The sequence below is a fragment of the Dipodomys merriami genome, unplaced genomic scaffold, assembly GCF_024711535.1.
Source record: "Dipodomys merriami isolate MVZ:Mamm:240054 unplaced genomic scaffold, mDipMer1.0.p SCAF_2, whole genome shotgun sequence".
Lineage (NCBI taxonomy): Eukaryota > Metazoa > Chordata > Mammalia > Rodentia > Heteromyidae > Dipodomys > Dipodomys merriami.
Window position 1 is genome coordinate 83,531,769 of NW_027203381.1, and position 144,179 is coordinate 83,675,947.

At 39.8% G+C, this 144,179-nt stretch overlaps 1 protein-coding gene across 8 annotated transcripts; it reads left to right on the plus strand.

Moving 5' to 3' along the window:
* Window positions 1–1,914: 1,914 nt before the first annotated feature.
* Window positions 1,915–52,664, plus strand: Cd47 (CD47 molecule). Of its 8 annotated transcripts, none has more exons than XR_011373550.1 (11): window positions 1,915–1,995; window positions 17,802–18,149; window positions 26,313–26,402; window positions 38,030–38,137; window positions 39,242–39,337; window positions 40,882–40,974; window positions 42,345–42,437; window positions 44,712–44,743; window positions 48,481–48,512; window positions 49,850–49,874; window positions 52,421–52,664. XR_011373550.1 is itself a non-coding variant. In XM_070030297.1 (11 exons), the coding sequence occupies exons 1-11, from the start codon at window positions 1,950–1,952 to the stop codon at window positions 52,423–52,425; spliced, it is 969 nt and encodes a 322-aa protein (XP_069886398.1). In that variant the 5' UTR covers window positions 1,915–1,949; the 3' UTR covers window positions 52,426–52,664. The 8 variants fall into 8 exon arrangements, 6 of the variants coding, with proteins under 6 accessions (XP_069886398.1, XP_069886403.1, XP_069886401.1 ...); XM_070030297.1 differs by lacking the exon at window positions 44,712–44,743 and adding an exon at window positions 50,499–50,531; XM_070030303.1 differs by lacking the exons at window positions 1,915–1,995; window positions 44,712–44,743 and adding exons at window positions 2,284–2,367; window positions 50,499–50,531.
* The last annotated feature ends 91,515 nt before the right edge of the window (window positions 52,665–144,179 follow it).

Here is a 144,179-nt window from a genome sequence, read left to right on the forward strand (position 1 = left end):
GTGGGGCCCTGGGGAGAGAAGTAGACAAATGAAGGGGAAATGAGGAGAAAGCAATCAATAATTCTTTGTATAAACCACAAAATTAAGAAAAGTAAAGGAAGAGGTAGGTTGAAGGGGGGTGGGGTTAAGAATGTTGAGGGTGACATTGACCAAAATACACGACATTCACAAACTGCTTTATTAAATGGCATCTCTTGTACAACTGCTTAAAAATAATTTAGCCAGGTGCCTGTGGCTTTTGACTATCATTCTGGTTATTCAGGAGGCTAAGATCTAAAGATTGCATTGGAAACCAGCCTGGGAAGTCCCCGTGAGACTCTTCTCTCCAATTAACCCATCGAAAACTGAAAGTGACACTACAAAGAGGCTCAGGTCCTGAGTTCAAGCCCCGTAACTGATCAAAAAATTTAAAAACATATTTGGTGACATTTTAAGACATTTGTGGCCTCACAGGCTGGTCACGTTTGAGTTGGAATTAATTGCAATCTTAAAAACTTGCAATCCCATCTCTCTTTTTTTTAAGTTTTGCATCTCTTTTAACTGCTACCTATCAATATGATAGTGGGAAATTGCTTTCTTTTCCAGCAGGTGAGAGAAAAATAAGCAGGGGAATGGACAGGATCTACACCTCCATTAGTGCAACCAGCAGAGCCTGACTTTTTGACGTGAGAGTTTTTCTTGCAGGATCAATGGTAAAGGCAGCTTTAAAAGGGCTTCTGCGTCAGAATGAGTGATGTGGCCCCGGTGATTCAGCCACAAATCCAAAGGCCTCGTCCATGTGGTGGTTGGAGTCACATCCTGAACCCATTTTTCAAGCACGTTAAACCGAAGTATGGGGCAGAGGTGGGCCCCTTGGGTAGTGACACACCAGGCTCAAGCACACGGCTGGGAGGGGGAAGTTACGGCATTTCTAACTCAACGCTGAGGTCCATTTGTCAGGATGCTGAGAAGTTCCTGTGGTCTTCATGTTCCACTCATTAAAAAAGTGCTCGCCATCACCCAGGGACCGGGTTTGATCAACGCTGCTCAGAGGATGAAAACACCCAAGAACAAAGTAAGAAAAGATGGACCAGATCCGCATCTGAAACGAGATGAGGCCACTGAATGCTTGGGGGGGTGGGGGGGAGGGACACCAGCGCCCCACCAGGGTCCAGAGTGGAAGCTAGTTGTGGGCAAGGCCAGGGTACCGCCCTGCCCAGGGCAATGCGCGCGCTCTGGGGCCCAGTGACCCCCTGGGCAATGTAGAGATGGGGTTGTGCTCTGCAGTGCCAGAAAGGGGCGCAGGTGAGAACCTAGGACAGTCCTGGTCCAGACCCTGGATGGAAGGAGAGAGAGGGAGACAGGATCCGACCTTTGAGTCTCCAATGAAGATGGTTAGGTGAGATCCTGCAAGCGTGCAGAGTGAAGTGGAGCGAGGGCATGGAGGGAGCCGTGGGGAGCAACGGGCGTCGCAGGGGTGTGTCTAATGCGGCTGGAGAGGGGTGGGGAGAGGGGTTCCCCCAAAGCCTGAGCTCACACCATCCCCCTCCTGAGGCCGACTAGACCCCCCCCTCGGGGAGAGGGGGCGGCGGGACGTGACCAAGAAGCGTGGCGCGCGCCCCTGCCCGGGAGCGGGATCCGGGGCTCGGTGGTGCGGGCGTTGGGGAGGGCGCCGCGTCAACAGCAGAGGCGGAGAGGTGGAGTGGAGTGCGCGTGCGCGGCTCACGGGAGGGGCGCCCGGCAGGCGAAGTGAGGAACGGGAGGGGGGGGGGGGGGGAGGACGGGACGGGAGCGAGCGTGCGCGTACCGGAAAGCTTGGGCGGCCGCTCCCGCCTGAAACTGCTGCCCTGCTGCTGCTGCTGCGCTGCGGCCGCGGCGGCGGCGGCTGCCTGTCCTTCCTGGAACGGCGGCGGAGGCGGCAGTTGCTCCGGACACCAGCGGCGGTGGCCGCTACCCCGGGCGGCGCGGAGATGTGGCCCTTGGTGGCAGCGCTGTTGTTGGGCTCGTCGTGCATCGGTGAGTGGTTCCGGGCTCCGGGGCTCCAGGCTGATGCTCTGCGCCCCCGCGGGCGCCCCCGCCGGCACCCCCCTGCTCCGCCGGCCAGGCTGCGCCCCGGAGCCGGGTGGCCAGGGCTGGAAGTGGGGGGGGGCACGACGCGCGGGCCCTGCGCGCCCGGAGTGCCGACGTGGGAGGGCCCAGTGGGGAACCGGGCGCCCCCCTGGTTCCCTCCTCTCCGTCATCTGGCTCTACCCCCCGCCTCCCCGATCCTCCGCCCAGGGGGAGAGCGGGGGCTCATCTCCCTTACCCTATCCGCACCTCCAAATGCGCACACCGAGGAACTCCTGCGAACCTGAACTGTAAAGGAAAGCCAGGCAGCGAGGTGGGGAGGTGTGTATGTGTGTGGGGGGGTGCAGCTGTGAAGACCCCCCCCCCGTCTTGCACCCCTTTCCTGCCTCAGTGCTCCTCAGCATTTGGGGTTGGAGAATGGGGAAGAGGGCCCCGGGCCTCGTGATAATGGAAAGTGCGCATTTTGGCGAAGTCGACCGACCGAGAAGGGGTTTTGTCCTGGAGCGTGAGCATCGGGGGGCGAATGGGGTGCGAAAGGGCGCAGTTAAGTTTCATTCTGACCCGGCCTTTACTAGAAGAATCTTCTGGTCGCTTATTTGGGTTATTGTGTTCGCTCTGGCTGCCGCCGCTGTTGTTTATAACCTCACAGATAAGCTTTCTGGAAACTCTCTTGCTCCCCGCGCACCCTCGACACTCCCCACTCCCAGAATTGTAGGTTGAAGTTTTTGTTTTTGTTTTTTTGTTGTCCCCCCCCCACGGCATTTGGGGAGAGCGTTTGTTAAAAGTTGTCCGGATTTCGTCTGAAATACGAAGCCGGTAACCTTCAATCAAAATCCTGCGTGCAGCAGGGAGGGAGGGCTTGGGTACCTCTTGACGTCAAAGATGTCCCCTCACTCCCAGCCTTTAGAATCTCTCTCCCTTTCTAAAGACGCATGTTTTTCTCCGTAAAAACCCGAGGAAGGGAATTAGGAATTTTCGTGGCTCCACAGTGGTTGGCACAGTTCATACCTATAAAGCCCTTTGTGAACTTTTGTTTTTTCCTGTCCGAATTGAATTTGAGCAGGCAGCACAGCAATTACTACATCTATCCTCGAACGCTAAATTAATTTTAATGTTTAATTATTAGCCTCGGCGTAGCGCACATAGAGGCTGATGTCTTGGAACTGTTTCCAGGATGCTGTCTGGAAGTCAGCATCCGTCTCTGCCTCTCTCCAAGCACTCTGGATGCTGAACTGTTAATAATCAAGATCTCTGTTGTCTAAATGGCTGATGGTAGCTGTCCCCCCCCCCCCCCGTCATCGTCTTTAGTGTGCTTGTTGCCACTGCTATCATTATAGCTAAAATGATACCGATTTCAGGTAGCTGTTGTGTAATAGGAAAGCTTTGGTGTGGAGCCAAAGACAAATTTGTATCAGAATGTTGCTAATTCAGGCTGTGGGCATCAAAGCTTGTTTACAGAATACAAAGTGTAAATCATGCACTATTTTAAAAACAAGTCCTGTTTTCAAGTAGATTAAAAAAAGGTTGGAATGGTATTTTGGTGGTTAAGTCTGTTAGGCCTTCTTTAGCTACAGTTAACATAACACTTAATTAACACTCATTTTTGTATAATATTAATTAATGTAATTCTCTAAAGAATCGTTAAAATTAAGAATTTGTAGTATTATACTTGCTAATAGGAACCTAAAAAACACTAACCCAACTACAGGCAGGGTGTATTTTCATTATGTTAGGTGTTAACTAGAAAATAGGAAGTGATCGTTGTCATAATTTTGTGTGTTTAATGCTAAAAGGAACATATGTGGAGGCATGCTGACAGTCTCAGAACACAAGTAACTATAAGGCAAGGGATTTAGGAGGAGATTGAACTGAGACTCTGGAGTAAATCAGTCGTGGATATTTACTTTGATTTATACTGCAGTTTGCTTTTGCTTTTAGTTTCATTTATAATAGAACTAGTAGTAGTAGTAGTACTCAGGAAATTTCTTTGTAACCTTTATACTTTCATTGACTTGCATGGTAAAAGAAGTTATCTTAGGTATGGCTTTTAGCCAATTAAAGGGAGACTGAAGCCCACTGTTATGATTTACAGGCTACAGAATGAATGGCTGTGTTTCTCCCCGGTAAGTCCAATTATACTTAGTTTAAAAGCACATCAGTTTCAGTGGTGATCACTAACTAGTAAATGCAATCTTAAATAAATAATGTCAGTGATGCAGATGAACTGTCTAATGGTTGAGCGATTTTTCTTTGTTCAAAGTGACTTTTGAAAATCAGACATAGTAAAATGACTGAATTGTTTTTTTTTAAGTAAAACCATTTTATTGTGTGAGTCTCATAGTAACTTGGTTTGTTTAAATGAGCGTGTGTTGTTTTCTGCTAAAGGATATATTATTTGAATCCCAAGTTGCCATTTTAAGGAAGCAAATACTATGTAATGTCCTTGTTGATGGGCCCCAGAAGTCTAGAGACTTAGAGTGTTGCAGCATCACATGAAATGCCCACCATTAGAGTGCTTGCTCAGGCTGCCATCTGTATATTCTGGAAGTGTCTTCTCTTTTTACCACGGAGGTGTTAATGGAGAATTGAAAGGCCACAGTCTAAAGATGAAAAATAGCTGCCCAGTCCCCACCTATTGGTAAACAGTCTAAATCCAAAATGATCACTTAAGAAAGAAAGCACAGCTAAGTCTGAAGTCTTTCATGTGAATTCAGCTATAGCTGTTTTTTACCAGCATTGTTTTTTTTTTTTAAATTCAGTAATGTACTTTTTGTGACATAAATTTAAGGCAACCATTTTGCCTGTCTTTGTCGTTTAGGTTTTTTGCTGTCATGGCTTTTTATACAAGACACATGAGTACATTTTTCTATCTTATGCCTTAGCCTGCCTAATGTAATGCATGCTTGGGTTATAAAGTCACTTTCACTTTGTGTACTACTGCCAGATATTTATTCTGTGATAAAAGAACAAGAATAATAGTGTAGGATCAATTTGACTAAATTCACAGTGGCATTAAAGGGAAAATATAGGGCACACAGGAAATTTAATTATGATATACTTAGACTAAGACAACAGACCCTGGACTTTCCCTCTTTGAGGTATGTGGAGTTAAAGCAGGAAGCTGAAGCTCCACTTTCCTCTGAGTATTTCATTCCAGATCTGTAGAGCAGTTGCACAAGATTCAACATCTAGTTAAGTCCAACATCTGAGCTTTAGTTTGGAAGAATTAATGTGAATGCTTGAATATCAGTCATATTGACAGGTTAAAAGACAAAAAAAGGGGGTTAGTAAGTACAAGAACTGTCTGAATTGCTTTTTAAAAAAATTTTTAGCAGCTCTCCTGGATTCTCCCCCAACCCCTTCACATCTCTTGACAGCACATTTTAGCTTCCTGGTATGAATTTTGCAAAACTGTAAGTTAGTTACTCAAAGGAGTTACACCATTGGAATCCTACCTTACTATGCCATACTTCAATTTGTTTGTATATACCATAAGAATATGATCCTATATATTTTTTTCATCTATGTTTGTAATTTATATGTAATTCCCACACATGTTTCTGTGAGCTGACTTTCTTAATACACTTAGCATAATTTTTCCAGGTCCACTCAACTCCCTGAAAATGATATTATTCTTCCTGATGGATGAGTAAAATTGCTGTGTGTGTGTGTGTGTGTGTGTGTGTGTGTGTGTGTGTGTGTGTGTGTGAGAGAGAGAGAGAGAGAGAGAGAGAACCTATATGTTCATAAGTGTATGTATGTGTATTTTATGTGTATATGTGTATATATATGCATATCTGTATACACATATACCACATTTCCTGTTTTATACCTCAGTGGTACTTACTGTACTCAAAGTTCTTGAAGTTCTCTGTGAGATCATAATTCTGGCTGATACTGACTTTAAACTGCTTTGCCTCTGTGATATTCTGTACTGACCGCTCACATGGAAACCTTTGAATCCAATGGGGAGCAGTTGCAAATCAATAGCAACACTGTACCCCACTATTGAAGCCCCCACTAAGGAGAAATATGACTGGGTCTTCCTTTCTGTACATAACCTGATTCAGTCTGAGCTCACTGTTTTTCCTCACAGGTACTAGTCCTGAGAACAAAACTGATAAAAGAATACTTTGTGACTGGTATCTTTCTTCCTTTTGTGCTTGATTTACCTTAGCAGCTTCAGGGATTTCCCACCTCATCTCTGAGCATCGATTCTTCCTTCTCTGCCATAAAAATAGTAGTGAATGTTATTGACTCTCAGCTGCCCTCTCACTGTTAAACTAATTTGAATATTATATTCAACTTCCTCTTATTTGCTTCCCTCACATTTAGGATTTCTGTTCACCTATCCAATGGAATGTAGCCACCATCTTGGATACCTGCCAAGTCAACTTGTTCTTCAGTCTTGCATCCTAGATTGTTCCCTTTCCATCAATTCTTTCCCCGGAACTAACAGCCATGTTCAATTTTTATCCCATATTAATAAAACAAAACAAGAAAATTAAAAAACAACATGAGCTGAAAGTTCTTGCCTTTGACCTCACCTCTATTCACTTAACTTTTTCCTTTCTGCCTTCTTCGTGTGCCATAGTTATTGTAAGAGAATCACTTCTGCTTCTTCTCTTATTCATTTCCCCAGTGCAATTTCTATATGATTCATTGTGGCCATTGACATTGGGACAGATTTTAAAAATGCTAATTTTCACATAGCAGCTATTTTTACATACACTATTTAACATGTATTTTGTCTACATTAATACCTTCCCTTGGTCTATAGTGATATTCATTTTTGCCTTTTATTTCTCTTGCTTCTTTTCTTCACTTCCTTGACTTACTCCCATTTAACTGTTAGCTCCATAAATATTGGTGTTCCCCCAAGAGTTTATCCTCTACTCCCTGCCTAAGTGCTTTACAGAGAGTCTGTTCCGTCTTTTTTTTTTTTGTCTGTCATGGGCTTGAACTCTGGGCCTGATTGCTGTCTCTCAGCTCTTCAGCTCAAGGCTAGTGCTCTACCACTTGAGCTACAGTGCCATTTCTGGTTTTTCGTGGTTTATTGGAGGTAAGAGTTTCACGGACTTTCTTGCTTGGGCTGGCTTTGAACCGTGATCCCCAGATCTCAGCCTCCTGCGTAGCTAGGATTATAGGCGTGAGCAACTGGTGCCCGGCTTGTTCCATCTTCTTTATGCTCATGATTTCAGTTGCCAGCTATATTCATGGTCTTTACAGTGCTGATCTTTTATATCCAGATCCATATGTTTGGAGATTTATTGAACATCTCGTCAGTGAACTTTTGGTACGTTCGCATTCATGTTGAGACCATGTTCTTTCCAGATCTTTAAGCCTCTTTTTCTATAATTAATCCATAACCAAACTAGTTCTACATACTATTTTTGTTAACCAATTTCATTTTCCCTTTTTAATCTTCCTCACCTCCCACATCTGACTTCTGTTGATCTTGCTGCTTTAATTTTTCCTGCCATTTTTAGGCCTTCTGTCTAGCTGTCATGTATCTGGACTTTTGCAGTAGTTCTTAAATAGGTGTCCCTTCTCTACTCCCTTCTTGCCCTTAATCCCCTTTTCATATCACCGGTAATGATATTTTTAACATGAAAATGAATCTTAGTGGTTCACAATTGTTTCTGTAATCAAGTCTAAACTTTTCAGCATGTCATTCAAGGAATTTTAGAGCTCTCTTACTATTCTTTCCTAGAGAAAGGATTTTCTTTACCTTATTTTCTAGAGCTCACTTGAATACTTTTCTGAGTTACTTTCTTGATTCTTCTATGTACTCATTACTGTCTCTTCCTAGGAAGTCCCTCCCCTCTGAACATTCCAAGTCACTCTTGAAAGCTCAGTTTTGATATTGCTCTCTAATAAGTAAGTTTTTGAGGAAATTTTCTATTTCAGCATGAGATAGCTTGATATTTTCCATTAAAACTTGCAGATTCATGAGTCTCTAGTCAGGCTGATTAGAAAATTTTTCCATTTGGAAGAGTGGATCCTCTCCATATGACTTTAATTTTTTTCTTTCTTGAAAATGTAGTATATGTACAATGGAGTTTTACTCATCCATTAGGAAGAATATTAGGACATTGCAGTGAAACAGATGGATATGGAAGATTATGCTAAGTGAAGTTATCAGGCTCAGAGAGATAAAGGGCACATGTTTTCTCTCATGTGGAAGTTAGATCTAAATTGTAAATGTATTTGAAAATTTATAAAGGTCATATGCAGATATACACAAACAAATTAACTAAAAGTAGGGTATACATGGTATACACTGGGGGAAAGTCCAATGTGTAAATTCATATGAGTAATTGACTTACAGTTTACCAAAACAAATACCAGGAATATGGAATATGTGTTGGGGGAGGAGGGAAGGTGACAAGATAATGGGCCATAAAACTAGGTGAACGTGTGGGAGGGAAATATATTTGATACTGGAACCCCTCTGTACATCACCTTTACAGTAAATTTTTTTTTAAAAGAGGATGGGACAGACAAATGGAGAGAGGAATGGTGAGTGAATACAGTCATAGTATTCAATGTATGTATGTGAAAATAGAACCAAGCAACTCCAAGGGAAGGGTGGAGTTGGGAAAGATAGGGGATGAGGATGGATGGGGAGACAGTGATCAAGATTCAGTAGCACTTCCATGGGATAGTGCTATATAAGATAACTGATACATGGATTTTCAACCTGCATATTTACTGTCAAGTATTTTCATCCATGGTCTATTCCGGTGGTTTATTGAAGATTACATTCTTAGAAGAGTTTTAAAAAATGCATTATAGTTGAAAATATATTGTAGTTGGAATGGTTGCTGAAAGGAGATTGCCACATGGTTCAGGCGGAAAAGAGTTTATTTGGGAAAGCCAAATGGCCATGCCACACTCTAGAGTATGCTGTAGAAAGAACTAATGGTGGAGAGAGTTTATATAGGGAAGGGCGAGAAGGTTGTGTGTCTATAGTGGATAATAAAGTGACCTCAGATCATGGGAGGCCTCCCATTGCCACCAGATACACGAAGAGGAGTTGATCTACATGCGGTTTTACATGGAGAAAAAACAGAGAGAAGGGGCCATTTTCCTGGGTAGACCTAAAGTTCTAGCCTTTTGATAATATTATAAGGGGGCACTGACTCTCTCTGGCTATTTCCTGCTGACAAGTGCTGTTGATATCAGGGAAAGAAGGCAGAGATGTTTTCCGATTCATGAGAAGGCATCAGTAACAATTCCTTGATGGTGAATGCAGGTATGTGTCTTTGGATGAAATCTGAAAGAAATCTTACGAGGCAGGGGCTGAATAATGAGAGAAGAAAGAACATTACTAGAGGGCCCACAAATGGCAGAAGGAAGCGTAGCAATCCATTCAAAGCGGAAAAGAAAAAAATTTGATGACTTGGCTAGTTCCTGTTTCCTGCATTCCAGGTGGTCTGGTCCTGGAGTTGGTGGATCATATCCCTTACTACTCTTGAATAATTAACATCCAGTGACTGTGTAAGGGAGAGCATAGTGGATTGGTTAAGAATAACCAATCAGAAGCTAGGGCTGGATTGGAGTGGTTTAAGGCCTGGTAGGAGTTATTGGACTATAGATGTCTGGACTATACAGAATGAATGAGAGATCCCTAGAGATCTACCAGCTAGAAGGTAGAAAGGTATGGACATTAGATAGGCATGCTTATGAATTATTTTCTTTTGGCCTCCTGACACTGGTTAATTTTGAAAGGGTAAGCACAGAGTGACTATTTAGGATTTGAAACCATCCCCTCTTATCTGTGAAGTTTTTCCCAGCTGCCTCTGGGTGGGCTCTCATTACGAGGATTAACTGTCCCAGTGAGTCTAAGAGGTCTTCTTCTTCCCATTTGGTGGTTTTGCTCATTGCTTGGATGGCATGTCCAAGTTGACTTGAGTCGTACATTGGTGGGAAAGGTTACTGACAGATTGAGAGTTTTGCAAATAGTACTTTTGTATTGAAGCAACAAGGAGATCAATAGAAATACTTTTCCAGTAGGGTTTACCTGGAACTTACTAAGAATAAAAGTTGGGCTGGGAATGTGGCTTAGTAGTAGAGTGCTTGCCTAGCATGCATGAGGCCTTGGGTTTGATTGCCCAGCACCATATACATAGAAAAAGCCAGAAGTGGTGCTATGGCTCAAGTGGTAGATTACTAGCCTTGAGCAAAAGAAGCTCAGAGACAGTTCCCATGCCCTGAGTTCAAGCCCCAGGTTTGGCCAAAATAAAATTTTAAAAAAGAATAAAAGTTGAATTTGACTAATAAATACTTGTAAGAGGTATTTATCCTTCTGTGAGTCTTACAGTAAATTCAGAGGATCAAATCTGTAATAACAAAACTCAATAGTGGTCATGATGAGAGTTTTGAAACAACAACTGATTAAACAATCGAGTTATTTTTTAGCAGAATATAGCACTTTAGGATACTAATTAATATTGAAACCATTGTCAGCTTTGTATCCAAGGCAGCTTACATACTTGAGAAATAGACCTTAAATAGATAAAAATAGCATTAGAGCCAAAAGGTGTTCATTTGAAAGACCTTTTCATAAACAAACACTTAGAAAAACAAAAGCTTAAAAACAAATATTTTTGTTAACAAAATCCTCAAAGAAACCACTTCCCAATAAATAAGTGGGATACAGACTTACAGAGAAACTTCTCTGAACAGGAAAGAAGGATGGCCAATAGACACATGAAGAAATGTTCAACTTCTCTAGCCATAAAAGAAATGCAAATCAAAACAACACTGAGATACCACCTCACCCCCATTAGAATGGCTATAATCAAGAACTCTAATAACAACAGATGCTGGAGGGGATGTGGACAGAAGGGAACCCTATTGCATTTTGGTGGGAGTGTAAACTTGTTCATCCACTTTGGAAAGTACTATGGAGGTTCCTCAAAAGACTTCACATAGAGCTCCCCTATGACCCAGCAATCCCACTTTGGGACATTTACCTGAATGACCACAGAATCTCGTATTCTTACAGTAGGCATAAACAGACATATTGAATTGAAATCCTTTGTCCAACTACTTAAAGAAAACCATAAAAAAGGGCTTTACTTTTTATTTTCTTTCTTAAATTTTTATTTTGAAACCTTTCATTTTGACACTAGGGTTTGAACTCAGGGACTTGGAAAGTGCTCTACCACTTAAGCCATGCCCCTATGCCCTTTCAATTTAGTTATTTTTCAGATGAGATTCACTAACTTCTACCTCAGCTGACCTCAAACTGTGTGTGATCTTTCCTATCTTCTCCATCCAACTAGCTGGGATTCCAGAATCCAATTAATCACTATGCGTGGCCTAAAGATTTAAATTTAGGAGAAATGTATTAATAACAACTTTTTAGACACTTGGAAAGATCCATAGTATTTGAAATGAAGAAATTGTTTATGAAGAGACTAGTTAAGTAAATCAGTTATTACAATATTCAGTACTGGGTTCAGTTACAGCACATAGGGTGCAGCGTGAGCTGCAGGAAAGTGACAAAAGCAGTTGAGTGATATAGATAGAGAAGGGGGACAGCTGAGAGGTGTTAGAAAGGGGACACTCATCTCACTGGCACTATGTCAGGAAGAGCTGAGGAAAGCAAACAGTAGTTGAAGTTTTATTGAGTTCTTTCCTCCTATATGAGAGGAACTACAGTAAAAAGCTTCATTGTCTCCTTAAAACTTATCAGAATCCCTATTAGGTAGATAGTGTCACTGTTTAGGTTTTATAGAGGAAGACATGGAGGTACTGGTGTTAGCAACAACTGTAGCCTGCTTAGACTATGTCTTGAACCAGGCTGTGAAATGTGTGCTCTTAACCGCTACACACACGATGTATCCCGGGAAGCATGACAATCTCCACAGGCTGGGGGAATAGCATGTGCTGAGGCCTGGCGATGGAATTGCATTTGCTTATTTGTGAGACTCAAGAATGTCATTATGACTGGAGCTTAGTTTGAAACGAGAAGAATACAGGAGGGACTGGAAAGGATCTAGGAGGACCTCATTTGTATTCCACATTAAATACACTTAGAATTGGTTATTTAGCCTGGGAAGAGGGAGAGTGTTGTTAGGCAAAGAGATGCACATTTGCATCGATGCTCTCAATGTATTATTTGGGAGACTGTGGGAAATACATTGGGTTTAGAATGGGAAAACATTGAGGATGGAGGCTGAAAGCTCTTTAGGAGAGTAGGGCAGTAGTTTAAGGGAGAAAGGATAAATGTCTAATTCATTCAAGAGATATTTGACTTAGGAGCTCTTAAACAGGGTAAATCTACTCCATGGTTGAGGAGAGGGAGAAATCCAACATGATTTCTTGGTCCAAATCTGGTTCACTGATACATAGTAGAAAATAGGTCGCAAGGTGAGAATTTTGGAGTTTAGTAAGGACAGGTACAGGTTTTGAGCATGTGAACTTAAAAAAATTATTATTTTAAGTAGTTGTCCATAGGAGTTGCCATTCAACAAAACAATTTCTGAATACAGTGCATCTTGATCAAATGTCACCCCTTTGAGCATTCTCACCCATCGCTCCCCTACCCAGCCCTTCCCTCACTTTTCTTAATTTTGTAGGATATACATTGAATTTTATATGTTAACTTTGGATGCAGATGGATGTGTAAAGCCAACCATTTAGAAGAAAGTTGGGACCTGGGTCAGTAGGAGTAGTCATGGGTAGTGAAACTATGGAAGTGAGGAGACATTTGTTTAGGGATGCTGATGGTAAAGGATTTAAGAACACTGACATTTAGTGGGAACCAAGGCATCGATTTCAGAAAGAAGCTAGTATAGAGTGGACAACAGAGAAGGAAATCCCTCACCAAAGCTCCATATAGGCCAGAGGAAATGAGCAAGACAAGACAAGGAAGTAGCTGTTCAAGAACTCTAGGAAAGCCAAATAGAAAGTGAACCATGCCCACATGCTTTTTAACAGGGATCATTGGTGATTTTTGACACGAACTGGAGAGGTGAAATACTGGGGTGCAGAGGGGAGGCCTGCTCTCAGTCTTAAGAGTTGTGTTGGAGCTAAAGAAATAGATATGGATCCTTGTCCTAGGAAAGAGTCAGTATATTGGGGGGGGGGGATTGTAAGTTAGTTGGTGAATAATTGAGCATTTTAAGAGTTTAAAAATATACTTTGTAAATCAAGTAAGGCACTTTGGAGGCTGATAATCCACCCCAGAAAGTCCTTGAGTTAGGTAGATTGGAGGTAGACATGGACACTAGCTCTCAGGTGGGTCAGTTTCATTGCTGGGAAGTAGGACAAGCAGTGCGGACAGCTGTGGTTGCAGGTAAGTTGTAGATGGGAAGTGTTGGAAGCTTCTGACTTCTCTACTGAAAGAATGAAGTAGGAAATAGAGAAGGGGAGGACTCCTAGGAAGTACAGGAGAGGAGAGGAAGAAGGAGAGTGATTTAAGAGCTGTTCAAATGGAGACAGAATTTACACAGCACATGGGGAGCACAACCTTCTGTTGTTCCCAGCACCAACATCACTTTCTCAGAGGTCTTTGAAACAGATATCTTTTGCCCATCCACAGCACTCGGTTCATGCAGAGGACAACATTATGGTTTTGTGCTGTGTACGCTCTCATCGTTTCTCGTATGAGAATTCAGAGGTTCTTGAAAGATGATTCTCAGATTTTTTTCCATCATGTCTCCCCCATTCTGTCATTGTGTTTCATATCAGTCATTCCCAGCAAATGTTGGTTGTGCTTTTCAATTTCTGAGCTGAGCGTGGGTGCTGTGACACAAGGATCGTTCCTCTGTGCAACTCCGCAGCTGGGTGAGGCTGTGGTTTGGGATAGGTAGTGTTGGTCCTCTGTGTTCATGCAACTCCCCAGGGCTAATACTTTTTGGCATTTGATGGAATACAGTGTTGCTTTTTAATTTGCTAAATTTTTTGTAACTCTGGCATAATTCCTGGTTAAATTTATAATCTGATTCAGATTGTTCTCTGTGTATCTTGTTTATTGGGCATTTTCTTGTGTGTGCTATCTATGGTTCTTTGTTTACTCCAGCATTTCCCATCTTTCCTTCCCTTTGCTGTTTCCTCAGGAAGCATCAGTCAGGCAGTAGTACTTAGAAGGTCTGAGTTTTATTGATGGGTTCTTGTTTTAATTTTCCAGTACTCAACTACTTGTAAGCCACACTTCTTACCCTTTTGGGTTTTAGTTTAGTTTTTAGGTAGCGGCTCATGCTTTTTGCTTAGGATAGCCTCCTACCTGTGCCTCCCAAGTAGCAGGTCTTACAGACGTGTGTCATTACAACTGGCTGCTTTGCTGAGATGGAGTCTCATTAACTTTTTGCAGAGGCTGGCCTCAAAGCACAATCCTCCCCACTACTCTCTTGAGTAGTTAGGATTACAAGCAAAAGCCACCGTGCCCTTCAGCTACTGAGTAGTTTTTTTTGTTTTTTTTTTTGTTTTTTTAAATAACACAATTTTAGTGAATGAAGTTCTAAGTAATATCATGTTTGGACTACCCTTACTTACTTAATTACTAGGGTAAAGGTTATTCAAGTTATATCCAAGTCAGTGTTACTTTCAGTTTTTTTTAACAGTACTTATTTTAAACTGCTTCGTTCGTGGAATCTTTTTAGTACGAGAAATAATGCAGTGCAGTTAGTTCTTTCTCTAGCCGTTAGAACATTTCATTTTTGAGGAGAAGTTGTGACATTTTGGAGTGTTTGCCAGCCACTTCTTCCTCTGAGCCTCCTCAAAAAGTTTGATAGAATGACGGAGCTTCACTGTGGCTTAACTAAAGAATAATTTCTAAATTACCCATGCAAAATAATCTTTACATTTTGAAATGACTCATACAAATATAAAATGAACCTGTGGAGAGTTTGATTTCAGACCTTAATTAAAGATCAAACCAGCAGGAAGAAAAAAAAACCGTCTTACTGGGAACTTAGAAGAGCAGACACATTTATAGACAAGCAGTAATGCTGAAAGGAATTTTACTCATGGATACAAAATTAGTCAATAGCCTCAAGGCAGTAAAATGAAAACATGTTTTGGAATCCTCTTCCCCTGGAAGGAAAACAGTGCCGACGTAAAATTTGTATCTCTGTGGATACTAATCATTTGCATCACCTTTAGATTTCAAGAAGTTACAAAATCCTAAGAGTCCAGATTCAGGGGCCAGTGGGAGAGGATCCAGGCCTTTAGAGAAAGCAGTTACTTCCTAAGCATCTGTTAGTGCGCACTCGGCCACCCCACCGACCGGACATCCAGCCCTTTCAAAAGCGTTCACTGTATTTCCCACCACTTGCCTTCCTTTGTGCTTCCAACACCATCTCCCCTTGCGCACGCTAGTTTCTCTATCTCAATTCTTCTCTCAGGGGAAATAATTCACAACTCCAAGATTTTGGAGAGCACAATTGGAAGTCCAGGTTTTGCCTGGGGCTTCTTTCTATTTGGGTAGTTAGAAATAAAAAGAGATAAGCTGGATGCCCATAGGCGGATTCAAACAGCAGGTCCTCAGAAGTATATGAATTTGACTCAGTCAGAGGAGGTCCAGAACATTACGTTAAGTGCCACATTGCCTAGTTATTATAGTATGGCTTTATGTTTTTATAACATAGCATTGCTTAGGAATGTTGCAAGTATAGGCAAGTGCATGCATGCCTGTATGTTTTTTCTTAGGGTGCTTATTGTGGGTTTAGGGTGTCACCCAGTGTTCAGTTCTGATCCTTTTACTAATAGAGTAAATCATAGCATAGAAAAGGGAATCACTTAATGAATGTTGATACCAGAAAAAGGCAGTACTATGATTTTTACTTGAGGTTTTTGACCGTGGTCCAGATTGTATTCCATTGTGCATTCTTGTATTGAATTCTTCAACTCAATGGATATTTATTGAATAATAACTGTTCCTTGAATGCAAACATCCCATGTCTGTGATTTTAATTACAGTTTATATATAGAAGGAAGAAGTGTATGTGTGTATGTGTGTGTGTGTGTGTGTGTGTGTGTGTGTGTGTGTGTGTGTGTGTTTCTCTCTTTTTCTCTCTCACCAGTACTTCAGTTTGAACTCAGGGATTCAACATTGTTCAGCTTTCTGTTCTGGCCTGTGACTTCCCACATGAGCCATGGCTCCATTCTAGTTTCTTTGCTAGTTAATTGGACATAGAATCTCAAAGACTTTTCTGTTTGAAAAGTCCTTGGCTTTGAACTATAATCCTCCAAATCTCAGCCTCCCAATTAGCTTGAATTACAGGCATGAGCCACTACAACCCAGCTAGAAGGAAGAGATCTTAAAGATGAGCTATTACCTAAGTTAACGTTCTATTTATATTTGAAGGAAACTGTCAACTACCTACTTAGAGAAAAGAGTTGCTAAATGACTAAATAATGTGGACAACTAGAGTTTCTCCACATTCTTGTGCATTGTAGTTGAATGGTGAGTGCTTATATTTAGTTACTCATCCTGTTTTCTATAATGCTGGTAATTTCTGTCATTGATGAAGAACCCTCCTTCCTCCCAAACCTTATTAGTATGTATGTGCTCTTGGTTTCAACTTAATCCTTGGTTTTCTGAGTGGTTCAGGTTTCAGAGAGGAAGAAACAGTTCTAATTTACCTTTGGAAATTGCCTGTAGCTCAGTAAAACATGGAGCTGGGAAAATGTCATTCAATTGTATGTAATCCTTTGTAAGACTTGTATACCAAACATCTGTTGCTATATATTTTGCAGTAGGGAAATAGCCACAGAGAATATTTTTTTCTTATTAGTATTCTCAAGAGTTTTCATCCTGGTGGAAAGATGTGATTTGATTCATCTGGCTTACTTTGTATATAAACTACAGTAGAACTGGCCACCTTTTTTTTTTTTTTTTGAAATGCAACATGAGGGAAGAGATAAATTTCATATCAGTTTAACAAGTTCTATTTAGAAGAAGTATATAGAAGTTGAACAGAATATAATGCTTTAGTTTGCTTTTCTGTTCAAAAATTTCCATGGTAAGGACAGTATTTTTCTGACTTATATCAGTAGGCAGAAATGATTACTTCAGAGCTTTCAAAGCTAGATGCTATACCTTGCATGTTCTAACACAATTGCTGATTTTACTTCCAAGATTCATGGTACTGTATAGTTTCTATGTCTGAGAATGATAAGGAAGTTACAGTGTTGTCTACCAGCTGTGCATGTTAATATGGAATGATTTTTTTTAATCTTTGAAGCTAATGAACAGTAAAATCTTAGTTTGCTATGCAGCCCTCAATGAAAGCATTTACTGTGAGATTTCTGTTTTCTCTTTTCCCAAATAATGACATTTTCCCAAGTTGCTGCCTTTTGAATCACTATCTATACATTTAATGCATTTTTGGTATTATATGATCCTTCAAATCACCAAAGTTAAGACAGTACAGTAAGGAAAATTAATGATCAAAAATGCCAGTTGCTCTAACATCATCATAATATTATTTCATTACATATAGTAACACTGATGATTGCAATCTTTATTTAATAATAATAATTAGAAGTCCAGCACTGATGGCTCACATCTACAATCCTTGCTACTAAGAATTCATTTTTGTTTTTTCCCTTGTTGACCTTGGTCATTGCTACATGGCTTGTTTGAAGGAACAATTGAAGCATTGTTCTTCATCTTAAGGATTTGAACACACCTATGATTTATGGTACTTATCTTTATAGTATTGTCATGTTTGTAGTTTCAACCTTTATACTCTTGTCATAATTAATGAAATACTTCTGTTTTTTATCCTTTCTAGGTTCAGCTCAGCTACTATTCGATAAGACCAGACTAGTAGAATACACCAGTTGCAATGAAACCGTTGTCATCCCGTGCTTTGTCACTAACGTGGGAGCACAAAACCCTGGGGAAATGTTTGTGAAGTGGAAATTCAACAGAACATACATTTTCATCTATGATGGCAGCCGAAACAATTCTACTGCAGATAGCAACTTTTCTAGTGCCAAAATCTCGGTCTCAGAATTAATCAAAGGAGATGCATCTTTGAAGTTGGATAAGGCTGATGCCGTTGTAGGAAACTATACATGTGAAGTAACAGAATTAAGTAGAGAAGGCGAAACAGTTGTGGAACTAAAGTATCGTGTTGGTAAGTGATGTCGTTTGGAGATTGTCTATCCCCTTTGAAACTTGTATTGAAACTTGAATGTCACTGTGGCAGTTTGGGGAAACGGGGCCTGGAAGAGGTGGTTACATCATTGAGACAGTTAAGCCTTTCTCAAGGGAATGAGTAAGTCATGGGAGGGAGGGGGTTGTTGTAAAGCAAGCCCCCACCCCTGTGCGATACATTGGCTTCCTATTCTGTCCTTCTCCATGTGATGAGGCAGCACAAGGCTTTTAGAGCTGGACAGATTTGATGCCAGTCTCTGACTTGTCAGCTTAAGAACCATGAGCCTTGGGCTGGGCTGTATAGCTCAGTGGCAAAGCGCTTCCCTAGCAAGTGCAACGTCCTGGGTTCGATCCCCAGTACCAAAAAAGAAAAGACAAAAAAAATACAGTTTAAAAAAAAAAGAACCATGAGCCAAAGTAAAGCTCCCACCCAGTATTCTGTCCTCACAAAGAAAATAGACTTAAGGAAGATAGTAAGATTTCTATGGACATTCCTTTTTATTTCTCCTGCTACATCTGACGCTATTAGAAAGTAAGTAAAATGGAACTAGAAACTCCTTTGAACCTAAAAGCACACTGTTAACAGTAAGTGCTGATGTAGTAATTAGCACCCCTTTAACATGAATTCTATCTTATTTGCTCCTCTGCTTTCACAATAAAATCTATTGAAGGTTTGTTCATTTGTATATCCTGTGGTTCTCAAACTCTTGATCTGAAGACTCTTCTGTTTGGTTGCTGGATCCTGGGTAATCTACTCTGCATTTCCATTGATGCCATCAAAAGTACCTTTTGGGCCTCTTTTCAGTTAACCACTTTTAATTTTAATTTGTTTTGCTTTGTGTAAAGCAAATTAAACAAAAACTGGGTGAGGGTTGTGGAAGTCCAGCTCCCGGTACAGGGAACGGATGGAGGAACAATAGATTAAAGATGAGGTTATTGTGGATGATTCCTGGAGGTTTCTGGGCTAATCCTTTCTCTTGGTGTTCTTTTCCTTAACCAAGATACAGGGGAAGGACTAGGAACCCAACTGAACTGGGAATTGGCTTGGTGTTACACACTGAATCTACCCTCTGTAAACTAAGGGTTGGTGAGTTGGTACATCAACAATATTAGCTGAAGTTTCTTTCTTATTTGTTTCATCCTGTGCTAGCTTAAACCATACACAAGGACATTCTGACTTTTTTGGGGGGAGTGAGAGAAGGACTTAAACTCTGGGCCTAGGTACTGTCCCTGGACTCTTCAGCTCAAGGTGAGCACTCTACCACTTGAGCCACAGCGCCACTTCCAGTTTTCTGGTAATTAAATGGGGATAAGAGTCTCACAGACTTTCCTGCTCAGGCTGGCTTTGAACCTGAATCCTCAGATCTCAGCTTCCTGAGTACCTAGGATTACAGGCGTGAGCCACCGGCGCCCAGCATCATTCTGACTTTTTTAAAGCTCTGTTTAGAGTCACCAGGGATTACTGGTCTTGCGATTGACCATACTTTGAGAACCAAGATGCCCTAGGTTCTAGAATAGTTCAGTTGGGTCATCTCATTTTCTTCTGTCCTGGCTTTTATTGTTATAAAATGTCTGTTTGCAGATTGGGAATTGGTATTTAAATTTAATTTGATGAAATATTTTGACATAGCTTGGGTCTTGAAGCAGGAGTTCTGAATAACATATTCTGTTTGGCAACTTAACCCATTCACCTATATGATCCCAAGCAGTTACTACACTGAGTGGCCTCATCATGAAATGAGGATGAAAGTGCAGCTGGTTTTATGATCTACTGAATCCGGCAGCAAATGAGATCCTTCCTGTGGAAATTCTTGGCAAACCTATGTGTGTGTGTTGAAAATGTTGTTTGTTTTCCTAGGATATTTATTTTATCAGCTAGCAAATTGCTGAAGCTTCCTGGAATACAATATTGGAAGATTGAGAAACGGATAGGGGCAGACCAATAGACAAGGAGAATTTGGAAGGCTTCTCTGCTCAGAAGTGTCACTCACATTATATTACTACCATTGATATTTGGGTCAAGGAACGCTCTTAAACATGTCCCTTTGAGGAAGGGTCTAATCCGTTAGCTGTATACACTAGGATAGCTAGAGGGAGACATTCTTACCCCTAGTGGAAGTTTGGTTAGAGACCTTGCAATCTCAAGGGACTGAAAGAACAAGACATGGGGATTGGTGACTTGGGAGGTGATGTGGGGGACTGCTAATAAAAAATAAGAGAATTAGGGCTGGGAAGGTGGCTCAGTGGTAGAGAGCTTGCCTTGCATGCATGAGGCCCTGGGTTCGATTCCTTAGCACCACATAAGCAGGAAAAAAAAAGCCAGAAGTGGCGCTGTGGCTCGAGTGGTAGAGTGCTAGCCTTGAGCTGAAGAGCTGAGGGACAGCGCCCAGGCCCAGAATTCAGGCCCCACGACCGGACCCACCCCTCCCCGCCAAAAAAATAAGAGAATTAAACAGCCAGAAAATACAATGAAGGTGTATAGAGAAGGAATGCTTGTAGCCCAGATAAAGACAACTTTTATAATTTTGTATGTAATTGTATTTTATCTTTCTGTGTTTTCTAAATATCCTATGGAAATAAGAGATAGGTTTACTTTTGGAAGGACCATTAAAATGATAAAATTTTACTTATTACAGAGAATTCTACAAGAGGTGTGAGACATGGCTTTATGCCTATCTTTTTACAATAATTATTTCACAGGAAGAGTCAAAAACAAGTGCTGTGTGCCTTTCATCTAGTTCCTGCAATGGTCACATCTTACACAACTGTAGCAGTATCAAAACTGGGAAGTTAACAATGTGTGTCACTTCTGTGTGTCTGTATTCGTGTGACCACTACTGCCTTAGGATTTTGAGCTGTTGAGCACCACCTCGGCCTCATGCTAACTCTTTAGAACCCCCTCCCCCCACCTTCACCTACCCTTAGCCAGGAAAGCACTGATTTGTCCTCCGTATCTGTCATTTCATTGTTCCAAAATATCGATGACATTGTACAAGATGACCTATTGAGATGACTTTTGGCTTTTTCATTCGGCAAATGCCTTTGAGATCTATCCAAGTAGCAATAGATAATCGTTATTTTTCTTGTTTTATTTCTGGCTCATTCTTGTTTTTGTTTTTTGTTTTTCCTGCAGAATAGTAATCTATGATGTGGGCTTATCATAGTGTATCACATGCCTGTTGCAGGTCACTTTGATGATTTCCAATTTGGGGTTGACAAATTGTGTTTTAAACAATTGTGTTCAGGTTTTTGCTTAGATGTATTCTATTTCTCTGTGATCAGAACCTATGTGTGTGTGATTATTGTGTTAAATAGTAAGTACATGCTTCGTGTTTTTAAAGGACTGAACAGTGATTTGGAGTGCCATTCCATAGTAAAAGTAGTCTAGTTTTTCTGTCTTTGCCATGATCACATGTCACTATTTTACAACCATTTTTTTTGCCAGTCCTGAGGCGTGAACTCTGGGCCTGAGTTGATTTTTTTTTTTTTTATTTTACAGATAGGGTCCAAAATCATTGCAAGTATTACCTGATTGGGCCAACTTTCTCTTCCTCAAAGATAACCTCTCTTTGTGAACTTTAACTAACTATAGGTCTTAATCACATCAGGAAACACACTGTTCCAGGTGATACAAAATACTCCCGGAAAAAAATCCAACATATTGGGCTCAGTGGTAGAGCGCTTGCCTTGCATGCCTGAGGCCCTGGGTTCGATTCCTCAGCACCACATAAGCAAAAAGAAAAAAAGCTGGAAGTGGCACTGTGACTCAAGTGGTAGAGCGCTAGCCTTGAGCTGAAGAGCTGAGGGATAGCACCCAGGCCCAGAGTTCAGGCCCCATGACTGGACCCAAAAAAAAAAAATCTATATGAGAATGAAATCCTAACCAGAGAATAATAAAAATATATACTGAGACTGGGAAGGTGGCTCAGTTGTAGAGTGCTTGCCTTGCATGCATGAGGCCCTGGGTTCGATTCCTCAGTACCACATAAGCAAAAAAGAAAAAAACCGGAAGTGGCGCTGTGGGTCAAGTGGTAGAGCGCTAGCCTTGAGCTGAAGGGCTGAGGGACAGCGCCCAGGCCCAGAGTTCAGGACTCATGACCGGACCCAAAAAAAACCAAAAAACAAAAAACAACATATTCACAGTCTCACAAATGGGAGAGTAAGGACACAAGGCAAGTGTTGGCTATATTAGTGGAGGTTTGCATATGGAGAGACATAGTTGATTGGAGACATCCATTTATCTTTTTAAGTTGTCTTATTATAATTCAGACAAAAAGAAGTGAGAGGTCCTGAACTTGGAATAATCAGGGAGTGGGAGCTTGGGGAGTGGGAGGGCAGAGTTGTTGTCCCTGCTTGGGTAGAATAAGAATGTGAGTAGCTATGATTACATTGCCTAATCCTGAGGTGGAAATATATCTTAGACTGTTCTTAAGCCATTTTGTGCTTAATTTATTTTCTTAGTCCCATAGAAATTCAGAGCTGAAAGGGATCTTACAGAAGTATTGTGTCTTGTGCTCCCATGAGAGAATACGAGTTAATACCATCTGACAATACTTCATCACAAATCAACAGCTTAATAGACATATGAGTGATTTTATATGAAACGTAGGGATCCCATCCCAGCATCTCAAATGGTTCCTTTTTGTTATTGTTTTCGGTTTGTTTGTTTTTGACATAGGTCCCATGCTTCAACCTCCTGTCTGTGATTGGAGCCATGTACAACCATATCTAGCTCAATTGATTCTTTTTTTTTTGTTTTGCTAGTCCTGGGGCTTGAACTTAGGACCTGGGCACTGTACCTGAGCTTCTTTTGCTCAAGGCTAGCACTCCACCACTTTGAGCCACAGTGCTACCTCTGGCTTTTTCTGTATACGTGGTACTGATGAATCAAACCCAAGGCTTCATGCGTGCTAGGCAAGCACTCTATCACTAAGCCACACTCCCGGTCCCTCAGTTGATTCTTAAATATACAATTCCATAATTCTCAATTTTTTTTCCTACCATGACAAATTAGAGAGAAAGGTTACACATTGTGGTAAGAGATAAACTAGCAGTGATCTGAAACTGAGATTCACGGCCACCCCTCACCTCTCCTAATTACCATCAAGAAATGGAACTGTGAAACTAAGATTCACAATCATCCACCACTCCTCTTAACCCTCATCAGGTAATCCTGGCATGGTCATTAAAGGGGAGAATGTATGAAGCTTGAGTAAACCCTCACATGATTTTGATGAGCTGCAGCTAAGAATCCCTTAGACAACAATATTTTGTCACACTTTTGTCTCATTGAAATATCCTCTTCTAGTTCTTATCATTTTTCCATAGAATCTGGAAGCCATCCAGTAGCCATCTCGTCGTCTTCTTTATCAATTACTTTTCTCACCACATCCTAGGCCATTGGCCATTCCAAGTTGTTACCTACAAACTTGACATGAACAGACACTGTAAAGTCTCAAGGTTTTGGTCTATTATCAGGCAGGTCCAGGTCTTCCTGATGCCCAGCTAGAATGTGTTATCTTGTAATTCTCACTCACTGGAGGGCTTCTGTATGTCTCTCAAGTTTATTCTTGTCTAGGGTAAAGTCTGCAATTATTTCAACCATTGCTGCTGGTTTCTGGATCCCAATTCTTGACTTCCTTCTTTTGAGCAATTCTCTGTTGCAACGTTAAATATTACACATAAAACTGAACTCAGGGCAGCATTTGTTGGTGACATCCTCCAACCTCTCAAGGTGATTTCTGTCATTACTTTCTGACATGTCCTGCTTCTCTGATCCATTCTCCGTATGACTGCCAAATTTTCTTTGAAGTCACTTATCACTGCTCTTAGAATAAAATCCAAATCCTCTGAACAAGCTGTGAAGATCCAACACAATCTTGCTCCAGCATACCCTCACCGCCTGATCCCACATCACTAAATTCCAGACACAGTGGCCATCATCTGGCTCCTTGAACTGCTCTTCCTTTGGCTAAGTCCTTTTCACCCACGACTCTGCTCCAGTTCCCCCGCTGGGGTCTTTTTCCAGGGTCTGTTTTTCTACTTCAACACCACCTGGAGTTCAGGGCCACTTACTGCTCACTCACTGGTTACCTAGAGGAGATCCTACCTGTGGTGGATTTTCAATGAATGCTCATTGGTTGAATAAAAAAATGTATGATGGGCTAGAGTTGGAAAAAAATCATTGGTTCATAGGTTTCTATTAATATATCCCAAGACTGTTTCATTGTGTAGGGCGAGAAGTCAGTGAAAAGATATTTCACTGTCAACACATCTTGAATATGAGATCAGACATTGGCTGAAGAGGTAGAACCAACCCAACTAGATATGGATGCGAGAGAAAATGAGTGACTGGAGAAATGGAGTCACCACTATGAAATGAGGAAACTAAGAGGAGAGGTTGGTGGATGAGTTAAGAGGAGGATAATGAGAATGCGTTTGGAATATGAAAGCATATGATCCTTACAGTTCTCAATTCCCCCTGCCTCTGTTTCCTCATCTTTGAGTTCTCATTATTATGAGGATTTGAGAGTAGACAACTCAAAGCAAAATACAGAAGAAGTGGATAAGGAGAAATAAATTGATTAAGCAGAGTTATTAGGCTGTGAAAGTTTTGAGTTTTGGTTATGAAAACCTAAGTCTTAAGTAAAAACGTTCCCTGATTAATTTTAGGCTGTACCAAGTATATGTTGTTTTTTATAGGATGGCATCCAGTCATGAAGCTAGAAATTAAGCTATTGATTTAGAATATCTAAGAACATCTCTGTCACTATAGATAGTCATCATATGAGCATCAAAAATCACATTTTATTTACCAGCTCAACATCTTCTGACTATTGTAATCTTTACCAGCAAACACGGTGGGTCTCTGTTCTGGGCAGGGCAAAATGGCGGATTCTGAAAAGCTAATGTCACCATGATAAAATTTATAATGTGAGCATTTACTGGATTTAACATCATACACTTTGTATGGGAAATACATGGCTGTCATTATCGAGTTGAAACCCCACGGAGCTCCTCCTAGGCTGATGCTGAGGGCAGGGAAGGGAAGGATTGAAGGGAGAGGGGGATTTTCAACAACAGTACTTGCTCAGGACTGTGTCCAAAGGGAAGCTTCAGGGAGTACATCTCCCCTGCCCAGGTAGATGTTCCAGTGCATGTACTTGCTTTGTTGTTAGAGAAGAAATCTCATACAGCCTTAAGGGCTTATGAGATAGAATTAAACGTATTGTGTTAAGTTTCAACAAATCTTATTTGAAGTCTTAAAATCACAATTTCCTTTATACTAGATATGTAGATCTATTTTACTCTATGAGTAACATATGACCCACTTTACAAAACGTTGTTCCTTAATAAGCTAACCCCTCTTATATTTGATGAGTCTTTCTGAAGCCTAATTATTCACAAATAAACATCCGTTTCAGAGACAGGTTGAAAGATAGTGGAGCTCATCTCTCTTGGTCTTACTCAGAGTAAGGGGAGGGACACATTGGTCCCAAAACTCTCTCTGTGTCCCCTGTCCATCTCTGCAAACACACTTCAGTGTTAGAAGTAACCTGAGCACTTAATATTGAGCATCCAGCACAGAATAATACTTTCAGTTATTAGTGACTTGGTGAGAGCCCACTTTTGTTTTAAACCGTAGGCTATGTTAACCATGTCCAAGTTCCAAGAGTCCTTCAAGATGGAGGTTGTTATTTCTGGGTAGCACCTGAGGACACTGAACATCAGAGGTGTGTTCAGCTGCAGATTGTGCAAAAAGTCAAGTTTCACACTGGGGGCAGCATGGCCGTAGAATTTTATTCCCAGCTGCTGTACTGTGCTGTCCTTCATGCGGGGTGGAGAAATGGGGTGAGAAATACTTAGTTAATTGTAGCTTTGGGTATCTTAAGGAACAGTTATTATATGAGTAGTGTGTGTGTGTGTGTGTGTGTGTGTGTGTGTGTGTGTGTGTGTGTGTGTGTGTGTGTGTGTGTGTAATTGGTTTTCTGTGTGTGTGTGTGAGAGAGAGAGAGAAGGCAAACTAAACCCATAGGTTTAGTGAGCCTTTCCTGTATATAAAGAAAGATGTATTTGAGACCCTTATCAATATTTAAAGTGATTATACTCAACACTAATGGTGATTTTTGTTCTTTCTCCTCAGTTTCCTGGTTTTCTCCAAATGAAAATATTCTCATTGTTATTTTCCCAATTTTGGCTATACTTCTGTTCTGGGGACAGTTTGGTCTTTTAAGTAAGTATTTATTTCTATTTTTCATTTGTGTTTGGTGATGAACTTGTTATTTCTAGCAGGCAATGTGCCTGAAATGTTCTGTGTAAGTTCATTGTGTTAGGATGTGATTATTGTGATAAATAGGAATGTGCAGTTGGAATGTTAATAGTCTTCTGGAAGCATGTAGTATTCTGTAGTTTGCTGAAGTCCACTGATCTCCTAAAGAAAGTGACTTTTTGATAAGTGGCTGTTCCATTTCATCTATGCAGCACAAATGGTGGTCTGGCCACAAAGGACTTACTTGTGTAATCCTGGCTACTCAGGAGGTTAAGATATGAGAATCTCAGTTTGAAGCCAGCCTGGGCAGGAAAGGTTGTGAGATTCATATTTCCAATTATCCAGCAAAAAACTGGAAGTGGAGCCATGGTTTATGTGGTAGAGTGCTAGCCTTGAGTGAAAAAGCTCAGGGACAGTACTTAAGCCCTGAATTCAAGCCCTAATACCTGCACCAAAAAGAGGAAAAAGAAAATAAAAGAGTACATGCTGGAAACCTTAAGCCCGCACATCATTTTCATACTACATGTGTCGTCTTGTCTGGCACAGAGATAGTATGCAGGGCTTGGCTTGAGTGAGGATTCTCTGGTGCTTTAGGATGCCCCTAGCCTGGCTTCCCAGAGTGACTTTCTTCATAGACTTCTGTTCACCTGTGGAAAAGCCCTTTTGCATCATGCTAATCCTTGATGCAGCTGGGGAGAGCTGTGTCTTTCATATCCATTTGGCAAGATAGTCATCTAGCCAAACCCTGAGGGCAAATGTCCATGCTCTACCAGATTTAGCACCAGCAGTCTGGAATTGTCACCAGAAGGTAAATCATTCCATGCATTTTGGGGTTAATGTTTATACTCAGCCGTATTTCTAAGTTTGTGAAGGAAATTCATTAATTAGTGAAGTACTGAGGTGTCAGTTTAAACTTTTAAACTTTTACAATATAAGATGTATTTGTATGCTGGCTGTTGCTTCCTGAAGCAGTCATTGAAGGCCAGAAAACAACCATACAGGCAAGGAGTAAATAAAGCTGATTTAATTTATTCTGCAATCTTTAGGAAAGTGAACACCATAGTGGATGGGCCTGTTGTAAATAAGAGAAGTTTCCTTTCGTTGGGAGTAGAAGCTGTGTGCATCCTCGGTGATACATAGAAATGGAAGAGAGATGGCTGATGTATTTTTGGAGCTTTTTATCAATGTACAGCACTCTGGAAATACTCTTTCCAGATACATTCTCACCCTGAGTCTACAATGCAAAAAAGTGGGGGGAAAGGCTGATAATGGCAACTGCCAAGACATTTCAAAATATTACCTTCAAGATAGTATCTAGACTTTCCTCAGAAGTTACCTTAGGATGTCTGTAAGCCTTGTATTTGAAGAAAAGGATTGGTAAACATTAGGGTCTGCTCAGTCATCATCAGTGTTAAGGAGATTTTTTTTTTACTATACTGGAGAAGCCAGAGCTCTAAGGGCTAAAATCACACAGTTAGGCAGGGAACTGCTTTTTATGTGTGTGTGTGCTATACTTGCACTTGCACTCATGACCTTGAGCTTTTACTTGGATTTTTTTCCTACCCTCACAGCTGGCACTCTACCACTTGAGCCACAGTTCTACTTCTGACTTCTTCCTGGTTAATTGGAGATAAAAGTCTCATGGATTGGTCTCCCCAGGCTAGCTCAGAACTCTTAATTCTCATATATCTTAATCTCCTGCGTAGCCACTACTATAAGCACAGACCATCAGTGCCTGACAGAGCAGCCTTTTTGTTAAGATCATAAAACTATTTCACATTCACGTGATTTGATTGGGTTAGTAGAACAAATCTACTGATCCTGGCATTATCATTAATGACATTGTGTTTGGTAGACTGAAAAATGTGGCTACATTTTTTGCAAAGTAAACTTGAACATTTTTCCTGAGTTAAAAAATTAATACAGGCCAGACTCCAGTGGCTCACATCTGTAATCCTAGCTTCTCAGGAGGTTGACATCTTATAATCGTAGTTCAAAATCCACTAGGGCAGCAAAAAATCAGAAGTGGAGGTGTGGTGCAAGTGGTAGAATACTAACTTGAGGGAAAAGCTAAGGAACAAGCACCCTGACTGAGTTCTGAGTTCAAGCTCCATTACTGGCACACACCAAAAAGTAACGTATTTCTCTATGTATTGATGGGAGTTGATTCCAGGATCTTACTTGTATAAAATACACAGCATTCCATTAACCTACATATCCATTTGTGTGTTTCAAACATCTATAGATTACTTTTAGTACCTCATGAAGTGTAAATGCTTTACACATATTAGTTATTTTATGTTATTTAGTAAGTAAGGACAGGGAGAAAACTCTGTTACATATGCTACATATACATATATATCTTTTATTTTTAATATTTTCAATTTACTCGAGATTGAATCTGTTGATATGGAACTAACAGACACTGAGGGCAAGCCATGCGTATCACTTTAGAACAGGTTGTCCAATCTAGAAAGTTACAGGAAAAAAAAATCATCTACAGTCTCTATACTTAGAAATAAACTATTGATATCATCTAGTGCATTTCCTACTTCCTTTTGTTTCTTTTTCTGTTCTTGTTTCCTTTAAAAAAGAAAAAGAAAAAACGAAAATGGTAAATGGATTCTTGACTTATGTACTTGTAGCTCCCCATTTTTCTTGTTATGATTACTTAGCTCACCTTGATGAGTGTTAAAATGGTTTCCAATCCATTTGATACTCTGAAAGTAACTCCACTGAGGGTGTGTGAGCTAGAGACAGCAATGATGTTTCAAGCCACTCGATACTCCTGCAGCGTGTTCCAGAACCTTTGTGTCATTACTAGGACTGCACACAAGCGTACCTGCCTTTCACTTCAGAGTCCTGACCACGTCACACTCCTAAATCCTTTGCTGATTTTCTGGGTGAGAAAAGATCTTATTTTAATTTCCACTTTTGTCTTGGTGAGTTTGAATTTTTTTGTAGCTTTTCTACCACTCATAGTTTAAGGAATGTGTTTATGAACCAAAAAAGTATTTTGATGGAAATTTTTATCCTGACTCGTCTTAAACAAGTAAATGTGGCTTATGTGTGTAGAAGCAGAACCTCTATACTTGATTTTTGCTGCCTGGATTCACATTTAAAGGTGACGATTGCGAGGATAGCTCTCTGATGGATAGGCATGGTGCCATCTGCTCTACACCTTACCTCACATTCATTTCTCTGGGAGCAGGTGCTATAGTTATTCCCATTTTGTAGACAAGAAACTGATGGAGTCACACAACTCTTTCCTGTAGTCCTGGGGTTTGCAAGTGCTATTTACCATTGTTCTGTCCTGCCCGCCCCATGTGAATGGATGCAGCTGTTAGTGATAGAGCCGAGTGTTGACCTTATTTGTTTCTTTATGCTACTGGCACAGTGCTGGGCTCAGGGATAAATGCTTGCTGTGTGGAAGTGAGCCACATTGCCACCTCTGGCTTTGCCTCACATGTCAAACCTCATAGCTGAGGAGACCTGTGTGTCTGGTGCCTGATTAGGATCGAACTTTTCTTTTGGTGCACCTCTCATCTTACAAAAACACATCCTGGTTATGGTCTAGGCATCTTTGGAGATTTCTACTTCTCCTGAACTTTTTCTGACCACTATTTATGACCATTCTTGGCTACCATTTTCTCTCAGTGGTTTTTCTAGCTCTACATGTCTTTGTGGTCCAGTAGGAAGGCTAGTCCTTTGCTAGGCTAAAATTTCCCTAAAGAGAGCAAATCAAGTCCTTACTTTGAGACGCCTTTCCTCACACTGGAGCTGTGCCTAGCATTGAGTCTCAGGAAGGAAGAAGCCTGGGAGGACTTCTCAGCCTCTGGAACATGCCAGTACTTGGCAAGCCCCAGACCACATTTGGAAAACAAAGTTCTCTTAAAAGGAAACTGTTACTAAATATTTTTGCCTCAGGCTCACAAACATTTAAGACAAGTCTTGCTGCTTAGCAAATAAATCACATATCACCAGCATCAAATACTGAAACTGAACCAAGAGTGTTGCTTTCTGACACTTTGTTTTTGTTCTGAATTGAAGTGACTCAGAGTTTGTCACTCCACTAACATTAACTTCAATAATTAAGTCCCAAGCTGCTTTGCAGGGTCTTCTTTCTTATTCTTTAATATCATAACAGGCTCTGTCATTTAGGTGGCTGATAATTTCAAATGCTGCCCACCTTGTCCTCTAGCTCCTGAGAGGTTGAGATCCAGTGAGAAGAAGAGCTTGCTGACATTCTGTAGCTCTGTCATAGGCCTTTATTCCTTTTTTCCCTTTCCTTGAATTTTTGTTGCATGTAGAAAGCTTTGCTGCTTTGCATAAAACTGAGATCATGAACATGTCTACATAAACTGAAACTTTGCAGTTTACTAATGAACTGGAAAACATTGCTGTTTAAACTCTTTGTCAATATATAAAAAAAATGAAAACTAATATTTAGTCCGCAGTAAATCAAAGCATTAAAACCAGGGGGAAATTTTCTCAATCATAGTTCGAACAGTGTAGGATTCCTGTTTGGATACAGGGCAATCATTGTTTCTGTGCCTAGGTGAATTATCAGACTACTTCCTAAGTTTGGATTCCCTGCCAGTGGGTTACCCTTTGCTCTTTCAGCTTCATGAAAACAGTCTGGGAATGCCTTTGATTTGCTGGGCTCTTGTGATTTTTGTTTTCTTTGCTAGAGTCACTTCCTCTGGGATAGCTTCATTCTATTTGTCATTCACCTCTCAGTGGCCTCATTCATGCTGGTGAGTTCACCTGCACTGAGCTGCTCTGGCTGCGCCTTGAGAGGCTCCCACATAGCAACAGTGTCCGCTTACCCATAGCAGCTGATTTTCTGCGACTCCACTTAGAGTCTATTCAGATTTCACACTCAGAATTCTTTCTTCTTTACTGTTGGTTTGTTTTTGGTTTGGGGTTTTGGCAGTCAGTACTAGTGTTTGACCTGAAAGTCTTTCACTTGCTAGATAGATGCGCTACTGCTGTACTCCTAAGCCACCCATCCAGCCCTTTATTGTACTAGTATTTGGGGGATAAAGTACCACTTTCTGTCTGGACATGCACCTAGTCAATAATCCACCTATTTGGGGCATCCTGTTGTAGCTAGGATGATGCACACTTGCCACCCCTCCCAGCTTCTTTGGAGTTGAGATGGAGTTTCATGGACATTTCTGCCTAAGCTGGAACTACAGTCCTGATCTCAGTCTCCCGTGTAGTTTGAGAAGGCAGATACTTGCCGCCCACTCCAGGCTTCTTTCTGTTGAAGTAGGATCTTGTGGGTTTTGCTGCCTAGCTTGGCCTTGAATCTTGATCTTTCCAATTCCAGCCTTCCAAGTAGCTAGGATTACAGGCAGGAGCCACTGACTCTCACTTATCAGTTCTTTGCTCTTTCATCTTTCTTGCCCAGTTTCCTCTTTTGATAATGTATTATCGCTGGGAGGCAAGGAGATAACAGGGCCGTGCACTTGGCTATCTGTGCATGAACTGAATAATAGACATGCAGTGACTGGTCACCAGCATTCTTCAAAAGGAGTGACATAGCCCATCAGTAACTGTGATGCACACTGCACTTCTGCTGTTCATGGAGTCGTTTGTGGGCTTAAGAAATAGCACAAAGTCTGTACTTGATGTAGTTTCGTTATTCGGTTACTGAATTTTGGTGACTGCATTTTGGGTGACTCATGTTATTTAATTAAACCACAGTCACAAGGATTTCTGCATGTCAGAACCATGCCAAGTAAGGACTATTGTGATTTATTTCAAGTTGTGTATTCTAGACATGTTTCATTTTCTCTTCCAACTCTGGCATCCCAACTCAGGATTATTCAAGGATTTTTGTTACTATTCAGAGGTGTTTAAATATTCCCATAAAATTATTGTTGGGAAGTAGAAGGAAATAAATTTCCATTAGCCAGGTATGATAGCTCATCCCTGTAATTCTGGCTACCCAAGAGGCAGACACTGGGAAGATTGTAAAAAAAAAAACAAAAAAGTAATACTCCATCTCAGCCATCAAGCTGATCATGATGGAACATAGCTGTAATCCCAGCTGTGTAGGAGGCATAGATATGGAGGATCCCAGTCTGAGGCCATCCCTAAAAAAAAACTCAATCTGGAAAAATAAATACTAAAATCAAAAAGAAGCATGATTCAGGTGGTAGAGTGTGAACCCCTAAGTTCAGACCCCAGTACAACCAAAAAATAAGTAACTAAGAAAATCAATCAATCAATAAGTAAATAAATAAATATCACAATAGCCTTGAGATTCTACTGTGTTCTGAAGTCCTGATGTGAGTCTTAGCTTGTCAAGTAAAGTTGGCCCTGAAATCACATTTAAAAGAATTGCAACAGCAGATTCACCTGAGGAAGTAAGGACATACACTAGGTTGTACTGGATGTTTCTCTCCAAGAAGGTAACAACATTCCAATAAATATTATTTCAGTGGATCATTTTGTGGCCTAGTTGATGACTTCTGGCATTAGGACTTTAGGTTACCAAGGTAAATGTGAACTCTTACCTGATGGCCTTGACTTTGGTCCCATCCACATACCGGTCACATTCTGGAAGTACATTATGGAGTTATCCACTGTAGGTCACACTTATTCTGGAAGTACATTATGGAGTTATCCACTGTAGGTCACACTTAACTTGTTTATGGAAATGGAGCTACTCATTCCTTGGCACTTTCCAAATCCAGACCTCCTAACTCCTCTGAAACCTTCCACAGGACCAGAGTACTTCAGACCAAAAGGAAAATTCATCCGAAAATTCATTGCTCTTCATTTATATTTAAATGCGTAGTACCCAAAGCCTAGCTGTTTTTATTCCTAGGTCCTATGGGCAGGAAATGTGATGTTTATTTAGTATTCATTTTGATACAATTGTTTCATCAGAGAAGTTGGTAGGATTTGTTTCGTAATGATTTTACTTGCCAGAAGGCAAGTAGGATAGTTTCTAATTGGCAATTCACTTTTCTCTAGCATTGCATTTTCACAAAGCCTTCATTTGTGTGTATATGTGTTTTAAATGAGTGCTAAGCGTTTAAAATTGTAATTCAAATAATATTTTAAATGAGATTATAATGTGATTTTAAAAGTTATCAGATGTTCTTTATCCTACATTGAAAATAATATTGGTTTATAGCTCAATAGATTCCAAAAGGATTCTAAATTGCTTTTCTACAGTTATCAGAAAACAGTACTTTATGATCTATTCTTAATCTGACACGCATTTTATCTCACTGGTAAGCCTTTCCACCACTTCAGTTACTGTTTTCTGAATGTCATGTCTTGAGCAGTACTGAATTCTGGGATTTGGGTTTTTGCCAGGTAGACCACAGTTTAGGTGGACCTGTGTCCTATCAAATCTAGTCTTTAGGGCATCATAAAAATTTAACATGATAAACCTGATTTTGTCTGCATGTTGGTTTGGTAATTGTACTACATTTTATCAGCTACAACTTGTTTTCTACCCTATGTATGGTCTGTATCAGTCATAAAGGAATCAGATCAATCTTGAATTATGACTCTTCTATTCATGTCATTGGAATATAACATCACTTTGTCACATGAATTTGAAAGATTGACTACATGAGAAACCTTTATTAGACTAGATCAGACTTTCATCTAGGAATATCCAATACTGGCTTTGACTCATGCACACCCACCTGCACAACAGAAACAACATTAAATAACCACTGGAATGAATGTAAGGAGCATGAGGCCTGCCTGTGTGTGCCTTTTTTGTGCACCATAGTGGATGTCATATGGCTTGAGAGTGCTAGCATATTATTGTTGGAGAAAATCTTCTTGTTCTTTAAATTTGATTAATAACAATGCCTAGTACAATGTAGCTACATAGTAGATCTTTGTAGAACAAGAACCTAACACATTTTTAAGCAGAAGAAAAACACAGTGTATTGACAGCTTACATCTACAACACTAGCTACTCAGGAGGCTGAGATCCGAGAATCACAGTTTGAAGGTATCCTGAGCAGACAGATCTGACAGATTCTTGTCCCCAAATAACTAGCAAAAAAATCATAACTGGTAGAGCTCCAGTCATGATTTAAAAAGTTTAACGAGCTCAAGGTCCTGAGATCAGTCCCCAGTAATAGCACAAAAGAAAGAGGAAATGATGATGAGGAGGGACAGGAAAATTAAAATTTTTCTCACAATAAAAAAAATTAAATTCTTAATTTGTTGTTATAAAAAAACAGCCTATTGTGCCAGGCATGGTGATGCATTCCTGTAATTTCAGCACCCTGGAGGCAGAGGCTGGGAGATCTGTTTGAGGCCAGCTTGGCTTACATAACAAGTTGAAGACCAACTTAGGCTACATACGAAGACCCTGTCTCCAGACAACACAAAAATATCATATTGTGACTTCTGATGTTCCTGTATAGCAACATTAAGGTTATAGGTTTTAGTTAAAAGTATAAATAGCATTATTTCTCATTTATTTCTGTATTGATTTCAATAATTTTAGAGCCGGGCGCTGGTGGGTCACGCCTGTAATCCTAGCTACTCAGGAGGCTGAGATCTGAGGATCACGGTTCAAAGCCAGTTTGTTAAAATCCTTATAAATCTGCAGATTTTTAAAAATTATACATATTGTCTTGCTAATCAGCCAAAAAGAATCAAGACTTTTGATAAGAGCTGCCGTTAAGACTACATTAAATTATTTTTATGTTGTTGTTAAGTGTTTGGGGAATTATTTGAATATATTTTCTTTATCATGTTTAATGTTCTAATAAACTTAATAATAAATGAGGTTAAATCCATTTATTAAAGGACAAGAAAAGGTCACCAGTGAAAAGCCTTTGTAATTATTCGGTTCCATGGCATTGTAGAGTAACTGAGAGAATTGGCAATTGAGCAAACAGTGAGATACCTTCCCAATACTTGCTGGGGGACTTGGTGAACTGTGGCAATTGTGAGCAAAGAATACAAGCTAAAAGATTCCTTATAAAATAGTTCACTGAAGGAAACATAGACCTTCCTTTCATTTAAGTAGAACTTACTAATAAATGTGTTGCAAACAGCTGTTTATTAGAAGGAAAAGTTTAAGATAACCTTAAAAATAAGTAGTAATTGAAGCAACCCATAAGATCTAAAGCTTTCTCCAAGAGACAGTATACTTACACTCAAAGGGTAAAGGCCATTTTAGATTGTAGGATTTTGTGGCATTTTATTTTTGTTGGTATGGTTTGCCTTATATCTCTCTTTTTTTTTTTTTTGGTCCGGTCGTGGGGCCTGAACTCTGGGCCTGGGCGCTGTCCCTCAGCTCTTCAGCTCAAGGCTAGCGCTCTACCCCTTGAGCCACAGCGCCACTTCCGGCTTTTTTCTTTTTGCTTATGTAGTGCTGAGGAATAGAACCCAGGGCCTCAGTCATGCAAGGCAAGCACTCTACCACTGAGCCACCTTCCCAGCCCCTACTAGCAGCTTTTCTAAGCCTGAAGGGACTGGATTATATGTGAGGTCCAAACTCTTATTTTTGTTAAGAATGTCATAATCAGCCTTTTGCATGCAATTAGACTAGCCTAAAATATAAATTCTTGTTGCTTGATCTTAGTGACTCTTTCATATATTGAATTAAACCTGGAAGAGTCATTAATGGATATTTGATAGTGAGGTACATTTGCAGTAGCTTCTATTTTAGAAACCTTTTGCAGAACTTTCAAGCTGTAGTTAGATAACAATATACATGAGATTAAAATGAAAGCATGACATATATCTAGAGGAAATTTCCTGACTTCTTTTGATCTGTGAATTCAATTTCATGCTAGATGGTATCTGAGCCTAGAAATGGGAAAGCTGTGAAAACCATGCCATAAAAGGAGGCAGGGATAAGACTGAGTGGGAGTCACCTAAACTCCAGATCTGGGTGAAGGTAGCAAATGAAATCAAACCTTGGGGAACTCACCATAGGATGCTTTCTGGTTACTGTGGATTTCTCATTTCTCATGTGGGTGTGAGTCATTCAGCTTCACAGAATATTATTGCTTAGACCTCTGTCTCCTCCTAAACAGACTACAGTTGGTGTACTGAAGTTTGAATAGGCAGAGATTCAGAATATTCTTCTGAGGCCCATATTACACCATACGCATAGATTTTTGTCACGGCCATTTAGGCATTTATTTGTTGATTTTCTTATGTTTAATCTGTGCATCATTTTAGTAGAGGAAAAATACAGCATTTGCAATATCTCCCCCCTTAGGACAGTCAGCCATTGATTTCTAGCATGGAAAATATCCCTGTGTGGGTGGGCATGTAACAGAATTTCAATCTCTCAGTCTGACTCTTAAGTTAACAATGTTAGGTTAACAATTGGCAAAAAATTAATCTTGATACCAGTGGGAAAAAAAGGCCACTGGAAAATAAAAGATAATATTCTTAGGCCTGTTCATTACATCATTCCCTCAGGGAAATAACAATAAACCCAGCATCAGCAACAGTAACACAAATGATGCATCCCGTTGAGTTTGTGGTTTTATTTTTAATAGACTATTTCAGGTGAAAGTTTTAAGCCTGTGTCTCTGTCATGATTTTACAAGGTGGTAATTTTTCCCATGTTCTGTTTTGTTCAGAACTAAATGTTCATTATTTCCAGATGTTTTACTAATTTTGCATATGGAGAAACTTAATTCTCTGCTAATTAACAAGCTATTCCCCATCAACAAAATGTATATCAGTGTTATCTCCTCAGTCAGGGGTGGGTTGCTCATCAGGGGACACTGATAAGTCTAACAGCATTTTGATTACCATTACTGGGGAACTACCTAATGTGTAGCGTCCACAGATCCCACTCAATGTTCTGTAATGCACAAGCAACCCCCACAGGGAAACCTAACCCAAACCAACTTATATCTAAAAGTATATAAATGTGTCATTTAAGAAAGTCTGCTTTTGCCAGGTGCCAGTGGCTCATACCTGTCATCCTAGCTACTAGCTACTCAGAGAGCTGAGATATGAAGATTACACTTCAAAGCCCAACTGGGCAGGAAAGTTTGTGAGACTCCTATCTCCAATAAAAACTACCAAAAAAGCCAAAATATGGAGCTGTGGCTCAAGTGGTAGAGCAATAACCTTGAACAAAAGAAGCTCAGGGACAGTGCCCAGGCCTTGAGTTCAAGCTCTAGGATTGGTATGTGCAAGTGCGCGTGTGCGCGTTCTCTCTCTCTCTCTCTCTCTCTCTCTCTCTCTCTCTCTCTCTCTCTCTCTCTCTCTCTCCCTCTCTCTCTCTCTCTCTCTCTTTCTCTCTGTCTCTCTGTCTTTCTGTCTCTCTGTCTCTCTCTGTCTCTGTCTCTGTCTCTCTGTCTCTCTCTTTCTCTCTCTGTCTCTCTGTCTCTCTGTCTCTCTCTGTCTCTCTCTCTGTCTCTCTCTCTCTCTCACACACACACACACACACAATATATATATAGCAAAGCCTGCTATATATTTCCAAAGAACAAGTAATCCTGTGATATGAAGGAGTTGTTTCCTCAAGATTACGCAATTGCAGTGACCTGTTCCTTTGTCTTTTCAATGGCTTCCCTTGTGATTGAGTTTATATTTATATAATTCTTTCTTTTCCTTTTAAGCACTTAAATACAAATCCAACCGTACAAATAGGAAAATCATCCTCTTACTCATTGCTGGAGTGGTCCTCACCGCAATTGTTATTGTTGGAGCCATTCTCTTCATCCCAGGTAAGCTATATAGGTATTTGAGGGATGAGGGATTCAGGACTGATGTCAGAAGTCCTTCCAAGAGGGAATTATAACAGGTTATGGCAAGTAGGTTGGCTTCAAATGATAGAAATCATCTCACTGCTGTGGAAGCCCTAAGTGAATTAACAGTCATCAGGATCTCACCCCTCTCCGTGATCTAAGGGCCAAACTATTCTGCCGCTTCTAGCTTCAGATATTTGCAGACAGTCTGAACATTCCTTAGTGGTGACATCAGAGCTTCCTCTCTGCTCTGTGGTCACACTGTCTCCTCCTCTCCTCTGCTTTTTTGTGCACCTGTGTCCAATCTCCCTCTGTCTCTCATTCACAAGGTCATTTGTCACTGGGAGAGGACTACCATTTAATTTAGAGTAAGTCCTCCTTCAGGATCCTAAGTCAAAACTTTTAGCATATGATGCAAGTTTTGCCATGTAAGGTAATATTTCTGGTGTCTAGGCAGTGGGAGAAATGAATATCCTTAGGACTGACATGCAACTCATTATAGAGGCAAACTTCATTGTCCAAGATGCGGAAATGGGAAGGACCACGGGAACTGTATCTGTCTGAGGTGGGGGGTGGAAGTGTGAGTGGGAAACAAGGGAAGGAACACCTGAAAGAAAGGCAAAAACAAGCTGTGATTTCAAGTAGTAGGATCCCTGAGAATAGCACTGAGACTGAAGTGTAACTGTAGTGGTTAGGAACATGGATCTAACAGCTGTATTTGCATCTGCATTTGGTGAGGACCTGGGGAAGAGATGAAATCAGAAGACAGCTTGAAAGAGCAATGATTTCACTTTGGGACAGATTGACTATCACAAAGGAAGGAAATGGTAAAAGATGACTAAGGCTTGTCATCTGGAATTCTTGAAGGTTAGGAAGGAGGTAGCGCTATCCAAGGGCTCAATGTGAAAATTCAGTTGGTCTTAAGTCATTGAAAATAATTGCTCATCCCATGGGAATTTTGGAGCAGTTTTAAGTCTTTCATAGCTTATAATTCTAGTTCTGAGATTAACTAATCAGTCAAGTACCTGCACTTCACAAAGAAGTATGTAAGAAAATACGGTAAATATTCTTCTTTATTAACAGGAGAATATTCAGTAAAGAATGCATCTGGCCTTGGTCTCATTGTAATTTCTACCGGAATAGTATTAATATTACTTCAGTACAATGTGTTTATGGCAGGTGAGTATCTTACAGCATGATTTTACCTACCTTTTCATTTTAAAATGGCACTCAGTGAAAATGTTTTTGTGTATTTTTTTAGTAACTTAACAGAAGCTGGTTTAAAGATTGTCTATTATATCATTAGTGGAATTTCCTATACAGATTGGTTTTAAGGTTATCACAATATTCAAGACAATTAATTATTTTATAGAAAATTTTCCTACATTTTGATGCCATTTGGCATAACGTTAAAGTTTGCTATGTAGTGTTGAATGGTTATTACATCACTTTTGTAGTTTTTTTTTTTTTTTTTTTTTGCGGGGGGGTCCGGTCATGGGCCTGAACTCTGGACCTGGGCGTTGTCCCTCAGCTCTTCAGCTCAAGCCTAGCACTCTACTACTTGAGCCACAGTGCCACTTCCGGCTTTTTTTCTTTTTGCTTATGTGGTGCTGAGGAATTGAACCCAGGGCCTCAGGCATGCAAGGCAAGTACTCTACCACTCCCAGCCCCTCACTTTTGTAGTTATAAGTAGATGTTAAAAGCACTCTTTTAGGGGGTTAGTTTTATCAAAATACAAATACACTATAAGGAAATAACCACAGTGAAAGTTCCTTAGGCAATATGTGTTCTTTTTTTAAAGCATGTTTTCTTTTTCTGCTTATTCTCTATAGAAGACTCGTTCTACAAGATGGGTGATAAATCACAAAAAGTAGAAACATTTTTCAGCTATTGGAAAATCTTGACACTGCCTTTAAAAGATAGTATAAAGCCAGGTGCTGGTGGCTCATGCTTGTAATCCTAGCTACTCAGGAGGCTGAGATCTGAGGATCACCATTCAAAGCCAGCCGAGGCAGTAAAGTCTGTAGGAATCTTATCATCAGAAAACCAAAAGTGAAGCTGTGGCTCAAAGTGGTATAGTGCTAGCCTTGAGCAAAAAAGAGCTCAGGGACAGCGCCCAGGCCCTGAGTTAAAGTCCCATAACTGATGACAAAAAAGAGATAGTATGAATATCCTCTCTGTAATCAACATTATGATCTTTGAATTATAAGAACAAACACCCAGCATATTTGTTGTTACTATCAAAGAATCCCACTTAATAGTGGGTCTTAGAGTCTCTATGTAGCTTGCTGTCCTATCAATTTACGATAAGATCTCAGATCTTCCAGGTGCACAAAATAGCAGTCATGGTGTTCATAATCACATTTGTTAATAACTCTCTCCCCCAGACCAACTTTGTGAGCTGGAGGAAAAGCCAGGGTCATCAGCCCTTCATGAAAGAAAATACACAAACATGGTCAATGCAGCATTTTGTTCTCTAATCCGGGCAAAAACTGCTTGTCCTGCTCAGTTAACTGTGACAGTAAAAGGCTGCAGGAGTATAACTGGAGCAGACACTTGATTAGAAGGGCTAGGGCACTGGAAAAACCTTTACTATCTGACAAGAACCTGCAGCCAGCGTTTGGTTATAAGATCTTACCTTGATTGGCACAGAGGCTAGCAGGAGTGACTGCTTCATCGATATTCCCTTCGTGCTTCACTAATGTTCTTTTTCCTTCCCACAGCTTTTGGGATGGCCTCCTTCACCATTGCTATATTGATCACTCAGGTGCTGGGCTGTGTGCTTGCTATGGTTGGACTGTGTCTTTGTATGTTTGGTAAGAGTCACGTTCTTCTGCAGGCCCAATTTGGATTTCTATTGGATAAGGTTTTCCCTTTTTTTTTTCTCCCTTGTTCTTTTTTTGAGAGCAGTTTTACTTGCACAGCTAACCTGGATTTCTGTACTCTCCCACCCCTTCCTTTCACAAACCCCACACAGCCATAGCCTCCCATAACATCACACCAGACTGGTACATTTGTTATAACCAATAAGTCAAGATGGAACCATTAGATGTCAGTGACCGATCTATAATGACACCTACAACACTCCCCTCCCACCCCACCATGGTCAAATCATACAGAATAGATTCGCTACCCTGACACTCCTGTGTCCCACTTTTATCTCTGTCTCTCCTTCCAAACCCCTGGCAACACTGACCTATTTACAGTCCCTACAGTTTTACATTTTCCAACATGTCTCAAAGTTGGACTCATATTGTCCATATGAGCTTTTTATGGGCTTCTTTTACTTAGAAATAATCTCAATTCCTCCATGTCTTTTTCACATCGTGATTGCTCCCATGCTTTGTAGTGCTGAATAATCTTCTATCATAGGAAGCTGCCATCCTCTTTTATGCATTCGCCTATTGCAGAATGTCCTGGTGATTTTCAGTTTCTTGTGAGTGCGAATAAAGCATTCATAAACATCCATCCACAAGTTTTTATGTGAAGATGGATTTTCAACTCATTTGGGGAAATCCCAAACACTGTAATTTCTTAATGCTGTGCCAAACACCATTAGCCTTGCAGTAAACTACCAAACTCCATTTGCTACTACCACTAAGGAGTGCAAATTCTGTTTCTTCACACACTTTGCAGAATTTGGTTTGGTGGGCTTTTCTGTCTTAATTCATTTCCCCCCAGAGAGAGCAACAGTTTCTACCTTGCTTGAAGAATGTGGGCAATATTTGGCTTGTGAGTTGATTGTTCTAACAGCCAAACTGTTATTCCTATAATTACAGAAGAACTTTTACAGTACCACGCTCCAGTTGATTGGAGGATTAGATTTTGTACACCATTGTCCACTTTATTGTCCTGGTACAATAAGTTGATTCAGGAGCAGAAAGACTTACTTATTATAATATGGAATTATTTCACTGAAGTTAATAATGGATATAATTTTTATTATCTGTAGATGTAAAGCATTTTTATTTATTGATCATTAGGACACAGCTTCGTCTAATTCTTTATGCTTGGATTAGCTCAGTAGGGAAGCTAGCACTTGCCTAACATGGGAGAGGCCCTGGTTTCAATCCCTAGGACCACAAAAAAATAAACAAAAACGAAAAACTATTGATAAGAGTTTTTGTTGATACCATTAAAACATTCTATAGGCACTTCTAATGGGAGATTTCATTTGTTTCTACAGCATGTGTACCAGTGCATGGCCCACTATTGATTTCAGGTTTGGGCATCATAGCTCTAGCAGAATTACTTGGACTAGTTTATATGAAGTTTGTGGGTAAGTCAAAATTATTTTTGCTCTCCTCTGCTGAGAATTTCAGATATATAACTTAGAAAATACTCTTAGTAGGTTTTTCCAATTTAAACCCAAAGAAATGTATTAATAGCTTTAACAATAAGAAATAAGTCAGAATAGAGGTCATAAAAGAGGGTAATGAATAAAATAAATGAATAAAAGAGGCTCATGAATTAATGAAAAGTCCAAATTATAAGCTATCTTAAAAGAAATTGAATGTAGGCTTGGTGATGCACATCTGTAATCCTAGCAACTCAGGAGATGGAGATTAGGAAAGATCATGGGTCTAAGGCCAGGCAGGAGAAAAAGGTTAACAAAACCCTACCTCAGCAAATAAAGCAGACATAGTAGTATGTCCCTATAATCCAAGCCATATACTTCAGAAAATGGTGGTCTGAATAATCCTAGATGAAAAATAACTAAAACTAATACGATTAGCAGTGTGGTTCTACCTCAGTTCTACCTGAGTTCAAATTCAGTACCACCAAAACAAAAAACAACAAAAATGAAATAAAAACAAATAAACGTAGAAGCCAAAACAATAACCATAAACTGAAGAAAAAGGTTGGCTTTGTGTTTTAGAATGTATAGAATTTTTCATGCTAAGTTCAGGGACCGGTCTTGGGAGAGAGAGTTCTTGAGTCAAGGAGTGTTTAGGATCTTGTCAATCTAGGCATACTGTGAGAAATTTGTTTCCTATATCACATTATTTCCAAGTTTAAATTTGTAGCCTTCATTGTAATTTTAAAGAGTATGACTGTGACTTTCACTTCCTGTGGGCTTTTTGTTTTTAAGGTTTAGTCCTTTTCGAAGGTTTCATTTTAATTACTAGAAACGAGTCTTTAATGTCTTTTTTTTTCTATTTCTGTGGGAGAGCTTGGCAGAGTCAATTTCTCACTATCTTTCCTTTTACGTAGTTCAAACATAACACCCTAAGAAGATAGAAATTGGACAGTAAAATCTGTCATGAGTTTAAAGTGCCTGAGTTTAAAGCAAAGTTAAAACCAATATAGTAAAAAATAATAATAATAAGATTTTACACTTTGGAAGTCAATTCTTCCTAAGTGTGGTATTACCTTCATTATCTCCAACCCTAGTATTCTGTCAGTTATCAAATAACGAATTTTTGCCTAGCTTTATTTTTTAATATATAGAGAGAAGTACATGCTTTTTCTAGTGTCTGAAACTATTATGTTGTCATATGTAACATGTTCTCAACAATATTGTTCAAGAATCTCCCTTCAAAATATTTTATGAAGTAAACTGAACTCTAAAGCAAACTCCATCATTCGCTAGAATAATGAAAAGTCACAAGTACATGAAGTTATTTATATAAAATCCATTTCTGGCTTATCTTGCTGTGTATTTCTGAACTTTACTGTGTGTTTCTAAAAATTAATGGAAAAACTGAATTATTGTAGTTGAGAAATTTCTATAGACTTTCAAAGAGATTTTACCTTTGTTTCTGAGCGTCATCTCTTGACTGATACTTCAATTTGATTCTGTTACCTATTTCCTCCCTTTAATTCAGGCTTATTAGATAAACAATTAAACCGCTCAACCAAAAATCTTAAGTACCTTGAGTGGATGTGTTCCTGAGTCTTAGTTGATGCTCAGTGAAAATTTCTAATTTCATGTCACAGAAGTCCTTAAAACACAGCTAAGACATCTGGAGCAGAGTGGCATTCCATGGTAGTGACGAGAGTCTTGAATGCTGATAGGTTCTATTTCCGTCGACTCTCCCAATCAGCCTGTGTCTGGTCTGGAAGGACGATGCTGCTGATTTGGTTGCTCCCCTGAATACATAAAAGCAGTATGTGACCTGCAGGGTTTGTATAGCTGATGAAGCAGGATGAGACCTGTCTGACTGATGGTCGGCATCCGGGTCATTTTTCCTCACTATTTGGAATGCCTCTCCTTTATTTACCTGCCTCCTCATGCCTTCCATGTCTGGCAAAGAATAATGCTAGCACAGTGGGCCATCAGGGCTGAGAATATGGTTGCCCCTTGACCTTGACAGACCTCCATCATTTGCATCCCTGAGGAGCCTGAAACTTACACTGTGGCTTCAAGTGTTACTGTTCAAAATGAAAATAAATGAAAGCACTAGAAGTATACTTCCCTAATTATTTTTCTTTATCATGGCTTTAATATCTATTATATATATGATATGTAAGTTAATACTTAGTCTACTATTACTGACATTTGTGAGAATATATCTAAATTAACTTTTCAAATCAACTTGTCTGATGCCAGAGTGCAGAGAGATGCCTTCGGTCAGTTGAAAGGTGAGAAGAGAACAGGTACAGGAAATCTGCTCTTTAGGTAATGTGGTAGACTAGGAAAATTCATGTGCTTGCTTCTCTGATCTGACGGTGCAAATATAAACATGTAACATTAAGATCACAAATTTGAGCTTTGTACCAGGAAGTAAAAGTTGTAAGTACTTCCAAAATAATTTATACTCATTGCAGAGAGGATGAGGAAATCCATGTGACTTGATTTAAATATAACAAAATTCTGAGGTTTTTTATTTATTAAAGAAACCTAGATCTCTCCTCGAAGTGAGTTAAAGAGAGTTTAGGATCCAGATATCCAATGAGAATTTTTAAGTTTTACATTTCTCATTTCTTCTAAGTAAAATTTTATAGCCTTAATTGTAATTTTAAAGAGTAGGACTTTGACTTTCACTTCCTGTGGCCTCCTTTTTTCGTAATTGTATTGCCTTTTGTTTTCTTTCTTACTAGAAATGTTCTAATTTTACACAGTGAATTAAGGGGCTGGGCAAAACGTAATGTGTGAGCGTATAAATGACTAAAGTGTGAATTGGGCTTGTTATTTATATAGGGTGTTTATATAGATTGTTGAGTTAATATTTGTTCATCCTTCAAGACATTGCCAGTTAGTTCAGGTAACGGCTGACAGTAATATTTCCATATCGTCACCTGATTAGCAGTGAGAACCCTATTTACAACATCTCAGATACTTTAGAATGACACAGAAGCAGAGGAAAAAGTATGCACATATGTTGTGTATATATGCATTTATATATATTTTCTTGCCTATTGTTAATGACAAGTATATATGATTATCACTACAAAGTGTTTCTGAGGAATTAGAAACCTAGAAAAATATTTACAGTAGTATGTGATCAAATGGTTAGCTATCTTGAAAAAAATCACATAAAATTGCAGAACATTGCAAATAAGTTTATATAGAAAGCTTAAAGCTTTATGCTTAAATGCTTTAAGTTTAAATGCTTAACACTTATATAAATGCTTAAAGCCTGGGTTGCAAAGTATGGGCCTGCAGTTCCGGTACTCAGGAGGCAACAATTGGGTTCAAGGTCAGCTTGGGCAAAAGTAATCTCCACAATAATACAAATGCTTGGTGTGCATCTGTAATCCCAGCTACTTGGGAGTCATAGTTAGGAGGATTGATATCTGAGGCTGGTATCAGGCAAGAATTTGAGGCCCTATCTGAAAAAAACAGAAAAGAGGTAGGGCCATGGTCCAAGTGGATCCATCAAGAAGCATGAGGCCCTGAGTTCAAACCCCAGTACTAAAGAACCAAAAAAAAAAAACACAATTATAGCCGTCAATACCTAGCCTCATGATAGCAACATATAAATCATTCTCTGGGGCTATAACCTTACCGGAGAGAATTAACTCAGAAGAAGTTAACTTCTGCAAGGTTTAGTTTCATACTGCCAGAAGTTTACAACTGGCTGGTATCCCTCAGAATCACTCACTGTTCCTCACAGGTCATTTCTTTGAATGGGCTAGCCAAAGGTGACATTCTCTGTGGTTGAGTTGGAATTTAGAAGCTAACCTTCTTATAGTGTTAGGGGGAAAGGGAGTTTGCATGGCTGTTCTTCATAATAGTTGTGATAAACACATCGGTAACTTTAAAAAATGTCTATAAAATATTGATCTCTGACCCTTCCTATTAACCAGAAATTTAGATAGCTATTCAGTTCTCCTTTCCAGGCCTGGTTAGCTGAAGTTGTATTAACATGGTAGTCACTGTTTTGATGGTCCCTAACTATGCTCTAACTCAGCTTGGTCTATTCATTAGCATGCTAAATGTGAGATGTAACCCATGTCACCCTCTCCCACCTCTAAGGGAGTTTGTGTTTATGTTCAGTACAAGGAACAAACCATTTCCCAATGCATTCTTAGTGAGGGCTGTTCATCTAAAGCCACCCATAGCCCTAACAGAGACCGAGATCTCCCAGGGCAGGGACATACACGGGCCTCACAATGTGGGACAGAACAGTGGGGAGTTGGGAGAGGCCAGCACCCAGTCAGGACTGCATGGTCAGGTTGACCTTTATTCTTGCTGGTTGTTGCTTTTCTGGCAGTTGTGGTTACTGAGTCCTGCTTTGATTCTTCACCAGGAAGGCAGAGTAGGCAGCCAGCTTAGCCTCTCCACTTTGTCTCTGTCTTTTCTCTTCTTCAGGTCTTCTCACCAACAGAGGTCTTTCTTATCTCTGTCCCTCAGCTCCCAGGTCCACTTGCTTCCTTCCTGTTCCTTCTGCACCTTCTCCTCCTGTCACCAGTTGTCTAGCCTTCACTCTTTTTCTCCTCTTAAGATCCCAGGTTCCTGTTAAGAAGCCTGATCAAGGTAGTCCATAGACTGTCTGGCTTTGGGTCAGAGCCTACCTACCCCATTTCTCATCAGTTCTAGAAGCTTCATGAATGGTGGGAGTGATAGGAGGCAAACAATATCAACAACAACAACAGAAAGTAGTCCTGGGCCTTTCTTAGTCTGAATAAGCCAACTGGGGTGTCTGTTTACCAGTTTGTTACAGTAGAACTTAGTAAACATAATGTATTTTCTTTCCTAGCTTCATGACTTCAATTTGCATGACTTAAAAGTGATTCTGCTTTTGCTCCTATTCCTTGTTTAGTGATATTATATATTCTCTTGTTCATATTTGCATGTTTGTTCTTTAATTTTAATAGGGTTTCTTGAACTAAAAGAGATGATGGGGTGGGAAGATTCTGCATAGCAAAAGAATCTTAAGCTGGACAGGCTGGATCATCCCTGTAATCTCAGCCATTACAGATATAGATATCAGCAGAGATAGACATTAGAGAGATAGACATCAAAGGCAGTCTGGGCAAAATGTTAGTAAAACCCCATTTCTGGTGTTTATATCTAGAATCCCAAGTGGGATAGAAGGATGGAAGTCTAAGGCTGGCCTGGGGGAAAAAAAAAAAGCACAAGACCTTATCTGAAAAATAGCAAAAGCAAAAAGGGCTGGGAGAGACTCAAGTGCTAATATGTTTTCCTAGGAAGTCCAAAGCCAGGCGTTAAAACCCCAGTGCTTCCAAAAAGGAAAAATAAATTATTTTCTTGTCTGTAGGACTCTGATCTGTTCATTAAGGACTCTTCATTGGCTCAGGAGCCACATCTTAGTCTTACAAGAAAGTAATCTCTTCTTTCCTGCACAGTTAGAGTAGTTCTTTTGTTACCTGTATTATGCCCTGTATTCCTTCATCTTCATTAATTTAATCCATTGAAAAGCAGTAAAAGGAAAACTCAGAGAGCTAAGGAGGAAGGCACAGAAGACTTGGTTGTGGCTGTGCTGGATGCATGGGAGAACTCTTAAAACACAGAGGATCTGATACCTGATTTAGTTTGTGAGCTCTCCAGAGCTTTGAAAACTAGAAAGAGAAAAGAAAAAAGGCTGGGCCACCAGAAGCATGAGCAATGCGGTCATGAAGCAGTGGGGACCAGGGTAGGAGAGAGAGGTCAGTTATTGCTACTTTCTGACCATATCCAGGTAGAGTGGAATAGGGAGAGATGCAAAGTACACCCGAGTGTCCTTTGCAGGTAACAAGCAGCTGATTATAGTAAAGAATATTGTTTACTTCTGAGTAGCTACTCAAAGCAAGAATTCCTTCAGTGGAGTCTCTGGTACCCTCTAGTCTTTGCCCTGAGTATTTTATGTTAAAATCAAATGCTATATTGTCTTAATCCCTTTTATTCATTAAATTTTTGTTCTTATTTACATCAGCTTCCAATCAGAGAACTATACAACCTCCAAGGGTAAGTTCAAATTTATGACATGAATTGAAAATGATCGCTTGATGGAGGAGAGTGAGAATTGGTCATAAATGAATTGAGAATGATTGCTTGATGGATCCGAGTGAAGATTGTTCATTGGAATATTGAACTGTTCCTCTCTCTGCTTAGTGTAAGATCAGATTAAGATAGTATTGAAGACATTTCTTGACCTTTACATGAATGAGTCCAATTCTCCTTTAAAACAGGATTGCTTATTTAAGTATTAGTGGAATGGAATGAGTAATTCCTTAAGAATTTAGCCACTTCTCATGGGCAGGACTGAAATTTAGAAGTAGGAATAATGCCAATATATTGCCTCATGTGTGGGATTTACTTTATGTAAATACAATGAATGAGAATTTCAGGATTGGCAGTGAGGAAGAGAGCTTTATATACTAAATTGACCTCACAAAAAATTGTAGTCTATAAAATAAGCATAAACATTGCTAATTGTTCTGAATTATGATTCACCTCCCACTCCCATTTTGTAAACATGTTTCTCCCTGAAAACTTCCCTACATATTTTACTGTTCTTTGGATACCTCGCTGAGACAGTTCTAAGAAAGGAGCAAATTGAAGAGAGGATAAATGAAGAGAAAAGGTCATTATAAATATAGACACATCACAGTGACAAGCTTAAGAGCTATATTAGACTGACGGGGACTATGTTCTATTTGGCTTCCTAGAAATGATTGATAATAGATGTGTCGGGAAGCAGCCCTGAGTCTGTGGCAGGAAGTGCCTCTGAGTCTCTAGAAAGCCACAGGGGCACACCCAGTGGGCAGGTTGAGGCAGGCTGCCGAGTGTCACCTCAGGGGTTTGTGGTGGATTGGCGCCATAGCTATATTATGCAGCCAGCAGTTCATACAGTGTCGTAGAGATAACCAATCCACTGGACCTTTAGAACCTAACAATACTCTTTTCCTGTTTCTGAGCTCAGTTTGCATAACTTGAAAATGATTCTGCTTTGCTCTACTCCTTATTTAACGGATATGTACTCTGTTGCTGCTTGCCTGTTAGCACTTTAAATTTTGAAGGATTAAGTTAAGATTTCTTTAACTGAGAGAGGAAGGTAGGATGGGAAATTCTACATAGAATATGAAGAGAATGATACAGTCATTATTAAACTATTAAATAGTTTAAGACCGCTTGGTTTCAGCCTTTATTTCCTTATTTGTTTTACTATAAGGTTCTGCTTACTATGTAGTTTATATGTTAGTATATATATATATATGTATATCTATATATATAACTTTTAGCATTAAAAAGATATGCTACAAATTATGTTTTTACATAAATATATTTTAAATATTTTCCAGAAAGCTGTAGAGGAACCCCTTAATGGTATGTGATTATTATAAACATTACATTTTCTTCTTGATCCTATATCAGATCATAATTTCAACTGGCCCTCAAAGAAGTTAGAATGCTCACCTATGCCTTAGGAAGAATCTAGTTGGGAGTTTCTTTAAAAAAAATTTTAACCTATTTTTGATTATTCATCAAGAATTAATAATGTTATCAGCTCTGGGGAAAATACAGTTTTGTATCCTGTGAGTAATTACTAACCCTAGCCCAGTGCTTATTTGATCCAGGAGACCTTTGTACTTTATATTGGCCAGGATAAGTAAGGCAGGGCATCCTGAGGAAAGAAGTCTCAGTTCCTTCCAAGTTTCTCATTTGTAAATTCTAGACTGAAACAAACTGTCCCACAGAGCGAAACCAATGTGCTTCACTTTCTGTCCATGCAAATCTAAATCTGCATTTCCAGCTAAGCATGTTTCCTTTGTGGCTACTATGAATGTGATCCATAGGAATGCTTCATAATAAAGTAGCCTGCAAATGAATTTCGTTTTAGAATTGTGGGATAGTTGGCATTACGCTGCTGCTTATGTTTGTTTATTTTGGATGTGATCTCTAATCACAGAACCTTACTAACTGCCTTTTTGGCTTGTTACTAATCCTTAGCATTTAAAGAATCAAAAGGAATGATGAACGATGGTAAGTAGAAACTGCACCTATGATTATTGACTGGTTGAAATAATGGCATTGGAAAGAAAGCAAAAAGCTCCTTGAATGTGTGACTTGAAAGGAACACTGTCAAATCATAAATGTTCACATTTCCTAAAAGTTGGAAAACTCTTTGATTATAAATTGGGTCAGACTGTACTATACAAATCAGACTCTCCAGTTCTCAGTCACCCAGTAGAGAACTGCACTGTGGGTAAAACATTTTTTGGAGATGGGACTGGCTTTAAAATGCTTTCTGTAAGGCACATAGGTTATCTGGCACCATCAGGAAGCAGTGGCTCAGACCTAGCTACTCAGGAGCTGGAGATCTGAGGATCATGACTCAAAGCCAGACAGGGCAGAAAGACTGTTATCTTCAATGAATCACAAAAACTAAATAGATCTGTGGTTCAAATGGTAGACCGTTAGCTTGGATGAAAAAGCTCAAGGATAGCACCCAGGCTTTGAGTTCAAGCCCCAGTACTAGTTTAAATAAATTAACAAAAAAAGATAATCTGTCATCAGTCTTTATCATTTGATAGAGTTTCTTCTGCCGTGGTAACGTCCTGTCTGCTCTCTATTTTCCCAAGCAGGAACTTGGTTGATGAAAGGGAAAGAGAGAGATTCAATTCTAAGATACTTAGTGCTGCTAACATTCATGTGGATTTTTACCTTAACATGCTATGATTCTTTATATCCACTGGCATTTGGTTAACTATGCTTGGAAGTTTTGTCTCATTTTCAAAATTTCCTTTATACCCCAGACATCGAGTGGTTAGTTATGCCTTGATCCTCTAAACATTTATCTTTATGTTTTTACTCCTGCAAAGTTTGTGCTCACCTCTAACACAGTGAAACAGTGAGCTCAAGAGGCTTTGTCCTCCAGAGTACAATTAATTTTTGCATAAGTTTCAAAACACTTGGATCTAAATGTAAAACAATGTTCAGGCTTGTGTTGGGGAGTCACAGCATGATCCCATGTTTCTAAGTCTGTAAATGCACGTTTTGTTATTCAAGCTACTGCATTCTAAAAAAATAAAAGGGTGTTTAGTGAAGATAAATTGAAAATGTTTTGAAGCATTGTTTCCTAGAATGACAGCATGGCTTATGCATATTTACTTCCTGCATCCTATTTTCAATTTCTTGGTTCTTTCTCCTATGGTAGTGATAGTTTTCTGCAGATGTGTGAGGAAACGGCTCCTTTTTCAGAAAAACACTCCAAGAACCTTGAGTGTCTCTTCCTTTGTTAATTTACCTTGATGTCTGACTTTCTGTACATTTTTTTGAACCACTACATAAAGAGGTCTAATAAAGGTGTTTTGCCATAAATTTTTATGTCTTTATAACATTTAAAGTCTTTGATGACCTTTGAAATGGCCTTGATTTTGCTAATCTTTAGCTGGCCTGAATTTAGTTTTTAAATATCTATATGTTGGGCTGTTTCTCCTGACATCTGCTTGGAGCTCATAGTGCATCTGTTGAGTTAATCAGTGAGGTTCAGAGTACCTCCCTGGGTGTTTTCTCTCTCACCTCTACCTAATCATATATCTGTTTTATGTATATTAACTATCTGTGATAAAAATGTTACTCAAAGGTCAGTATCTTTTGCTTTGGAAAATTATCATCTCAGCTTTTCCTCGGCATACCTAACAAGCCAACATTGTCAGACTGTTGATTTTTCACTTTGCTTGGCATTGACATTTTACAAAACCAAAAAGGCTAATGATTTGAATGGTTTCTGTCTTAGATCATTGCAGATATATGTTTTAAAACATTTTAGATACAGTTTCTGAAACAATTCCAGATTTTAAAAATGTATCCATTTCTTAATATGTAGAACAGCATGAACATTGACAATAATCCATTTCTCCACTTTCCAGAATAATTGAAGTGAAGTGGTGGACTCTGTTTGGAAGCCGTAAATGTGAAGGAATACAATTATGTTTAAGCACCATGGCCTTGATGAGTCACTGTTGAAAAGAAGAAAACAAAACAGTAACTGGTTTTCATCAATGAGAGAGCATTGATAAGTCATTTATCCGTAAATGATTATTACAATTGTTTATATTCAAAGAAACTGTCATTTAGTTAATAAAAGAATTATGATCCGTGTTGTGTGCCCAATTGATATCCAGTTTTATGATACTTTTATTCAATTAGGGGCAAAAGTAGATAAGGCAACTTCCAAGAATGATGTCCTTCAGATCCTGGGGTCTCTAGACTCAAGGTTTAAATTGGATTTGCCTAGGAATTACTTAGCACTGACCTGGTGGTTACCCAGAGATCTCCTTGAAAAAGAGTGGCTCTTATCAAGCCTTTGTGAAACTCAGGTTCCCAGCAGCTCTGGCTGAATAATGTGTCTGGGTGAGGGGAATCGTGACTTCAATAAAGATGAGAATTAGCTTGGGAACACCTTGTATGGCACCTGGGTGTGCTGTGATGCTGTTGGAGATAGTAGTCTTCATTCTTGGGAGTTGCCATTCACACATTCCCCCTTTGACATTCAGTGTCCTTCCCAGATTCAGGATACTTCTGTTGGTGGATGTGGTTTCCTTTGATTCACACAACCCTTTGAACCCTGTCTTGTTGTCCTGTTACTTGCTTCTGCTGTATAAGATGTAGCACTTTTTTTTTCTTCTTTGAACACGGTCCAGTGATGCACTGGCATCCTTGCAGAAAGGAGCTAGCTTGTTCTCAGAGCACTGTGTTCATCCTTTTCAGCAAAAAATAGCTATGGTTGTAACATATGTATTCCCTTCCTCTGATTTTGAAGGCAAAAAAAAATTCTACAGTGTTTCTTCACTTCTTTTCTGATCGGAGGCATGACAAAGCAAGACTGAAATCCGAACCCTGCGTATCCTCTGCATGGCAACATAATGTGTGTCTCCACCAGGCCTCAGGCCAGCCCTGGGAAGGTGGCTTCACTCTCGTTGTGTCTCTGTTGCATGATGAACACTCATCCCCTTCCTCCTGTATCCCACCTCTTGCTTCCCTCTCCCAAGGTTGAAAAGTAAAACAAAACCACCATTATTTCCTACCCCACTTAGAAGAAAATCAGCGTTCTGACCGTTGTGATTGCCTGGAGTACTTTAGATTATTAGCACCTGTTTTTTACCTTGTTTGTGGGTGTGTGTTTGTATGTGCACATGTATAAGGTAGGCACAGGCATCTTCTGTATGGACGGAAGTGGTAAACCTACAGGAGAGCAGATGCTAACTTCGTGCTTTTAGTAAATACATTTAAACACAAAGATCCTTATTGGGTGGAAGTATATTTGATGCACAAATATTTGATCTCTTAAAACTTTAAAAAAAATGTCTAGGAAATTTGTCACGCTTTTTGACTGCTCACCAACGCCCTCTAAAAGTACTAGCAATTGTTCCTGTTTGTGTAATGAGACATTCATATTTGTGGTTACGTGGACCACAGAACAATAAGTTATTTTTTAGTCCATTGAATGTTTCCATGTGCCTCTTGTATGCCAAACTTATCGTCATATTTCATGTGGGACCAAGTGGTTTGCCTAGGGCAAACCTCAACTTAAGACCTGCTAGGCCTCTCAGAAAACTGAACACATTATCAAGACAGCTTTTCTTGGAGAAAAAAAATATATATATATATATATAAATATGTAAAAGTTCCCTGAGTATGTAATTCTCCAAAATATTAGCATATGGAGAGGGAGCTGTATTACTTTATACAAATCTGATGGCTCCTGCTGCTCTTTTTCCTTCTGAAAATATTTACACTTTCCTAATATTGTTTGTTACTTTAGAAGTCAGTTTTGATGAAAGGAGGGGGGGCAACAGATGGACTTGAAAAAGCTCCAAATTCCTAGTCTCTATTAAGAAAGGTATGAAAACCTTTAGAGTCAGATTTTTTATGAACTGAAGTTGTACATTTTAATACACAGTAAAGTCTTTATTTGGGTTCAGTCGTGGGGGTCTGAGCATCTGTTCTGATCACCTTGAGGCTGTACCTTTTGGAAGCGTTCACTGCCCTAGACTATGCCACCAGAGGTAGCAGAGAAAGTGCCATGTGAAATCAACTCTTGCTCCTGTTAGCTTCTCTGGATAAGGAACCACGGCAACAAGAGACCTCTTGCCTGGGCATCATTGGGCCAGTTCACTCTCTTTAAATCAGACTTACAATGACTGCCAATTCTAGTCAGATCAAATTTAAATTGCTAACAGTGTTTTGAGCATCAGATATCCATTTTGCCCCATAATATACTTTTCAGTCTCTGATACCAGTTTGGGCTGTCATCTCCTCCATTCAGTTTTTATTTATTACACTTTTTCCATTTGTACAACAGTACAGAGTGATACCATTTGTCACTTTCTGCAGCAACCTTTCCAGCCTTTTGGAGCAAATCACATTTTTTCTCCAGCCCTTTCTCCCCCACTGGCTGTCCTTTGCAGTCTGTCCACATTTGTCTAGTGCTCTCTTTCATCTCTCCCTTACCATTCCCTGGTACATCATATATCTCTGCTTAGCTTTATTGGGTTTTTGTCTTGCTCTTCATACTGGGTTTTAAGGTTCTTTCTATAGCAAGAGCTCCCCCCCCCCGCTCCTTTTCTTCTCTCTTGCCGTGTTATACATACCTTAGACACTCAATACATAAATATGATGACTGAGAATTGGCTGTGTTTAGATTTTTCACTATTTTTTCATAGGGTGAGCTAGAGAGTATTCTTTTGACAAATATTACAAGTTTTGAAAACATTAAAAGGTAATGATTTTTTAAGCTGGAAATTCTAGGTTCATTCTGTTTAAGTTCTTAAAATGTCAGAATTAACATAATGGGGCTATCTCATAATTAAAGAGTATTGCTCTTTTTAAGACATGATAATCAATTTAGTAGTGACCAACCAAATTGTGATTTCAGCTGATAAAGCTCAAGAAGTGATGTTTATTCCTGCATTTCATTAATAAAAATTAAACTTGTCACCTCTAGACTTGTCTTGTCTTGTAAAAGGGTAATAAATAATGGTCAGTGGTACAGAAATGGAGGTACAACCCCTTTATTTGCCTGTTGTTGGAAAGCGGAGAAGGAATTGTCTGGCAACTCTTTCTTTTTTTTTTAGTATATATTTTTTATTGTAACGATACTGTACAGAGGGGTTACAGTTATATGAGTAAGGTAATGAGTACATTTCCTATCAAGCATTGTTACCTCCTCCTTTGTTTTTCTTTTTGTTGTATATTCTGTCTGAAGAATCATAGAAATACAAGTTTTACATTTGTGTCATATTCAAAGTCACTTAACTTTAGACATCATCCATTGGGGGTCCTTGTACGTCATTTTCAGTGGCAAATAGGGATGATCCAAGTTAACTTTGAAGAGATAGACAGTATCCAGGAAGTGTTCCTGCCTTTAACTTAGTTAAAGGGATGATCCAAGTTAACTTTGAAGAGATGGACAGTATCCAGGAAGTGTTCCTGCCTTTAACTTAATTATGATCTAGTCATTTGAAAGAAAGAACAAGAACATGTTTGGAATAAGCTGTCTGAAAGATGGCATCGGTGAAGCTTTTAAAATGCGAGGGGTGAGAGAATACAACACTTTTGTTTTTATTAAGCAGAACATTATTTACAAAAGCCATGTTGAGAATTAGATCCCCATCATATAAATATCCATTAACCAGTCTAAGTAATAGAGAGAACTCCAGTGTTGCTATGTGTAAGATGCTCCCTTGGGGGCCTTTTTTGCATAGCAATTAAAGGTGTGCTATTTGTCAGTAGCCATTTTTTGCAGTGATTTAAAGACCAAAGTTGTTTTACAGCTGTGTTACCGTTAAAGGTTTTTTTAAAAAAATATGTATTAAATCAATTTATCACTGTTTGAAGCTTTGAATATCTGCAATCTTTGCCAAGGTACTTTTTTATTTAAAAACATAACTTTGTAAATATTACCCTGTAATATTATATATACTTAATAAAACATTTTAAGCTATTTTGTTGGGCTATTTCTATTGCGACAGCAGACCTCAAGCACATTTCTGAGAAAGTTAGTCTATTAATGTTATTTTCAAGTTGTCCATAGACTATATAAGAATGCAAAGAATGACTTAAAGTATTAAGGATGTTCCTTTTTAGAGTAATGCCCAGTATATAAATTTTTTAACTGAAGTGGCGTTTTAGATAAAAGTTTTAAACAGGTCCAATGTATTTAATAATTACCTTTCAGTTGATTTCCCAGTGGTATTGTGAAAATATCACATGGCAAAACAGGATATCTGGGTTCTAGTTACTGCCTGCATCCTGTGCAAGCCACTTACCTGTGCTACCCAGCTGTTCTTGTCTCTAGAATAGGGAGACTCTGTGCAAAAATAAAATTAGGGTGCTTTATTTCAATTGGTTGTCATAGCTATTTTGATCACTTAAAACCTGAGACTAAAGAGGGAAATGGGATCTGTTGGCTAGTGTGCCATGAAAATTCAGGTAGTAATCTGAATTCTGAACATCTATGTTGTGTCAAGGACCTACCCAGTGACTTGTCAAGCTTTCAGTTTTATCTACCTGTGACCTTCCTTCCGTAGGTTCCCTATGATGCCAAAGGACTGATCCCAGACCCATTATCTCCTAAGTTTAGGGAGACTTGAGATGCAAGAGAGTGTCTGTCTGTCTGTCAGTCGTTTTATCCACTCTAGATTGCACCTGGAACTCTTACTGGGTCACTTGAGATCAAGTGCTCTGATGGGCCAGCCTTGCTTCGCCAAATAGCCTGCAATGGAGGTGTGGCCTGTATTTGGAGCGTGTGGAGTGGCTTGGGTAGAAGGCAGAGGGGCAGCCTTACCTGAACCAAAATCCAGCAATAATTACTCAGATAAGATGTCATTTAGTAAAGGATTCTTAGTCAAGACTGCAATCCATTCAGGACTATGTTCTCATTCTGCTTTATGTGTGATAGTAGACCACATGAATGGAAAATAATCTTTGGCAGCCAAGTACCATCTCATTCCCCACCTCATAAGCAATGTAATTTTTATGCATTTATGAGGACTTTTTCACTCTCAGCAGGAGTAACTAATGGAGTTCAGAAAGTATTTAATGGCCTACCTCCTGCACAGAAAGCTGCGCAAGGTAGCAGAGAAACTGTTCTCAACCTGATTAGAACTCCCATGGAGGTGTACACTTCCAAATGCACCTGGGCTTTATTTTTGTGTGGCATCTCTCCACCTTGAGGCATTGGATTTGACAACGTTAGAAAACAATGGATTATGGAATGTTGTCTGGGTGGCTGCTGCTCAGTGGTTGTGCAATTGACTGGCTGGCTGGGCCAGAACTCTCAGACAGTATCCCTCAGCAGAGGCAAGTGATATATTTAACACTGAGTTACAGATGATTGAACTGGTTATTTTTATTTATTTTTTCATAGTGAAAATACCATACAGAGGAGTTACAATTACATGGGCAAGATAATGAGTACATTTCTTATCAAGCATTGTTTTACTACTACAGATCACATGCACTCTATTTAATAAGAAATTATTTTTTTTCTGGGGCTGGGAAGGTGGCTCATTGGTAGAGTGCTTGCCTTGCATGCCTGAGGCCCTGGGTTCGATTCCTCAGCACCACATAAGCAAAAAGAAAAAAGCTGGAAGTGACACTGTGGCTCAAGTGGTAGAGCGCTAGCCTTGAGCAGAAGGGCTGAGGGACAGTGCCCAGGCCCAGAGTTCAGGTCCCACGACTAGACCCCCTCCCAAAAATATTATTTTTTCAGTCATTGGACTACCAGGCCACAACTTTTCAGTTCTGATCATAACCAGCTGTGAAAGGAAGATATATTCCTAATTGGGATAATAAGTATTGCTTCTCTCCAATTCAGAGAAGGATGTTTTATAAGTCTGAAATTACAATCTAATCGTGACAGATTGTTTACTAGTTTTGCAGACTGGTAAAACTATTGCCCTTAGGACAGATGTTACACCACCAGACCAGGGAAGTAGGTTTTCTGAGAGCCTCTACTTGAAATTACCTTATTTCATCATAGACCTGTCTTACAAAACCCTCAACAAAAGCAGTAACTAAAGATCTGCTTCCGGATTTTCTTTGGCTAGCCTAAGAAATTCCTCCAGATTAAAGTGACAACCTGTAAACATTTATAACTTCATAAACAGGATTGTTTGAAAAGTCTTAGGAGTTGTATTCAAAACAATTATTCTAGTATCTACTTATAATTTGTAGTCATTCTTAATAATGCATTTGGGAGTGCTGCAGTCTAGTTGCACCCTGATGAAATATACTCTTCTGGTCTGTTCAGGTATGGAACAGATTTTGCAGGGAAATAGAACTCTGCCGGGCTAAGGAAATGACTCTCCAATGGGGCCTTAAAGTGATAGAATGGCCTTGGTACTGAACAGAGCTGAAACTTGAACCTCTCCACCGTTGCCACTTCCTCATTTAGCCATGTGTGGGAACCTTGCATGGCAGGCCTCCAACTACACTCAGGTAGTTCTAGTAATGCAGCTCACCCTCCAGGGAGTTTCTTCCCCCCAACTCAACAGAGAATTTTTAGAATGTGACGTTCATAATTCTTGCTTCTGCTAGTTAGCAAATGCATGTAATTTGTTACCTGAAGAAACCTTTCTCTAACATACTGCTATCCAATGTTTCTCTTACTTGGATCAGTTAGCTCTGTTGTGTGTGTGTGTGTGTGTGTGTGTGTGTGTGTGTGTGTGTGTGTGTGTGTGTGTGTGTGTGTGTGTGTGTGTGTGTGTGTGTAAGAGAGGTGTGATATGTGTGTTTTAAGTATATGTGTGTGTGTGTGTGTGTGTGTGTGTATCTTGAGGATGTTTTTAGTTTGATGTCTTCTCACATATTTAACCCTGTGCCTCACCATTAATAGAAATGGTTCCAGTAACAACTATTAGTAAATGGAAAGATTTTCCCAGACCCTATGTAGGAATGTATTTGAAAGCATCAATAAATACTAATTTTTCTAATTTCCGTTCAAAGAAAGTCAGAAAATAATGGAACTTTCATGCTTTACACCTGTTAATAGACAGTAGGTTATGTATTAAAAATTGTGTTTGAAATTATACCAAAAATACCCCCACTAAGGCATTTTTTTCTCAAAAAAAATTTTTGTCAAATTAAACATTCTTGTGTTATTTTGGGGACTCTGGGGAAAATGTTAAATATATTCTCTGGGAAAGGTATTTGCTTGCAGGGTTGACTGGAATTGTTCATGAATTCTCATTCTTGGGACCCCTGGTTAGACTCCATTTTCTTCATGTGGATGGATATCCTGTACCTTAGCTGGGATTTCCTAAAGGCATGAAGTCATACAGACCTGGAATTCTTAAACCTTGAATTCTGTAGAGCTTGGAGGCAACTTGTTTGCTAATGCTGCTCCACCTAGCTTTGTTCCTACCTGAGTCAGTTGGTTGGGACTCCCATCTTGTTCTTTCCAAGATTGAAAGGCTCCTGTTTGGGTCTTTACATTGAGGAAAGCTCCCTGTTTCTCTTGACCACAGTACAAGGCAGGTTGGTGTGGGCTGGAGAAGAGAGCAAAGTGTGGTGGGTAAACATCTCTGAGAAGCCTTGTCTCTTAACTGGCCCAAAGCAACCTGGATACAGATAGCAAGAGGTTAATTTACTCATAGGAAGAGCCATTTCTTTTCATGTTTTTTTTTCTCTGAGAAACAGAGCCACCAAAAAATGGTTTTCACTACAAATGGGAAATTCTTTTTTTAAAAAGGGAAACAGAATTTCTGGATCCAAACATTTAAAGTCCCCAAAACAAGCTGGCAGGGCACAGACAGTGATAAAAACATTTCCTGAGACTACCTGCTCCGGTTTTCCTGGGTATTTTTATTCTTCCCATTGGAAATTTTAATAATAATAATAATAATAATAATAATAATAATAATAATAATAATAATAATAATAAAGGATGGCCTCTTCAGAAGAGAAGGCAAAGAGCAGCAAGTGGTCTTCAAAAGACTCAGAAAGATAATAGATTTAAAGCTGTTGCTGAGGGTAACTTTTGGGTTCAAAGGATTTTTTTTAAATGAAATCTTCCCAAGCAATAGTGAAGAAATCTAGAACCCCCTGGGGTGATAGGTAGAGTCCTGTCAGGGATTTAAATCTAATTATTAGTCTGAAAGTGAAGAAAGACCAGGCCAAATGTCACCAAGGAAAACAGTAATAGTCATGGTGTTATTAGCAGCCCCATTATTAGTGCCTTAAAGGAGAGCTCACACATTTACTCTTGCCCTTGAAAGGCTACAAGAGGCTTCAATGTTTGCTCATATGGTTTCTTTTTTTGTTCATGGTGGAAAGGTGCTTCCTATGCCTTACAACTTACCTTTCCTGGTCACCGGATAGAAGACCTTGTAATCCACTCTAAGTTCACCCCCACAGGGAGGGCACCTGTGTGACCTTGCAGCCTGACTTTGCTGCACCTGTTTCTTCATTTGTATAACAGAGACCAAATTACAAGATTACATGAGTTACAGTATAAAATAGCACAGTAACAGGTTCAGGAAGTATAAGCAATTTCTTTCTTCCTCTTTTTTTTTTTTTTTTAACCTTTGGAATTCAGGGCCTCAACCTGGCTTGACTTGCTTTCTCTGCTGGCGTGCTTGAACCACACCTTCAGCCTGGCTTTTTGCCAGTTATTTTGGTGATGGAGTCTCATGGACTTTTTCTGCTCAAGCTGGCTTCCCACCACTGCCCAGTATCCTCTTGAGATGATAGGCATGAGTCATTAGTGCCCTGGAGTTTTCCTTTATCCATTGACCAAAGTAGAAAAAAACCTAGCATAAAGGGTCTTGAGATGAGCAGAACCAACACTGAAGTGCATATTTTTTCCTGTAATGGGTTGTTGTATTGCCAAAAAAAAAAAAACCAAACAGCATGAAATGACTGATTACATACAATGATTACATACATGTTTACAGTTTTCAAACTGTAAACATGAGATCCAGTCATGATATTCCTGCTAGCAAAGCGAAAGGATGGAAGGTGACATTTCACATCAGATGCTGTTTACTAGTAATTTGAATGTAAAGGTAGAGAAGAGCTTGGCCACGTAGCACAGTAAAGGTCTTTGGAGCCTCATTCTTCCAACATAGCCCATGCAGTTATTCATTCGTGTCGGTGACTTATTCTCAAGACTTTAGAAACTGTATTAAGAGCAGGGCATTCCAATCACACTAGACATGATGTGCTTAAGAACTGAGAGGTGTCTTCAGGCTAATAGCCAGCCGAAATGAAGTCTATGAGAGTGAAAATAGCTATTGAAAATACTGAGTCTTTATTAGTATTATTCCACAAATGGGAGCATTTCCCCAGGGGATTTTGCTAAGGTTTAGGTTATCTTGTAATAAGTCAGTTCCTTTAGGTGACTGCAGAATGTAAAAGAGAGGGTAAGAGGAGGAAGGGAAGGAGGGAGAAGGGAGGGAAGCAGGCAAGCTGGTGATCTGTGAATTGGAAGTGACTTCTGTTTACTTTTTCACACCTACTCATATGGCCAGGGATGGTGCCCAGTTCAAGCAGAACAAAAGCACCAGATAGACTAACCGGTCTGAGTCCTTTGAGCAGAGTACCGTAATTTCCTTAAGACAGAGCCCGATTAAAAGCATCAATTTCATTTAAGGCATAGTTTTCTATTGGCCTTCAGCATTTACCTTATTACATACTTTCCATAGAGACAGAGTTTGAAGAATCCTAATACATTGACATTTTACTTCCTGACCCTAACTTGGCTAAAGATATGTGGTGAATCAATGTGACACATTACATTAAGCAATACTTCACTGTTTATGTTGGTTTGGTGTTTACAAACAGCAACTATAGCAGACTCCTTCCTTTGTCCATCATCTGTCTCTGATTAATAGAGAGTAAAGCAGACAGCCAAGCACAGCCCCCAAATTATATCAGAAGTGGGCATCTGTGTCCTTCATCAGAACATTGCTATTCTAATCTACCAAATGAAAATTATATATGTATCTCCTCTGGTTTCTTCCTCCAAGACAAATCTCTTACTTCCTTTCACTAGGGCTGGGAGAGTGCACTGGGAATCATGGCTTTATCTGAATTTTCCGTGGAAAGGATATGCTGAGTAGTGAGAAATACAAATTTTACCTACACTGGAAATAACTAGGAACTAGCAAGATAAACAACACACACACACACACACACACACACACACACACACACACACACACACACACACACACACACACACACACACACACACACACACACACACCCCTAATTGGATCCAAGATTAACCAAAAAGTCAACAGTATTAATGAAAATTTACCAATATCTCAGCAAGACTAGTAAGTAAATAGATATATATCTTTATGTATAATTAAAAGCAAGGACCAATTATGCCTCACTTCTTCCTGAGCTGTTTAAATCATCAAGGAAGTCTAATGTAAAGTGAGAAAAAATCAACTCAGGACATCTTGTCATCTGCATTTAATCAAGACTTCTGAGTTTCAGATGAGCTTTTAAGTTGGGTAGTGACAAGGTTGTACTTAGGAGCCTCTGTACATTTTCATTAACATTCGGATTATAGCTCTATATATTTCTAGTTTTAGTATTCAAATTTAGAAAACATTATTATATAAAGCTAAGCTTGTATCTATAACTATAGCTAAATTTATTAACATGTTAATTTATCCGATTATGAAAACAATTCATAAGAGTCTTAAAAAAAGCATTTTGTTGAGCTTTTTACTTCTTTTTTTTATTGTGAAAATACCGTACAGAGGCGTTACAATTACATGGACAAGATAATGAGTACATTTCTTATCAAGCATTGTTGCCTCCTCCTTTGTTTCCCCTTCCCAACCCTTCCCATCTCCCACTCCCCTACCCCCTGCTTTTTAGTTCTTTTTATCTAATTTTTTACAATACTCTAGACATTGCAGTACACATTAAAGGTCAGGTTATGGAAAATGACACATATAAGAGATTGTTCCATCCACTTTGTCTAAAAAATCATTTTTCAGGTTGTTTTATTTCCATCTACCCAATGAACTACAGATCCAAGGTGAAGTTTGAATTCCTCCTCCTTGCTGAATTGAATGACAGGAATTCAGGGGATGTCGTAGGAGGGCCTCGGGCTTCAAGGAGTGACAGAAGGAGCCAGACCAGGAGCAGGAGTGACGTGCCAGGCCCTGCAGTTTCATGCTTGGTCTTTCCCTCATCATTTCTTGCTTCATTTTCCCTTACTTGTCAGGCATTTTGCCAGGACTAGTGACAAGGCAAGTGAGAAAACATGTCAAATACTATAAAAATCCTTGAAAGAAAGATGCACTGATACATAAATCAATGTCATTTCTTGTTTCACTGTTAATTATGAAGACTTTTTTCCTTTACTTCCCAGCAAGGTTGTTTGTATTTTTTCCCTCTGTCATAAAACTATCATTTACTGGCCCATTCATCATGGAAATAATACCACTAGCCACTATTTATGGGACGCTTATTCTGTGCTGGACACTGTGTAAGAGCCTAAGTGTACAGGCAAGATCACAGAGTTCCTTCAAGATAGAATACGACAATTCATTGTTTCTTTCTTTTGTGTGTGTGTGTGTGTGTGTGTGTGTGTGTGTGTGTGTGTGTGTGTGTGCGTGCGCGCACCAGGACTGTGGATAGAACTCAAGGTTTTGCCTTCTAGCTTGGCTTCTTCCACTCAGGTTGGCACTCTACCATTTAAGCCACATCTCCATTTCTGGCTTTTTGACTGTTTAATTGAAGGTAAGAGTCACATGGACTTTTCTGCTTAAGCTGGCCTCCAACTGTGATACCAGATGTCAGCCTCCCAATAGCTAGGTTTACAGGTATGAGCCACCCATACCTGTTTTACCACCTAGATAGCTTTTCTACTTTCTGTGAACTTTGATCCCCTCATTTGTTACATGGAAAACAAATTAATGTTTTGATTTCCTCCTGCAAATGCATTGAGGACTATATACAGTATGACTGTTAAAATTTTATTTTGTTGTAAAAATGCTATACAGAGGGGTTACAGTTATGTAAGTAAGGTAATGAGTGCATTTCTTGCTAAACATTGTTACCCACCCCTTCATTATTCCTCCCACTATCTCTTCTACTTTCCCGCCAAGTCATAAAGTTCATTTACAAAGTAGTGGCTTGTAAGTATCACTGTTGCATTGGTTCAACCTTTGTCCTTGTTTCACCATTTTGTTATTCCCCTCCCCTTCCCCAAATCAGATAAAGGGAAAAAGAAAAAAAAAAGAAGAAGAAAAAAAGAAAGAACTTGATACTGTACATTGATGACAAGGTCAACATGTTTCCATATCTTGGAGTTCATTTCAATTAGCACCATTTTATATGGTAATATGTACATAGCTATTGAGCTATTGTAATCCTCCACTAGGACTACCGTAGACATATACTAATTAGAAGTGAGGGAAACCATGGAGCCTATGTTTCTTTGGGTCTGGCTTACTTCACTTAGTATGATTTTTGCCACCTCCTTCCATTTCCTTATGAATGGGGCAATGTCATTCTTTTGGATGGAAGCTTACTAAAGCTACCAGCACAAGTATGTTTATCGCAGAATTATTTACCATAGCTAAAATATGGAACCAACCCAGATGTCCCTCAGTAGGTGAATGGATCAAGAAAATGTGGTATATATACACAATGATTTTTTTAGACTTAAAATTTCCTGAACTAGGCTTCAGAAATAACTTTATGTTTGATTATATTGCAAAAGTAACCAAGACTTAGTTTAGGTCATTTTTACTGAGTGTTTCCAGATGTCAGAAAAATACAAAACGTAACCACACCCAACCATAAGCTACCAACTAACAAACACGGGATTATATGTCTAGGGATTTTCCAACAGGGTAAAAACTACAAATAGGAATTTTGTAATTGCAACCAATCAAATAATTTCTTTCCTTTTCTGCTTTCAATATCTGCTGAAAATACAAGCCTCTGTTGATTTGCTATCATAACATTTAGCTTCTTTCATTCGCCTGTTCCCAATTTATCAATTGCTTCCTATTCATTTACTCAAAAAAAACTCTAAAACTTTATTTTGCCTCCAACTTTTCTTGTATACTATGAACATTTATAACTCTTACCCCCTTCCCTGCCACATTTGTAAGCAGAAAAAATACCTAATTCATAACATTTCTTAGAGAGTTATTAAATTTGTTTTTGCTTTTTTTCCAGTGGTGTCACTGGATTAGAAGTTGAAGCTTTCGATTTAAAAAAAGTAAGAAAAAGTGAGTTATTTGGGAGTAGACAGATAGTCAGTCCCAGGTCATACTTCAGAAGGCCAACAATTGGTTAAGCCCAACTTTCCCTGCCAAACATATACTATCCAAGAGCAATAGAAGCTAGACCACTTGAATCTCAGGCACCTTAGGGCACACCCATAAGACTCTAGTTTCAAGGGAGAGGAGAAGTTGCCTTGCTCAGCGCTCTGACCCAGGCTACCCCAGCTGCCAGAGAGCATGGATCTGTGCAAATTGTTGAGATGTGTGGTAATGTCCCTGCCATGTATTCACCTGCTCTAAGGTCCCATAGGTACCATGAATATTGCAACCCCAGACCCTGGTGACAAATCAGCAATGAACCCTTTTCTGGATGGATCTTGAGTGAATTTCAATTTGCTTGCATCCAGAGGACAATGAGAGTGTTTCAAATTCCTCCCAAGTTTCCTTCCCCAATCTTGTGCAGTTCTTTCAGCTCCTGTTCTGAAGCTTAGTCTCTCATAATTTTAATCTTGCTTGGACACTAGAGGTAGCCAGAAGTTGCTGAATGCATGCAGTGGAGGCACTGGCCAGCAAATGCATGCAATAGAGGTAAAGGCCATACCCTACGCATGCAGTGTCTTATTCCTTAGCTGTCCTGGATGAACTCTGCCATCCCTAGACCAAACACTGTGTCTTTCTGCATCTTGGCTTGTTTAGGTATAAAATGAGGGACTGGCCAAGATACAGCCATGGCTGTCCCAGAGCTGCTCATCTATTACTTCTCTCACTCAGCAGGTCAGGACTCCAGAGCTGTGTTTCTTCTCTACCTTCTACCAAGCACAGGTCAGGAGGTAACCTGTAAAAGGACTCAGCTTCTATCTCAGCATAATAGAGAGACAACCTTCATCCCCCAAAAGGTAATTCTGAGACAAAAGATCATCCCTTTGCCCAGCTTGAACTAGCCTGTGGCATGGCCTGATGCTGCTGGGCCTGTACCAGGATAAGAGATCCCGTGATCCTAGTCACGGGGATCTCAAAATATGAGGAAGTTCAGAGTGCTTTCTGTAAAATTTGGAAAGAATTCTTCAACATTCAGAGGACTGTGTAGAACATGGATTCAGTCAGGCCACAGGCAGGTAGGTTTTATTTGGGGTACATAAAGTATTTATGTATTAAATGAAGTAGAAAAAGAGAAAGAGCAAAAATAGGAGATTATGCATATTTAAAAATCTGGGGGCCTAGCTTTTGTTGAACAATAAAAAATAGATATGGCTTCACCTGGCCTGGGCTGTCCCATACCCAGTGGTCAGTTTCACAGCATCGTCCTTTGGAGAGAAGACATGATCTCCAATCCTCCATGACTCCTTCCACAGCCTCTTCTGGAGCCTGTATTTTAGTGTTTTGCTTGATGTGGAGAAATATTTCTCCATACTCCTCTTAAATCTACAAACAGTGAGCAAACAGAACATAAACCCAGAGACTGTATGTTTTACTAGCAAATGGAGAAAGCATCTTCTTGGAAGTGAGCAACATTGCTAACGTTTACTATGCAAATTGCTAGTGTGCTCCACTTATTTGCATTTTCCACCTGGCATTTTATTTTGTTACTTTTTACCTGGAAAAGTTGGAGGATAGAAATCCATAGAGTCTGGGACTGTTCATCCAAACCCTCCCTCTTCAATTGGTCATGATGGTATGACCTTGACAGCCTACATTGGCAGGACTTCTGTCTCTAGCCTTTGCTTCACCTGCAGCAAATTTAACAAGTCTTATCAGTCTATCAATGTTTAAAGAGGTAAGATTTGAGAAAGTAGCCTCTCAAGTCCTCCTTATTGGGTAGATGAAGGAAGCCAACCACAGAAATCAAAGCAAAAAACCTGGGGATACTTCTGGTCTTCCTTGCTCATGAATAGTTGGTACTCTTCTGAGGATTTAGGGACCTGGAAATGGCCATCCTACAGGGGCTACAGGCCCTGCTCCATCTTCTAGATGAAGTGACACTAGAAACTCCTGGGAGGAGCTAGCCACTTGCAGCTGGAGGGCTAGTGAGGGCACACGTTGTACACATGCTAGGAGAACAGGAATGGGGTCTTTCTCCAGAGAAAGAGCAAGGAAAGCCTCAAGACCAGCTGACAGTCCAATTCCATCTTTAGGGCAAGTTGTTTATCTAGGTCTGAAGCTCCTCATCTCTAAGGAAGATGGAAAAGAACATAACAGAAGTTCATGCCATTAAAATTCCAAGCAAACAAGCTAAAACCCCATATAAGAATAGAAGAGGAGTAATTCATATTCTAGGAAAAACTCCTGGAATTCCTTCTCTCTGTCTCTCTGGCCCTCTGCCTCTCTGCTCCTCTGCGCCCCTCTCTCTCTCTTATAAATAATTCCCTCCATTAAACTTTGCCATAAAAGATGCTATCCACTCGCTATCCCCTCTTCTCCCCCATCTCCTTCCCTCCTCACCCCTCCCTTCTCCTCTCTTCCCTCCCCCTCCTCTCTCCCCTCCTTTTTCTTCATCTCCTCTTCTCTTTTCTGTTTCAGCCCACCCTCACCCCTTGAGTGTATACTGTCTCTCTGAAATCAAGTTCCTCCCACTTCCTTAATCTCATCTCTGAATTCATTCTCCCAGTGCAACAAGAACCCAAAAACACTGGGTATAGTCTCAGTTTCTCTGTCTCCACCAGTTACCCACCAGCAACATAAGTATCAATCAGAACATGGAATTGAGGCTGATGGAGACTCACTTTATTTTGGTGTTGGTGGTGATTGTAGATTTTTTCACTGACCAATGTATTATTTTATTAAGTAACTATTCATAAAACACTCCCAACAGTTGGTGCTTTACATTATGTGCAAGGGAAATCAACATATGAATCAGTCTACATAGAGTCATCTATTCCTTCACTGGTATCCCAGTGTAGAAGCTGCATATTATTCTTCTAAACCTCACAACACTTAACCACAGGTTTCTTCAACCACATTTTATCCATGAGGCTCAGAGAGTAAGATGCACACCCAGGTCATTCTGTTGATAAGCAATACAGACAGGTTTGCACCCAGTTCCTCTGGCTCAAACCCCGTTATTCCTACAAACAGCACTGAAGAAGGCTGTGCTAGAGAAAGGTTTTTGGTTTCAAACTGTTGCATCCCTTTGATTTCTGGAAAGCATTTTAAACTACCTTCAAACATGTTTTCTACTGCTGAATTACTGAAGAGCATGCCAGTAGTTTCATCCTGCAACATCTTCCAGATGACCAAAACAAAGTCTGCGGGCAATAAAACTAGACTATTTCAACGTGACGACCGTATTCTGACACCCTGAAAGAAATAAACAGCGAAGGATAAAATCCACACTTATGATCAGCACAACCACTATTTATTATAGATTCAAAAAATAGGAATTACCATTCTTTATTGATTCTGAGAGATGCAGGATAGTCAGTGTGAAATCAGGATGTCTTAAAATCAATGTATCATTTTAATGTGGTAGTTTTTCTCTTCCCTTTTTCTCACCTCAAGTGAGCATTGACCTTCAAGTTGAGATATTTCAAAAGCTGCAATTAAAATAATTGTGCCTTGAGATCAATGGCATCTTAGAAAGAGGAACTATGAAATGATGAAAAGAAGACTGACCAGAACACTGATTTGTCTCTATATCCCATGCGATATGATTTCAACACACTTATTAGTAGAACAAATGCCTCAATGAAGTAGGTACTGATTTTTTATTAGTCTAGAGGCAATACTTCATCCAGCTTCATTATTTTCAACTCATGGCCTATCTTGTTTCTTCTGCCCCTACACACCCCCTCACTGCCCCAGATAAATTTTGAAGCAAATCCCAGTTACAACAACCTTTCATTGCACAGTGTAGAGGACAAAGCCCACCCTTTAAAAAAATGACAGCATTATTACACCATACACACACACACACACACACACACACACACACACACACACAATCAGAGCTCCTTTAACCACTATTATAAATTCCTTAATAAAGTATCAAATCAAAGTGTCTCTTTAGCATTTGCATTATTATTGCATTTGGTTATCCTAGAAATAGCCTCTACCACTTTTTTTTTTCCTTTGTTAGGCTATTTGTCTTAGCATCCAAATAAGACCAATGTTTAGTCCCTGTGCGTTCATTGTGGTTGTTAAAGGAAGGTTTTCTTGTCTAATTGAGTTACCCACATTTTAGCTTCGAGTAATAGGATCCCCATAGTGAACTACGTGCTCTTTTCTCCTGTTTGTTGGAACTTAGAACTGAAGTTTTGTGCAGGTTTAGCTTGAGTTCTTTTCAAACTCTACAGGAGTTACATAATGCCTGATAACCTCGGGATGTTATTAGCTATTTTTTGATGATGATAGCATAGGTCAGAACCTGCATTTTTGATATCCTACCTCATTTACTAAAACTATACCAAATATACATAAATGCAATGAACCTGAGAAGTTTGCTATGCCATCTGTGCCTTTAGTATAAGGCAGAGAAATTGCCTTGAGTTGATCCAAGTCACAGGAGGCTCCTCTCCATTTTTTTTCTGAAGTAACATGAGAGTTGTGTTTCTGGACAAAAAACAGAATTGTAGACATTTTTGATTCAGTTAACAAAAACAGCCAAAACAACAAATGGAGTGGTGACTGCAGAAAGGCCTACAACAAAAGCATTGTTTGTAGGCTTATAGGTAGCTAGAACATTAAAATAAATGCGACAACATACAGCATGTGATTGCATTTAGCTCTTATTTAAGACTAAGCCTCATGTCTTAAACAGTTTAAGACAAAGGAGTCATGGTACTTAAAATGCATTTTTTCCCCTCTGCCCATACAATCTATTTGTATAGTCATCTTAATAGATCCTGAGCCCAGTGTGAGCCCAGTGGCTCACACTGGTAATTCTGGCTACTAAGGAAGCTGAGACTGGAGGATCCATTTGAAACCAGGCCAAAAATATCTAAGAGACTCCATCTCCAAATGAACTCCAAGAATTGGAAACAAGAGGTTCTTATTATGTCTGATATGCAATTATTTCTATTTTTTCTTTCTGTTTTAGTTTTCTGCACCCCTTTTCTTGTATAAAAGTTAATTTTCTTGTATATAAGTTAATGGTCCATAGAAGGGGAAGGGAATCACAGAAACAACAGGAGAAAGGATGTATTAATACAACAATGACACTCTCTAGACACTATGGGAAATGAACTTTATTTACAACTTGTAAATACAACTTGGGGAGTGGGGAGTAATAAGCAGAAGAAAATGTGGGAGAAGTTAACAGTGTTTAAAAATAAATGTACTAATTACCTTACTTATGTAACTGTAACCCCCTTGTTCATCACCTTTACAAAAAGTTACACATATACACACATACACACACACACCCCAAAATGATTCTGGCCCAACAAGAGAGTTTGAAATGGAATTAAAAGAAAAAAAGCCAAGCTAGAGGCATGGCTCAAGTGGTAGAGTACCAGTTCAACAATCAAGTGCAAATCCCAGAGATTCAATATGAAATTGAAAAAAAAACACATGTTTCTGTACCTATGCACATATTCCTACCATCTGTTATATCCCACCTAGCATACATCGAGCAAAAGTAAAGATATCACAAGCATTCAGGGAAAGAACCCCGTGTATAGAAAGATCTCCTACAGATTTCATTTGAGTAGAGACCATCAAGGCCAATGCTAATGTCTCCACATGTCCTTTTCTTTTTGGTTCTAGACACATTTTATCCCAGGGCGCACTAACTTCATGACGCTTTATAGCCTTGTAGAAGATGACAAGCATCAAAATTACCCAGTACCTACAGCTAGAGCTCTCTGACTTTTTGGGCCACCATTTAATTCATTTCTATTAGGCACACACAGACATATAAGTATGTAGAAAGCAGGGGAATGGAAGAGCTAGATAACACACGTATTTCCTTTGAAATTAAAGTTTTACCCATTCTCATCTTTGCTATATGTGATATATTCTGGTACTTTCTTTTCTGCTCTACTCCTTTTTTAAAAAAAATAATAAAATAAAATAAAAATGCTAGTTGTGACCCACTAAATTTACTTCAAAACGTTCAGGTGGGTCATAACTTTTATCTTGAAAGCTACATCCTCTAGGAAAGCTAGAGACTGAAGACATCAAAGTAAAGTTCTTGGAAACCAGACTGATTCCAGCTGCAAGAGTTAAGACCTGTAAGAAAGTGGAACATCATTACACTGTGAATCACATCAGAAATCAGAGCAAGCCTATATGTGTCACATGATAAGGCATTAGTATGTGACCTAAATGATCAGACAGCCCTCAGCATGTCATTTGTGATCAGGTTAATCTGGGAAGCAAATCAATATACTACATAGACTCATCAGTGAGTGACAAGCCTTCTGGTCCACTGGAAGCTGTCTGCAGCCCTGCCTCTCCTGTTGTGGCCTTGATGGATCTGTACCTCCAAGCAATGATCATCCATCATGCCAACCCAATTCTACTTTTCCAACTCCACAGCACACTGTGCTCTCTGAAGCCACAAAGGAGAGAAAATATTCCCTCCAACTCTCCTCGATGATAAATATTTCCACCTCTATGTAATGCCTTGCTCACTGGGCATGGCTTTTTGGCTTTTTGAATGTGCTGTCTATGATAGGAGAGATGGGTTGGACAGCAATAATGCTTCTACTGTATCCAACTCGTATTGCCTTACATTTGTTACCATTTTACTTAGAAAAAGCTCCCAACTCTAGGGGAGAAAAAAGATAAGAGAGAAAGGAAAACCTACACAATATCAGTAAGTTTACCCTTGGGATCAAGTCACTTTCTCAGATGATGTTTTCATAACATAAATTTTTAATGCATTATGCTTAGATTTTTAGGCTAGGTAGAAAGAAAAAAATCCCTCCAGGTTTTATTCAGTAGTAAGAGCTTGTTTTCCTGGGCAGGCACGTGTGTGTGCACACACATGTATACACGCATGCACACACAAACACATACACACACTAACATATGTAGAAAGTGGTATCTATGACCCAGTTAATTTCCCTCTTACCAGGAATAGAGAGCTCTTTTTCCAGAATGTGATTAACTTCAAGGTGCTAATGTGTGAGTTTACGGATATTTTTGGTAACTAAGAAGAGGGAAATAACCCATGAGTCATGAGAAATCTGAAAAGATTATTCGGATGTTTGTTTATCTTGAATGAAATTTGCCGAGAAATAAAATCACTCTGGCAACTAAAACTGCACACACTCACATTCTTTTGTATGAATTAATTATACATAACTGCTCTGTAATGTCCTGATTAATTATTTCCTGTTCCAGTCAGTTGATTGTGCATTTTGATATGAAACCTGCATCATGATGAGAATCTCAAAACATATTCCTCGTCTTGCTTCAGGCTCCTGTAGAGCTGATCTGAACAACTCGCTTCAAAGAAAGCCCCACGTCTTCATGGACACACTGGGAGGGCTGTGATAGACACAGACAGAGATGGTGAAATGGTATTATGTGGCCTGGGGCATGGAGTCACTGCGTAGGCCCAGGCAGCAGTGAGCTGAGCTGAGGCTTCTAACACTGCACCATTTATCAGAAATACGGCACTCTGTCCTGCATGAACACTGATGACTTGTCTTGCACAAATGGGCTCTAGCACCTGTGTAGAGCGATAGGGGTGATAGAAGATAGGTTGGACAAGGCCAGTGATGTCCTAAAGACAGGAATGGGCAATTGTATCTGTTTTCTATTGTGCTATCCACCACCACCCCAAGTTATGGTGTAAAGCAATGCAAATGTATGTCTTACAATTCAATATGTCAAAAGATTAAAAAATAAAATAAAAAAGGGGTTAGCAAGAATGTTTCCTTGGGAAGATCCAGAATAGAATCTCTTCCCTTGCATTTCCCAGCTTCTAGAGGCTGCCACATTCCTAGGTGCATGACCCCTTCAGGCATCTTCAAAGCAAAAAAGAATATTATCTCTAAGTTTCTGATCTCTGCGTCCATCCTCATACCTCCTTTCACTCCTCGGCCTCCTTCTCTTCCTAAAGGGCCTTTGTGATTACATTGGTGCAGATAATCCACAATCTCCTCTCCAAACCCAGATTCTTCATCTCATCCTATCTGCAATGTAGCTTTACAAAGAAACCTTGCAATATAAAGTCCCTACTTACAGGTTCTAGGGATTAAGATGTGAATATCTGTGGAGAGTTCAACTGATGTTGAAACTGAATTAAGAATTCTAAGGTATTGGGAGGTAGAACCTTGAAGAGGTAGCTAAACCTTGTGTATAGTTTTAATGCCTTTAAAGAAAGGTCTTTAGAATGAGTTTTCTTCTGCATGTAGGTTCCCGCACTATACAATGACTTTCTTTGTGTGCAGGGACAGCATGAAGGACCTCACTAGCCCCTTGATCCTAGATTTTTTCAGCCTCCAGAACCCTGAGCCAAATAAGTTTCTATCATTTGTAATTTACTCAGTCTGTGGTTTCTGTGACAGAAGCACAAAGTGGACCAGGACAAGGGGCCCTTATGCTGCCTACCACATTAAGTACACAACTGAGTAGGATCCACTGCCTAGGTCTGACTGTGGACTCACTGTCTCCCAGTGGGAAGGTAGTGGTCAGCCAGGGTTGCATTTGTGCCATCAGTGAGAAGCAAGAAGCTTGTAAGTTCAAATTCGATCTTGGCAATTCTACTTAAATGTTGCCCTCCTTTTTACCTGGTAACTGATGGATTTGTGTTCAACTTCCCTGAAGACCAAATGTCTTGGTCAGTTTTGTATTGTTAAACAGAATACTCAAGACTGATCATTTTATAAAGAGTACAGATTTATTTCTTACAGTGCTGGAAGTGGGAAGTCCTAGGCAAAGGGCTTATATCTGTTGAGGGTCTCCTTTCAGAGGATGAGATCTCATAGGTGAGAGAGAAAGGGTACAAACTTATGCTTTTGCTTTTTCTTCCAGAAACTCACTCCTGGGACAACTAAGCTATTCTTACTGTAAGAACACATTAATCCTTCAAGTGGATGGAGCTCCTGTGGCCTCCGTACCTTCGGCTAGGCCCCACCCCCAACACCATGGCATTGGTGACTACATTTTTAACATGTGATCTTTGGGAACGCATTCAGATTGGATGGCATTAAGGCAGTAAGTTAGTCTGTAAGCGTGGGTGGCCTGGGAACAGTAGAGGGTTGCCACAACAATCTGAACAAGAGTTAAATTACTAAAACCAATGCACAGGGCTGATTTCATAATGATGTATGGCAAACATACTCATCCCAGGCAAGGGAGGAGAGTTGATGAGCTCTGAAGCAGAAAGACACCAAGAAGTCACTGTGTACTGAGCCTCCATGTTGCCCCTTTCCCTAACAAGCCCACCTAATCCTGTCCCCACCAGAGACAAATGCATCAGACACAGAGGCCGAGGCCCGCAGACCTTCAGGTCATGTTGCCATGTGCTCTTTTCTCTGATTCAGACTTACACCCTAGAATAATGAGGCTTCTGAGGGAGCCCCCTACACTGAGAGAAGATAAGCTGTCAATCTCTGGTCTATTTGACAGATAGACTCTGCTTCTCATAGAAAATTAACAAACCAGCATGCTGGCTTGCATATATTCATGCCTTGGGAGTTTAGTTAGCATGAGTCAGCAGCTCTAGGCTGTCAATCTCTGGTCTACGTGACGGAGACTCTTAATTTCTCATGAAAATGAGCAAACAGCTATGTGAGTGTGTATTTATGAATGCTTGATGGGTTTAGTTAGCATGAGTCAGTATCAACTCAGATCAGACTCCTGAGTCCCTACAAAGGCCTGGACTTCAAGAAATGTTACTCTTTGAAATTATTGTTTTATACTCAGAATCCTGTGCTTCCTTTTCTTATATGATATCCTCATTTGCCATTGATTTGTCCCCACCCTGACGGTGAATAGATTTGTTTTACTCATTCTTAGATGACTGATACCTAACACGTTAAGTACCTGACACAAAGTAGGTGCTCGATAAATATCTGTGGAGCAAATATATAAATGGATATTGTCCTGACCTCAGCTTGTGGCTCTTTTTCAACCACAAGAAAGTAGAAAATGGATGCTAACACAACAAAAGATTCAGGAGGAGATATTGTAAATTAAGGAAAAGGTCACTTTCAAGATAAGACAGAGGATTCCTTTGTGAAGTTAAGAGGAAGCTCTGTTCACAGAAGCAATGAGAGACAGCCCAGTAGGACTGTGTCAGGACGAAGCTGCTGCAGTGACAGGGCAGCAATGAGGCATTTCCAACAAACAGCTGGACACTTCTGTCTGAATTTCCTGACAGTCCTTGCAACTCAACATGTCCCAAAGGAAGCTCATCATTGTTTTTTAATCTCCACTCCCATGTGTCTCTATATCTGGGCGTCTCCCAGGCTCATCACTTCAGCGTGAGTGGAGCTTTCTCTCTTTTTAAAGTTCACACCAGCTAATGAATCAATAACTTATATAGTTCTCTCCCACGATTGCTGCACACCTGGGCAACTACAACATCTGGACTTTGCTCCTGATTTCTGCTCTCTCACCAGTTCTTGTTTCAGTGTGTTCAATGTCTTTTCTTTAAAGACAAATTGCAACTTTTCTTCTGTTTTCGAGCTCTTTGCAGGCTCTATCTCCACCCAGCCTCCAGAACCTCCAGAACCTCATCTACCCGCACAATAATAAACCCTCCCTTTCCTTTCCCAGGCCACTTCCTCCTGTAGAGCAGCCAAATCTATCTTCTTACAGACACCTCCCTTTACTGCCCCAACACTCTGGTTTAGGCACTATCCTCCCTTCTTCTTTTTATTTTTATTTTTTTATTGTGAAAATACTGTACAGAGGGGTTACAATTACATGGGCAAGATAATGAGTACATTTCTTATCAAGCATTGTAGCCTCTTCCTTTGTTTCCCCTTCCCATCCCTTGCCATCCTCTCCCCCCCCCGGCCCCCCATCCAATCCTCCCCCTCCTCCCCAGCACCAAAGTTGTAAAGTTCATTTTTCAACATAACGACTTGTACATCTCATTGTTGCAATGGGTCCACCTGTATCCCTATTTAAACGATTTGTTTTTCCCCTTCCCCTCCACAAATTATACCGACATCAAATACAGTGAAAGCAGGGGTTATACTGTGGGGGAGGGACTGTATAAAAAGCAACAAAGAAATAATCTTATAAATGTGTTAGAAACAGTCGCATGAAAGAAAAAAAACATTTGAATACATATCTTAGGGTTCATTTCCCTAACATTACCTTATCTGACCTTTTCTGCTTGACTCAGACATATACTAGATATTGCAAATAAGGGAAACCATGGGACCTATGCTTCTTTGGGCCTGGCTTACTTCACTTAATATAATTTTTTCCAAGCCTTTCCATTTCCTAACAAATGGGGCGATGTCATTCTTTCTGATGGAGGCATAGAATTCCATTGTGTATATATACCACATTTTCTTGATCCATTCATCTACTGAGGGGCATCTGGGTTGGTTCTATATCTTAGCTATAGTAAATAGTGCTGCAATAAACATAGTCGTGCTGGTAGCTTTAGTGTGGTCTTGTTTGTAAACATTTGGGTAAATGCCCCAAAGTTCTAAGCCCTCTTGACACACTATTTTATAAGCCAGATAGTTTCAGAGGCCTTCATGAAACTTTCCTTGGTGATTTTAGTCTACATTCACAGACTCACTAAGAAGTGGCTAGGAAACTTTTATACCTCTGATCTCTGACAATAGCTTCCTTTTACAGCCCAGAAAAAAATGATCCTGATGGAGCCTAATCTACTTTCCTTTCTGAAGTCAACACTCTTCTTTACCATTCATTATCATAAGTAATCTTGTCATTCCTATAAAGAAGGTCGCCCCCCCCCCCAGACTAGGGGATAATCTGTTAGGCTTCTTTATGGCAACTTCAACTTCTCACTCAGAAAGAGGTTCAAAAGGTCTCAAAACATGAATACCAAGCGAAACTCACAGAAAAAGAGCAAAGCAAGCATGAGGAAAGGAAAACAAAAGAAAATGAATTTGGTCATGAGTATTCCCAATCATTGCCAGGAGATACAGTGACTAAATCTTCATGAGTCAGCCCAATACGAACTCATCAGCTCACTGGGTCTAACTTGACTCTATTGAGGAGCTGGTCTCTGCTGTGTCTCTCAGGAAATGCAGTGGATTAAGTAGTGGACCCTCCTGAAATACATTTAACCTCCAGAAGATGTGGCTGTGATATAGTCTGGAGAAAAGGATCTTTGCAGATGCAATTAAGGATCTTGAGAAAAGATTATCCAGCAGTATTCAGGGGGTTGGAGTTACCATCTTTACGTGACACAGAAAAGAAGGTAGAAAGGGGATGAGACAGGATTGGAGTTGCATAGTTTGGGAGCCAAGGAATACCTGGAGCCAACAGAAGATGAAAGAGGCATGGAGGGGGATTCTCCCTTAGAGACTTGCAGTGGGGAAAAAGTCAAGAGCACCTCTCAGATTTCTGATTCTGAGACTTCATGTCATTAACAGGTATTAAGAATGAAAAAAGAGCAAAAGATCATAATTCCATTTGGAATCTGTTAATAGAGAGTTGGCTTCAGAGATGGCTAAGCAGAAATGGTCAATAGGCAACTGGAACTTCATACTATTTAAAGGATGCTGTGAGCCTTCTAATCTGTAAGAAGAATATTTTCAAACAGATCAGTAGAAGGTAGAGGCCCCTATAGGAAGACCATTTGAAGTCTAGAAAATTAGGAGTCTAGACATAACGTCTTGTACATCTCATTGTTGCAATGGGTCCACCAGTATCCCTATTTAAACAATTTGTTTTTCCCTTCCCCTCCACAAATTAAACCAACATCAAATACAGTGATGCTTATGTATTTTGTGCCACTTCACAAGAATTTGGTTCCTTTAAATAGTGGATAAAAGAAATTCTCAAATTTCCAAGCAAGGGCCCTGTTTACACTTAGATAACTTAACAAAGTAAGATAACTAATCTGGGTGCTCAGTCATCACTACCTTCCTAAAACAAACAAAAACAGAAACCTCAGGCTCCTCCTTGTAGAACAAGTATTTGGGAGGAAAACAAATCAGTAAATGAGTTTAGACAAGTAAGTCTAAAGCAAATGTTGACTCACCTAATGAACCTCACCTAATAAAAGCAATATTTCATTTTCAAAAATATATTTTCTGTCTTATAGATGCTTGAAATACTTCTATCAGGATATATTTAACTGTAGACATCATGTCATTGTTTTGCTTCCATTTAGTGGGGGAAGAAATCCTCAGTTGCTGCTGCTCTTTTTTCCTCCTCTACTACTTCCTCTTCCTTTTTAAAGTACTTACATTCGGAGAGTTTCCAAAAGTTCTAGGAGCTCATTCTCAATTTTTAAATTTTATTACCAATCTATGAAGGCCAAGGCCCAGATATATCTACCTCACCATCAAATTGCTAATGGACAGCACACTAGAAACACAAAGTATGCACCCACTAGACATTTGATTTTTGGAAAACAAAAGCTTTCGTTACACGGAGGGAGAGAGAGAAATGAACATTAGACAGTAATTCCTGATTGCATTTTTTTTTTCAAATAAAGCCTGCTTAGGGAAAGAGCTGGTAGCTAAGATGAAAGGCTAACTGGGAAGATTTAGTCTGTTCTTGAGAAAGACTTAGTTGAAGAAGAATCATTTGATCTGAGATCTGAAAGCTGAGTAGCTTTTAAGACAGGAAGCAGGAGGAACAGAGGCCATGGTTGATTAAGTGTCATGATGGGGACAAGGCAGAGTGATGTCAATAGATTAGGAAAGGGAGGCTAGGCAATGTCTTCCTCAATTTTCTGAGCTTCGAAGAGGGCTGCATTTTGAATTCTAAGTGCTTCAACATTCACCCACAGCCCAATGAGATTCTGTATGTTGGTGGAGATAATCAGGACATTTCCATTAAAGACTTGGGAGTTCAATTAAACCGTGATGATAGTATTGGCTTAAATAAGAGGTGAAGGGAAGAGAGTGGTAGAAATACTCTGAACAAAATTGCAGGAACAAGAAATAAGCCTATATCTTCTAGATGGAAGAGAGATCAGGTTTGTCCATTCCAAAGAGACAGAGAAATTGAGAGAAGAAGGAAAGGAAAACATGGTAGAAAATATTCAATTAATTTGCTGTGCCAAGAAAGATAATGTCATTTTGCCTCACAAAACTCTATTAGATTGAGACTTTACATTTCTTGTCCTAATTTTATAGATAGAGATATTGAGAGATAGATTTTATAAATAGAAACATTATGACATAGAGAGGTAAAAGAGCCTGCTCATGATAGTTCACAACAAGCTGAAGGCAAGTCAACGTTCTAGCCAGCACCAGAAAGGGAGGTGATGAGTGTTTGTGAGATGCATTTCTTAATATCATACACTGGACAGGTCCTTCGACATCAGTAGACAATTAGACACAATTAGACCCTTAACAGCTCTGGACTGAAACTAAAGTGAAAGTGTATTAATAAAGGAACATAGCAAACTACTATAAAGCAGAGTGCTCCTAAGTGCATGCAACAAATGTATGTAGTCATTTTATGAAGAAGAGTTTGAATAATCGTGCCTTTTCCAGGAAAGGGAGGAGACTTTCAGTGGGCATGCTCTACTTTGCAAACAGCTCAAAATGTGCTTCTGCCTGAGTCAAAGTTCCTCCCATCTTCCAAGGATATTTTAGTATGTTAATGTACTATGATGACGTGAGATGAGGCTTACTGTCAGTTTTTGTAGCCAGGTTGGTGGTCTTAACTTATCATCCCACAGTTTCCTGTTTTTGTGTCTCTGCTATAGCTGTTCCTGCCAGTTTTCCTAGTGAGTCATCATAACCTAGTCAGGGGCCTCATAGTGTGATCTGGGGTTTTATGTCCTTTCTCCTTAGTGTTGTTGAAATGTACTCTCTAAAACTCCAGTTGAAACTTAAGTGACATCATAATGGTGTTAGGTAGTGAGATCTTTAAGTGCTCTGCCACCCTGAATGGGTTAATATTATTGAATCCGGGGTTTAGTTAGTCATACGTGGGCTTCATAAAGGGAGAAGTTGGACCCTTTGACCTTCATCTCTCTGCTGTGTACTTAACCTTCCATTTTCTACCATGGGATACACAATACAAAAGCCCTCATTAAATGCTGACATGGTGCTCTTGGATTTCCAAGCTTCTAGAAAAAGGAGACAAATAAGTTATTTTTTTCTTTACAAACTACTCAGTCTCAGATATTATATGATAGCAACAGAAAGCAGACTAAGACAGTCCCCAACTAAGTTTAAGCCCTTTGTGTGTAGGAAGAAAATCCTTATCCTTACCATGTTGTGTATAATTGTGTGTTTGTGTGTGTGTGTGTGTGTGTGTGTGTGTGTTTGAGTGTGTGTGTGTGTGTGTGTGTGTGTGTTTGGTCGTGGAGCTTGAACTCAGGGCTTGGGCTCCATCCCTAGGATTTGTCAGCTCAAGGCTACATTCTACCACTTTAAGCCACAGTATTACTTCCAGCTTTATGGTGGCTAACTGGGGATAAGAGTCTCAGGGACTTTCCTGCCCGGGCTGGCTTTGAACTGTGATCCTCAGATCTTAGCTTCCTTAGTAACTAGGATTACAGACATGAGTCACCAGCACCCAGCTTCTTTACAACTTTTGAACCTGGAATATGACTCAACTCTACATGTTTTTAATTGAAGAGGAGTTTATCTAACATGCCTACCCTTCCTAGGATATCACTCTTCTATCCATGTACCCCTTGCTAGCCTGGCCAGGAATAAATGCCTAAGTCAAAGTCAGCCTAAAACTCTGAGGTTAATTGTTGCTTGTGCAATTCCTAACAAAAACCAATCTTTCCTGAATAGTGTGCTTTTCAATTTATCAGACCCTCTTTTATATGAGTTCTCAAAATGACATATTCAGAGGAGATTGTCAGTCAGTAGCTGGGAAGAGGTCCTATGACATCCAGAAAGGAGGCAGCAAGCAACTCTACGAAGCTGAAGAAAAGCGAGTCAACAAAAATAGAGAGAAGTTTACACAAGGAATAGCCAAGTTACAGGAGAAAATTTTGGAACAGGTAAGGCATGATTACCAGCTTCAATGGCTTTGTGACCTATGTAATTACACAGATCTTGAGGTTAGGAAAACGTCTCACTTTCAGACTTTGTCGCAAAATTCTTTATTTTGTTTTTATCTTTAAGTAGTTGTAAAAGAAACTGCCACTCAATAAAGTAATATATATGTATATATATGTATATATATATATGACACTGAATCCTGATCAATGTTACCTCTTTCATCATTTTCCCTTATCCCTCCCAAGCCCACTCCTTCCCTCCATTTTCTTAATTTTATAAAATATGCATTAAATTTTATGCCCGCCTTTTCCCTCCTTCTTCTTTTCATTTGTCTGTCTTATATACCCCACCCCCACTTTTGAGTACTCATTTCCTGGTGTTTGTTTTTTGGACTGTGAGTTAGTCTTTCTAAGGAATTATATCATCATATCTTACACCCCACCCCCATTTACTCATTTCCTGGTGTTTATTGTTTTTGGACTGTGAGTTAGTCTTTCCAAGGAATTACATTCATTCCCCTGAATCTACCATATTTCAGTTAATATACTTGTGTACATATAGATACCACTCCAAAGTATATAGTTTTGCATTTATAAATTAATTCTGCCTTGAAATTCTTACAGGACTCTGGGTTTTCATTTTGTACTAGGTTCTACACATCATGATGATGGAGGCGACCACAATGATATAAAGAAGGAAAGGATATAAAGAAAAATTTTTAAAAAAAGAAAAATAAAATCTGAGGCACTTGGGCAGATGTAATAAGAAAAACGATATAAAGAAGAAAATACAAGCAGAAGAACTTGGAAGGATGTGATCCTGCGAGGTTCTAATATTTTCTGCCCCTCATCCTCAGTATACTCTCCCAATGTGATAAGTACAAGATTCTGTCTGTAGCGCACAAGGTAATCTATTTAGATGAAAAACCACCATGCTTTCCATTTAAAATGTGCATGGCTGTTCCCATTACCCTTAGATCAATGCCCTATGTGATCAAGAACTTGATCACCTCTTCTGGTATCAAAGATAGAGGGAGCAAGTCCCAGACTTGGAGCAGTTCCACTGGAACACCTTTCCCAACAAGTAACGCAGCACCACATTGTTACCAAAGTGTCTCCTCCCTGAGATGACCACATATTGTTGCAAAAGTTAAAACAGTTAAAAGTGAGTGAGGAATTGAGATCTCCAAGGGTTATGTTGGGAGAATATATGATAGCTACAATGAGTCTGAGATGGAGAAGGATAATATAGAGTAGATAGAGATCTTTTTCTCCATAGACCAGCTGTCTTGCCAAGTTGTAGATGTTTGAGGTCAAGGCAGCATTAGGACAGCAGAACGAATGACACAGAAGTTCCTCTGCCCTTTTTCCAGGAAAGGTTCAGCCTCTCATTCAAACAAACATTTTAGTAAATATTTTTTAAAAAGCACAAAGATTTAAAGGTTGCCCAGCTATTGGATTGCAAAGCTGACATGTTCTGGTCTAGCTTTGCTCACCTACTTTATTCCCTGTGTGTGTGTGTGTGTGTGTGTGTGTGTGTGTGTGTGTGTGTGTGTGTGTGTGTGTGTGTGTGTGTGTGTGTGTGTGTGTGTGTCCCTATCTCTCTGTGTGTCTCTCTCTTTCTCTCTTCCCCCTTCTCTCTCTTTTTCCTTTCACATCACTTTTTTCAAAGGTCCTGGGAATTTTTGCATTGGGAATTTTGCCAACTATTTTTCCCATCTGTGTAGAAAGTGTTTTCTTTCCTCTGTATTTGTGGTCCAATCAATGGCACAATGGCACGATGAGATGGACAGGAAAAGGTTCTAGGAGCAGCAAGTTTAGGACTCAATGGATTCTCTCCAATTCCCCAAACAATCTCTAATATCACAAAGAAGACTGATTTCTTCTACAGTGCCCCTCAGTAGGGGTCATCAGATTCCCACTACACCTCTTCCCTCCCATTCCCTCCTGCCTCACCTTCCCTTCAGTGTCTAAGATGGGGTAGCAGTTGTTCTGTTGGATTCTTGGCGTCACACCTTAACGATTATGAGTCCCTGAGTATATTTTTGTTTGATTTTACATTTTTAAAACTGATGTCTGTGCCTGATTTCCCCCATTCTGGAAATTGGGGTAACAGTAGCACACTATCAACTATAGAGGTGATAAGGTTCAGTGAACCAGTTCAGTACCTGCCACCATAATTGCACAACATATTTTAATTATTAACACATTGTCTGACACCTAATATTATTTTGAACTGATGAACCCAGTAAGTGCTTAATAGATATTTCTTTCACTGAACTGAAGGCTAAGTCCCTGTACTAAGTTCCTCTTACTGTATCTCACCTCTCTGTAACCTCTCTCTCCCCTTTGCCAGGACTTCCCATTTGTAGTCAAGATAAAAAGGAAAAAGGAATGATCCAAATTCTCCATTTCCAGACCTCATGAAACACTTTGAATTGCAAACAGAAGCACACTGTTTTCATGATGGAATATCCTACTATATTTTCTTGAAAGCCTATTTTTAAATATTCATCTACCCTACTTAGTGAAAGACGACTAGTTTGCAAAGCAGGTGAGCGATATTGTGGGGTTCTCTCACGAGTAGAAGAAGACTGTCAGTTTGTGAGAATTTATTGTGTGTGGTTCATGGGGCCCCAGGGTCGTGATGCTGGCATTTAAACGTTAGCAAGAATAGCGCTGAAAGCAAAGCTGACGCATGGAAGAATGAGTGAGCCCCGTGCAGCCTTTTTGTTCTTGCAGAAAGATCATAGCATATTAATGGGAGCTACTTCTGATTCTTCCTCAGCGGCTGCCACATTAGTCTGAACACACCATTCTTCACTCCTCTGGATTGTCTGTTTGGTTGTGATGCCATGAATGTTAACAGGATCTTTCCTCCTCCTCTCTTGCCTCCCTCGCCTTTAACTTTCCCTTTCCTTTTATTAATTCACTCAAGAATATTTGAAGCCATCTGCCACAGGCCAGGCAGTGAACTATATTGACTTGGAACTTATCCTTGTGCATCTTAAAGTCAAGCAAAGATTGCATCTTAAAGTCTACCAAAGATGACAGATCCTGAATGTTTGTAAGTTAAAATTTTTCTGAATCAGACCTGTAATCTTAAGCTATTTCTGAGGCTAAAAGCAAGAGAAGAAGTTATAGATCAGCCTGAGTAAAAATGAGAGAGACCTTATACTATCTAATGAAAAATTGAACGAAGTGGCTCAAGAAGTTGAGCTATACAGCAAGTATAAAGAAGAAGATCATTGTACAAGCAAGCCTAGGCGAAAAGTGTGACCCTATTTGAGAATAATAAAAGAAAGAAAATAGCTGGAGGCATGGCTCAAGTAGTAGAGCACCTACCTAGAAAGTGAAAGGCCCCGAGTTCAAATCCCAATACCATCCCCCCCCCAAAAAAAAAAGCAAAAAAGAAAGGAAGAGAAGCTGCCAATGGGATAAAAAAAAAGATCAGATCCAATCTGGCTTGCCGGAGAAGAGGCCTCCTGGAAAATAATGATCTTCGTGAGTAGAAACTGGCTAGAGAGAGGATGGTGTGGAGCCTGCAAGGTGGGCAGGGAGGAAGTATACAAGTTTTTTCTGAGTTAGAAGACAGAAGGACTCTATGGCCTATACCTGAGAAAAGTTAAAGTTGTACCTTGCACAATATTTCTTTTCTGTCTCTATTATAAATGCAAACAAACAGCAAACTTTGGGATGTTGAAAATGCTGGTGTTAAAGAAAAGGAGACAAGTGGCTTCTTAAGGCTGTTCTTATTATTTAAGTTATGAAGACTCACATAATTTGAATTCTATTCCTAAACAAACACATATAGCAAACATTTTAAAAAGCAAATGTTCCTTGGGAGGGAAAACTTATCAAGTCAGTAGCACTTAGGGAACACTTGTTTACTGGGATATGTTCATTCTCACCAGAGAAATGAGGGAAGCACACAGGTATGACTGTCTGGAATATGAGGGATGGAGAGACAGACGACAGTGTTAAACATCATGGCTTTCACCATGTACCAACTCATCCACATTGCTCTCCAGTAGTCTACATGTCCCACTTCTACCTCGCATATCCACCAGACATTAGCTTAAAACAGTTGTCCTTTGTTAATGTGTGGACTCTAGTCTTACCCTCTTGTGATAGATTTCATCTCCTTCTAGAAAACTTTTTGGATCACCTTCATGCAAAGTCACTTGTACCCTCTCTTCTCATGCTGTGTGGTGATATGGTTAGAATTGAGGTCTCGTTGCAACAGTCCCGTCCTCAAGTTAATTAGACATTCATCTGATTCCCCTTCAAAATTGTGAATTCTCAGAAACTGTAGCTCATTACTCTGTGTCTTTCTCTTGAGGCCTAACCTAGTGCTGTGTACATAGTAGGGGCTTAATAAATGTTTAAAGACTTGAAATGAAAACATGCTGTTTTCTGGTTCGAGTAAATCTTTGGTAGGAATTTCTCCCTAAGTAGCCAAGATGAGAAGTTTTGCAGCTCATGCCTTTGAAGGATTGCTTCAGCCTTGATGAGTTTTCTTTGATAGAAACAGAAATGTAACCCAAATACTCTCTCCTGTGATAAGAGTCATCATTTCAAGAGACTGAGCTGTTCACAGGCAAGCATTTCAAATTCTGTACTGTGTTCTAAGCCAATTAGAAGCAATTGGATTTATGAATTTTTTATTTTCCTGATTGATTTTCTATTTAGTTTTCCTGAATAAGTACTTAAAAATCTTCCCATAACATTCACCCTCTTTGTTGATTTCTCACCCTAGAGAACCAACCTTTCAGCAATTATATGAGCCCTTCACACATTTTTTTTTGCCTTCCACTTCTTTTAAAGTAGTTTATTGAAATCCTCTCCAGATAAAAACCTTGAAATCATTAAGCAGATCACTGTTCAGAATCACATTAATTCTTCTATTTTTCTCCTTAAAAGAGATGACTGGTGGACAGCTTAGAATAGCAATGAGGTATGGTATTTATCTATAATACCTCTTTCATGATGAATAACTAATTTATTCAAAATCCCATTACTTGGAACATTTCAATCATGGTAGAATGAGGTTTCTGATTTGGGTCCTCGTCCACATAATGTTCCTCTTCCCTCAGGATGTTCAGGGCTACAAAGTCCAGCTGAGGATGAGGGTGGCCTGATTTTGAGCAGTGTGAAGACAGGAACAGGAGAAACGGCTGCTTAATTCCTGAGTGAAACACCCTGTGATGTCTGGGACCATGGCCATCATTTCTTCCAAGGATTTCAACACCAAAGGACTCTTCCTGCTCCAGATGCTACCACAGCAGCCCTGGAGTCTTAATGGCATCTCCTGGAAGATGCACTTCATTCATCAGCATTTACTGAGATTGAAATAAAAAATGTCTCAGACTAGAGGATTTCCCCCTGGTACCGCCCCTGCAGCTCACAAGCCCTTTGCTTCCTTATTCATAGAGAAAGAGAGGTACTGGGTCCTTAGGAAGTATCTCTCCAGGGTACTTACTCAGCAATCCTTTCCTCAACTAGAACCATCCTGGAAGCCCCTTAGGGAAAACCTGAAAGCTGCTGTGACTAAAGCATGTGTGTCCACTCCAAACCACTTACCATAGCTATGCCTTGGTTCTACAGGTCACAGATCGGAGGCCCAAACTCCTGGGGTGTTTAATCAATGAGATGCATACCCTTAGATTCTTAGTCTTACTGGTTAATGCACTGCCTTGGCTGCTATAAAAATTCCCCTTAGCTGCCACTTCTTCCCCAATATTCTTGGAAAGCTTTGGAAAGTTTCTCACCTATGATCCTAAAGGAAATGGGCTCCCAACAGGAATTATTACATTTTCCACACTACTTCCCTATCTTTGTGCCTTGTGGGGATCCCTCCTCTATGTGGGATGCACTTTAATCAGGCTTCATGATTGCCTCTTTCGGCCAACTCATACTCTCTGCAGGCACTTGGCTTTGATAAACACTTCCTGGTCCACTAGGGTAGTGGACACGGAGGAGCTGTTGACATCTCTCTTTTATTCATTCCATTCTCTTAAAAAGAGGAAGAGAGCGAGAAAGTACCAAAAGCAAGAATTATCTGTTTTTTTTTAAGCCTTTTTTCCACTGAAATTTTTTATTTCATTAAAAATGACTCTTTTGTAATTTTTATTTTATTGCTAAGATGTTGTACGGAGGGGTTACAGTTGCCTGAGTAAAGCAATGAGTACATCACTGTCGATCATTGTTACAAGTCTGAAGCACAGCTTCAGTTTACACTCAGTCAAGAACAGATGCCGCCTCTCATGCGCTCACACAGGTTTCCTGGCCGGGCATGTCTAGCAGGTGACTCCGGCCGCGCAGGGCCACTGTGCAGGGACAGACGGGGCCAAGGCACCGTGCAGGGCAGGGCAGGGCAGGGCAGGGCAGGTGGCTCAGTGGTAGAGTGCTTGCTTTGCATGCACGAGGCCCTGGGTTCGATTCCTCAACACCACATAAGCAGAAAAAAGCTGAAAGTGGTGCTGTGGCTCAAGTGGTAGAGCGCTAGCCTTGAGCTGAAGAGCTGAGGGACAGCATCCAGGCCCAGAGTTCAGTGAAGACTGGAAAGAGGGCCAATCTGTATCACTGAGGACGAAAGCTCCTCAGCAGGTCTGGCTGTGGAGCCTGAGTCTGCCCTCTACAGTGAGTTTCATCCTTGCTCTTGCATTTTTTCAAGAGAATTATTTCCTGCAGTTCCCTAGATGACTTGGATGACAGTGATGAAAAAGGCATCGGGGAGAATCCAGGGCCTCACCTCTGTACCCAAACACAAAGTAGAGAAACAAATTTTTGAATACAGTCAATTTAAAAATGACTGCTCTTTATCCAAATAAGAGATCAGGATATTTTGAGAGAAAACACATTTCTCACAGTGAAAAGTGTGTTTACTGTGGCTTTGTATCAGCCATGTGAGAAGAGAAACCTGAGAAATTAATTTAAAATTGTGATCAAGCAAAAACCAGTCATAGTACAAGATCTGAAGAGAAAGGAAGGATATAAGTAGTCACTAAGAAATGCTGGAAATACACACACACACACACACACACACACACACACACACACACTTCCTTAAACCACACATATCAACTCCCTTTTGTCATTGGTTTAAGATTTTTCTACTTAAAATGTGGCCTATAGCCTTACAACATCAGCATTTATTAGAAACTGTTAGAAATGCAGAATCTCAGATTTCATCCCAGAACTACTAGGTTGTGATCTATGTTTTAACAATGCTATGGTTTGGCTGTGATTTGTATCTGCCAAGCATTCTTGTGTTGGAAGTTGGATCCTCAGTTAGTCTAGTGTTGTTGGGGAGGACTAGAAGGAAGTAATTAGATCACTGAAGTTCATGGTACTTTCTTGGGACCCTGGTAAGTTCTTCCAGGAGATTTGTTTTAAAAAAGGAGGGAGGGCTGGAGACAGTGGCTCAGGCCTGTAATCCTATCTACTCAGGAGGCTGAGATCTGAGGATCGAGGTGCAAAGCCAGCCCAGGCAGGAAAGGTCCATGAGACTTATCTCCAATAAACCACTAGAAAACCGGAGGTGGTGCTGTGGCTCAAATGGTAGAGTGCTCCCCTTGAACTGAAGAGCTGAGGGACAGCACCTAGGCCCAGAGTTCAAGCTCCATGGCCGACAAAAAAAAAGAAAAGAAAGGAATCAAAATAAAGGGAAGAGGAGGAGGAGGAGGAGGAAGAAGAAGAAGAGAAGAAAAAGAAAATAAAAAGCAAGCTTGGCCTATTTTACTGCCAGGTTTTCTAGTTCATGTGTAATCTCTCCCTCTTACATGTGCTCCTACTATGATGCCATCCACCATGATATGCTCCAGCCACCAGAACTATCAGCCTCTCAAAGTGTGACCTAAAGAAACCTCTTTTCTTTGCAAACTATCAAGCCTCAGATGTCTTGTTATGAAAATATTAAAAAGGACTAATACAAAAAGTGTAGATTTATCTACAGTTTATAGTTGTGAAGCATGGCTCTGATTTTTATCAACCACTCAGACATGTAGAAAATATGTTTCCAATCTTTCAGAGTTTACAAGTGGATGAGGCAGAAGAAGAAAGCAGCCTTAGGGAACTTGGAGAGGCATCAAGAGAAAAAGTGATTTAGAGGGTTGCAGGGAATGTTAGAACAACAACAAAAAATACTTCATACTTCTCAGTTTTGCCAAAAAAGTTGGCTCTGGGCACCAGCCTTTATACTTGAAGCCAAAAGAAACATCATCCAACTGTGTAGTTTCAAGGAGGAACTGTATGGTGGCTTTTTTGTTCCAACTCTACTGGTGGGCCGAGGATGAGGGAGGCTGGTCCAGCAGTGCAGAATCTCAACTTTCCCTTTCCTGACAGATTACAGTTCCAGAAACACAGAGTAAGAATATAAGAACTGGCTTGGGAGAAGAATAAACATGTTTTTTTAACCATTGCTTTTCTCTTGAATGGATTCAGCAAACACCCTGATGACAACGTTCAAGATACAAACATAATTCTTACTCTAGTAGGTCACAATGATATCTCCAGAGCCCTCTTGATGCTAAGGCGTTTAGATATCTGGAAAAATAGAATGCTGCAAAAATGATGCATTTCATTTTGGAGAAGATGGGTGAAGGTCAGCAACCACATTTGAAAATGTGTCACATCTCTTCTTTGGCTCCGCTCTTACATTCCCGGGCATGTGGTCCTGCGGATGAATTTCTCACTGAGAATGCTCCAGACAATGGCATTGTGGGAATGAGGGTAAAACCTGTATGCCTTTGCTGAACCCCCCTCTGGCTCACACTGTGTCCAGAGATGAAATCAGCCAAGGATCGTAGAGTTGCACACACCATCCTGTGCTCACACTCTGCTCTGGGTAAATACCAGTGCCCTAGATAATTTTCTTTTCTGCTCAAAGAATCTGTCTTGGTGACCCAGGAAATCCATGGTTTGTTGCCAGACAGCATGCTGCAGTGGGGGGGGGGGAGGCTTCTTGTTGGCTCCAACAGCTGCATATGACAATACAGAATTAGAAGTGGAGTCAGGGTAATGTGTCTCACTCGCCACTCTCAGAGCTCTGGAGACAGGCTGTTATTAATCACTTCGACCACATCTATCAGGCTTCTCTCCTTTGGCCACGGCTCATAGTCACAGAGGCACAGCCAGGGTCTCCTGATAAATCAAATCCAACAGTTCTATGATAAGGATGACACAGGTGAATGGGAGACAAACGTGTACGGTCTTGGCTATGAGTCTATGCTATTAGAAAAGAGGAGCAAGAAAATTCCTGTCGATTGCCCACCAAGTGCCAGACTATTAATTATACACACATGCTTACTCTTCCCTTGTTCTACTCTCTCTTTCTCTCTCTCTCCATCTCTCTCTCTCCTACATCTCTATCCTTATCTCTAAATATTTTCATGAGAAAATGAGATTTGTTGTCATACCTCCCCTCTTCAGATCCAAAGACTGAAAGTCAGAGAGGTTAAGAAATATGTTTAAGATCTTACAGTAAGCATCAAAGACAGTATATAGGGTTACAAGTCCAGGATATATTACAGAAATAATAGAAAGGAAGATGCCTGATACAGAGCTAGGCAAAGACAAGAGGAAGGGCAAAGAAAAGATGAAGAAAGAAAGAAGAAAAGAGCTAAGAGCTGGTGACTCACTCCTCTAATCCTAGCTACTCAGGAGGCTGAGATCTGAGGATCACCGTTCAAAGTCAGCCCGGGCAGGAAAGTCTGTGAGACTCTTATCTCCAATAAACCACTAGAAAACCAGAAGTGCCACTGTGGCTCAAGCGGTAGAATGCTTGTCTTGAGCTGAAGAGCTCAGGGACAGCTCCCAGCCCAGAATTCAAGCACCACAACAGACAAAAAAAAAAAAAAAAAGACAAAGAAAGAAGAAAAGATGGGGATGGCAAAAGGAGAAAGAGGTAAATCTAAGAGAAGAAAGCAAAGCTGTCTAGGTAGCTAGAATCTCTGCCTTGGAGTTTTGGCCCTGTCCCATTCAGCCTGGTGACTTAATGCCAGTCATCTAACAATTTCTCCATCTTTAAAATGAAGTTAGCAATAGCTAATCACTGGTTTTGTTTTGTTTTGTTTTGGTCAGGATCAAATAAAATATATGTGAAAAGAATCTGTAAAATTGGAGATACACTTTTATAAATGGAAGCTAATCAATGGCATTTAGAGAAGCTGTACCCAGATTAGTCCAGTAGATGTATGAGATTACAGGGACCAGCATCCAGTGCAAAGAGAATAAGAAGGGTTCATTTTCCTGACATCACATTATCTGACCTTTTCCGCTTGACTCATACATATACTAGATATTACAAATAAGGGAAACCATGGGACCTGTGTTTCTTTGGGCCTGGCTTACTTCACTTAATATAATTTTTTCCAAGTCTTTCCATTTCCTAACAAATGGGGCAATGTCATTCTTTCTGATGGAAGCATAGAATTCCATTGTGTATATATACCACATTTTCTTGATCAATTCATCTACTGAGGGGCATCTGGGTTGGTTCCATATCTTAGCTATGGTAAATAATGCTGCAATAAACATTGCAACAATGAGAAGTACAAGTTGTCATGTCCAAAACTAGCTTTACAATGTCGGTGCGGGGAGGGGGGTGTGTGTGGAAGGGGGGGGAAGGAGAAGGATTGGGATTGGGGGGGAGGGGGGAGGCTGGGAAGGGATGTGAAGGGTAAACAAAGGAGGAGGCTGCAATGCTTGGTAAGAAATGTACGCATTATCCTGCCCACGTAATTGTAACTCCTCTGTACAGTATGTTCACAAATAAAATTAAATTAAATTTAAAAAAAAAAAGAGAATAAGAAGGAAGGCCAGAGGTAAGTTTGCCTGGGGCAGTTCCTGTATCCAATTGCAAGACTACAGGAATGAGAACCTGTGAGCCTTACTTCTCATGGAATTGATCTCCCAGGAGAGAGGTGAGATATCATATTCCAGGCAATTGTTGAGTTGGAGGCAGCAGGGCTGAGCTTGCTGGATATTTTTCCACTGGGTTGCAGACAGTGGAAACCCCTTTCTCCTAAACACTTCACAGAAGACTAATCACCCTCTTTCTTCCTGAGCAGAGAATATTATGGAGTTGTCCAGGTCTTGGCTTTATGTTTCTATTCATGACAACCTGGAAAGGGAGTGAGAAGTGAAAATGTGGCAATGGCTTCAGGGCGAGGGGTCATTGAGAGGGAAGAAACAGGAAATTTAAATGTGGAAGAATTCACATGAGAAACTGGAAATGGAGAGAGGAAAACGGAAGAACTTATTTAGTAAAGCAGAAACCAGGAAGGAACATGTTGGCTGGAGAAACTTCTCGTGCATTTTTGTCCAGGGAAAATGGCTAGAAAGGAGATATGCTACTTGAGTGGATTTTTTTTTTTTTGAGGGGAGGACAGTGTAGGAATTTCTGGCTGGAAATGTTGCTCGAATTTTGTCTGACTACGCTGGAAATGAAGTTGAATCGGTTTTAATGTTATCTAATTGCGTAGGGCAATAGTTCTCCATTCGTACATAGTCATCTTTTTTATATGTGCCTCTGTATTACTGTCTTTTCCAGTGGTACTTGCCCAGAATATACTAGAAGATAGAGGCAACAGAATGAAACAGAAAGGCTAGATCCAAAGGTGTTTTCCTGGGAGAAAAAAACAAGAGAATGCATTTCTTTCCTTCTAATTTCAGAGGATAGCAGAGGGGTCAGATGGTTTCCCCAAAGGTATTACTACATTCAAGTCCCTGGAACCTGTAGATATCACTGAATTTAAGAGCAAGGCCTTTGTAGACATGGCCTGGATAGAAGGAAGCATTCTCCTCTAGCATGTGGGGGCTTTCTGGCACCACGATTTCAGTTGCTTAGCCTCTAGAACTGGAAGAGAATATATTTCTGTTTTTTAAGCCATCAAGTTTATGGTTATTTGTTATAGCAGCCATTGGAAACTGATATAGGCAGTAATGAGAAAAAGATGCCCAGTGGCAGAAACAACTGAGTCTTCTGGCTTCTTTTTTAGGTTAAGCATTGGCTCCATTATCAGAACTAGACAGGCAGCATGACTGACAGAAGTCTTCTCTGAAGAAGACAAAGTGGAGTTTTCAGGGGGAGGGAGACCACATTGTCCACAGAAGTATTTCATGGAAGTAGGAACCAATGGAGAGAGGCAACTGCAACCGTTGTAAGGGATAAGGAAATAAAACTATCACACTGCGTATGTATATCCAGAATCTCATTACACTCCCAGATGATCTGTAAGTTGGGAATTGAAGCTCTGAAGATTTAAATATGGCAGGGATTCAGACTTGTGTCTGCTCTAGGCCCTACTAGTCTTCGTCTTCCCTTATCTGTAAATTACAAAACTTTCCCCACAGGTTTGTTGTTGTGAAGCTGAAAGCGCTTCCCACAGCACTTGGCTTCCCCAAGGGGCCTTGGGACATGGCTGTTGCTATTGCTGCCCCGAACGACAGGGATGGTAAGACACATTTGCCTGATGGGGAATATGATCTTCTTCCATCCTGAGACCGTCTCATCACGCAGGACTCAGACTGTCTCTGTGAAGAACTCATTTCCACTGCTACGCAACACTGGGTTTGTGCAGGAAATTGCCTATGTGCAGTGCCTACCTTTCTGGGTTTGCCTCAAATCACCAGGGCTCAGAACATAACATTTCTCAGACTCCCCTGTCAGCAGCTGACAGATCAGATGCTGCTGTGGGATGCCCTTTTGGGAGAACAGTGGGAAAGTGGAGAAATTCTTTTTCTATCTGCAGCTTAGCAATCGAACACTAACTACTACAGAGATGGCAACAGCTGAGGGAAGGATCCTCCGGGGAAGTGGCCAGGGAGTGCTGGCTCCTGAAGCAGCTAAGCTTCTATCAGAAGTAGAGAGTCTGGTTGGTTCAGAGTCAAGTGGGTCCCTACAGGGGTCAAAGCAGTAGACTTCATTGCATAGTCTCTGGGCAGCAACACTCTCACCAACCCCATTCTTACTACAACAACTTAGAAATTGTTACTTTAGATATTAAGTCTCTTTTTGCTAGAAATGTCTGTAGTGGCTTTGTTTTTACTGATTAAAATGGAGGGCTTATCAGCTTTCCCTGAAGGCACATAGATTTTAGGGACAAAGAGAGCTTTTAGGGACCCTAGAGGACCATCTTCCCAAGAAAATACAGCCTTACATTTTCAGTTAGAGATAAGCCTTAAATGACAATCCACCAGGAAGCTTTCATATTGGCCCAGTTACCTCCAAAGGAGCATTGATGTCACCAGAGCCTGCCCTGAGATAAAGGTTTACAAATAGAGAAGAGAGAAAATAGTATAAAAAGCTCTAGGGCTGAGAGAGGGAAACTGGAATAAGAGGACAGGGGGGAGAGAAAGTTAGAGGGAGAGAGAGAGAGAGAGAGAGAGAGAGACAGACAGACAGACAGACAGACAGACAGACAGACAGACATAGAGACAGAGACAGAGACAGAGCACAAAGAGAGAGGCTATCCCTTGGACAGAAGAAAAAGTATTGGTGGGGTAAAGTACAGGTTTACCCAGCTAGCCCTGACTGTAAGTTGACCTGTTTTGCATTGTGATAAGATACAGTAACACAGAGTCTCCATTTTAAGTGAACGTTGAGTGCATAGTTCAATGGTATTACATAACATCATTGTGCAACCATCACCATCATTCATCTTTGGTACTCTTGACAAGGACTCATAGCCAGGCTTTGAGGTCACAATCACTCCTGCCTCTGCCTTCCAGGCGCTGGCATACCACACCCAGCTGCAGTTAATAAGGACTCTACGTTCTTCACATTCTCGTCATCAGTTGATATTTTCAGCTTTTTTTTATAATAGCAATCCTAATGGGTGGGAAGTGATGATGTCATTGAAGGCTGATTTTCATATTTCTAGCGATGAGTGATGAACATTTTTTGTGTGCTCTATTTGTCATTTCTCTATCATCTTCGGAGAATGTAACTTTTATGAGAATCAAAAAGATAAAGAGACTTAAGTTGAGTAGAAAGAAAAAAAAAGTGACCCCTCCATCTGTGTTTCAGAAACTATGATTTTTTTTTTCCATAAAGGATGTGCGAGATCACATTCCTTATATACATTGGGTGCAAATGAATGCAGAATGTGAGTACTTTGCATAGTCAACTCAACTTAATCAGGAAGCAGATTCCAATATAAATTCAAGCAAGTGGTGAAATAAAATGCATAAAAGCATTTCAATTGCTATTGAACGATGCATAAAGCCCTATACAAATAAAACTCCCCTTATCATTCAAATTGCAATTTATGTGTGTCTGGGCTTCAGATGACTGGAAGCTGTGCTCTAAGCTCATGGGGTAAGGAGGAGGGACAGAGGTAAAGGGGCAGCAATTCCGTGAAAAGAAAAGCGACCTTTGGACTGGCTTCTCTCCTGTTACACTTGATGCCCACACAAGTGATAGTTGGCACTGAGTAGAAGACAAAGCTCTTAGAGCTGAGGAGGAGGAGGATCACCTGCTAGGGACATTTGTCTGAAAGGGGAGCGTGGGAAGGAGTCTGTCTACAAACCCAGACAGAGAGATCTTCTCTGCTTTCATAATTCCTTTTCCTCTCCATTCTCTTATTTTTACTCTAAAGTATATGCAAATTATTTAAGCATCTGGGACCTGACTCACCATCTCTCCCTAAAGCTTTTATGAAGCTTTGTGTCATTCACAAAAGAATAGCAATGAAGTTAATTAATGGCTAAGTTGTTTGGAAAATCTATATTGCATAAATCTCTATCTCAATGTTTTTGGCAAAACAAAAAGGGAAAACACAAGTTCACCAGTGAAAACAGCTAACAGAGTAACTGACACATACCAGATATCAACATGCATGAATAAATGAACAACTGAAAATCAGCCCGTCCACTCCTTCTCTGAACAGATAAACTGAGTGTTGGTGAAATGAGTCCCTTCCCATAGCTTAGTCCACTCCTTCCCTTCTCCACAGCTTAGCATGCCCCCTTTCTAGGCAACATCAGGCCCATGTAGTAAAGGCTGTAAATAAGCAACTTCCAGCCCCCTTTACCTTGGGATGGCATGTCTCTGGGCAGCTACCACCATATAAGACAACAAGAGCCCCTAAGAGTGACCTTCAGGTCTGGGCAGCTGCAGGACCCCTTATCTACTACTTGGATGGCAGGCAGAAATCCTAGTCCGCCATGATGAAGCCCCTGGCCCACAGGTCCACATCAGGGTCTCTGCCTCCTAGCCCCTTCTAGCTCCTCCTAAACCTCTTAGGTTATATAGATCACCCCAGACAATAGCCAGTATTTCTTCTCATTCCTCCCTTGTGAGAAGGAGTGTTGCCTGCTCCATTTCCCCAGCAATAAACCTTTCTTTGTTCTCTGTACCTGGTTGTTTGTCTGTGTAGTTGTCTGGCAAAGTCTAATTAATCCTAATTTGCTATCACTGACTTCATAGCTTCTGTCCTTGTAACCCATCTAGAGACTGTTCTCCAGATAACATGACTAGGGGTTACATTTAATTTCTCCTTACTCATGTCTTGTCCATCCTCTGGAGCTCGCTATCATATTGCTTTCAAACTCAGTCCATTTCTGCTCCTTGCCAGGCTTCTTGTCACAGCTTAGTATGGGCCATGAGTGTCACTTGGATTAGTTTAATAGCTATCCTCTCTCCCAACAATCTCTCTTTAAATACACCCAGTCAAATTCCAACATAGTGATCTTCCTTGTCAAAATGATTGACATTGGGAATATTATGAAGAAAGTCTATCTAACAGAAACAATGAGCATGCACATGCATAATGTAAGCATAATGATAATCAGCAAATCAAAATTTATCACTTAAAAATAAATCTACCTATATGCAATTGTTTAGATATATTGCCTATGAAATGGAATATTACATAACTATGACAAGGAATTAAGTATACCTACATGAATTGACATAAGAAGAGATCTGTGGACAATGTGAAAGAGCATAAAGGCATTTTGCACAAAGTATATAGACAACTTGTAAAGGAGAGGGTTAATACAGCAAGGCCACACTGCTACACTTTCAAAGTTCTATTTACAAGGTTCACAGATGGCTGGCATCAGGGAACCTGGATTTCAGGGTGTTTCCTATTGATCCCAGGTGATAGGAATAGTATGTGCCTAACTAACTGTTCAAATGAGCATCTGCTTTCTTTGGGGGAGTCTGAAATCTTGATATATTCTGGTTAGAGGCTGCCCACAATATCAAACACAATACAAATATCAGATATGGAGTCTCTCGAGAGCTTCCTTAGTAGATGACATTTCCTAGTATCACAATTCGTTGCTTGGAGAATTAAGCGTGTCTTTCATGACTCCACAAGGAGAGGATGTTTAGAAGCTGGTTACTCGCTTCTCCCGGACTTGCCTTGTGTATCTTCTGACTTTATGGATCTTGTTATGCACCTTTTCATTGCAATAAATCTTCACATGACTGAAACCCCAAGTCCTTCTAGAAAATCATGGAACCAGAGGCAGTCTTAGGGACCCCAAATACATGAATTCATGGCAATATTTACACAGGCACAGAAAACAACCTAGAACCATTGAAGATTTTTGTATTAATAATAGGAATTTGTCACTTTACCTCTTGTTATATAACATTTTTTAAGCTAAGTGAATTACACACTTTACTGATATTTAACTATGTGTGTCTGGGGTGATTTATCAGGATGAAATGACTGCTTACATTGGTATCTCTACGTAACAATGGGTTCCTGAGCACAGAAGTCCTGCCTTATTATTTGGAGACTGTCCAGTAACTGATATTGGACTCTACACATGGAAAGTGACAGCAATGGTGGTTCTGATCAAACCTGAAAGCAAGTAAGCAATGCACATAGAGGTGATTTAGAAATAACTGAAAAGGTGGTGTTTACATGTAGACTCTCCTTTCAAACTTCACTTTTTTGTGTGTGCCTTTGATTTCTCAGCTTCCTTCCAGCCTTTTCAATTTTCACTCCTATGTGGAAAAGATAGGAAAAGGCAAAAATAAACAGTACAGGAAGAGGTGAGGGATACGTGGGGGGGGAGGGGGAGGAGCAGAAAAAAACTACAATGCCAGAGGCATGCAACTGGCCCTTTTCATTTGACATAGTTCACCCTAAAGAGTACGGTATATCTCTCCTCTCAAAGAAATCTGCCTTGGCAGCTATGTGTGCTGTATAAAAGAAGGCTATCATGTGTGTGGTAAGTATGTGGGCCTAATGTGAAAACCTTTTCAAGTTTTCTTCCTTTTGAATAAGTAATTTTTAAAGACTAGTTAATTGTAACATCTGCTCCTATGGATGTTATCTAGAGCAAGCGTTTGTCATCTCAGACTATGATTATATAGAACTGTTGCTTTACATTTTTCATAAATGTAAATCATCATAGATTTAAGTTCTGGCACTAAACGTTGAAACCTTGTCAGAGTATGGATTCTGAAGGTATATAAGTAATTAAGGAAATATGTTCAACAGAGGAGCAAAAAATAGGATGAGACAATGATCTTTTGAGTTGTAAACTCCATCCTAAATGGTGTCCATTTTCAAGCTGGCACGGAATCATCACCTTAGAAATTTCTCCTTGCTTAATCACAGATAAACTACACATTAGATAAGTGGATATGAACTGAGATTTCACAAAATATCTATTTCCATATATGTGTATGAATTGTCTATTTCCGTGTTGCAGCCAATCTGTGAAATAGTCCCTTGAAACTGAATAGGATAAAGTGGTCAGGGTGGCCCTGCCAGGGTTTTGAGAATAATTTAGAGACACCTCAAACCATAATTTTAAAGCCAGTTAAGTTCTTTTCTGGGTACTGCTGCCCGGGGTTTCCAGCTAGAGCCTGGAACAGGCTTTAATCCTAGTGAACGACTGGACCCCATTTTGCATGTTAAAGCTTTGTAAAAAGAATCCATCTACTCTGGTTACATAAAGTCAGAGTTCACTTGACATTTTCATTACTAATCGCCATTTTTCAAACTAAATTCACACTTCAGTTGGGTTCTTAGTGTTCATAAATGGTTGTCAGACCTTGCCCAGGGTTCATCTGGGTATTCCTTTGAGATACTCTTATTAACAAGTAGACAGATTTCTTATCTGTGCCATAATATATAACCCACTTGTGGCCAAAAAACAAAACCTATTTAAGAAAGGAAAGGAAAAGAAGAGAGTTCCCTGTGCAAATTTTGATCAGTGTCTTCCCATCTACTTTCACGCAGGCTTAACTAATAAAGGAAAAATAAAGGTGTAAATTCAAGTATCTGGATTTAGCATTCAATGAAAAATGATCAAGCAGCCATTTGAACAGAGCCCAGCAAGACATGCATGTACTTTGGGGAAGAACACGGCTTGCAAAAGAAAGACATACAAATAAATACAAATGCAGAAGTAGAATAAACTAGAGTAAGTAATGAGAAAGGCCCAGGAGGGTCAGACCTTGTAAGGGCCTCGTAACCACTGTGAAGACCTTGATTCACTCTAGGTGAGTTAGACAGCCATTGATGGGAGGGTATTAAGCAGAGGAATAAGTGACAAAAATCTAACTTAACTTGGTCAGAAAGCAGCCACAGAGCTATGAGGAAGCTATCTGGAGATGTTGAAAGAGAAGATTGTATTCTGAACCAAGATGGAAGCAGTGGGGAGTAGGGAGACATAGTCAAACTTTGATGGGTGGATGGAACGTTTAGATTAGTAACTGGTGAAATGTAGGGCCGGAAAGAATTAGAAAAGTCAAAGGCAATGCCAAGGATTTGATCATGAGCAATTGGAAGAAGCAGTTGACATACTAAGACCTCTTTACCAAATTTCTTCCTGATGCTTCCCGCTTCAGCTTTTCTGGGGGTTCTAAAACACAGCCTCAGGGAACCGTGGGCTTGGTAGAGCCATTTCCCACACAGAGCAATTCCAAGGGTGTGTCTCGGGGGTTGGCAGAGGGCCTGGCTCAGCTGTGGTTAACTTGAGTCTGGGCACCCAGGAAGAAGGCAGGGACTAGGCATCTTCTCATTTGAGGAACTGTGTCATTTCCTAGAACTTTCAGCAAGAAAGGAGAAGTAAGAGTTTGCAGATGCACGACATCAGTTACTAGCAAGGGGTGCAGGCCTTGAAATCAGCATGTTCATAGTCTGGTTTATCACTGTTGACATAGCTCTAGTTCCCAGAGGAAAATATGATTAACAACAAAAAGAAAGGAGTTCTATTCAAATCTCCCTAGCCCTCCTGCCTGAGCAGTGCCGTTGTGACTTGGGGTAAGATATATGATACGTATGTGCCTTCTTCCTCACACTGCCCAGAGGCCTCCTTGTGCACATGGAGAAGAGCAGACTGGGAGTGGTGGGGGATGGAACACATTACACTGGGCTCCTTCCTGAGTGATTGCAGGGCACCCTCTGGAACTCCCAGAACTGTGTAAGAATGGGAACCCCACACCTGCATTTGGGGTTGCAAGCAACAGCCAGTGCTAACCTTCCTATTAGTGGTGATTCCTTAGGAAGAGAATGGCTTTCTGTCCCAAGAAGACTGCTTAGAACCTGCTCTGCAAACAGCAGATAGGATGTGGTAATAAATGTCAATCAGGGACAGCCCCTGACATGTCAGGGAACAAATTTGGGACATGAGAGAGTGTAGACTCTCATTAACTGGGGGAGACTTCCATAGGTTAAAGCACTGAGATGGAAGAGATATTTTCCTTACATTAAAAAACAAAGTTAACTCTAGGCTGGGAATGTGGCTTAGTGGTAGAGTTAGCTTGCTTAGCATGCCTGAAACCCTGGGTTCAATTCCTCAGTACCACATGAATAGAAAAAGCCAGAAGTGGCACTGTGGTTCAAGTGGTAAAGTGCTAGCCTTGAGCAAAAAAGATTAGGGACAGTGCCTAGGCCCCGAGTTCTAGCCCTGGAATTGGCAATAATAATAATAATAATAATAATAATAATAATAATAATAATAATAACAATAATAATAACTCTATTAGAATAAAATAAAAAAACACAACTCTATACCCTTTAAGTAAGGATTAAGTTGCAAAATGAGAGGAACTCTGGTCTCCAAAAGAGATGAGCTAAGCTAGAGACACGACTCTTAGGGGAGCGTTTTGCCATGGGCTGGAGCACATGCAGACTCTGCTCTGGTTCCTACCAGCTCCAAGACACCTTAGGATTTATGGCCTTGATGTCATGCATAAATGCATTCCTGGAGACTTAGCAATGGGGCTTCTGCCCCCACTAACCTCTGAAATGTTCCCATTGGCCTGCAAACTCCTATAATGCTTCTAACAAAGTGTAGTGATTTCCTTCTACAAAGAGATAGGAGAGTTGAAAACGCTACCCAAACTACCTAAGCTGTATATAATGAAGGGTCTGATGAAGGAATGGAGTAAACATAAGAGAAGGGTCAGTCAGTTCAGAGTCTAGCTTCACTCTACAACTCTTGTGGATCTCAGGAAAATGATTCAACTCAATACATTATTTGTCCAGCCTCATTTGTGCACTTAATGATCTTGGCAAAAACAAAATCCCCTACACCTAAACCTCATCCCAGACCAACCAAATCAAACTCTAGGAATGGGACAAGTATTCAATATGCTTGTCTATCTATGTGCAGCTCTTGGAAGTAGCCATAAATTGGGCTGCTAACACAATCTCCACATTTATAAAAGACTCCTTGGATGATTATAATATACAGCAATAGCTGACAAGCACCGCCTTTTGTTATTAATGAACTAACAGTGCCTAACTCAGGTTGCTGTCAGGTTAACTGAAATAATGTATGCAACAGATTAAGCACAGAGTTTACTCCTTAATAAATACTTAATAAGTAGTAGGTAATTTTTTAAAATTATCTCATTATTGCTGATAATAATCAGATGCCACAAGGAGAGAAAAGGGCACAGGATAGAAGACTGGAGGTCATAACGACGTTTAGAGGTATTACAGGGTGATCAAATCTGAATTCACCAACTTTTGCATTAGGCTGAACCTGACCCCTTTTTGACTGCAGAACTCTGACTTGGTAGAAGTGTCTCCATCTCCCGGGTCAATACTTGGACCTTGGAGCACAGCTCCCCTGCCTCATTCTGCAACTGTTTGTGATTCACTCACTGGGAGAGAGTAGGCCAAAGAAGGCAACAGTCTACCCGGGTGTGGTCCAGAACAAGAAAGGGAAGTTTGGAAAGAAAAAACAAGCCAACAAGAGGTTTTATTATTCAGCATTGCAAATAAGTTGCTACACGGGGACATTGGGCACTGCAATGGAATTGAATTAGAGGAGACAGCTCATTTGTAAAAGGTTGAGGTGCTTGTGATGAGCAGGCTCTTGTCTGCTATAACGTGCTCTAAAGTGACTCCTGAGTGGGATCTATAATAGCCCGAGAGAATGGAGGTCACGAGGGAGAGGCTGGATCTGTAGGGAGCTGTGTCCTCTGCTGGGAAAGGCAAAGACACAACTGTGGACTTTGCCTTCTTGTTAGCATGCTGTTTTTCTAACCCATCCTCCTTGAACTCAGCTAGAGCGACCACCTACCAGCTATTATTTGCTTGTACAGCAACATATGTCACCTCTATGAACCTCAGGGACGCTCATCCCAAACTGGACTAATAATATGTATTTTGAAGTCTGCTTCTTGAATGAGAAACTTATTCAGTGATTGAAATAATGTCCTTGAAATGAGGTCATGTGTGTCATGATAGAAACTAAAAACACTAGCCTCCTGCTGGGGCTGGACTTCCTTCAATAGTCCACTTTCTATTTCAATGTCAGTGGGATCTTTAGGGGAAAAGACAAAACAAAACAAACAAAAACTCATAAGGAAGAGACTGGTTTGTCCTGCTCTGACTGGTAGTCCTCTAGAAATACAGTTAGCTTTCCCGTGGTGAAGACATAGTTGACCTGGATGATACTCTCTAGGGCTGGGGTTCATTCCTCTGTCCACAGAAGAATTAAACAGCAGGAAAGTGTTTAAAGAGAAAGTTTGTTTGAAAGCAAAAGGAAAGCAGAAAAAGAAAAGCAGTGACTCTTTGAAGAAAGGGACCCCAAAAGGTAAGTCTGATGGAGTCCCCTTGGTGGTGTTTTTTATAATATGGAGCTCCTCACATATCTCCTCCCTTGGGCTTTGCACTGATTGTTTGATGTCCTGTGTATCCACCACCCCAGATCTTTTTTCAGCTGAGCAGGCACCTGCAGCATTATGGGAAGTGTTGGAACAGAATCCCGGGATGGATCATATGTTATCTGCCAAGTGTTATAGTCACTACTTTTTATTCCCATCCACCTAACAGTTCCCCTTTCTTTCCCTCACGGAGGACTAGTTCCTTGAAGGACATGGGCTCAATCTTCAGCAAGGGTTGAGGATCTAAAGCTGCTGTTATCTGAGAGGCCATGGAATCCCTGCAAGTTCGGCCCTGTATGCACAGGAAGAGCTTACTTTAATGACTGCTCACTAGGCGATTACTAGGAATTAATTCAGTAGAGAAGATAATCAATAGAAGGCCTACTGAGAGTGGTCCGTTAAAATAGACTGCTCTTCTCTTCAGGTGTGATAAACAGTGCATTTAAAGTATTCAATACGATAATAAAGGTTGTAATTAAGTGAGGCAACTTGGCATCTTAATAACTACATGCTTGAAAAGGTTTAAACTTCAGACTGAGACACAGAGTCACATTCATAATCCCTCGAATGGGTTTCCTTTCTAGAAGAGAGAAAATAATGTCGGGACTCTTTTCCTGAGAAGCTGAAGGGGCAGATCTGTCCCTAGATCTTTATGAAGTTAAAAGGAAGAGGTGACTTTGAGCACCTGCCACTGCATCCTTTGTTCTCTGTGTTTCCTGCCAGCTTAATTACTACCATATTCCTAGTAGGAAGAGCAAGGCTGGAGCTAGAAGAGAGGCCTGAGACCTGGGGCCCCAGCAGTATGCAGAGCACTTAACAATATACAAAGGACTTTGAGAAATTACAGTAAGTCTTCCCAGACTAAATCATTTCCATTTCCGTTTTCTCAGGATCAAAAGAGAAATGCTTTCTGCAGTTAAATGACCTACTCTCCCCCCACCCCCAGTGCAGAATTTACATACACGCACGCTGAAATCTATTTTAATAGTTTCCATTCACTGTAGATGGTATGTAAATTCTTTTTTAAAAACGTGACCTTCGGATGCTTGTTATAATTACAAGTCTTCTACTCAGCAGTTTGCAAAAGAGATATATTTTATTCATTTTCATCCCATTCCAGTAATGTGTATAAGTTGCTAGACATTTGCAAATGGATGTTGACATGGCCAAATACTCAGTTTCGAGACAGATTCAGCAAAGGGAAGGGAAAACTAAATTCATTCTCATACTTCTTTGTTTGCGTGTGCACTGCTTTGGATCATATTGTATGCACAGTGTTTATAGAAAAATCATATAAACCAGATAGTTTAGTCTTGGAAAACACTGACGCCTCAGAAACAAAATGAGAGCTTGCCAAAGTACAGCCAAATGCTCTCTGCCACTGGCATTCACATAGTAGCACTGCTAGCGTGGCCTCCAATTGTTGTTATTCCAAATTCTGTATGTTATACTTAGAGCCTTCTGGTGGAGACTACAGATTTCCATGAGTGAAATAAGATATTGTGGAGATCAAAAGAGATGTTTTTCAGCTTAAAAATGGTATTACACATAGTTGAATATGAAGTTTAACTTCATAGTAGGTGAAGATACCTTGGTCCCTGTGCTGGTGGGAGACACTTATGTCTGTAAGAGGCCAAATTCTTGCCTGTCTGCCAGGCACACTGTACTGACTTGCCATGAAAAGGCAGAGGGTTTCAGTTTTCTTCCAGCATCTTTCTCTTCAGAATTTTAGTCTTAAAGAAGAAGCAGGCCTTCCCAGGACCTCCCCTGCCCTGCTTACACAAGGCAAAGGTAAGTAAAGCAAGTCCTCAGTTTACACAAGCATTCAAACCTATACTTGTATATAAATATATTCACTGGCCTACATATATGGGATGTTTAACTCTTTAGCATCTAAAGAGGAGGAGGAAGAAGAGGAAGAGGTATAAGAGGAGAAGGCAGAGGTGGAAGAGGAGGAGGAAGTAGAGAGAAAGTGAAAACCAAAAGTATGCTCTGGCAAAGCTGCCTTTAATGAAAAGTAGTAAATGTGACTCCTCTGAGTCATGGCTTGATCTAACATACTTCTGAAACTACACAGGGATTCTATCTCATTCAAGCTACACTGGCCATCATTAAGAAAACAAACTACAACAAATTACTGGTGAGAATGTAGAGGGGGAAAGGAATTCACATAACTGTTGGTGGGAATGTAACTAGTGCATTCAGTATAAAAATCAGTATGGAGGTGTTTCTAAAACAAGCTCACACCAGAGATACTGTGTGATCCTGTTATAATGCTCCTAGATATATAGGCCTAAAGAATTTAAAGACAGTTGACTATAGAAATGAATGCACACTCATGTTTATTGTGCAATATTTACAATGGCCAAGTTATGGAATCAGCCTATCCAACTATCAGATGAATAGATAAAGAAATTGTGGTCTGTGTAAACAATGGAGTATTTTTCAACCATGGAGAATAAAATCATGTCATTTGCAGGAAAATGGGTGGAACCAGAGATCATCATGTTCAGCAAAAATAAGCCAGACATAGAAAGATAAATACCACATATTTTCTCTCATGTGTGGCATCTAGACAGAATTTATGGGAGAAGGAAAACCAGAGGTTGATTGGGTGGATATGATAGAAGCATATTGAATGTATGCATAAAAATGTTATGAAACCTATTAAAATTATAAAAAGGAGAGTGAGAGGAGAAGGAGTAATAGAAGGGTGAATATGACTAAAGGCTATTACTTACATGTAACAGGTAGGCATGAAATACTAATAAAATGTTTTGTAAATTATGTATGGAGCTCTGTAAGCCTTGACACTGCTGGGTCCACCCAGAATTCTTGCTTGGTAGAGCCCCTGTAAGCACAGTGCTGTAGAGGTAATGCACTATTGGTGTGAGTTCCACCGCTAGAAAGCTAGTAGGGAATGAGTGTCCTACAGCCCAAAGCTTCAGCTGCTGAAAGACATTCTGGACCGATACCACTGTTGCCTACATTTTTCTGTTTTTGAGGTCAGAGCAGCTCTAGAAGCTCACCTGGCCCACTCAAGCCTGGTCACTTCTCTTATCTGTTGACCAGATTAAGAACCTGAGTCCATGGTGACTGCATTCCTTTGTTCAGTACATATTTACTGAGTGTTTCTTACATGCCAGGCACTATGTCAGGTGCTGGGGAATAAAATGGAGGATAAAAGATAACATCCCTTTTTCCAATGGAGGTAAATATATCTAGCAAGGGGGATAGTCCTTAAATAAATATTATAATATTATATTTAATCTTAATTGAATAACTAGACTCTTGGCCAAGCATAGGACTCTTGGATATCTTTGTAAAGGATCTCTGAGTGAATCTGAAGGCTCAAATGTAAGAGCAGAGTCAGAGGGAGTTGAAAATCCACCTGGGTTCCTCATCCCTTAGCTCACAAATGAGTGCACTCACACACAGAGCCGTAGGGCAACATGCCCAGGGTCAAATGGCTTACTGGGCTCCTGAAAGATTTGAGAGTGTACACCAACCACACATAACATGCCAATGTGTATCCTAACACTCAATAATTATATAACCTGCATAATTACATTAGTCACAGGGAGTAGAGAGGTGGAAAGTCCCGAATCACAGTGGTTGCATTTTTTTTTTTGGGAATGCATTTCTGCATAGTATATGAACCTGAGCAATCCTGGGAATTCCCTTCAAACAACATGATGAAACTGCACAATAATGACCTGCCTCATGACTTGCTGGGAAGCTGTCCAATAATTACATGCTGGCCCCTGCTCAACTTTTCTGTGAAGCCTGTGTCTTCCTGGGAAAGTCGATTTCTAGGTCTTAGAATGATAGAAGACCTTTTCTTTGCCCCAGCACTTTCTGGGAGACACAAAACTCCCATTCAAAATGGCTAGTGGGTGGGGTTTTATTTCAGTTGATCTAGAGGCAAAATGATTTAGGGGAAACTATGACTAATGATTACACAGAATATGACAAAACCAAATATCTGACATACTTAATGAGGATTTTGCTTCCCATCAAAAAGGGCAGATGTTCTTGGGCAATCGGCCAGTCCTTAAGGACTGGTTTTCTGCTTCTGAACAGGTATGTCATCATGCTTCCTTCCCCTTGAGGGATTCCAGACACTTCTCGGTATACCAGGCAGTTCTATAAGCACAGCGTCTTCAAGAAATGGTTTAAAACTGGATGCAGGACTTCACAATGATAATTTTTGCTACTTAAGAGGTGGAGATCAGTAAAATCTGTCAAGGTTCAAGGCCAATCCTGGCAAAGAAATTCACAGGATCTTATCTCAACAAATAAACAATCAGTACATTCCTGTTATACTAGCTATTAGAAAAGTATAAATAAAAAGGATCACAGTCCAGATCATCCCTGCTGTAAATAAGAGACACAAAAACAATAAAAGCAAAGAGGGTTGGGGCATAACACAGGAGCTTTGAATTCAAACCCCAGTACTGCTGAGAGAGACAGAGACAGAGACAGAGAGCCAGAAAGTGTAGTTTAAGCAGAAGAGTTTTAAATTTTTATTTGAAGATTCTTTTAATGCCATGATTAAATTGGGTGATGAAACAATCCCAGTGAAACTGGTGCTGGCAGGGATTTAAATATTCAAATTGTCTTGGTTGTAAATGTTGTATATTTAAACTGTGTATTTGATTGACTTTCCCTGTAGTCACTCTCTGGCTTGTCCAGGCAGGTCCCCTGACCTCAGTATTAAACTCCATTTAAATGTTGACCTGGCTTAGAATGAGATGTTGGACAGGAATCTACAAAGAAACAGGCATCAGGTTTTTGCCTTTTATATTGTTGACTGCTCACATACTTTGCTATCATGAAGGGAACTCATGCAGAAAAAAAAAAAAACCTCTCCATAAACTTGTCATGGATTAGCTGATTTATTATCTAGAAGGTGTAGCAATACACTTTTGCCCTCAGGCACTTCCGTTAGAGGTATTGCTTACTCCCTTGCATAAACCAAAAGAGCTTAATGGCCCTTAAGCTATATTGAAAAGATCTTGCAGCTCAGGCCAGGGTATGCTAACTCCAATTAGAAATGTGAGAGATTTTTAAACAAGACAAAAAAAATATCACTTGAGTGTCTTGTTGAGGGGTGATCTCAATCTTTTACTGTCTTTGAGCTGGTTGACAATTTTGTAAATTCTAGAGAACTGATCATCATGGAATATTTGCTAATCCATGGAAAGGAAAGCAACTTGTATCTTTTGGAATGCAACTGAATATTGCCCTGTGGCTATTCATCACCTTTTTCTTATCTATTAATTTTAGCATTTCTGATGGCATATATGTCTGCTTTGGATTCTCATTTGAACTTGTTATAACAGCTCCCTGGCTTTCTCATTAATTAATGTTAAATAAAATCTTTGACATTTGTTCTTTTGATTTTTGTCTGAGTGTCATGATTTAAACTAGCTAAAAATACTAAATGTTAAAAATAAAAGTATGCCCTGTCTCATACAATACAACTGTGGAAATGTTTCTTAATATGGATTCTGTGATTATAAAATAGGAACTTGTAACAAGTTGACCTCCATAAAGTGCCTAATTTGATGGCAGAGAAGAACATAACCTAAAATAACATTACTAGGTCTTGCATCTTACATTCTAACACACAGAAAGGGTAGACAAGTAATCATGTCAATGGATTAAGAAATTGGAACTCCCACCCTGGTCATTTCTCAGGTCTTGATAACACTCAGTAGAGTATGTATACGCCAAAGCAAAGCACCTTCCAAGAGGCAGCTTTATGGATTCTTCCCATCTCAGAATTACATGATCATTCTTTGCTGTGAAGTCCAAATTCCAAAGTCACGTAAGACCTAGCATTCTAGCCAAGAACCTAAAGCTACCTAAGACCAGACAATTCTTCTTCCTTGATTAAGAGTAAATAAGCCAGGAGCTGACGTAGACTAGGGAACACAAGACGACTAGACACAGTTGCCTTGTTCCTCTGTCTTCTCATTTTGCTTCTGTTCGAGAGGAGAAAAATAGAGAAAAGAAGTGCAAAGAGTGTATAACGTACAGAATCCAGAAGACACAGCCTTGATTTTTGGTTTGTTCTTACCTGGCTTCTGGAAAAACACCTCTCAAGAGTTTCTACTGCTTCAGCCTTCCAAGTACTTGGGACTACAAGTATGCACTACCACACCTAGCTTAAGATGTTTCTTTAATTTAATGGTACATACTTTAAATTATACATATTTTAATTTAATTATACATATTTTACATGTCTAGAAAATATATGCAAAAATTAATCATCTCTGGTGAGTTGCCAATAATTCTTTTTATTATTTTTCCTGCAAATCATTTTTTAAAAGCTTCTGTAATAAAACTGAATTATTTAAGAACATTAGAATAAACCTGAAAAACAGATAAACTGAATTTAGTCGGAGAGTCTACAAATACTTTTGGATGAACTCTGAATGGACACACAGTTTCCATCCTAGAGACAGGAATGGACCATAAGGCTGTCTGTGAGGGTGTTCAACGTTAATTTTTATTATTGTTATTGTAAAGGTGATAGATAGAGGGGTTCCAATTACATAAGTCAGGTAATGAGTACATTTCTTTTTTTACAATGTCACTTTTTCCCTCATTTTCTACCAGGTTTTCCCTCCTGAGCCCCCTCCTCTACATGTTGTATAATTCATTTCCAACATAGTGTCTTGAGAGCATCACTGCTGCATTTCATTTGTTCACCCTTTAACCCACCATTTCTGTGTTTGTCCTTACCTTCCCCCAGATAAACTTATGTACAAGACAAAAGGTACAAAAATCAAAAATAGTGAATAAGGAGGGAGAAAAAAGAAGCAAAATAACATAAAACCTCTTGTTACCTTTTTTTTTTTTCCATGTTCATGGGCTTCAACTGTGGTCCCGGGCACTGTCCCTGAGCTTTTCAGCTCAAGGTGAGCACTCTACCACTTGAGCCACAGAGCCACTTCCGGTTTTCTGGTGGTTAATTGGAGGTAAGAGTCTCACAGACTTTACTGCCTGGGCTGACTTTGAACCGTGATCCTCAGATCTCAGCGTCCTGAGCAGCTAGGATTACAAGTGTGAGCCACTGGCGCCCGGCTTGTTTCCAGTTCCTTGGAGTTCATTTTGATAACATTATTTTATATGATCGGAGTACTTCACTTTTATTTCTAAATACTCAACTGAATGTCTTTAAGGCTCTTTAAGTTAGCAAAAAAGGACCTACATGGGTTACTTTCTTTATTTCTTTTTTCTTTCATTCCTCCCTTTCTACTTCCCTTCCTTCTATTCTGAAAACAGAGGGATATTATTAAGAAGCTGGACTGTCCCCTCTTTGCATCAGTGTCTGTGCCATGTGTGTCTTCCTGGACTACCAGCTCAGCCAAACAGGAAAAGATTCAGTCAGTTCTATCCCAGGGAAATGACTGATAGTAGGATTCAGAATTTGTCATAAACCTTGATCTTTTAACCAGGGAGTAATTCCTTTTGACTGTGTTCAGCCTTAAATCAGCTTGCCTCTGGGCAGTGGAGGAGGACACATCCCTATCTTTTATCTTTAGTTAAGTTCAGAGGGCACTGAAGCTCAGGGGCAGATAGAGGATTTTTTCCCCAATTAGTATAAAAATTCCTAGGATTCAGGAAATGACCAATTTAAAATCAACTGGTAATCTGAAAAAAAAAAAAACCACATAAAAGGATTAGCAGAAGATAGAGAATCAGGGTGATGACCCTGGAAAAGGATAGAGATACCTTAGTCTTTCTTGGGGGAATGGAATTGAATTTTTTTTGGGTGGGGGGTCCAGTCGTGGGGCCTGAACTCTGGGCCTGGGCGCTGTCCCTCAGCTCTTCAGCTCAAGGCTAGCGCTCTACCACATGAGCCACAGTGCCACTTCCGGCTTTTTTCTTTTTTGCTTATGTGGTGCTGAGGAATTGAACCCAGGGCCTCATGCATGCAAGGCAAGCGCTCTACCACTGAGCCACCTTCCCAGCCCTGGAATTGAATTTAATATCAAAACCACACCATGCATTTTCATGTCAAATTGCCCCTAACTGAGTCCCCAAGTGCTTGAGTTCTATATAAGCTGAAACAATAGAGATGTGTAGAAGGCACACTCGAAGAAGTCAGTCACATGAAGGACAAGGATCCTCCAGTGAATGGAAAATTGATTGGGAGCTTTGAGGGCCACCTCTGAGCCCTATCTAGAATCTCTAAGCCAGAGGAAAACAAAGCCTGTGCTTTCTTCACACACTTCAGCAGCTTACACAGGATGAAGTATCTAACAGGTGCAGGATAATTGAGGCCATAGGTAATATCCTCAGGATAAGAGTTAATCATCAATAACAGATCAGCCACTGAACACAACTCCTTTTGGACCAATTTCTTAAGGAAAGGAGAGCAAATGATAACCAAGAACAGTAATAATGAAGGAACACACACAAAAGTAATCTGAAGATATAACCAGCAGTGCTTTGACAATTATAGAATACCTTGGGAAAATATTTCTCTCATTTCTGAGACAGAGAAAGTGAGAGAGAGGGAGAGAGAGAGAGATCTGTTTGAAATAGAGGGAAGGCATCAATCACACAATTCTCTCAATCTTAGAAGAAGATTGAGAGAATTTGTAATGAAATGGGCAGTAGGAAAAAATGGGGATCACGGATTCTGCTGGGAATTTCTGCAGCAGGGCTTCCTCCTCTGGCCAGTAGGATGGTAGGGATGTAGCCATCTTTGGCAGTGGTAGAGCATGCTACTTATGCTACAATGCTTGAGTGACAAACTATGAGTTTGCTCAGGACTTAGATTAGGGATAGGTAGAGATTCTAGGGATTTGGTGATAAAACAATGTGTTTCTCTTAGAGAGACCGAATGTGCTGTGACCGGGGCAAATATTTTTTCAGCTTAGTGACCTTAATTATTCTCATACGTTACACAGATCTTCCTCTATTCTATTATATCCTAACAAATACATACTACTTTTTAATAATATATTTTTTATTGTAAAGATACTGTAGAGAGGGGTTATACTTCACATGAGTAAGGTAATGAGTAGATTTCCTATTAAAAATTGTTACCGCCTCCTTTGTTTTCCCCCTACCTCCCTTGTCTCCCCACCTTCCCTACTCCTCTCTCCCCACCTAAAGTTGTAAAGTTCATTCAACATAGTGTCTTGTACATCTCATTGTTACAATGAGTCAACCTGTAACCTTACTCCAGCTTTTTGTTATTTCCCTCCCCCTCCCCAAAATTAGAAAAATGTGTATACAAGATGCAGGGCACCAGAATCAAATACAGTGACAACAGGGGAAGAACATATAAAAGAAACAAAAAAATCACATAGTACATTATAAGTACATAAGTACAGCAACAAAGATTAAACCTCTTGTGTCCCTATCTTGGGGTTCATTTCACTTAGCATCATCTTATATGGTTATATGTACATAGCTTTTGACCTATTCTGCTTGTCCTAGACATATGCTAGTTATTGCAAATAAGGGAAACCATGGGACCTATGTTTCTTTGGGCCTGCCTTACTTCACTTAGTATAATGTTTTCCAAGTCTTTCCATTTCCTAACAAATGGGGCAGTGGCATTCTTTCTGATGGAGGCATAGAATTCCACTATATATATATATATCACAACACACACATACACACACACACACACACATATATATATATATAATATATATATATATATATATATATATATATTACACTTTCTTGATCCATTCATTTACTGAGGGGCATCTGGGTTGGCTCCATATCTTATCTATGGTGAAATACACACTATTTTAAACCAAAAAGTAATACAATCTACCTACTCTATTTGGTAGCTTAGCAACACAATAGAGCACTAATTATCTACCTTGTAATCACATGACTGACAGGTAACTGCTCAGCATCATGAGAGAGCATCATACTACTTGCCCATGAAAAATAAACAACACTCAAAACTCACAGTATTGTTTCTATGTAATGTATATCCCTTTTGTACTATCCTAAAATAGAAAACTCTTAAAACAACTATCCTAAGTCAAGTACTGTCTGTATTTTGTTGTCACTCAGGTTGTATAATAAAATGACCCTTCATGTATTGTTAGACATCTTAACTAGATATATTTCTTTGAGCTTTTTAGTACCCATTCTCACATGAGGAAGCTGGGAAGATAAAACAGTATCATCCTTAGAAAGGCAATTTACCAATATAAAGCTCATGAATTTTAAAGACATTTTGACTTTTCATGCAATAATTCCATTTTTAGAAGCCTATCTCAAAGAAAATACTAAATGCAACGATCAAGGCAAGATGTTTATTAATATGTTATTTACAAAAGTCAAAAACCGTTATCAATCTAAACACCCCAACCTGGAAGTTCGATGAGGAAAATCTACATGAAAGCTAGAGTAGAACTAGCAACATGATGGTTTTTATCATTGGGCAGCATCTATGATACAAATTTTTAAGAAGAACAGATTAAGCAAGTAAATTTTAATATTCAGTGTAAGTTCTCGGTTCTAGGAAATAATATACGTTATGCATAGAAGAGAGAGATGGCAAATTATTATCTAAATGATAGGAATGTGCTTGAGTTTTACTCCAGTGAGTTTTACCTTTTCAATTTTTCCAATGTTTTGAATTTTTTCCAAATTTCTTCAATAAGCAAGTAATAGATTTATACCTAAAACGTATGTGTGTGTGTGTGCTATGTATATCTATTTCTATGTTCTGATACACACACTTAGATCTTCACCTTGACAGGAAGTGGCACTGGCTTCATGTAAGAACTGTCACATATATCACAAGCTTAATGTTCTTACCACTTTCCAGCCTGAAGAGTAATAGCTATATTTGTTTTATGCCTTTTATTCTTTTTTCCCAGCACACACACACACACACACACACACACACACACACACACACACACACACACACACACACACACACACACACACACACACACACACACACGCCATTAACATCTTGGTGTATAGAAATCTGAGGTCAAATAACATTACGCATCTAATATGCCTTGTGTAAATATTTGCTCCCTTCCTTTTTTTTCCTATTTTTCCTCCTCGCCATCACTTTGCACTCAGGGTTGTCTATGGCATGAGGACAGAATGAGTAGGATGGAGGTAGGGGGAGGAGACAAGCTGATTTCTTGGCAGGAGCAGAATAGTAAGCCAAGAGCTACTGCGCTAGGGTTCAAGGTAGTTGGAGAAGGGCCTGTGAGGCTGGATGAAAAAGCTTAGATTTGATGAGACAGGACATTTGGAGCCCCAGTAGGCTCCCCAGCAGGGAGGACCAACATTCCAGAGAAGGCTGACTGCAAGCAAGGCGCAGGGCCAAGGAGCAGGCCACAGCCTGCAAGCCTGTCCACATCTCCGGTGCCAGCACACACAGGAGCAGCACAGAGTTGTTCTTTTCAGTGTCTGTGGGTTGAGGGAGCCATTTCCTTTCCTCTGCTTTTCCTGTATCCTGACTTTAACAGAGGACACTGATTCCAGTGCCTCAGGATTTGGCTGCTAGTTATGACAGTAAGGCAGGCTGCCTGTGAGGAAACACAGAGTGACAGGGGCTGTGGCAATCCGGGGACCGTGTGCTCACTGAAGTGGTCCCTTACACGTGTGTGCCAGCACTTGGGTCTGATAATGGGAGGTCAAAGGTTGCATGTCTTCCTGACCTTTCAGGAAAGCTGAAATTTCAGAGGAGCTTTGAATTCTGTGCATGTATGTGTAAAAACTCTTGATTTTTTTTAAAGCATTGACTCAAATTTTCACACACACACACAAAAACCAACACAAAACAAAAACACTATATGTATGAAATATAGCTGTTGGCTGGCTTTAATATAGGGATCTTTGGTTTTGATACTCTGTAATAAAACCAAATGAGACTGCTTCCTCCACCTTCATGACTACTATGAAACCTGGTGACATTTGATAAGGAACACATATTTAGTGTCTAATGTGAATAAAACACACTGGAGATACTATAAGGGATCCGTGAGAAATACATAGTTGTTCTCTGCCTTCTAGAAGCTTACAATATGGCTGAGGCAGCAATATTTTTACTCGAGAGAGTTACATAATAGTGTAGTGCATGCAGGATGTGTTATTAAGACAGCAGACAAGATCAGATATACCAAAGGCATCTCAAAAAGAAAGAGAAGTTATTAGAGCCATTCTTTATAACCATGGTTATATTCCCAATGTGTGACACACAGTGGGTAGTGTTCAACAACTATTTATTGAATAAAAGGATCAAATTAATGAGTCATAGATGAGAACAAGTCAGTTTTATGAGCTTATGAGCTTATTCTGTGAGGAAATCTAAAGACAACAATTTTCCTTATTGACATGACAAAATTGAATCTAGAGACCCTGACTTCAGGGATCATAACATTTAGTTACTGGGGTTTTCAATACTGTTAGGGAACAGGGTACATAGCCAGTTTGTACCATAACCTCCATTATAATCCAAAGCTATTTGCCTTCTTTGCTGAAATGTCTAGTGAAACTCCAAAGTACCAATTAAGCAGCCTTGACATTTCCATGCAGAGCCCTGGATCGAAGGGGACCCAGACATTCAGCTCATGTAAATGTCTGTCTCTTAATAATGATCATCCTGATTCCCACATCAGAGTTAGGGTTGTTTGGTTATTGGCCCTCTTTTGTTCCCGGGCCAGATGCCAGTCTTCAGGCTCCAGTCTTAGTAAAGGCAAATGGAACACCTTTAAGGGGCTCTGACTCATCACCCCTAGACTCTTGAAATGTGTATGACAAACTGAGAAACTAAAGGAGCCTGGCAGGTAAGACAAACAGTGTAGATCACAGAAGGGAGTAATTGATTGTTTGGAGGTAGTCAAAAAAAGAATTACAGCCAGGCATGGTGGCACATGCCTATAATCCTTATATCTGACAGTAGGAGGCAGGAAGATCTTACATTCCAGTATGGCCTAGGCTATATAGAATTCAAGGACAGCATGTGCTATACAGTGAGTCTTTGCCTCAAAAAGCAAAGAGCTTTGACAGATGTAACCTAGTGCTAGAGGGCTTACCTAGCATGTTCAGGGCCCTGAGTTTGTTGTATCAGAAAGTGTGTGCTGGAGGAGGGTGAGTAAGAAGTTGAAAGCCAAACCGAAGGAGTTAGGATTTATCTTCCTAATGAAGGAGACACCAAAGTTGAAGGGAAAGAATGGCAAGAAGAAATTGGTGTTTATTTAGATCATTTGATAAGAGTCAGAAGGTATTCATTGAATTCTCATTAATGTTCAGAATTAACATATCAACACTGAAGGGCTTTGGGGAGTCAAATATAGGCCTTCTCAAGGCTGTGAACTGACTGCACAGGTCCTATGCTTCATCTCCAGGAGACAGGTGGGCAATCTGAGAACACAATAGCCCCTGGATTACCAGAACAAGCTCAGCCATGAAGGCAGAAAAACAAAAATACCTCCGTGAAACCAGACCTCATCGTTATTAATAGCCATCCTCCCTGATGAAACCAGAGGTCCTTCTAACACAGCCATTTACAAGCCCTCAGAAGCACCTCAGCCTTGCACAATGCTAGGAGATGAAAGTCACAGCCATGTGAATTCCCCAGAATTCAAAAGGAAGAGACAACTGCTATGGGCCTCTTGGTCATGTTTTCTAGAGAATTCTGAGTGAACAGCAGAGCCAGGTATAAATGTGCTATGCATATTGGTGAGAAACTTGCACAGACCACAAATAACTTGAACAGTGGTTTGCAATCTGTCTGAATTCCTAAACCTATTTTCTCTTCTTTCTCTTTCTCCTTCTCCTTCTCCTTTCTCTTTCCTTTTCCCTTTCTCTTTCTCAGTCCCTTTCTCTTTCTCTTTTTCCTTCTCTTTCTTTTTCATCCTCGTTCTCTTTGTCTTTTTCTCTTTCTCTTTCTCTCTTTCTCTCTCACTTTCTCTTTCTCCTTCTCCTCTTTCCCCTTCTTTTCCCCTTTCCTTCTCCATTTTCTTCTTTTTCTATGCCATTACTGTGGCTTGAACTCAGAGCCCTAAATTCTACTTGGATTTTTTGCTCAAGGCCAGAGCTCCACCACTTGAAACACATCTTTACTCCTGGTTTCTTGCTACTTAATTGGAGATAAGAGTCTCATAGAGTTGCCTGCTCAGACTGGCTTCCAACTTCAATCCTCAGCTCTCAGACTTCTGTGTAACTAAGGTTACAGGCTTGAGCCATCAGCACCCAGGTTCCTCAACCCATTCTTTAAATGAGAACTTGTCACAATTCCAATTCACAAATAAATAAAAGTGTGTAGGTTCTGACTGGAGTATGATGGAATCACATCTGATGCTTTGTCCACCACACTTTCTACAGCTAACAAACTTCTACCTTTGGGGGCTGGAAATGTGGCTTAGTGGTAGAGTGCTTGCCTAGCATGTGTGAAGCCCTAGGTTTGACTCATCAGTACCACATAAACAGAAAAAGCCAGAAGTGACCTTATGGCTCAAGTGGTAGAGTGCTAGCCTTGAGGAAAAAATAAGGGACAGTGCCCAGGCCCTGACTTCAAGCTCTATGACTGGCCAAAACAAGCAGACAAACAAAAAAAACCCCAAACAATAACAAAAATCACTTCTACTTCTGGGAAACAAGGATCACAACTGCCCAAACCTAAGGCTCCTAGACTAGCATGAAATCATCTACCAGTCTAGACTGCATGCTCACAGGATTAAAAACTCTGGTTAGTTTTTGGCCCAGAGTAGTAATAGTAATTATAATCATCCTTTCGGTTAACATTTATTTTGTACTTAGTACATGCCAAAGATTTTTTTTTATACTTTACACATACTTGCTCATTGATTTCCAAAACCAACCCCATGAGGTTAGGAACAATTATTATCCCTGTTTTACAGATGAGGAGACCAGGTTGAGGGAAATATAACATCTTGACCAAGCCACTAAATGGTACAGCCAGACTTTGATCCCAGGAAGATGGATTTCAGAATATCTCAATCTAATTAGTTCTGCCTCATTACCATGGCTGAGTTATTAAACATGTAGGATTTGTGCACAGTGTCTAATTTTAGTTTTCTTCCCTTTCCCTAAGAAGAGAGGAATTGGCAGAAGAGCCAATCACGGTTCACAAGAGTCTGGACCCAATGCCAGGTTTCTTCTACCCTTCTTTGCAACACTGGAAAACAAATGACTCCCCTAATAGTGTCAGAGAAAGCTGACATCCCTGCTCTATGTTTCACAGGAGTGGGGACTGTGGCATTGAAGCCACAGCTATAAATATCAGAGTTAATGAGGGAGGACTCCTGGAGTCCTAAATGAATCCATTTTATGGGTTTGTCATACATCAGGTTAATATGATCCTGACAAATAATTATATTGAAAACTGGACAGGGACTAAGAATGTTGTTATTCCTTTAGAATGTTACAGCAGAATCTTCTGGCCAATTAAAGGGTGATGATTCCAGCTCTGAGAGTGCAGAGCAAAACTATAACAATTTGTGGCATTTAGACAAAGGAGCTCACGCCTACCCCCACCCTGGCGCAGGCGATGTGATTGTCATTGTCTGATTCCCTAATGAGACAAGCAACATCTCACAGATTATTATTCAGTTAGACCTGGTATGGGTACTGAGGGGAGGAATAATGGCAGAATTGGTCTTCCTTGTTCACTTCCTCTTTCTCTTCCTTCCTCCATCTCTCTCTCCCTCCTTTCTTTACTTCATTCCTTCCTTTTTTCCTTTTTTCCCCCCTATAAGGGTTTTCACATAGAAAGGAATATAGGTTGGATGAGCTCTGGAAACAGGTTTTCAGTTTGAATATGTCAGACCCCCATGGCAGCTTTGTGTGTGGCTAGAAGGATGACTTATTCTCTTTTGGGTTAATTACAGTGGCCTCTAAGGGGAAAGGGCTTCTTACTGATGGAAAAGAAAAGACACACTGTAGTTGTGACATTTGCTATCATGTAATTGGGTTGCCCTGAAGTCCTGGAGCTATATTCCTCGCTGGGAAGAACTGACCCCAGGGAAGACCTTCAAGGTCAAGGCTGATTCTCATCGATGGGAAGCTTCTATTCAGTACTCTCAGTGGTTCACTGCACACAGGATTCAGAGGTGGAGATATAGCTAAACTTGTACAAGGGCATCATCTGGCTTAGCAGTGGTTCTCAGCTCATCCAGCAAGGTTAGGTACACCACCTAGGCTGGTACATGTAGTAAATTAAAGACACTATGTTGGGAGATGTTGTTTCCAGTGTTCCCAAGCATCTGCCATGGGCTCTCATGTCCTAACTTATGACGTTCTGTTCCCTCTCATGGTATGAAAGTAAGAAAGGAGACACCATAACAACCTTTCCTCCCTAGTCCCCTCTTCCCTTAGCACCCCTTCCTCATAACCTTCCAGCCAGAATTATAGGTGAGATGCCTCTTCTCATAACCCAAGCCAACCTGTGATGTAAAACATAGGGAAACTGACTTAGCAAAAAAAAAAAAAAAACTTGGATGCTCTTTCTTAGCAGTCAGTCCCAATCAAAACTACAAGTGCCATCTTCAGTAAGAACTAAATTGTTTAACTAAATTCGTTAGGAGGGTATGAGAACTTGTAGGATATTACCATGAGGGAAAGCCTCAGGTTTTAATGACAATTACTGTCTCCTCCCATTCTAAAAGTAACCAGTAGCCTGGGTAACTCTCTAGGTCAGTGAGTTCTCTGCCTGGGATCCTCTGTCAGACACATTCCCACTTCCTGCCACCATTCAGCCTGAGCAAAGGTCGCTGGCTTGAGTAGATTATCCAAGAAACAGAGAAAGGCCTACTGAAATCCAGCATTCAAAACTAGCATTTGATAGAAACAAAACCCTTTGATTTCTCTTTTTCTATCTTAAGGAAAGATAATGCCATCTATTTTTCTAAAGAGCAGATATATATCATAAGATAAAATTATTTTTCCCCAGTGAAACTTCCTGCTGGATTCCTCTAGCCAACTTTCTGCAGCTCATAAAACAAACATCATTTCCATTCATTCCCCCCAGCTCCAAATCTATCATTTCTTGGCTGTGGACAAATGGGCAGGTGGTGTGCACAACAGGGCTTGGATGAGCTCTTTTTTCCTTCCTGGACGGAAGAAGTAGGATTAACTCAAAATTTTCTCTCTTAGTGAATGACAGGAAAGACAACTGGGAAGTTGGTATGAATTTCATCCTGGAAAAAGGTATGGATGTGATGATCATAGCAGTCTTGCTGTCTTCCTAGGGGCATGTGTGGAATCTTCATCATGAACAAACACTATCTTATACATGGTCCAGGCAGGCTTTGTTAGGTGGAAATGGACAACTATAAATATTCTGGTGTGGGAGGCAGTAGAGTATGTGTGAGAAGGCCAAAAGGGCAATCATGTGTGTGTTGAAAATAGATCCCTGATAAGAAATAAATCCTTACTTAATCATAGCGTTATTTCCTTTTAAATACTGAAACTTTAGGGTTATTTGAATATGTCTCAAGAAAGGCAATACAGATGAACAAGTATAGATTTTCAGCAAAGTTAATAAAGTTTAATTTCCCCAACTTGGTTGAGCCTCTGTGAGCACTGAGAGTTTGGGGCATTGTAGAAGGTTCTAGGTGAGGAGAGAAAGCCAGGTTATATTTATTTAGAGACTATTTCTACATAAGCACACACTAATTTCAAAGCTACCAAGGCATTTCTGTGTTTACACACAACAGCCAGGTTTCTGTGCAGCCAAGAGGTGGCCACAGGTGACATTGCCTGAAGAATGATACCATTGTTCAACATCTGCAGATCCTAAGGCAGGGTCTGGAACTGGAAGAGGAACAAAGGGGTCTGAAGACCATTCTGAACATGGGTGCCAAGATTCGCCAGCGGGAGTGTGTGAAGCTAGTGTTGGCCATTAGAAAAGAGCCTTCTCCTCATAAGACTCAGGATGTTTTGTCTCTAGTCTTCAATGGTGGTCCTGGGGCCTTATCCACAGGAGGGATTAAATGCACTGGATATGACAATTACCTCTCTATTGGATGAACTTCACTAAGTTGAAAACAATCTCTACTTCTCCCCACGGGGGACATTACAAATGGTGTTGGTCTTAGAATGCCAAAATCCATTTTAAAGTATCCTAAAAGTCCTTACGCCACAACTTCCTGCAATAAAGAGCATATGGACTCTTCAGTAGGATGCTCTTTCTAGCTAGGTAAAGGATTTGTTTAAAAGAGGAGATCTATATATTTAAAAATAGAAAAGCTACTTAATTAGAACTTGTGAAGACCACAGTTTTATGTATGTATGCATGTATATGTACATATGTATTTTATTTATATTTGTATATATAAATACATATGCCATGAATATGTATAAATACCATCAACCTATGTGTGTACACATTTACACATATGCACAATTCAGAAGATTTCTGAGTCAAAGACAAAGATCATTTATTAACTCTCAAGAAGCAGTAAGTCAGAGAAATATTCCCCATGGGATATTGGGTTAGGGCCAAGTGACAATTAGACAGTTGGTTGCATTATTGAGGATCTTCATAATTAGCAAAGTCCGATTTTTTTAATGAGGCTACTGGTGACCTACACACCTCACCCTAGAGAGGGCAAGGTAGTAAAATGTTATCTTTACTCTGAAATTTAAGCTAATCCATAAGTAGAGGAAAGGGAGATTTCAGCTTCAGTACCTTGGAATTCTTTCAGAGAGGGCAATGTCTCTAGTTTTCCTATCCTAGAACAACTCCTGATGCAAACATTTCTAATTTGTCTGTAAACACTTTTGCCTAAAGAACTTTGACCAAGAAAAAAATGCAAGAGACTCCTGGAGAATTGACTTCCAACAATTTGGTAGGTAAGCCAAAGGTACATTTCTCCCTCCATAAATCTCTTTAGATAAACACAACCTTTAGGGAACATTTTGGATGCTTACACCACTCTATATACTAGCATTTTGGAGATTAGACATAAGGGCAGAAAGGGGAATATGGCTATATTCCACATTTACCGCTATACGATTCACCATATATGAAAAGCAACAGTCTATTAAGGGACATGGAGTTTAGGTCTTCAAAGCCATCAGTTAACATAGGTGGTGTTCTGAGGAATACCTTTTTGTTCTAACAAAGAATTCATAATATGAGAACATCTGCCCAATCGACTACTCAATTGGAGGCACAAATAATCCCTGTCTTTCACAGAGTATTCTAGAAGAATAGAACTCATTCATCACAGGAGTGTTTTGCCTAGGGGACAAGGATATTCTTCTTTACTCTAAAGTGTAGTTGCCTTGCTTCATTCTTCTCCTTGCCTTAGAGAGGGAGGCTCCCAAATAGATGAACTGCAGGTCCTAGAAACCTTAGCTTGATGGGAATCTGCTTTGTTCTCATAACTCATAACTCATTGCTCCTATGGCCCGCCGACAACCCTTCCCTGGGGACCCTTCCCAGCAATTTCCTCCCAGACATCTTCTCCCTGTCCTTGAGTTCCTCTCAGAAAACCTTCCATCTGACGTTATCTGAAAATGTATCCTCAGCTACAGTCACAAGGACATCACAAATCCAAAACAAGACCTTCTGCTATAATTACCAGGACATTACAGATCCAAAATTCTCATACGCCTGTATTTAAGCCCCCATGCCCCTTGTCCCTTGTATCCTGGAACTCTGTTTAGTATGCACCTCTTTAACAACTGAAATCTGATGTAATATGTTGAGGTCTCTGTCTTCTTTGCTTTCTTCTGCTTGATCTTTCCTAACATAGTTCTTTATCCAACTTCTTTGGGCCAAAATTCTATTGCCTTAGCTATACACTTCTCTTTTGATAACAATTGCCTCCTTGGGCTTGTCTAATAGGAAGACAGAAAGCCTGTTTCTCTCTAAGGTATGTAGGAGTTCCACTCCAGGAGAAAGTCTCCTTCAGCATGCAGCACAGTTGTTTCTCAGTGCTCACCAGTGTTACTGGTGAACCTACCAAAAGCTGACATCCAAATTTCCAGTTTCTACCTCCCACCCACCACCTCCTCTATTCTTCCCTCAATATACATAGGAAATCGATTCTCTAAGTCTTGCTGAGGGTGAGAGTGAAAATAAGACCAAGAGATAGAAAGATGAAACTTCTGTTAATTCAAACCATATGGATTTTTTTTTCTGTAGGTCAAAGAAAAGTTAAACATGGTCCAATCTATATGGCTTACCTTATGATTCTTCCTGAGTAAGGCAGCCATGTAGGGTACACACCAATAGTCCTGCCAACTAGATTCATGTCATGACCATGACTACTGCTCACACATAGATGTGTCTCAAGTATGCATCTCTAGTTCCAGTTTTCCACTGACCTGATCCTGGCATCTCTGTTTAGCTATAGCAAATATACTTCAAATCTGATAGATTCAAGATGAAATCACCTGTCCTTCACAGGCCTCATTCATCCATATTTTTCATGGCAAACGGAAGTACCAGCCAAAAACAAATGCAAAAGAGGCATTGTTATAAAATTTTTTTGCCTCTTCCCCTCCCTAGCCCCTTGGTTATCAGAATTGAAATCTAGGCTTACTGCATCACTGTGATGCACCCCCATGTGTACCTCTGTATAAGAGAGGTGATACTAGAGGTACCATTGCATAGACATACAGTATAAGTACTCTAGATGCTGAGCTAAAGTCCCAACTCTGGGACTAGCTGTGTGACCTTGAGCCAAAGTAATTGAAATCTCTCTACTTCGATTCTTCCAAGGGCAAACAAAGGTAAATTAAGTTTATGCATAAATAAATTAAAATCTTTCCTAGGAGCTTTGAGTAAAGTGATACAAACCAAGCACTTAGAATATATGGCAAGTATCCAATAAATATCATTATTATTATTATTAACAAGTATATTATAAAAGGATATGTATTGAAAACCCTAGCTTCTCTTGCCAATGATATACATTATTAACATGTTCTGTGTGTTATTCCAGAAGTGTTATATATGTACCCATTGATAGATTTAGAATTTTTTTGAATGGAAATTAGAGCAACTTATACATATCTTACATTTTTCCATGAACAACATGCTTAGAGATTTTGCCTAGCAGCACATGGAGCTCTAACCCATTAGCTCTATGACGTGAATATATGACAATTCCACGTTTTATTGTAATAGTTTCACAATATTTTGACCCATGCTGCTCTCACTATTGATGGTTACTTCAGGTATTTGTATTGCAATAAAGCTTATTGTTGTATAAGTGGATTCAGCACAAATAACTTTGCTTTCCTTTAGTAGAAAGAAGTCTCAGCTTCCTTTCCAAACCTCAAGGCTTACAGTGTCTGCATATATTAGTAGTATCCTATATTGCCTGTGCTCATGGAGTAGAGATGTAAATAATTCGCACTCTGACTCTCTCTCCAAGTCTTTTTCACCAGTATGCAAGTAACACAGATTTTTACAATATTTGAGGTCTATACAGCCTAAGTTCTCTTCAATAACTATCTCAAGTATCTGATTACTACACAGGGAGGAACAAAATAAAACTGTAAGTCCAGAGATGTCTAAGATGGGAAAATGGAGGGAATACTCTTCTTCAGCTGTCTAGGAGGGAGAAATAAATTATAATTGTCAGAAATCTGATAAAAAAGTTGACAAGCATATGAGATCAGTTATATCAATTATAAAACTTAAGTCATGATTCTATTTGTTCTGTGACACCTAAAAAGAGGTAATTTTTCATGAAGACAGAAAATAACTATGAATTACTACAATGCCTGAGGGGTTCCCACTCCCTCTGTCCCCTGAAAATATTGTAGACACCTTGTGTCAATGGATGGGATGCAATATTGGAGGTAGAGGTGGCTGAAGTGGGCAGAAGAACAAATCGCCATGGAAGAGGTGGGAAAATGTCAACAGAAATTTCCCTTGTGTCTCAAATTGCCTGGAGCTCCTTCTGCCTGGACCTCTACAAGAGAACCATGTCAGAAAGGACAGAAACAAAACCCTTTGTGAGGTTTTTCTGGGGGTAGACATTTCTGAAAAGTTCTTTCTTCCCAATTGTTCAGGTCCACATTCCATCCAGTTCAAATACTGAGACAATAAACTCACATGATAAAAGTTCTGTAGCCCCCACTTCTTTTCCAAGACAAAGTTGCTTGCAATAATATAACTTCCCTCCAGATAATTTGTTCATCAAGGCCCTGCCTATGATTTACTGTCACCTGGAGAAATCAAGGTGGATGTCAGCGTCAAGTTCTTAGGCTCTATCCTCTGGGGATACTGTAGAGACATCCCACATTTGTATTGAAGGTATAACTCATCATTCTACTGTATTTTATGTACAATCAACCATTTTTCAATCAGATAGAGGTTTTCCTACTTTCATTCATCCCAGTGCTCCTTTTCTGCACAATCAGATTGGCTGAGCAGAAGAGCAAGCCTATTCATCAGTGTCTAGAAATGCCAGATGTACTTTTTTTTAAGCTTGGAATGAATTTTGCTGAATCTGGCCAAGCTAATATCCAGACAGCTCTGCCCAGGGAGCAGACAGGTGCTGCACCTGCACTGCTGACTTCTTGGGCTACCAATGGTCTGTTTACAAGTTCTGTGACTTCATTTCCCATAGCTGGTACCCAGTGCAGGTTATATTCCCAGAAGTGGTGCTGTGCTCAAGTGGTAGAGCATTAGATTTGAGCACAGAGGCTCAGGGACAGTGCACAGGCCCCAAGTTCAAACATACCAACAAAAAAATAACCTTACTAATATTCACTAGTGACCAAATGAAGACCTTATTATTCTCTAGTCCCACAGAGGAGTTGGTTACACATCATCTGACAGTTCATTAGAATGCAAAATTTAGGTGCTAGCCCAGATCCATTGGAGCAGTATGTGTATTAGCAAGATTCTAGGAATTTCCTGGGCACATAAGTATTGAAACACTCCCTTCCAGATTACACTTCTGGGTTCCACAAAAGACAGAGCTAGCCAACTCACCATGTTTTATTCAGAAGGAAAGTGTGACCTTGTGTTCTCTTTGTGGTGAACATTTTTCCATCAACTCAAAGCTAGGTGCATTGTCAAATCAAATATGAATTCCTGTAATGAGAACAATGGGACAGAATATTTGACACTGAATATTGTATTTGACTCCTTGTTGTTTTCTTCCAATTCTCCATCCCCTTTCATTCTAGTCATGGAGTAAGGCTGTGTGGTAGCTTTTAATAAACTTCTCTCCCAAAGCATTTCTTTTAAGGACAGAAGTATCCTTGGCAGCCACTCTGTAGGGATCAGGCCCCCTCCCCGGCCTGCATCTGGAGCTTAATCACTACACTAATAGAGCTGGTTCAGGCAACAACCTGACCCCACTTAGCCAATGCTACAGGCCCCGCCTTTTCAGTTCCAGTTCCTTTCAGCTGCGCATGCAGGACACTATGCCATTGGTGGCAGCAATTTCCCAATGTCGTTTGCAATGCACACTTGCCAGAGAGCAGCAACTTTGTCGGGACTGACTTAATTAGAGGCAGAGACAGCTGCTGCCTCTAAACCCCCTGATTCCTGGTCCCAAGCTTCTGAATGCCACACGTAATGCCATGGAGACCCTGTTTGGAAACAACAATGCCTCCTGAATTATGAGCTAGGGCTCTAATGAGAGCCTGAGTAATACTCATTTTTTGTAACTACTTTCTGCTTTTCTAGTCTTCTATTCTAAAATATATGTGTATGTGTATGTCTGTATGGACAGACATATATATATATATATACATATGCATATATACATATATGTGTGTGTATACACACATACACATACATAAAACTCACTTGATCAAAAGACCTAGACAGTTCATAGGCTTCATGAAATCCATCTGAGGACCTTCTAGAAATGAAAGGGCTATTTGAGTGTCTGGAGGCAATCTATGTTAGCTAGGATTTAGTCATTGGTAAGCTCTAGAAAGTCAACGTAGATGCAGGTGCTGGTGGCTAACACCTGGAGGCTGAGACCTGAGAATCACAGTTCAAAGCCAGCCTGGGCAGGAAAAGTCCATGAGATACTTATCTCTAACAAACTACTCAGAAAAAGCCAGAAATGGTATTGTGGTCCCAGTGGTAGAGTGGTAGCCTTGAGCAAAAGAAGCCTATGAACAATATCCAGGCCCTGAGTTCAAGCCCCAGGACCAGAACCAAAAAACAAAAAATTAAAATCAACTCAAACAGGCTTAGATTATCTTAATCTTTATGAAGCATGCTGGGTATACAAGAAACAATTGTGTACCTGGAGTTCAGGGACAATAAAGAAGGTATTTATGACCTCTTCTTGATCTTTCTCATAATCATGGACATAACCATGTGCTTCTGTGTAGTAGATGGAGATGCTGATAGAATGGTGACTCACTGCCTTGCTTTATGCCAGAGAGGACAAATCATTGTAGCACTTTGCCTCACTTTTTCTGTATTATGGCTCTAGTCAATAAACTACTGGCCTGACTTGTTTTTATATTTCCCCCAGTGCTATACTTAGCAACTTTAAAATGATTTTACCTTTGTACAAGGATGTGAAAAAGGGAAACAAAAGATAGGTGGCAGAATCATTTGTAGCCAGAAAAGCCAGAAATATTTACTCTCCGGTTCCTTAAAGAAAAAAAAAAGTTTTCTGACTTCTGAATAATAAATGACAGTCCTTCACCTCCTCTGCCAAGTCTAGAATAATGTCCTGAGGAGATATGAGCATCCTTAAGGCAGTCAGTGTGCCACGGGAGACTTGGGGCTCTGGCCTGTCTTAGGTTCTCGTCAAGTTCATAACAACAGCGCCTCTCAATTTAGTTAATTGTTCTCTGCCAGGGACTTTAGGCTCCTTCAGGTCTAAGTTTCCCTTGTTGCTAGTCCCAGGCCTCTCCGTCCTTCCATGTTGCCCACATCTTTGAAAAATGATTTGGTATAAGTGATTTGTGTTACTTTCAGGGTATTTACTGGCTTAACCAACAATTCTTCCCTTTTTTCTTTCATAGCTGAAAACTACTTTTTCTTTATGGTATCCACATTCTTCCCTCAGGTATCTAGGACACAGAATTCAAGCCTGGTCACATCTGGTACCATCAGAGAGAGAGAGAGAGAGAGAGAGAGAGAGAGACAGAGACAGAGACAGAGACAGAGACAGAGACAGAGAGACAGAGAGACAGAGAGAGAGAGAGAGAGAGAGAGAGAGAGAGAGAGAGAGAAGAGGTTTGAACGCATGAGTTCATAGATGCTAGACAAGTATTCTACCACAGAGTTATAACCCCAACTCTATTTTATATTTATTGGTTTTTTGTTTGTTTTGGGGGAGGTTGTTTTGTTTTGTTTTTGTTGGTCATGGTTCTTGAACTCTGGGCCTGGTCGCTATCCCTGAGCTTTTCAGCTCACGGTGAGCACTCTACCACTTTAGCCACAGCACCACTTCCAGTTTTCTGGTGTTTAATTGGAGATGAGTCTCACTGACATTCCTGCCCAATCTGGCTTTGAAATGTGATCCTCAGATCTCAGCCTTCTCAGTAGCTAGGATTACAGGCGTGAGCAAGAGACACCTGGACTATTTTGGATTTCTTAATAATGTTTAAACAAGGCTCTCACATTACTATTTTTGTTACCAGTACTATCTATTCCTCAAACAATAACTTTATCTTCTCTGATGTTCAGTTTCCTTATTTGTAAAACAAGTTTACTATTTTCATCTCAGGGTTGAAGAACCCATGAGTTTTGTTATTTTTTTTGTCAGTTGTAGGGCTTGAACTCAGGGCCTAGGCACTGTCCCTTAGCCTCTTTGTGTTCAAAGCTAGAGCTCTACCACTTGAGCCACAGTACCACTTCTGGTTTTGAGTACATATTTGGAGATAAGCATTTTATGGAGACTTTTCTGCCCTGGCTAGCTTCAAACCATGATCCTCATCTCTCAGTTTCCGGAGTAGCCAGGATTACAACTCCTGGCTGAGATTTTTTTTTTTTAATGTAACCATGTAATTGAGAGACTGGGTCATCCACAAGGGCAGCCTCCTTCTACTTTGTCTATGTGTCTTAGGTGACAACGTCTGGACAGCCAGCTGAGGAAAGAAAATGACGAATCAACATGTGACAAATGGAAGTGATAGGTGACTCAAGTGAAAAAGAATCTTGGTCTCATCACAGGCTAGGAACTAATCAGGAGAGAAGATAAAGAGAAAGGGAAGTCCAATTGCTTGTTTCAGCTTCTAGTTACTAAGAGACTACAAAAAAATGACCTTAAATTCCCCTCTTGTTTGATTAATGAGGAGTCTAAAGTCTACAAATATCAAAAGCCTGTCCAAGGCATGGATAGAGTCAATATCAGAGTTTTCCCTCACACCATGATTCACGTGACCAAGCCCAGCTGGCTTCCACTCTCATGGACTTGAGGATTATTATCAACTTGTTGTGGCATAGATGACCCATTTTTCAATTTGCTTTTATTCCTCTTCCCTCCCAAAAGCTCTCTCCCTCTTTATCCCTCTCATTCTTTCAATTAAGAGAAATCAAATTTTTATTTCCTTGGGAGGATGCACACGCATCATAGGTGTTGTTGACTTTAGCTGAAAGATCTCAGAACTCTGTGAAGCCCATGACCATGGTAAGATCTGGGTGCTTAGAAGACACCCTAGTGCTTAACGAAACCTGGATAGAAATGTCATTTTCTTCACTAGTGACTGGGCTCTCAAATGCTCCATATTCTGTGAGTTTTATTAAGGTGAAGTAATTCTATTCTTATTGACTCAAAATGTATTTTTTTCCTGCCTGCCTATATACCTAAAGGTTTTTTGTAATTCTCATCAGGGTATTGTTTATTTCATAAATGTAAAATTGTCTTATAACCCACAGCAAGCTTTAATCCTGTGAGGACAGACTGTTTCCCGTGGCAACTTGGAGGCTAGTAGATGAACTGGGGTCAGCTGGGCAGCTGAAGTGAATGCTTGGTAATCTGTTAAACAAAGATGGGAATTCTCTGCAGAGTATTTAGCAAAGACACTACAGTTTGAAGTGATAGAAATGGTTTTGTTCACAGGCTCTGCCTGGCTGTTTGATTCAGAATGTTCAGCCCCAGAAAAGAACATCCACGTCTTTCTTGAAAATTAAACTCACATACACAAGTCTTCTTTTCTGCCTGGACTGAGTATTGCTCAACTGTGGAAAAGTTCATCACATCTGAAAATAGGTACTCTTGCCTTTGATCCAAAGGTATCGGTAGGTAACAATAAAGATGTCACATCGTCTGTCTTTGGGTAAAATGAATTGCCAAAGATTTTGCTGCAGAAAGATCAACAGAAGACCTAAATAAATTCTGCAGAGCAAGGTCTCAGTGTCTGGGCTGTGGACTTGCAGGCAGGGGTCCTGTGTCCCGTTTGTTCTCGGCTTTGTGACTAGCCAACGTTTGTGACCTCAGACGAGGCACTTAAGCTCTTTGCACCTTTATCCTTCCATTTGAAAATCTGGGATAATACTTGCCGCCTACTTAACCTCAAAGGGATATGTGAGGATGAGCCAATTAAAGTTTGCCAATGCTTGGGAATCAATGGAGGGGAAAATCTATATAAATATAAAGCATTGTTGCCATTCCCTTCTGTCTCCCTCTCCTCTATCCTTTTCACGTCTGTGTTCAATGTACCTTTTTCAAAGGATTTTTGTTCTGAGAGAGTCTGCGAGCATTACTTGTGGTTTTTGCTTTTGCTTGCTATTGTGGAAAATAGTTGTCTCCTATTATTAAATGATTTATTTGAAACGGCTTCTTTTTTACACCAAATCAAACATCCTAGACCGTTAGCAAGGCACAAGGGGCAAGTTTTCCTTTGTGTTTATTTTTAACAGCCTCTAGGCAGCATAAACCCATTTTCTAACATATAATTTGGAAATATTTGTCCATTAGGAATTCAAAGCTGGTAAAATATTAATATCAAGTCATTTTAGAGCCCCTGTTATATGTAATTCTTAAATAAATTCCCTATAAATGAAAACAAGAATTCTATTTTATAAACATGCCCTCTCTGGTTGTTATAGCTGCGACCTGTAAAATAAGCATAGCATAACCTCATCATACAATATTTACTTTATAGTTGAGGAAACTAAGTAACCAGCATAATTTAACTAATGAGTAGCAAAACCAGCACTGGACTACAAGTTTCACTATCTTCTAGCTCCAGAGGTAGTGGATTTCCCCATTACTCTTTGCTGCAATCCATTGTCTGTGACCCAAATGATGTTTACTTCATAGTCCATGTGGACACCTGTAGCATGTACCTAATCTGAAGTAAGAATCTCTTAGAACATCGAGAACAAAAGGTCCTTTCCAAGATGACTTCCTGTGTATTGTGAGATTGTGTAATGCCAAAAGTGAAGCACTGCCTAAGGAACACTAGAAAATAAGGACCTAGAATTATTGAAACAACAACAATTGTTCTCAGGATTACCACCCAGTAATTCTATGTATGCTCTGCCTATATTGGTAAGCAGCTCATTTATCAGCAACATTCGGTAGATCAAAATGAATATGTGGAAAAGAATTTCATTTTGTAGTTATCATGGATTTCATGGTTTGCCAATTGGATACCTTTTAAGACTAATGCTCTCATTTTATTTTTTTCAGATTCTAGGGAATTCTAGGTCAGTTTTCTCTCTAGGAATTGGTAGCACTCAGAAAATTGTCTCTAACAAGGTCATTTTCCCTCTTTTGTAGCGAGATGCTTGTGGACTGGAAGGAAAGTAGCTATGTTCAACACCTCTGCCTCAGAGCAGGACAACTCTAAAAGACCATTTAATCTCCAGAACTCCTCTAAACTTGGTTGAGCCCTTGTTGTAATTCCACTAAAGTTCTATTTCTTCCTAAGCCTAACCTTCTTTTACTTCTTAGGATTACTGTTTCCAAGAATATTCTCCTGTAAACTTCCTGCATACAGATTTTAGAAAATTAAGGTCAGTTTCCTAGAGAACTTGACCTGCACTGAAGATATCAGATCCAGAGAAAGCAGATTTCAGCCAACTGAGAATGAGGAACTCATCATTACTAAAAGATAAAGCATTCTTAGCTCTCAGTAGGTAGTATTGTTTAACATTTTCCCAGTGTAAACTAGAACAGGATACTGGTAGAAGGTAAGGTACTGGCTAATACAGTATTCCTTGCATCTTCAGGGTTTGTGATAAATGGAATGGGAAGGATCTTAAGTTGGGTAACTGTTGCATTAGAGACAGTGTAGAATCCATTTATGCACTACAAAAAAAAAATCAACAAAAGACTAAAGGCAACTAATCACCAATAGAAGCAAACTGTGAAAGTCAGAGGGCTTCATTGGCAGTAAAGACTCTAGTCTCCCAAGCAAGAGGATCAGGGCCAGAAGTTAATATAAGTAACAGAGCTCCATGGAGACAGAAATCTCAAATTCATAGATTGGCTACTCCCAAAGTCATTACCCCTTTTGGAAAATAGTGGATCTTTGAAATTCAGGAATAGAAATGTAAATTATCAGATTCTTCTGTAATCTTTGGAACCAGGAAGAAAGCTTATTCTTCCTGTTTAAAAAAAAAGCTAATGTTTCTTCTTTACCTGAAGATGTTATTTGAACCTCAGATCTAACTACTGCATTCCTCAGATCAAATCCTTTAGGTCCCAGAAAAATAAGAGGGTCAAGCCATCTATAACACAACTAAGTTGGAGTAGTACTGGGACTGCAAAACAAAGAATGGCATAAAAAGCAGAAAGATCTAGCTGACAGTAACTAGCAGAATCCCACAGAACATAAATGGACTAGATTCTTATCATTGGGTTAAGGGGAAAAGAGGTGGAAGATAAGGTTTGTATAAATGATAGTTCATTATTAGAGCACTTGTTCTTGATACATATTCCATTCAAAACCTTAAGCAATGCAATGTAGGACTAATAGAGGAAGAAATCAAAGGTTTAGGGAAGTGATTATAGTGAAGTGACTATTATGCATTGTCATAAAACTGTTTATTGTGAGTTCATTCTGTAGATTTTCTATTTACCAAAGTAAAATGGGATGTGCTGCAGGCACTGGCATTATTAAAACATCTGTGGTGGCTAACCCCTGTAGTCCAGGACTTGTTTTGGAAGATGCTATTATAGAATTTACTTTGAAAGCAAAGCACTGATAGACCTTGGGACAGGGGTCAGGGGTGAGGGGGCATATAGACAAGGTGGTAGCCCTTAACTGCCAAAAGCAGAGTGAGATTCATGGTTGCATAGAGTGCTCAGATTGGGGAGAGATAGTATGACTCACATGATACTCTAACACATTACTATAATATAGCATTTCCAAGGTCAAAATGAAATGAGCAGGCAACAGAGTTATTTCTTAGTACATATGACAAAAAGAAAAAAGACTGAGGGCTACTCATAGTCCCTTGTGGGTTTTCTGGACCTGATCATTTTCCCAACTCATAGCCCATTCACTGGAAAGGATGAGTTTCATGACAAAGGGAGCTTACAAAGTCATGGCAAGTTTTATTTTTAATGATTCTTCCAGCCCATCTCCCAAAGGACCTTGGTTCATCTGCTTTGTAACCATGTAGCAAGGAATGAGAAGTTTTTGTTGACTTGTAGGGATCCAAAACATTGTTAGATTATACACATAATCCTGGTCAAAGGGGTACAAGTGAATATCAGGTAATAAATGGAAACCTGGGTAAAACTTAGCTCACAGTAATCAATTGAGTGTATGGAACTAGACCAGAAGTTACACTAGACCCTAGTTCCTGAATGTGTAATTGGAACAAAGAGTTGACAAAACCTCCATTGGTGTCCAGGCCTATAGGCAGAGAATTATCATAACAGAAAAGGACAATAGAAAGCCTCTGATCTTCTGCCTCACCCCTGTTCTTGGATCAGATATGAACTCAAAAATTATGTCACACATCTCTGGGAAAATGACAGAGATTAGAGTCTGTCCTGAAGACCTAAATGATGCAGATTGGGCAGTTTACCATCATGGAATTCTGTAGACACCTATTTGGTAACCACACAAGTCACATGGATCTTGCGGAATGACAGTAGAACACAGAAAATTCAACCAAGTAGTGTCCCCATTTGCAACTGCTATACAAAATGTGGTGTCTTTCCTAGAGCATATTAGCATGGTGTTTTAGACACAGTGTAAAACTATGAGAAGCTGGATGTAGTAGTGCAAACCTGTGATCTCAGCACTTAGGAGCCCGAGGTAGGGGGATTGCAGGTTCCAGGCCAACCTATACTACATAGTGAGTACCTGGTCTCTAGATCTGGTAGAGAGCAAATGTTTGTGCTTTTGTTTTGTTTTCTAGCTTAGTAGCCTTTTCAAGACTGCTTGAGTACGTTTTTCTAGATTGCATTACTAAATAGCTCTAACTCAATGTACTTGTCTTTGTTCTCAATAGGTTAATTTTATTCTCAGTTAATGCTTTCTAGTCAAACACTTGAACACATGAACTAGAAATTCAGTCATTGCCTACATTGCCAAGGAAGTCAAATTAACAACAGGAATCATAGCTACTTCTGGACTAAAGATGAATCTTGCTGACCCCATATCCCTATCTGCAAAAGGGTCATGGAGTCCATCTCCAGGGTTCATGAATCCATCTGACTGAGTCTTTTCTGCCTATCAGTTTCTCCCTCCCAACCTTCTGCCAATGTATTATGCCACTGACTGGTTTCTGAGACCAGCATAGCAGTCTCTCCTGTGTCTTCTCGACATTAAGATATTTCAATACCAGTCCTCACCTTTGTCTTCTTTAGAAATATTCTGGTTCAAATTCCCAGGGAAGGGATCATTTGCTAGACTCCAACTAGATTGTCTGTGTTTAGGTCACATCCTTTTCTTGCTCATTTAGCAACCACTCTTGTGTGAAGAAAAGCTTAGCTCCTAGCAATTGAAGCTGGACAGAAAAGGCAGGCACACCAGCACAGCCAAGCATTCATCAGCATATTCCAGTGTAAATGTTGACCTCCTCTGAAGTACTATGGTGTGGAACAATTAAAATAAGAAAAGTAGTTCACTTTGCTTAGCATCATCCTATAGAGTCATATGTGCATAGCTATTGAGCTATTCTGCTCATCTGCTAAAATTTTCCTAGACGTACACTAATTATTACAAATAAGGGAAACCATGGGACCTATGTTTCTTTGAGTCTGGCTTACTTCACTTAATATGATTTTTTCCAAGTCTTTCCATTTCCTTACAAACGAGGCGGTGTGAACTCCAAGACAACATGGACACAATAGGTTTTTCTTTGTTGTTGCTGCTCTCAATGTACTATGGGATTTCTTTTTTCTTTTGTGTTTTTCCCACCTATGGTTTATCCCCTGTTGTCACTGTATTCGATTTTGGTACCCTGGGTATTGTATAGACATTTATCTGAACTAGGGAAGCGAAGGGGAACAACAAAATGGTGAGACAAAGTACAAAGGGGGAACCAATGCAACAATGATACTTTCAAGACAGTATGTTGGAAATTATCAGTACAACTTGGGGGAGGACAGCAGGGGAAGAGGGAGAAAAATGAGGGAGGGGGGTAACAAGTTAGACAAGAAATGTAATCACTATCTTACTTACGTTACTGTAACTCCTTAGTATATGACCTTGACAATAAAACTTTTAAGAAATAGGAAAAGTAAACAGTATTGTAAAATATGAAATATTCCAAGAAGATATTATATTTTAACATACATTCAAATGTATTCACGTGTTCTTTTTTTTTTTTTTTTTTTTGGTTGGTCATGAGGCTTGAACTCTGGGGTCTAGGCACTGTCCCTGAGCTCTTCAGCTCAAAGCAAGCACTCTACCACTTAAACCACAGCATCACTTCTGGTCTTATGGTGGTTAACTGGTGATAAGAGTCTCATGGACGTTCCTGCCCGGGCTGGCTTTGAATAGCAATACTCACATCTCAGCCTCCTGAGTAGCTAGGATTACAGGCGTGAGCTACCAGTGCCCAGCTACATGTTCATACTTTTTAAGAATCAAATATATCAAGTGAACATCTTTGGTAAATAATTTAGCCAACTGGTATTTAAGGGTGAGTGATTCATTTCATAACACTTATTGATCCTTCTTTCCTTAACATCCAGTCACATACTAGCTACGTCAGTACCTCCAAGAGTTAAGGCTTGAATGAGGTTTCAAGCAATTAAACATTCAAATGAATGCTGATATATAGATGTTAGCATTGTAATTTCCTGGATCCCTTTTAAAGGGTAGGGTGGAATCAGAAATTATTATTTGTTCAATAATAAAGACGTGAAAATGCATCTGTTTCTAACTGCATGTGGTATCTTCTCAAATCTGTATTGGAAAATTACACTGTAAATGCTTTGTAGACCTTTTTCCCCTACTCATTTTCAGTCTTGTCAGTGTCTCACTTCTTAATCAATTTCTATTTTCTCAACACAGTCTGCATTGCCACTGAGCTATCAAATAATAATATTTTTTAGAACTCAGAATGGAAGGAACAAATCACAACCAACCAAACTAGCCAAACAAACAAACAAGAATGAAGCTTTAGGAATGTTTTTGCACTCATACCAGTGGACAAAGGCATCCTTCTCTGTGTCACACTGGTGGCTGAATTCAGATGGGCATTAGATATTCTGATGGAGTTTTGTTGTTGTTTGTTGTTGTTTTTATTTTTGAAACAAGGTCTCACTTTGTAGCTTCTGCTGGTTTTGACTCTTCAGTCTTTCTCCTGCTTCAACTCAGCCTCCCAAGTGGTGGGATTACAGCCTGCACTGGCACACCTGGTTCTGATGGAAATTTGTAAATTCAAATTTTTTAAGAGTCTAAAATGAATTTCCTTTCCCTACTCTTCAGGAAGGCTGCAAATACCAAATCTAATTATGAGAGAGATTTAATTTCCCTTTGGGTTTATGACACCACACAACAATTATCTGTGGATGTTTAAAAAAGGAATTTATAGTGTAGAATTCTCTTGGTTCATTCCAGATAAAGTCCCCAGGAAAAGATGTCATGGCTGGCGTCATCTACTGACATTCACGCATGCATGGCTCAGCACCTTCAGACAACGATTCGGGGGAGAATCTGTTTTTCCATTATAAGCCAGACTCTGTCTTCTTGCTGGAAACAGAAAGGATCAGAATCTCAGCTTTTACAGATGGTTGCCTCCTGATACACCAGTACTCACATGATCCAGAAAGTCTTGTGTATGTTTCTCTAGACTTTTCAGTGACATTGGAGAGATGGGAGCTGCAGGTGACCGGTGAATTCTCACCAGTCCTCTGTATCTGGAGATGCAGCTTCTCAGTTTATATGCCTGATTAGGCTGAGTATTTCTGGTCCAACCACCCACGGATTGTATCAAAAATAATCAATCCTATTTGACTGTCTTAACATTTTGGCGATTTTAGTTGTTAAGGCAACCAGATCTGATGAAGTGTTCACTCATCAATTTGATATTCTGCAATTGTCTGTCATGATTCTGAAGTAGGAGGGGGCAAAAAATAAAAATCAGCTGTCAAAACAGTCAATCCAAAACAGTCAATCCGCTCATGAATTTCTCCTTGACAGGAGAGAAAGGCTTCTCCTCCTCCCACCCTTGTGTTTTTCTTCCTCCTCTCCTCTTCCTCCTCTTCTCTTTGGATCTATCCCTCCCACAGATAGCTTCTCTGCTAAAGGGATGTTGATCAACAGCAGAGAAGGGAGATATTTTAGGCATGCAGTAGCGTACATTTTCCTTAAAAGCGTTCCCTTTCCTTTGCTTTGAGACTGATTATTTGGTGCTACTGAGCATTCCTAAAAGGATGGACACATTGCAGACATGGAAAAATGTTTCTCTTGGTGGAAAATTTAGAAAGAAAAGTCCTTTGCTTTTCCTTTCAAGATGCATTTCACTTTTGCGGGAGCACAGTTCCAAAGCCAGCGGGAGGTGGCTGGCTTGCACAATCCCTTCCTGTCCCTGAGCCTGCTCCAACATCCTTGGAACAGAAGAACTCTGAATCTGGCCCTGGTGTGGGATGTGGCTGGCTTTCCAAGTTGGGAAATGTGTTAGTAATTACTTTTTATTGCTGTCTCCATTTCAATTTCCAGACTTATTCTTCTTAGCTGATGCATCCACTCTGTTTCTTACCTCATCCTGACCGCTAAGTTAACCCTGGCTCCTTTTCTCCAGAAACATTTGACCTTGTTCAAGAACTTGGCATCGACTTCTCTCCTCCCACTTCCCCAGAAGGGAAGCCTGGACTCAGATAATTAGCATGAGCAGGGAGTCCTGCCAGACTGCCTGCCCATGTACATGGTGCTCCAGCTGGTACAACAGTAGCCCCCTATTCTGGGCAAAAGGGCGGTGGTCACTAGTTGCCAGGAGACCTTGTCCAACATTTTGCTTCAAGATGGTATTGCCAGAGATGTGGACTGAGCCAATTAGCTCCTTCAGTTGCAAAAAAAAAAAAAAAGAAATGTATAGGGAAAAAATGTAGATGCAATGATGCTTCTTTAGTACACATATCACAGCTTTGGATTTAAAAGAATAGTTGCTTGTTTTCTTTGTTTAATGAAGAAAGGATATTCTGTGTTAATTGACAGAGTCTGGAAAGGATTATAAGGAAATAGGAGATGTCTAACCTGCTAAAAAGAACAAACCTTGCAATCACTTAAAATGCCTATTTCTTCCTTCTGTTTATAAGCTGATTACATACCACTTTTATCTCTCCATTAATTAAGCTGCCAAGGACAAATTCAGGTAGTTTCATAATTGAAATACCATCATACAAACGCTTCAAAATAATACAGTTCTTTTAAAATAGTCCACAAATACATATTTTTACTGATTCAGTTTCCTCCCATACCATAATGATTCAGGTTCACAAGTATAGGCTTGTGAATATATGTTTGGGTAGAACTAACAATTCCAAATGTCCTGGGTTATAGGGATTGGACACAGAGAGAAGTCAGCTGGATAGAAACTATGGAAAAGAACATGAACTTCAGTCACATTCAGTACAGCCCAGCCTATAAAAGGGTATACAAAAAATTCAAAAGTATGGGCAGTCCATTCTATCCTTCTATTTATTGGACAAGGGGAAAAGAAGAGACTTACAGAACTTAGCATCTTATAGGGATAAGGCCGCTAACATATTAAGAATTGAATATTCAGACATAAATTTTCTCCCTATATTTTTACTTCTTAGATGAATAAAAGCCAGAACTGTTTTTCTAATAATGAGGTTTTTCTCCACTCCCACTTTAACAGACTAGCTCCTTAACTGAACATTGGTTTTCAGTAATGAAGAACACTGCATATGATCAAAAATAATGAATGGGAACAAAAGCTCCCGCCCTGGATCTAAAGCCCTGGCTTGAATACTAGCTTTACTGCTTATTAGCTGTGGGACTGTTGAAGTAGAATTTTTAATAGTATTTTTTACCTGATTTCCATACAAATATATAAGGAGTATGTGTTCATATCTATTTTTACCTAACATGAAGGAAAAGTATTAGGATTGTAAAGCTCATTTCCAAACAGGAGGCACTAGGAATATGTCTCCAGATAAATAATAGGTACATAATAAATCTGTAGATACATAGCTATGCCTTGGGAATTGTGTTTTGTACTGAGCAGAAATCATATGCATTTTATAAGACAAAAAAAATCTACAAGTTACCACAGCTTCATAGACTATGGTCTTGATCAATGATAAGCAGTTAGGTGAAGCACTGATACCTTTCCCCAGAGAATTAATAATCCATGAGTTCTATGATGATATTTGAAAGGACATATAGACAACTTCCTGCCTTACTTTGGGGTCTTAGGTAATTTCCCGTAACATGGTTTAGAGAAAATTATTTACCTCTCTGAGCCTGGATGCCTCTGTCTGAACATTGAGATAGGAATAACTGTGTTTACCTTACAGGGTGCTGTATGAATTTATGAAATTATATATAAAGCATTTCCAATAACATTTCAATGAACAGTGATACCCTTCACTCCCTGTAGGCCCTTTACTTCATATTATCTGATATTTTTCTATCAGATTTTTCAACTGGTACTTTCACATATTTCCAATATAAGAATTAGTGGTTATGATGACCCCTTAGTTCAGGGTCATCAGCCTCTGAGTCATTACAGATAAAATGTGTTTAGAATAGCATTAAAGTACTTTACTATAGTTTAATTCTTTAAAGATGTATTATTCATGAACTTGTAACTGGAACAAAATAACCCATTTAACCTAATTCATATTTTCTAGATCATTAAGTGTAAAGAAAAATTCCAGGAAAAGTTTTTTTTTTTAACCTGGAATATCAACTTGAGTTCAGAAGGGCCTGTGTTAACAGGTAGATTTGAACATACACCCTCTAAATTTTCTTTCTACTCTATTCTAAGATACTATAATAAGTAAAAAGCCTTCATAAGAAAAAAATAACATATAGCATTACCATATATTTCACTCCTCAGAAAAAAATGAATTACAATTGGATATTAAAAATAACGAGTATGGTGGTGGTATATTTATTTCTGTAAGAACATGTAGTTATTAAAAAATTCAGCTCTATAGGAAAATAAGAAAACACTCTGGTCCTGTATTAATCAGTCATGCGTCAATATGACAGAATACTTGTCATGAAGAAGTTAAAGGGAAGAAGGGTTAATTTTGTCTCATGGTTTTACAAGTTTCAGGCCATCATAATGAGCAGGGCATGGCAGAGCCTACCAGCTTGCTGTTAGAGAAGAAATGCCTAGGTTGAAGCCTTTCTCCCTTTTCCTCCTTCTAGTCCATCTGAACCCACATTCTAGTGGACAGCGATGCCTAAAGTCAGTTTCTCCAACTTAGTTAATCATCTCTGGAAATGTCATCACATACATATCCAAATACTTTGCTAATTTCCTCCTGGGTCCAATCAAATTGACAGTCAAGATTACCCATCTTAGGTTTCTATTACCCAGATGTAGAACATCATAACATTTTCTTCTGTGCTTTTGTTTTACATTTCTTTTAAAGAAAGAGGATAGACAAGGTTAAATTTACCTTCCTATCTTCTATTCCCACTTCATTCCCAACCTCTAAAGATAACCATTATTGTGAAGTTGGTATATATCCTATGGCAACGTTACATGCCCAGAACAAGATATAGCATAATTTGGTGAAGTTTTGAACTTTTCTCAAGTGCAGTATATATCCTATTCAAATTATTTTTCAGTCCATATGTGTTTTCAAAACTTTATTTTTTGTTGATATACCTAGATCTAATCTAACTCATATTCTATAATGTAGTTACTCACAATTTATTGACCTTTGTATTTCTTGTTACTGTTTTGCTATAAGAACTTTACAAAAATGACCTTGAAAAGATTATCCTCATACACACAGAGTATCTTAGATTGTAGTTGATAGTAACAAGTTGTCCTCTAAAGTAACTATGCTGATTTATGTGCCTACAAGCATATATATCTTCATATGATTATTGCCTTTTTGATCAACTGGCTGCTTTTTACTCTGATTCCATTTTTCCTTTGAGGTTATTTCTTTCATGTTGTTTTGCAATTACTCTGTATACATATGTCTTTGATAGTTACATGCATTGAAAATATATTCTCTTTATATTTAGGTTGTAGTTTTGAATTAGTTATGCAATATGATTCTTTTTAGCTTGCCTGTAGTTGATTTTCATCTCTTGAAAGGTAGTAGAAAGTAGTGGTATTTGAATTAGAATTCCCAAATTCATCATGTACCTTTACCATTCATCACTCAAGTCAGGGGAAGTTAATGGCCTCCCCAGGTCTCAGTATTTTATGAAGACTATAAAGATAATTGATTCATAGAGTTTCCATGAAGAGTGTATGAGTTATAATGGGTGATATACTCAGAATATAATATAATACATAGAAGCCAGTATGCACTGACATATATTATCATTTCACAAGTTATCATTTGGCTTATATTTATTTATGTTTAATTGAGAGTTTATTTACCTTTCTTAATACAAAATCATTCTCTTAAATGTTCATTAAATGTATAAATTTTTGCTTCTATATAGATCCAACTGGAATTTATTTCTAAGTGTGGTCTGTGTAGGAAGTCTATTTTTCACTCAGAGTGCCACTTTTTAGCAGCATTTATTGACAGCTTGTCTACTTCCCAATGTACCTCAATCATGGCTTCAGTGGGTTCTTGATTCTTGGTCTATTTGTCAATACCACATTGCCTTTATTGCTACAATTTTACAATAACACCCACTTATATGGTAATTGAAAGTTTTACATTTTTGCTTCTCTAAGGATCCATATGGAACTTATTTCTAAGTGTGGTATATGTAGGAAGTCTATTTTTTTCTCACACGATTGCCACTTTTTAGTAGGAGTTGTGATAGCTTCACTTTTCCTCATAATGTACCTCTACTATGGATTCCATTCTGTCCTGTCAGTCCTGTGGAGCCTTAATTACTAGCGCTTTTTACTGTAGAGATGACAGCCTGAGTTTTCTCTTTCTTCTTCTTCAGAAGTACAAAGTTACCTTGTGTATTTCTGGACTTTTGCTTTCACTTATGAATTTGGGAGGTGTGAAGTTTCATGAAAACCCCCACTAGTTTACTTTGTTGTTGAGGAAGTTTCAATTTCAAGGCTTGATTTTATCCGAAGAAAGTGCACTAGTAGTTCACATGAGACAGCATGTTAACATGCAAAGAACTCTAGGCTGTGATTTGAAAATTAGGCTATAGTATCTAATAGTATGGACTCCCTTAGCAGAATTGATGTATGTATGACTCTAGGTTTCAGTTTTCCCGTCTGTAGAAGAAGCTGGACAACAATTACACAATAACACACCTAGAACAGTGCCACTCAGAAAATGATCCCTGGCGAGCTGCTTTAGCATCACGTGGGAGGTCTTTAGAATGAAAATTAGAATCTCAGAGGATAAAGCTCAGAAATCTGTTTGACGAGCTCTTTAAAGACATTCGTATGCTTGGTGTGATGGTTAATTTTATGTATCAAATTGCCACAGGAAACTAGGCCACAGCATTCAGATATCTGATCAAACATTTTTCTAAATGGTTCTGTGAAGAAATTATGTAAAGGGATGAACCCTTCAATGAGTAGATTTTGAGTAAAGCAGAATATTCTTCCTAATGTAGGAGAGCCTCATCCAATCAGTTAAAGGCCTTGGTAGGAAAAAAAAAAAAGATTTAATTTCCCTGAGAAAAGACTGCTGCCTGCACATAGACTTTGGGCTTAAACTGCAATTTATGCTTGGTTTCCAACCTATACTGAAGATCTTGGACTTGCCAGTCTCCAAAATTCAATCTCTCTCTCTCTCTCTCTCTCTCTCTCTCTCTCTCTCTCTCTCTCTCTCTCTCTCTCTCTCTCT

Bases quoted from the DNA above. Each gene is read 5' to 3' on its own strand.
- Cd47 (XM_070030297.1), top strand. From the start codon at position 1,950: ATGTGGCCCTTGGTGGCAGCGCTGTTGTTGGGCTCGTCGTGCATCG. The intron at 39,338-40,881 runs GTGAGTATCTTA...TCCTTCCCACAG, and splicing joins GTACAATGTGTTTATGGCAG to CTTTTGGGATGGCCTCCTTC. The intron at 40,975-42,344 runs GTAAGAGTCACG...TTGTTTCTACAG, and splicing joins ACTGTGTCTTTGTATGTTTG to CATGTGTACCAGTGCATGGC.